Source organism: Anabrus simplex, chromosome 9, assembly GCF_040414725.1.
Source record: "Anabrus simplex isolate iqAnaSimp1 chromosome 9, ASM4041472v1, whole genome shotgun sequence".
Taxonomy (NCBI): Eukaryota; Metazoa; Arthropoda; class Insecta; order Orthoptera; family Tettigoniidae; genus Anabrus; species Anabrus simplex.
In genome coordinates this window covers 44,159,025-44,303,203 of record NC_090273.1, presented here as the reverse complement: position 1 = coordinate 44,303,203, position 144,179 = coordinate 44,159,025, and the positions used below count along the sequence as shown (strand labels likewise).

General features: G+C 41.0%; 1 protein-coding gene across 1 annotated transcript; it reads right to left on the bottom strand.

The window, feature by feature from the left end:
- Positions 1-79,419: 79,419 nt before the first annotated feature.
- LOC136880851 (sialin) lies at positions 79,420-143,314 on the bottom strand. The gene is made up of 9 exons (XM_067153393.2): positions 143,155-143,314; positions 134,081-134,262; positions 126,796-127,029; positions 116,428-116,515; positions 113,644-113,888; positions 109,841-109,996; positions 104,385-104,517; positions 98,595-98,836; positions 79,420-79,853 (listed from the first exon to the last, which is right to left on the bottom strand). Exons 1-9 carry the CDS (start codon positions 143,198-143,200, stop codon positions 79,698-79,700), a joined length of 1,482 nt encoding a protein of 493 aa, XP_067009494.2. The 5' UTR covers positions 143,201-143,314; the 3' UTR covers positions 79,420-79,697.
- Between the last annotated feature and the right edge of the window lie 865 nt (positions 143,315-144,179).

The following is a 144,179-nucleotide window of genomic DNA, read 5'->3' as shown; positions in this document are numbered from 1 at the left end:
GCGATTGAAACAGGATCTTAGTGAAAATAATGAAAAACTGAAATTAGAACTGAACGAGGGACAGGATAAATTTAAATCCGATCTTAAAAGTGCTTTGGAAGAAATACAGAATAGGACGGACGAAAACATTAATAAACTGCACATGGACGTGAAATTATTTAATGGGAAAATAGCATCCATTCAAAGTGAACTTGTAGCAGTAAAACAGAATTTCTCAGACTTTAAAGGTGAAATACAGGCGGGTATTACAAGTTCGTTAGCTGAGATGTCGAACGAAGTTAGTGAGAGACTCGCTAAAGTCCAGACAGATGTACTACAGGGGCTTGATAAATACAAAAATGAGGTGGAGAAAAACTTTCAGAATATCGAGGAGAAAATTGTGGATAATGCAGACGACCTTACAGCGACTAAGGCAGCATGGAGTAAGAAGTTTACCGGCCTTTACGAAACTTTGAAACAAGTGGAAAAGGGAGTCATAGCAGAGATAAAAGTTTCCCAAGTAACCACGTCAGAAAGGCTAGAATATTTCTATGAGACTATCGAAGAGACGCAGACAGGTCTCAAAGAAATAAAAACTGAAATGGACAAGGAAATTAGCGAAGTAAAAGCTGAGTCCGAAGCATCGAAGCGTGAACTTCAGGACGGAATTAAGGAGCTTGTTGAAGAGCTTAAGATAATTAAACTTCAGGGCGAGAGGCATAATATTATCACTTCTACATTATTGGAAAGGCAAGGTCAATTAGAGAAGCGGACGTCTGGTGAAGTCCCGTCTTCGACTCCAAAAGTGGTGGACATGGCTAATCCCTTAAATAACACCAACCCTTACATAAATCAGGACAGTAGTGGGATAAATTCGGCAAATGTTTCAGGTCAGACTCAAATTGTTAATATTATTAAACTTCATGAGGAACAACCGAAGAAGTTCAATAACGTTAAAGGCGTTACTCCTAAAAGCTTCATTCGTGAACTTCAGGAATACTTCAGAGATAATAAGATACCTCCTGAACGCCAACTAAGGGTAACTGAACGCTATTTAGAGAATTCAGTATTAACATGGTATGAAGCATTCAAATATTCATTTGAAGATTTTGAAGGGTTCAAGAAGGCATTTCTGGAGAGATATTGGAACAGTGACCTACAGCATAATTTAAAAACAGAACTTTACGCTAAGAGGTACGCTTCTTCTACGCCCACACGCTACGCCGATTATTTTTCAGCCCAGCTACGTAAACTAAAGGAGCTTGATATGCCACCCTCAGAAGTTGAAGTAGTCCGTGTAATAATAAGGCAACTTCCAGCGGACATTCAACGTATAATGATTGCTTCGAACGCGCAGACCGCAATTCAGGCCGAAGCCGTGCTCCGACAGCTCGACCTAACTTCGAGAGAGCAACCAAGGCGTAATCTAGGTCAAGATCAACAGGTGTTACAAACTACAGTCGTCCGAGCCGACAGTGGAGCTTCGTTCAACCAAGGGAAACCTAGCGGTCGAACTACAAAGGAAATGTCATCGAGAGACCGTTCTCCTAGGTCAGGACACAGAAGTGACGAGGAGAGAGATTATTACCGAAGGAATGTACGACGCAGACCCTATGAAAATATTCGAGGAAGGTGGAGAAGAAATAGCGAGACTAACTATACGGGAGGAAGAAAAAGAAACTGGAGACAAGAAGAGAGAGAGAAATACATCCAGGAATTACGCAAGGAAAATCAGGAGAAATCCAAGTGGCGTCACGCGATTCAGGACCAGGACGTGAACCCAGATATAGTAGGAGCGGAAAGCTTAGAATACCAAAGGGCTAAGCAAGAAAAAAATCGCCAGCGCTATGAAGAGGTAGATTATAGCCAAGGGGCTATTAAAAAAAAAACATCCATCCAACTAGAAAATGATAGTTCGAATCCTGACTCTTGTAATTCAGAGGTCCCGAAGGAATGGATTGTAGTTCAGATTGATTCATGGGTTACTAAATCTGATGATCTGTTAGAAGAGAATCTTGAGACTAGTAGAAATGATGCAAGAACATTACCAATAATATTAGCTAAAATTTGTGGCGTGAGAGTTAAATGCTTAGTTGACACCGGCTCCACTATTAGTGTAATATCAACATCATTTATGAATGACTTAAGAGAAAGGCATGAAATACCTATCATTCCCGTCTCACATGTTAAAATTAAAGGAATTATCCCTGACAAGATTGTGATTTGCAAGCAGCAGACATTTCTCGATGTGGAAATCGGAAACACCAAGTTCCCTAATATATTTTTGGCCATGACAAATATTAAATTTAATATCATTCTTGGAATGGATTTTCTTACATCATACCACGCAAACATTAGTTTGGACTCCAACCAAATAGTATTTCGTCTGGAGGAATTTTCAGAAATTACAGTCATGAATCCTGTTGATGTAACCGACCAAGAGGTGTTCCACATAAATTGCGCCTTACCATCGAAGGAGAATTTATCTTGCCTTCGTCAGCAGAAAATTGAGAAATCACGAAAAGCACTACACGGTTACTGAATTGGAGATGTTGTCAATAGTTTATGCTCTCAAATACTGGCAGAAGATAATATATGGTTATCAAATTATTATCAGGACTGATCACAAAGCTCTGACGTTCATGTTGAAAACTACCATGGCATCTGAACGAATATTCAGGTGGACGATGTTTGTCCAGCAATTTGACATCAAACTGGAGCACTGTACTGGAAAAAGCAATTTGTAGCTGACTGTTTAAGTCGTAACCCGAATGCCGATATTGAGGAAATCCATCAGATTGAATTAATTCCAGAGGACCACGAATTTTTAAGAAAATTACGTTACATTCGCCAAGCCCAAAAGAGAGACAAAGATTTAAGAAACATCATAGACTTTTTGGAGAAGAGAATCAAACCTGGAGAACCTAATTATAGAAAATATAAGAGGAAAGCTTCACGTTACCAATATTTGGATGGAATATTATTTAAATTCATTGATTCTGCAAAATCTGAACTTAGAGTTGTGGTGCCTCCAAAATTACAGGAATCCCTTATCTGGCATACGCACAGAATAACAGGTCATGGTGGTATTGACAAGACGGTTGCCACTATTCAAGAGAAATTCACTTGGGAGAAACTTCGAACCATTGTTCGTAATGTAGTCCGCACATGTGATACTTGTCAGCGAGTAAAACCCAGCTCTCATCTGCTTCAGCATAGTCCTATTCCCATATTACCTACAGGGCCTAAACAGTTATTTGCAATGGACCTATTTGGACCAGTCCCGATCTCTAGGAGGGGAAACCGACATGTAATAGTCACTATCGACGTGTTTTCTAAATATATTGCCTTGTATCCTATCCAAAAGGCGAATTCAAAATCTGTAATCCGTCGGATAATCCGCAATCTGATACCTCACATGGGCAAGCCAAAAGCCATATTGACTGATCACGGATCACAATTTACCTCCGCTGAATTTCGTCAAGCTATGGAACAATTAGGCATTAAGCATATATTGAACTCTGTCCGCCATCCATCGAGCAATCCAGCTGAAAGAGTAATGCAGGAACTGTCAAACTTCTGCCGTATTTTCTGCGGAAATACACATTGGTTATGGGTAGATGTATTACCAATTATGATGGAATGCTTAAATAACACTGTGCACGAGGCAACATCTCAGATTCCAGTTGTTCTTCATTTTGACAGACGACCTTACCGACCTTGGGATAGTATCATTCAATGCCCAGGAAATATAAAACCTACCCTGGAGGAGAATATTGAGAAGGCAGCTAAATCTCTAAAGGAACAAGCTGAGAGAAGGCAACGACGTGTCAGAAACAAGAAGTTTCGTCGTCCATTAAAATTACATGAGCTCGTGTTACTCAAAAAAACCAGCTTCCTCAGAAACCACAAGTAAATTTTATGCCAAGTTTGCACCGTTATTTATTGGGCCGTACAAAATTATTAAAGTCTATGGGAACAATGCTTATCGCATACAAAGTCTTGATCAATCATATGAAGGAGTTCATAATGGTTCAAATTTGAAAAGTTATAACTGTCCTAAACAATCTGCTGTAAATCAAATAAACGTCATCTTTGAAGAGGAAACGTCATGGAACGAAGATGAGGATCCGATCTACCTTCATGCTTCAACGCAGGTCGATATGACGGAAGAAGTATGCAAAGAATGTCAGGAGTTACAAAATTCCGCCATGAGCCAATTACGCTTGCTTTGTGCTGCGCTGGAACTGGACAATAGTAGGCTACGTGCTGGAACGTCATCTGGAATAATTATGGAATAGTGTGACACAAAACTGTATTTCAAAATTTTCAAGGGACATGTTAATTATATTTCCAGATAATAATGATTTAATCTGCCCATCAAATCATTTTTTCAGCCACGGGAAAATATGCACCCTTGAAAATTGGTTATTGGTTTGCATGGGAAGAATATTTTATTTCTAGTGTGGAACCATGCATAAATTTATCATCCCGGCAGGTGATTTCAACTCTGCACTGTTTGCTAGCCAGCGAGGGGAACAGGTTTTTCCCGTGCCGTGCATACGAGTCTGGGTTTTTTTTTTGTGCCTTGTTGAAGACAGCAGAAGGTGGCACGTGGACAGGAACTCGACCAGATTAAAAGCGATCAATACTTTGAGATTTTGACGTCATGATATTCAACCAATTGGACCGCAAGGTTAGCCTGATCGCAAAGTCTTAGCCAATAAAAATTAATTAACAGACACACCTACGTCTTGAAGGAATAAATACCCATGTACTTGAGGAAATTACTCTCTTTGCGCTCTTTTGCTTTCTTTGCTCATTTGGTCTTTGCTCAGTTGTCTACGGGAAGAATTGTTCGAGCACATGTGTTACTGGAAGCGACGTATTCGACGTGGAATCTTACCAGTATTCATTTAAGGAAAGACGAGAAAATTTCTGCTTCCGAGGAAATTTTGGGACAAAAAAATATCGGAAACGCCGCAGTTCAGATTTCTTTAGTTTTATAAACCTGAAGAGAATTTATAAAGTAGGTAAAACTGTGCCATCTTGAAGAATCGAGTGTGTGTGGAGTATTTTTTCTAAGACATATCTTTTAGTTTCAGCTTCAACCAGAAGACGCAAGATCCCCAGCAACCTTAAATAGTTTGGAAGAATGGAACTTCAGCGTTACGACGAAGTATGTATTTGTCGTGAGTCCTCGCCTGCTGCAGCCATGTATCTTTAAAATGTGAGGCATAATTCAGCCCGGGAGAGAATAACATCAGAGATGGAGTTTGGTTAAATATTCATTGATCATCAGCCGAGTCCAGAAGCCAAGTCTACTACAGCTAAGATTTTAAATTATACTTTTCTCTTTTCTCTGTTGTAATAATTATGTAGACGTAGTCCTTGCTTGAATATTTAAAGTCATTTCTAATAGTCTTTGTAGTTAGGTTTTTCACTCTTCTTTCACTGGTGTTGGTAGATTTGATGTGTGCGAGAGTGTATTTGGGACCTATAATTTGTTCTATGTGAGTGAGTGCTTCGTGACATATTCTCACTGTCCCATGTTAAGTCTAGGGAAGTGTTAAAAATATTTGACCCACGCGATAATAATTTTCAATTTATAAATTAATGATGGAATAATTTTTGATTTATCTGGGACAGAATATCGACGTGTTCTGTGAATTTAGGATTTTTTTCCTTGATGTTTTGTGGTTTACCATAGATCCGAAATAGAATAGATTCATCTATGATTTCCTTAAAACATAGCCTGCGATGACGCGACCGCGCGCGTATAATAATAATAATAATAATAATAATTGACATTATTACGGTCTAATAGAATATTTAAAGGTCATGAGTGTAATTATTGCTGTGCTTATAAGTGATTAATGTGTGCTATTTTGAAGTAGATGTGACCTGGAATATTGGTCGTGGCTTGAATGTCCACAGATTTTGCATTTACTGTTATTGGTATTTTTGAGACTTGTAAATGGATCTTAAGATAGGATTTTATTTGTGTGTCCATTACATGAGTCAATTAAGGAAGAGAGTGTGTTTTTAAACATAATTTCTTCTTGTACAGCACATGTTGGTCAATAATTTGTGATAATGAGAGATTAAAAATAACGTAGTCGTGACTCATAGACCGTATGCGCGAATGTTTATTTATCTGTGACTGTAGGCAGTTCTATGGAATTTTTAGTGACGATTTCTACTACAAAATTATTCTGGAACATCGTTGTGGAATTTATTTCATTGGAAAAGTGGTAATCCTGTCACAATCACACGTCAGACGTTTGTAATGGTAACCCTTGTCTGATATGGTCATCGAGAGAAGTTCTCATGTTTCAGATAAAATTTAAAAATAAAATTCAAAAGATAGGATTCGATAAATTTATTTAATAATATTAACGTGGACCAAAGCTTGAATGTGAGATGGATGAATGATTGATTTTATTTATAATTGTGATTTCCATGGTTATATTTCGTCATGTTGTGTGTACGCTGAGCGCGTAAAGTTTCGATTATTTTGTTGTTTTGTGGCGAGCATATTTGGCTCAATTTTGAATCTTTAAGTGATTTTATGACGAAATAAGATAGATTAGGATCTTTGCTTTGAGAAAAAAATACTTAAGCAAGGATCGCGTCAATGAAATAAGCTCACAGAATGTAAAATGTTTAACGCTATAATGCGAGAATTTTAAGCCTTTATTGTGAGTTGTGCACAACACTAGGACAATTGACGTAAGAATAAGAATCAAATGAGTTAGATATTTGATCTCAAAATAATTTTGTTATATAATTTGAAGCTTAAATAATTAATTGAAATAATATTTAATTAATAGAAGGGAGTTATTGGATTTCGTGTGACGTAGAAATTTGACTCACAATTTAAATGAACCGCTAAGTATTGTCAATTTAAATTATAATTCAAGAAAGGAGAAATAATTCACATTTTGAGATTTTGAGATAGGTTTTTCTCAAATAATAATTTGTTTAATTTCTTAGGACGATTTATTAAGGCTTAATTTCGTCTGTTTACAGAATTCAAATTAATGGAGAATTGCGGAAGAATTCCGGCAGGGAAGAATTATTTAATTTTATTTCAAGATTTTGAAAATATTTCTAGAACCTGGAAAGTGCTAATATTTTATTTAATAAATGTTAAAACCCACTTCTTTTTAGTGTTTTCCTTTGTCGTCAGTCCTTAGATTGTCCCTGACCCCTATAATTTAGCGTCGCCTGTAAGCGAACGTTCCGCCTCTGGGAACTTTTGCTTACCGGCTGAGCTGCCCGGCAAAACGGGGGCAATACTAAACACGTTTACCCTTGTTTTTTTTACACAGAGTGAACTATGCGATCAATGCAGTGACTAGTTCTTGATTCGATGCTTATGACACAAACTGCAAGTCTGCTTTCATCATTTTATGAACTCTCACGAGGACCACTTTATTCAGGTAACTCCTTATCGCCCCAGATTTGTCTTCATATTCTGAGCCTGATGTCTTTCGCATCACTAAGCGGTGAACTTTCTCGTCTAGACATGTTTGCTCCATGTGCATTTGCATGTGACCTGTACGTTGAGTGGCGATATGAACAACATTGTGCTTTACACATCTCTAAGCGAGACTTCATATCAGGATGTGCAAATTACTACATGAAACAAAAAATAAACAATAACATTTGTACACAACTTCAGATACCGGTACTGCACAAGTACTGGTTAACATATAGATGACTCTCTCTCTCTGTTTCCCTGTGGCTCGGGGCGGTAGAATAACACACATAGTATCCCCTGTCTGTCGTTAGATGTGACTAAAACTGGTCCCAGAGAATCTTAACTTTGTAGCGTGGGTTGGCGACGATAGGGCCTTTAGCTGAATCCTGGAATTGCTTCCACTTGTTTGTGGCAGGCTACTCACTTTCGTCGTCCCCATCCGACCTCCTTTGGACAGCTCTTGTTCTCTTCGACCCCGATGGTATTACTTTGTGAATCCTAGAGTGTTTCATTTTCACGCCCTTCGTGGCGTTCATCTCATTTGACCAATACCTTCATTTTTCTACATGTCTGAGCGCTTCCACGTTTTTCCTCTAAGAAAAGAAAATCCACAGCCTATTACCAGTTGCAACCGTGTAAGGAATGGAAGAATAAAGCCTCCATCTAGCGGTGAGGATAGGAATTGTGCCGGCTGCAGAAGCCTGTCGCACTCCTCTGGGGCAATGATTAATGACTGACAGACAAAATGAAACGATATTGAAGAATGTTGCTGGACTGAAACATGACAGGGAAAACCAGAGTACCCGGAGAAAAATCTGTCCTGCCTCCGCTTTCTCCAGCACAAAACTCACAATGAGTGACAGGGATTTGAACCACGAAACCCAGCGGTAAGAAGCCGGCGAGCTGCCACTTAAACCACGGAGGCACACATGCTTTCCCTCTTATCAGTGTTAATAAGGGATAGTGGCCCAATGGTACTTCCTATTCAAATTAGCAAGGGCCACAATTTGCGAACATTCCAATTCTCATCGATATTCAGCGTTATCCTCGCGACTAACAAGGGTATTGTGAACGATGTACCAAAATTTAACAGAAAATTTTCAGGGGTGGAGAGTCATCCAATATTGTTTATTTGGCCACCAAGCTCTTCTGACGTTTACCTTCACGAACACGTAAAGTTCGTCGTAAATTCGACTGCCGTTGATAATTGGCAGTCAAGTCAGGGGTATATTTGATCGTGCTTCACCCTTAGTGAGAAGAGGAGCGGAGGCCTTTATTCAGGAAGGTTGAGGCCATCTGAAACGTGAACAGTGTGCTCCAGCTGGCGATACAGGTGCATTCAGTGTTACAATGTCGATTACCTCCTAAATTATACATTTCCGCACACGTGTTATAATACACTTTTCTTTCTTATCTCTCTCCTCTTTAAGGTTTTTTAATAATTTGCTTTACATCGCACCGACACAGATAGCTCATATGGTGACGATGGGATAGGAAAGGGCCAGGAGTAGCAAGGAATCGACCATGGCCTCGTTTGAGGTACACCCCCGGAATTTGCGTGGTTTAAAAATGGGAAACCACGAAAAAACATCTTCAGAGCTGCCAACAGTGGGGTTCGAACTCACTATTTCCCGAATGCAAGTTTCTTCTCTATATACAGTATGAGGAATCAATTCCTGAAGATTTGACGTTGAGTTTTGATATACCCTGTAGTGCACAGAGAAAATCTCATTAAGCTTATGTTTATGTAACATTTTCATGTTATCAAAATTATGTGAATATTATAGGACACTTTGCATTCCAATTCCAAATTATCATATTTTATATTCGTTTCTTTACGTCCTACACGCCATATAGTTCTTGTATTCATTCTGCCGCGCCGTATCGAATTGTATTTGCAATAACAATGCAAAGTAATATGCGGAGATATCCCTCTGGTTAGCTAGGGCACACGCGCACGAAATCCTTGAACACTATCATATTTAACAATAAAAATATTTCTTAGATCACAAATTATATGCCCCCACTTTAGGAAAAACGCAAAGTTAAGCTGTTTTACTCAATTGTGACTAAAGTGTTCAAGGTTTAGAAATGGTGAAGGTGTCAGAATTTTGAAAATCATATCCGGTCCGAATGTTACTCACGAAAAACCCGTATAAAAGGGCAATTGTAAAAATCAACTTGTTCCACAATTATCATCCCATGTTCATTTTAAATATTGCACTAAATGCAGTGAGTTTCTCTTATCAGTTGGCCGGTAGGTGCGCCCAGCTTATCTGCCGCCCGTTGACTCATCACTGCCCGCTCCGCGGAATAGCAACAGGGACAGCACGTCGCTCACTTCATCCGGGCATGCCATGAGATAACAATTAAAATTGAGAATTAATAAAATTAGTAATTAAGAATTAAGAAGGAGATGTTGGAAATGTCCTCCTCCTGCAACTACACATTTCAGGCATCGTCTTAGGAAACTCCGATTTACACACATTAGTTCGTCTTCCGTAATTGAGGCTATTTCTCTTTGGAAATGTTCTTTCAGTTTGTCCAGCGTGTGAGGACATAGTTGAATTCAGTACCTATGTTGTTGTTGTTTGAGTCATCAGTCCATACACTGGCTTGATACAGCTCTCCACGCCACCCTATCCTCTGCTAACGTCTTCATTTCTACGTAACTGCTGCATCCTACATCTGCTCTAATCTGCTTGCATTCCTACCTTTCTTCACTTTCTTCAACTTTAGATGGCATTTCATGACCGACAAGTTGTGGTCAGAGTCCACGTCTGCTCCTGGGAAAGTTTTGCAAACCAGCACCTGGTTTCTGAATCTCTTCCTAGTCATAATGAAGTCTATTTGGTACCTTCCAGTGTCTCCAGGTCTCGTCCAAGTGTACAGCCGTAGTTTGTGGTGTTTGAACCAAGTTTTAGCAAGGACTAAATTATCAGTCCGCCTCTGTGGTGTAGTGGTTAGTGTGATTAGCTGCCACCCCCGGAGGCCCGGGTTCGATTCCCGGCTCTGCCACGAAATTTGAAAAGTGGTACGAGGGCTGGAGCGGGGTCCACTCAGCCTCGGGAGGTCAACTGAGTAGAGGTGGGTTCGATTCCCACCTCAGCCATCCTGGAAGTGGTTTTCCGTGGTTTCCCACTTCTCCTCCAGGCAAATGCCGGGATGGTACCTAACTTAAGGCCACGGCCGCTTCCTTCCCTCTTCCTTGTCTATCCCTTCCAATCTTCCCATCCCCCACCAAGGCCCCTGTTCAGTATAGCAGGTGAGGCCGCCTGGGCGAGATACTGATCATTCTCCCCAGTTGTATCCCCCGATCCAATGTCTGAAGCTCCAGGACACTGCCCTTGAGGCGGTAGAGGTGGGATCTCTCGCTAAGTCCGAGGGAAAAGCCAACCCTGGACAATAAACAGATTAAGAAAGAAAGAAAGAAAGAAAGAAAGAAAGAAAGACTAAATTATCATCGATGCAGAATTCAACCAGCTGAAACTTTCTGTTTCATTCCTTTGTCCCAATACGAATTCTCCTACTGTATTACCTTCTCTTCCTTGGCCTACCACTGCATTCCAGTCTCCCTTCACAATTAGATTCTCGTCACCTTTTACACATTGTATTAAATCCTCTATCTCTTCATATATTCTTTCGATTTATTCATCATCTGCTGAACTAGTAGGCATATAGATCTGCACTATTGTGGTGGGCATTGGTTTGATGTCTATCTTGACAACAATAATCCTTTCACTATGCTGGTCGTAGTAGCTTATTCGCTGCTCTATTTTCTTATTCATTATTAAGCCAACTGCCTCATTTCCCCTGTTTGGTTCTGTTCTGAAAATTCTGAAGTCACCTGACCAAAAATCGTGCTCTTTCTGCCAACGCACTTCACATCTGACTTTAGTCTATCCATCTCCCTTTTCAGATTCTCTAACCTACCACAACGATTCAAGTTTCTAACATTCCTCGCTTGGACTCGCAGAATATCAGTATCCACCTTCCTGATGATTGCCCGCTCTCGCGAAGTCCCCACCCGGAGATCCGAATGGGGGACTATTTTACCTCCGGAATATTTTACCCGGGAGGAAGCCATGATCAGTACAGCATTCATACAGAGAGAGATGCATGTTCTCGGAAGTTGTTTATGGCTGTAGTTTCTCGTTGCTTTCAGTCGTGTAGCAATATCAACACAGCTAGGCCATGTTGAGTATTATTACAAGGCCATATCAGTCAATCATCCGGACTGCCGCCCTTGCAACTTCCGAAAGGTTGCTACCGTCCTTTCGATGAACCGTTCGTTTGTCTGGTCTCTTGACAGATAAAGAAAAGAAAAGATAAGTCATTCCCGTACAGGCCATGAAGGCCCTTGGAGGGGTGGAAGGTAAAGTTTTCCACTATCCGTAACCTCGGCACTTAATGGCGTAGAGTGGTTAGCTCTACACTCTGCCACCTTTGCCCCCAGGAATTAATTTGGCACTCATTTTTGGTGCAGACTGAGGGAACCTCAGGGCCATATGCACCTCAGGAAGTAGACATCTTTTTCTTAAATTTTACGACTTCCTGACGGGTATTCGAACCCACGTCCTTCCGGGCGAAACGAGCACGCCTCTACCGCCTCGGCCAGTTATGCCTTTCTCTTGACAGATACCCATTCGATATGGTTGCACCTGCGGCCCGGCTATCTGCTTCATTGGGACGCGCAGGCCTCCCCACCGCGTCAAGGTCACATGGTCCGTAGGGGAGGTTCAGTACCTAAGTGCGCATGCGCGTCAGGTGCCACGCCGCTCTTTTTCATGTATTGTTTTTTCTTCATATTCGCTGTACCCTTAACCTGCCTCTGTAGAACAGTGGTCAAGTGTTGGCCTCCGGACTTCAAGACAGCGGGTTCAAACCCGGCAGGTTGTAGTTGGATTTTTGAAGGGCGGAAAAAAGTCCATTCGTCACTCCATGTCGTACGATGTGGGAATGTAAAAGATCTCTGGTGACACATTTGACTTTTACACGACAAAATTAATTTTTTCCTTCTTCTTCTTCTTCTTCTTAATACGTTTACCCTCCACGGTCGGTTTTTCCCTCGGACTCGGCGATGGAACCCACCTCTACCGCCTCACGGGCAGTGTCCTAGAGCTTCAGACTCTGCGTCGGAGGATACAACTGGGGAGGAGGACCAGTACCTCACCCAGGCTGCCTCACCTGCTATGCTGAGAGGGGCCTTGCGGAAGGATGGGCGTTGCTGAGAAAAAAGTACATCAATGTGACCAAAATTCAAATATGAAAAATCAAAATATATTATCTAAATCATCTCAATAATATATATACCTAACAACAAAGTATTTTAAAACGGTTAGCAATGTTTTTTACTCTAACTCAAATAATGTCCAATTTACAGAGAATTAAGAAAGTCTATGAATTTTCTTGTACAGTACGTCTCCCCTAGGGTTGAGTGGAAGTCATAGTTGTAATTTTAAGTGATTATTGATATTGGGACCGTAACAATTTTAAAATGGATATACTTTTGGACCGGTGGCGTATCTCGAAGTAGTATCATTAGTTTCCCGACACCGCTGTAACCATGGTAACCTATGTTCGTCTATGTACAGTAGGTCAGTAGCGTCATCTTCTCACTGTACGCTTTCTTCCTGTAACTAAGAGCTGGAGAAAATGTCGTTTAGAGTGAACCCCGTTCAATTCATCAGTCCAGAATAAAAATCCTTGAACTGGCCGGTAAACGAACTCAGACCCTTCGAAAATGCGCCCTCTTTCAAACTCACTCATTTAACGGTATGGTTCTCGCATACGTCTGCGAGGCATCCTGCATGTCTGCTCAAGTCACACTGATCCATTACCTTCTGGTTATAGTGACAACGAGAGCCGCAGGCACATTTTACCAGTCGGTGGCGGTGTGCCGAGATATCGATGTGGACCTTGAACCTACGGGCCGACATGGTTCAAATGCTAATCGTTTCTTCAGAACATACTAATGAACATGTCGTGTGAATTTGAACTTCCTATGTCTAGTCTTTCAAGGTGTTCTGGTTTTTATGAAAATGAGGGTATTAAGTACTGCAAATATAAGGAGCGTATAATATACGTAATGTAGAAATAATTCTGTGCCATTGTTAGAGCCAGACTATCTGATTGTCGAAACTTGAGCGGTAATCAGATACTAGACAAGTTAAATCTTCACCCATTATCTAGTCGCAGGAAAGTAGCCGACCTTAGATTCCTATATAACGCTGTTAACGGTTTATTTCGTTCTCCCGAACCTGCATCCTTCTTTTTCTTACATGTTCCAACTCGCAAAATCAAGACTAATCCGCCCCTTCATATTCCGTATAACCACCTCTCTCTCTTTCAAGGAAGTTTATTTATCCGCATACCAACTCTCCGTAACTCTTCATCTTCTGACAGGAACTCGGACGTTTTTTCTTCGTATGCCTCCTTTAATCGATTCTTCCTTAACTTAAACTAGTTCATATTCCTTTTTTTCTGTTCTCATTGTTGTCTTCTCTTTTGTTCATAATGTAATATTCATTTATTTATTTTTTACTGTATTATACCATTACTTATGTGTTATATCTGTATTTATCTTACTGTGCCTAGCTTAAGTTCTTCTCTTCGTTTTACGTTCAATCTTCAATTTTTCTCGTTGTTTCTTTTTCCTTTATGTTTTGTTCTTAATTGTTGTGTCTCTATTGTTATTTTGTTGGTTAGATTTTAATTTTTTCCTCTATTTTTATCATTAGATGTTTCTTCCTCATTGTTTTTCCACTTATTTTCTTTTTTATGTTTGCCTTGTGCTACTCCACTGTAAATATACTTTTCCTTTGCCGAACTCTGTAAGTCGGCTTCTCGCTGTTTTGTTTTCCCAAATAAATAATTTTTTCTATAAAATGTTCATATGTAGGAGAGCTGTAAATGAACTAGGCAACGTAGTCCAGACACTCGCAGGAGATCGAACATGCGCAAATAGAATATGGGAGTGGTGAGATGGCACTGTTGTCGATGTGTAGTGTGCATTGACGGGCATCCAGCTAGGAGTGTTGTTGCTGTGTGGCGTTGAAGTGAAGAGTGTCGATTTCACCGCTCTAAAGCATGTTTTCAAAAGGTGATCAGCGTTCGTGGATTTAAATCGAGCTGCCCTGTGCCAAAAAATGCATCTGAATTTTATCGAGAATTACCCAAAGCCTGAGACAAGAATACATTACCGTATAGGACGATTGCACCACGGGTCAAGGCGTTTCATGCGGGTCGAAATGAGACTACGGATTTGCACCGCCTTCCATTCGTTAAGATCAGATTGACATTGGGAGTTCTTGGAACACAGATAGGTCTTACGGCGACGATGGGAAAGGAAAGGGCTAGGGGTAGGAAGGAAGCAGCCGTGGCCTTAATTAAGGTACACCCCCAGCATTTGCCTGGTGTGAAATTGGGAATTCACGGAAAACCATCTTCAGGGCTGACGACAGTGGGGTTCGAACCAACTATCTCCCGAATACTGGATACTCTCACAAATTAAGGTGCCTTTAATAATGTTAATTTTCTAATCCATTCCAATATATTATTTCTAACAGGAAAGGGGTTCTGAAACAATCGTACAAAAATGCAAAAAAAACTGTATTTATCACTTTCGTAAGATCCCACATTTTTTTATTGTTTCACCTACTTCTATGACAATTATCACCCTAGTTTGTGCAGTAAATCCTCGCGCGAAAAGCAACGTAGTGAATACGAAATAGGATAGAATAAGTTGTACAAAATATTAGGAATAAAAGTATTAATTTTTCAAACAGCCCCTCTACGATTTTTCAGAACATTCTTGCCGCAAAAAATAATTTATTGAAATTGATTCGAAAATGAACATTATTGAAAACACCTTAATTTGTGAGAGATGTGAAATATTTGAAAGAATCGTCCATCCGCGGGATTAGATCTAGCGATCCCGCGCTTACAAAGCGGTTCCCTTGCCGCTGCACCATGAGCTCGTTGCCTTATTCGCAAACATAGCTTGCGCAAAAGCGCACTGGAATTTTTCATAATTTCTCGGAAACGGCTGAGAATTGAGCCTTACTACTTGCACCTGTTGTCCTCCTCGTCATGCCCTAAACATGTACCAAAGATGGATCGAATCGGTCACCCATGTACCACAGCCGCCCCTTATTTAATATAAAGGAGTTTCATCCCTCCTACTTGCGAGGAAAGGGGCGGAAACAGTGAGAAAAGGCACCTGCCACCAAAAAGGTAGGACTTCCTCGCATTTTTCTACGATGTTTGGTTGTCTGGTCGAGGGACTGTCATTCTTCCACCACCTATGCTCGTACGGAGTGCTGAACCACTGCTCACCAGTGGTCGTAATTCGTATCAAACTGGAAGATGCTTATAAGTGCAAGTTAATTTTATAGTTTGAAGGCTTCCGGGATAGTTTTGATTTTCAGTGGGATCCATGGACGGTAGAGTTTGGGCAATAGGATTGACAGACATTATAAGGGGTAATTTTATTTCATCTTATTTTTATTCTTCTTAAAAAAATCATTCGGGCCTTCCTCTTAACATTTGTCGTTATGAGAAGTGCTGCGCAAGTCGTGGATCCAGTCCTATAATGAGAGCAATTTTATGTTAACCTCAGAAAAAACAAACAAACAAACAAACAAACAAAAAACACTGAAATTATTGTTCATATGCGGTCCACCTCTCCCTAGCAACGACGTATTTATTTAATGTACAGAGTGTTCCAAAGCCCCATTACCCTCAACCTAACTGTGTACTATATGCTTTTTCTTTTTGCAGGTGATATTGGTTCGTGAAAATAATGGCCGATGAACCTAATTACATCCTGGAACAACGAAGTGTCATGAGTACCCATGAATGATCTCACACTGGGAAAACTTAGAGAGCCGAAAATGTCGCTACACAAGCGATCAGAGGAGCAGAACATCCTACTAACGACATTACAGCGCACATGCGAGAGGAATTACGCCTAAAACCGTTCAGACACTCGTTTGGGAATGTTCGTGGCTGTTGCGCTATGGGGTTTGGTTGGTTTTGGATCAAGACATAGAGAACGGAATTGACGCCTGTGCGCAGTTACTGGAGGTGTTTGACACAGTTACCAAACGTGGACGACCGGCGACCGTTCGACTGATGCTCCAAATTCCGCACATGTGTCTTCTCTTGTTGTTGGTCTTCCAGAGCACGATCTGTCTTTCATGGAACCAGTTCCAAACAGCTTCCTCTCCCAACACAATATTGTTGGTTTCGGTGGTGCAGCTGTATTAAATCTAATGTTGAAATAAATTTGGATTTCCCTCGAAGTTTTGCCAGTGTGAAGTCGTTCGTGAGTCCATGTATTCATGACGATTCATTGCTCCAGGGTGTAATTATATTCATCGACCATTATTTTTACGAACCAATATTACCTGCAGCAAGAAAATGCATATAGAACACAGTTAGACGAACGGTAATTTGACTTTAGGAAAATCTTCTACCAGGCGGCCCGCGAGCGCCGTACTTTCTACTTACGATTGTCCCGCATGCAATTGTGATTCGTTAGATGCCTAATCACTTGTTTTCGAAGGGGCACTACAAGGTGCTGTATTTCGGATGTTGTGAAACAAATTGCAGTCATTTTACTGCACACGTTCCATAAGAGGGTGCATTTGTAAATACGCCAAAGATGCAGAAAAGAAAATTTAATAACTTCCTTATTTGTACAAGTGTAGACATTCCACTCTATAAAGGAGTTGTTTGTATGAAACAAGAACTAATACTGTTCAGTGAAATACGTGTGTAAAAGGCAGACGTCTGTTTGGAGCCTGGGCTGCTTTACGACCAGATTTTTCATAGAATGAAGTATGTGTATCTGTCGTTGCTGAACACACTAGCCATTGCCGATAAGAGGACAGCAACTGTAGTGCTGCTATACCATACACCAGCCTAGTGCTGTGCGGCCGAAAACGATGTTTACTAATGCAATGTTCGAGTCCCATTAGAGCCAACCTGAAGTTGTAAAAGTACTGAAGAGACTTAAACATCAGTCAAAGTCCAATAATATTACGAGAAGTACCACTTGAAACTAAAATTACATGTGATAGAAAGGAAAGTTGTAAAAGTAGTACAATATGGTTGATAATAGCAGAATGAAGGAGTTTAAAAAATTAATTATAATCAATGAAAAATGGTGAATAAAATTGTAAACAGCCTATGAGATGTATTTAAAGCAATTGAGGAGTTCGATAGCTGATATGTAACTAGGATTAGTAAATACCCAATATATAAGGAGATTTTTTTGCTATGGGCTTTACGTCGCACCGACACAGATAGGTCTTATGGCGACGATGGGATAGGAAAGGCCTAGGAGTTGGAAGGAAGCTGCCGTGGCCTTAATTAAGGTACAGCCCCAGCATTTGCCTGGTGTGAAAATGGGAAACCACGGAAAACCATTTTCAGGGCTGCCGATAGTGGGATTCGAACCTACTATCTCCCGGATGCAAGCTCACAGCCGCGCGGCTCTACGCGCACGGCTAACTCGCCCGGTATATATATATTTATATATGGAGTGATCAAAAAGTTTCTTTCCACGGCGGTACAGTCCTGAATCGTGATGCCAATTAGGCAAAATCGCCGTGTGGTAAAACACCGTATCCTGCTGCACATCCTCATCCGACAGACAGCGTCGACCCTTCAAGGCCTTTTGGAGGGGACCGAAGGCGTGATAATCGCACGGGAGAGATCAGGACTATCCGCCTCATCCACCGCCCGCTTGTTGGTGTCCTTAATGGATGAGGCAGGTCACCCAGATCGACCGGTGTCTTGTGTCGAAACGTGACCCGCACGGAACTTGGTGCACCATTTTCCCAACGGTGATTTTCGACAGACATACTTCCCCATACAAAGGCTTCATTGTGCGATGGATGTCCTCCGGTGTTTGTCCTTCGGCAGCCAAGAACAGAATAACAGCACGTTGGTCCTGTTTGGACGCATTTGGTAATAACGTCGCCATAGTTCACGTGGCCACATTTAACGCACGCAACGCGGTACGACACGGCTGCCATGCTAATTGCTTTGCCTACAACTTCGTACGTATACATCCGCATCAGAGTCGCGCTACGTTGCATGTCCGCTGCAGCAACGCTTTCAAACAGAAACTTTCTGATCACGCCTTGTACTATAACGGACATATAACGAGGTTAACAAGGAGGTGAAGGTTAAAAAGAAACAGAGCTAGGGAATGGTTGTGGAAACAAATAAAAATATATTTTGTTCAGAATATTCGACTTAAACATAATAATGAAGCAAATTTGTTATCAATCGTGCATAAACAGTTTAATATTCGTATCGCACAGCTCATTGACCCAATTGTTAACACTGAACCGTCATGGTCATTACTGCTTATGACCTAAAAGTTGAATAGTTGAAGAAATTTATTTTAGTAATATGAGTTCAGCACAAACGTCAATCAAGGATAAAATATGGCAAGCATAACTGGCAGTCCTGTGAGTTTTAATGAAAAATGGAAGATAATGAATAGGTATTTTAAGGCAGAAACATTCCAGGAAGGTCATTCCACAAAGAGAGAGTATATGTTAGGATTTAGAGTAGACAGAAGGATTTACTTAGCAGTACGTAAAGTTGGTTGGATATAGGTATAATATCGAAGTAGAGTTAGGTTGCATTTGGTGTAGGGAGAGTTCAAAATAATAAAAAAATCGCAAGAAAAATTATAAGTATTTTCAGAAAAACTGGTCATCTTCTTGATGAGAACTAAGGACCTGAATTACCTACCTATACAGGAATATCCAATGTATCACTTAGGCTCCTTTTATACTTACACGCCACATAGCACATGCCTGAAGCCAGGCATGTCGCGTTAGCGCTTGGAAAGGACCCTTTTATAGTTTCGTATCAGTCGAGCAGGTACAATGGCAGAGTTCTCAACTAAAATATTCGCAGCTGCATACCTCTGCGAGGTAATAGCGAGAAAAAAGGAGAGGAAAAGGCACTTTAGCGTTCATCCTCTGAACATTCAAAGAGATATGAGACGAGCTTTCGAAACCCCCTACACGACGCACGAGAAGACGAAACAAAGTTTTTAATTATTTTCGGATGATCCCAAAATCATTTGATTAATTATTTGGAAAAATAGGATGTCAGTTCCATATTACAAGAAACCACCTCATGCCCATTCGTCTGATGGAACGGCTCTGTGTAACTCTGAGGTACGTATATTATTTTCGTCATACACAGTAGACTTAAATTCTTCAATCTACAGATATATTAAATACAAAGGACACTATATAAAATACCTTGTATGTATGTTGGGTATTCAGCCCGAAGGCTGGTTTGATCCTCTGCAGCTCCACCAACAGCTGTCATAAATAGCCTAGGTGTCACTGAAGAGGCGTACTAGGGAAATGAGGAGTGAGGTTTCACGTTGCTTTCCTCACCGAGCCAGCCGCTGCTATTACATATCAGTTTGCCAAGCCCACTGAAATGCATGCACCAACCGACCCTATGAGCGACATTTTCACACCGTTCATAACAGGGACTGGCTGCATAAGCAATGGTATTACTAGCATCACTCATACCTCAGTCACTTTCATATGGTCAAAGCCAAGGATGAGACTGAGACAGGTCAATGAAAGTAACAAATTTGATATAGCCCATACCAGAAGACATAGTGCACTGTAAACACCACATCTCGCCAGCAAAGGCATATACCATATAAACAAATAAACGTAAATTGTTTCTAACATTATGTTTGTAACTTTAGTTTTGTGTAATATTCATTGTCCTTTGTCAATTCCTGTATATTGCTGACTTGTCACTTCACATTCAAAACTACTCAGTACTCGCTGATTCCCAAGAATGTGTAGATACATCGAGACAAATAGATGATGACTGGCGTCGATGAGGATGATTATAGTGAATATGGAATTGACCTGGATCATACAAAGATGTAGAAGATTGGTTTGGGAGGACATAACTCAGTTGAGATTGACAAGAATCGGTTTAGTTTCGAGTGTGTGCATTGTATAAATCTTTCTTCATATAGAGGGATGATAACTCTGCAGATTTACTCCCACGCCTTATTCCAAATATTTCAGGTTTTGTAGTCTTCGTTACCTCGATCCCATAATACCGATCTATACTGTGCATCGCTAATGAGCACTTCCGTATCGAACCCAACATCAATTGTACTGGTTAGCACTCGACTAGACCACAAAATCTTCTGAACCGCCCAGCATGACGCGTCAACTATCAACATTTCCCATTAAGCTTTGGTCCCACTAAGGATTTTTTCAGCAGACCAAAGAGGTGACTTTCGCAGTCGAAGAAATATTGGCTGCAAGACGGGTGGTCCATAAGTTCCGAGCGAAATCAATGCCAACTGTCCATTTCTGCGTTCACAGCGTGCTGACGTGCGTTACCGTGGAACACAAGCACACTTCATGACAGTTTTCTCCGCGAAAGCACCTTCCTTGCACAAGAGTGAATCGAGCCACGTTGTATTCATGTCGGCGTGGCCATTAAGGCGACACTCCGGAGATAAACATCGATCGATAATATTTGTCATTTTGTTGAAATGACTGAAATTGAAAGGATTGAGTTTATTTTGTCTTGTTACGAAGTTATTCCGCCGAATCAAACAATTTATCACTGTAAAAATGCATTGTTTGCCAATTGTAATTTTGCATTTAAAGCCCATTTTTCTCCCATAATATACTGCCAAATATAACAAACTTTGTATGGTATATATGTATCACAGCTATAGCAAGAAACCTGCGTATGGAATTTTTTATTGCAGAATTTTTTCAAGTAGTAGGGGTGCTTAAGTAAGAATGTAAAAATTACACAAACTTTAGTACGATATATCTCCTTATATAAATTATGTACAGAAAAATCGATACATAGTGCTTGTAAAAGAAGTGTTATTACCTATTTCATATGTTTATTAAATTTCATGAAAAAATGGAATTAAAAATTTCAAAATATTTTGGAAAATCTATTAATTGCATATGAAATAAATTTTCATCATATTTCTACTCTTATGTAGGTGACATTCCCACAAAGTTTTGTGAAAATTCATGCACTAGGTAAAAACATATTTTTATCTCCGGAGTGTCGCCTTAAACGCGAATGAGGCTTCAACACTTTCCTCTCCTTGGCGGAAGCATGTCTCATACTCATTACGTACTCAGGTGTTACTAAACAGATAAAACAATGCAGTAGTGTTTATCTTTGCCTGTCAGTTTATAGTGTGTTTCATTTGAATTGCCCATGTATGTATGTATTGCACCCTTGCTTACTGATTGTCAACATCTGCTTCTGGCTCTTGTAAATATAGTCTCTTCTGATCTCAAGGCTCCCGTGTTCTTCATCATTTGTTGACATAAATCGGCGGGTGGCAAAGGGAAATCTAATTATTACTTAAAATAACATTCACGACGTGGGTTGAAATGTATTTATTACAAAAAATAATGCTGAATTCAATACATGTGAGGCATCAAATAAAAAAAATTGACATTAATGAAACAGGTGACAGAAATTTGACATAAATGTGGATACAATGAAGACTTAAGAAAAATACTTTTATTGCCATTGAGTTAATTTAAATTTCCATTGCTAGAATACAATAAAATGAAAAGAGAACAACCTGAAAATTACTATCAAATTACAAGTTACGCCGTTGGTGGATTCACTTTGTCCGTGAAGATTCAGTTTCCGCAACCGGATGCCGAATTTTTTTTAACTAAGGTTATCCACCGATTATGTTATAGAATACCACGTAGGATATCATCAGCCACCGAACGGACCCTTAATCGAGCCGAAACAACCTCCGTTTATATTTGAATCGATTATTTATACACAATAGAGGAATTTACTTGGTTAACTTGCTTCTTGGCGAGGCATGGTGCTCCAAAATACCATATTATCAATCCCTGATCTCTCTGTAAAAATGCATGATCGCACCATGTTGTGTCACAATCAGACGCCCAGGAATGAAGTTACTTTATTAATTAATAGTGGACCCGTGGTGCTCGTCTTGATATGTCTGTCGCAGTCATATTTATTTTGCGTACCCTTTTCAATAGTTTCATGAACATTTGATACGGGTACATAATAGCTTATTCATTCTCTATGCTTCGACCATTCGGGCGTATCTGGAGCTTGACATTTTTCAAACGATCTTGCCCGAGATAGTGCAACAAACAATTGGCCGTGACTGGTTTTGGTAAGTAGACGCCCACTTTTTCTAGCGTTTGTCCCTGCGCTTTATTAATGGTCATACAGAAGGCTAGTAGAATTGACACAATCGCATCTGTACGTACGTAGACTGTTTCCTCTTAGCAGCATGTAAGTTATTAGGAACGTTCTGTCATCTGTTGAGTATATTCAGAAGCTGGGGAAGGTCAGAGAATCAAAGAGTATCTAGCAGAGGATAGTATTCTTCCATCAACAGAACAAGTGCATACTCTCTGGCTTGACAGCTAGTAATCAAACTTCGCAGCAAGCAATGACATTACTAATCACATATATCAAAATATTAATGAAATTATTCGTCACTCAGCAACCTGATAAGTACGGAATGTATTGCGGGTTAGGATAAGCCTTCGTATGCAATTGCTGGATTGATAATTTAATGATTTGTTTTTATAATACCGAAAGTTGGCTTAAGGCCTCTACACACGACCCAATCTGCTGGACCCGATCTGCAGGCAGTTGGCGTGGTAAAAATCGGGTGCTGCTCTCCACACGGCACAATCTGCTGGGCCCGATCTGCAGTAGGCTGGCTCGCTCTGGCCTGGAAACGCGTGATCATGGTTCCTTCATTTTCTAAATTTCAAAAAATAGGAATTGCATTGACTTTGTTGTCATTAAAGTCGATACGAAAGAGAAAATATTGGGCTAAAAGGTGGTTATTACAGAGAAAGAAATTGTCATACAAATATTATGAAAGAACTAGAATCATTCGATTTTAGAAATTTTCTGTGAATGGATATCGACACTTTCAATGATCTGCTCTACCTGGTGGCGCCTTTAATAAAGAAACAAGACACTATAATGGGGGAAAGTGTGAGTGACTCTAAGAATTTTAGCTACTTGAGCGAGTTACAGAGATTAGAAATTTAGTGCAGCCGTGTCACCACAGCTTTTGCCCGGCTCCATGGCTAAATGGTTAGCGTGCTGGCCTTTCGTCACAGGGGTTCGATTCGCGGCAGGGACTGGAATTTTAACCATCACTGGTTAATTTCCCTGGCACGGGGGCTGGGTGTATGTGTTGTGTTCATCGTCATTCCATCCTCATCACGACGCGCAGGTCGCCCAAGGGAGTCAAATAAAAAGACCTGCACCTGGCGAGCCGAACCCTTCCTGGGATCTCCCGGCACTAAAAGCCATATGCCATTTCATTTGATTTTTCCACAGCTTTTGTCTAAAATAATTTCATAAACATTTTGCGCTATTTTCAATAGTCTGAAGTGATACGTAAAAGTAAGTGATTAAAATATATATTTCTTTAATGTAAGAGTATTTATTTCTGAAATTATGTATGAGTAGAAAATACGAGAAGAAACTAACCTAAAATTATAAACTAAATTAATCTAAACTATATTATTGTATATAGTGAACTACTAATCTAACTGAATCTGCTCACTGCCCTCTGACACACGTCACACGTGCTAGGTGGCGACGAGGCAACTGATAGCTTATCGGCCGACTTCCGGAGTGTAAGTTGGGAGATTGTGTGGTCGGCCCGACCAACCACCCAACATAAGTTTTGTCGACCCTGCAGATCGGGCCCAGCAGATTGGGTCGTGTGTAGCGGCCTTTAACCTAGAGACTTATCAGTGTCTCATAATTCACCGACAGGTAATTCCAGAGGGAATAAAACAGAATTGAGCAAATCGGTCCAGTAGAACGGACGGGTACATTTGCAAAAGCTATTTTAGTAAACAATTTTAATATTTAGATTATTTTAAATTATATAGAATACTGTTCCACTGAACTGCAAGATTCGAAAAAAAATGTAAAAAGCTCGAGTTTACATTTAAGTTAACACACAAGTAACTTTTAGGTTATGATCGTTTATGATAGACTACTTTAAAATGAATAAAAGCAATAAGCAAGGATATCGCAAAATTAATCATATCGCCTCACTGAATAAGAATTAAATTTATTTAATCCTACGGTTTATAAACAGTACGAACAAAGAAAAATAATCGGAAAAAAATAACGTCAACTGACGGTCTCATAATAAACATCACCAGGTTATACTAACGCCAATATATATTAAACAAATGGTCTTCATAGAAATATGAAAAAATAGAGTTCATTACAATAATAAGTACCATCACTGTGGTAGGAAACAAAGAAAAATGAAATGGCATATGGCTTTTAGTGCTGGGAGTGTTCGTGGACATGTTCGACTCGTCGGGTGCAGGTCTTTCGATTTAACACCCGTAGGCGACCTGCGTGTCGTGACGAGGATGAAATGATGATGAAGATAACACATACACCCAGCCCCCGTGCCAGCAAAATTAACCAACGATGGTTAAAATTTCCGAACCTGCCGGGAGTCGAATCCGGGACCCCAGCACGCTAACCATTTAGCCACGGAGCCATACAGGAAACAATGGCGAAACAATCTCACTCATATAAAAGATAGATGTGTTATTTGGTTCAGTAATCACCACCATCATCATCATGAACATCGAAGAAATGTACTACTCGAAGAACTATGATAAGCACTATCATTAAAAACGTTACATTGAATATTTAACTTCAGTCATCAACACCAATAAAATCAGCTAACGCACTATCGTTGCAGACTAACCTGAACCTGTCATGGCCATTCACAAAATGTCAATTTTCACTTGAGTAAACTAACCACTGGTCCTTGCAGACTGAGCCAACCATTTAACTGAATCGTGCCTATCACTAAAAGAACTAAACACTTATCATTGCGGGCTGAGCTGAATGTCTGACTTGACTAATAATCATCCATGAAAACAAACTAATTACTGATCATTGCAGACTGAGCTGACAATTTAACTTTACTAATGATTAACACTGAAAATAAACAGAGTATTGATCATTACAGACTAAACTAAACATCTAATTTTAATGAATAATTAACTAGTGATCTCTCCACTGAACGGATGTCGATTCTTTGCTGTTACAGGGTATGGAAATAATGGCATGACAAAATCTTTCTGCATCGTTACGTCCCTTTAACCCTAAGATATTAACATTATTTACAACATTCCGTGTAGTCCCCTAGCAAACTAATAAATACATGTGTGAGCCCAGTCGCACTCATTACGATTTAACAGACCACTGCCGTATAACTCAAATAACATAATGGTCCATAACACAGCATGAAACGATCCCATCTAATACGGTAACTAAACCACAAATCCAAAAAAACATGGTGCGTGACAGATGAGCGCTGTCAGAGTTAACTTAATTTTTCGATAAATCTTGCCAGAACACACTGCAATAATTTACTGCCACAACAAACCAACTGTGTCAACATTTCCCGTAACAATCCCTCCTATATGTCAAGGAACATTAATCCAGTGCACATCATTTACGAGGTTTACCTAAGATGATTATTACTTCTGGTATACTTAAATATTCCCAGACAGTCGTCTGATAACGGACTCGCAGTGTTCCAAATATATCATCCCTTCGGTCTAACGCGTTGCTGGACCTCGCTCCTGTCATTTTATACCTGCGGTAACTTAACATGTGAAGAACCACTCTGAAACAAGCTAGATTATATACAGGGTGTTAGATATTTTGTTAGTTGCTAAAGGACAGTACATCTCACAACACACTCTATATACTTTTTACCTTGTCCTATTAGTTTCTCTATAAACGAGCCAAATATTTCAGGACCTAATGTATTTTGAATTGCCGTAGTAGGAAATGCCGGATATGTCATACTGTCCTCGTGTCCTTGAGTCACGTGTTCAACTACAGTAGCTGAGTATAGGAGTTCTTGAACCTGTTTGCTGTGCTCTACCGCTAGTCGCAGGGGAAGAGGGGAGGCATCGCACGTGCGAGACGAGGAGTTGCTGTACTCGTAAACCGGTCAGCTTTCGTAATGATGATAATAATAATAATAATAATAATAATAATAATAATAATAATAATAATAATAATAATAATAGGTTTTACGTCCTACTAACTATTTTTATGGTTTTCGGACACACCGAAAAGCCAGAATTTTGTCCCACATGAGTTCTTTTGCATGCTACTCAATCTATCGATGTGAAGCTAACGAATTTCAGCACATTCAAATATCACCGAATTGAGCCGGATGGAACCTGCCAAGTTGCGTCCAGCTAATCAGCCCGGCATTAGAGCATCCGTTTCACCATATTTAGAACATTATACACCTGTTGGGATCCATAGTTATAAATGTTGATAAGTATTTTCTAGGTAGAGCATTACTCACAAGTAGTAATTTATTATTATTATCATTATTATTATTACATATTCTTCACTTCATTGATTCATTCCAAAACATATTATTGTTTTGGTTTTAAATGTACTAATTTTTAACCTCAAAACACTCTTAACTCTACGTATTCCAATCAGATAAGGAAACGTTCTGACGCAGATGTTATGCAAGCAATTCGGGTGGTTGTGCGTGAACAAGTGAATGCGACACTGGACGTAGGCTCCACGCTACGTGCCCCGCTGTCATTGCTGGCAAGTTGTTGCTACCTGTCCCGCAGTCGTGGGACAGTTGTAGAGCTAACAATATCACTGTACCTAATTCATTACATAATGGATAAATTTACATCTGTTGAATTAGCTGATATTCATCTCGTTTACGGAGCAGCTGGAGAAACTGCTCATGTGGCGAGGAAGCTGTATAGACAACGATTTCCAAATCACCGTATTGCCAATAGTCGAGCGTTCGTCGCTGTGTACCGAAGGCTCCGGGACTCAGACTCGCCCCATCCTCGGATCGAGAGTCGTGGACCGCATAGCGATCCCTAGGAGATTCGGTGGGAAGAAGGAATTTTTTAAACTTTTCGAAGAGAGACCGACTATAAGCACAAGGAACTTGGCAAGACAAGTAGGTACATCTAGCTAGACTGCTCATCGTACATTGCGGGAACTGCTATTGTAACCACAGCACTACCACAGAGTTCAGCATCTCATCCAGCAAGTAGCCGCATGGTTTGGGTCACGTAGCTATCAGATTGCATTCGGGAGAACGTCGATTCGAACCCCACTGTCGGCAGCCCTGAAGACGGTTTTCCGTGATTTCACATTTTCACACCAGGCAAATGCTGGGGCTGTAAGGCCACGGTTGCTTCTTACCTATTGCTAGTCCTTTCCTATCCCATCGTCTCAGTAAGACCTATCTGTGTCGGTGCGACGTAAAGCAAATTATAAAATACAAAAGAGAAAGTTGAGAATCTCCAAGAAACGGATTACGTACCAAGAGCTGGAATCTGAACCTGGTTCTTGCACAACAATGTGAACGTAATGCAGACGTCCCGCACAGTGTGTTGGTTATGGATGAGGCATACTTTACCTGGGATGGTATAACTAATTTTCACAATACCCATATATTGCAAAGAAGGTCACCAAGGTCATTTCCAGCGCAAGTTTTGTTTAAAATATCAGGGCTGTAACTTTGGGGGATTAGCTTCTTGGACCATTGGACCTGCCTACAGGACTGACTGACTCCCTTCCTGCAATCTTCTCTGGCAGAGCCTTTGGACGACGTTCCAGTACAGATACGTAAGCGGATGTGGCTGGTGCACGATTGGGAACCTCCTCACGTCAGTATGTACGTTCGTAGATCGCTAGAACCCCGTTTCCCCAATTGGTGGGTTGGTCGGTGTAGTACCGTCAGGACAGGGAGGGTTGATGTTTTTAAAAGGAACAAAATAATTACTTTGACTTCCAAGGAACATAACAAAAGCTATAATTGTCACTGCTTTGTGTATACAGTACATACCACTACTGTATGAACTGAGAAATAAACATAACACAGGACGGCTGAAGAGCTCCTTCTAGAAAAGCGAATGAATGATGTCCGAGGTAGACCTAATTGGATATGATCTTAAGGGCGTGAGGATGGGAACATAACAACGTCTTGTCAATGTAATTGTTATGACGCTGACATTTTGCATTTAGAGACCGTGCTGACAATGAGTTCGGTGTTTTATGTTGCAAATCTACTCGTGGCCAACCTTTAGTTGACTGGAGGCTGAATTATCACAACAATGAAGATACGAGGTAGGTGACGTTTGAAATCGTTGCGTCTCAGTGATCCGCATACACAATCTTTTCAATTATGTGCTCGAAATATTGACCATCAACGGCAAAGCACATTTGCAGTCGTGTCAAGAGGAATGATGTCTCAGATCGAAGAGATTCCTTTCGTTCCTGCCATGATACGTCGCTTGAGATCCTCTGGTGTTGTTGGAGCTTGCGCGTAGAATATGTCTTTCAGCATACCCTAGAGAAAATGGGGGCCGATGACCTTCGATGTTAGGTACTTAAAACAACAAGCATCAGCATCATCATCAGAGGAAAATGTTCAGCGGTGTCAAATCAGGTGACCGTGCTGGCCACCTAATGATGCCTCCTCGTCCGATCCCCCGACCGGAGAATATGTCGTTTAAGACTTGCCGGGCCACAAGCGAATAGTGAGCAGGACATCCGTCGTGCTGGGACCACATATCCTGCCGTTTGTTATGGGGCACATTTTCGGGAGAACCGGTAACACTTCTAGTAGAAATTCGACATATCTGCTCCCCGTTAAAATACCGTCAAGAAAATATGGCCGTACTACCTGGTCGCCGATTATCCCGCACCACACATTGACACTCCATTGCTGCTGATGATCCACCTGCCTGAGCCAGTGTGGGTTCTCAGAAGACCAATAGTGCATATTCCGTAGATTGATATGTCCATAGCTGCTGAAGGTCGCTTCACCAGTGAAGAGATATCTCTGCAGGAAGTTCCTGTCATCCCGCACTCACATAAAAACAGCACAGCAGAAATCCACACGTTGTCCATAATCTCGGTCATTAAGTTGTTGATAGAGATGGAACTCGTGTCGCTGTAAAATGCGAATGACACTTGTCTGGCTTATCCTGGAATAACGCTCAATTGCGTTTGAGCTGGTGTGTGTCAATACGCCCTTGGCCGACCGCACGCCGTCTGTTGCAGCACGCAAAACCCCAAATGCGGTCTTAATTTATATCTCAAAAATAACTGTCCGATTTTGAAAATACTTACATATTTCATCTTGTACTCAGGTGAACTTTTAGGCACCGTTCCATTTAAAAATATGGAGTTAGTATCAATATCTCGGTTACTAATCACCCCATCACATTATTTTACAAACCCCTGGGTATCAGTAAAGAATATGAAAACAGAATATCGATGTCTTTAAGGTTTTAGACCAGGGTCAGCCAACTGACTGGCGTGTGGTGTAAGAGGGCCCGTGTGACGTCGGAGAGCACATGTGACGTATGAGCGCAGAAGGTGGGGAGACGCTGTCGTAGAGTGATACGAAGAGACAGCCTCGCTTTGTAGTAAACACGTGCAGTGCCATACGTAGTGGTGATGGTAGTGGAACAGTACGTATGGATGAATCGGGCACATCACGGTGCGACAAGCTACCTACCCCTTCGATCTTTTTATCTTTGTGGGAAGATCTATATTTATTTGTTGAAAATGATAGGAATGCTACAGCTAAATGTTTAGTTTGTATATGTAGAAATTAAGTTCCTTTATAACTCTTATGCTACTTCATAACAAAGTTACGTTACCATAAAATATGTAGAGAGAAATATGTACTACACACACCGCATTGTACCTGCAGCCCTTGGGCCTTCCCCTATGAATGACGTTGTGTTTCCCCTCGCCCCTCTAGCCCACACTTCTATATTACAGTACTAAGTACTTCGTTTCGCTGCCCGAGCAGAGTGTGTGACGTGTTACCTGACATCACACGTACACGCAGTTGGCTGACCCAGTTTTAGACGTTATTTCCATCTAACATCTTAGGTGAAAAACCCTATATATGTATTCGAGAGATGGTAGGTTCGAACCCCACTGTCGGCAGCCCAGAAGATGGTTTTCCATGGTTTCCCATTTTCACACCAGGCAAATGCTGGGGCTGTACCTTAATCAAGGCCACGGCCGCTTCCTCCCCACTCCTAGCTCTTCCCTGTCTCATCGTCGCAATAAGACCTATCTGTGTCGGTGCGACGTTACAACTAGCAAAAAAACCTGTATATTGGTTCGACATGTCATTCTCGATTGCTACAAGAAATATCTGCACTAATACCCCAAAAATTATGTATATAATCATTCCAAACGAATTTATTTCTCATAATATCTAACCTTCTGAGATCACACAATTCCTCGAACAAAACCATTTTCGAATCCTGGACATTACAAATGCATTTCATAACATTCTAACACATTATTCCTCGGGGCACCACATCGCCCAGGAATTCATTCACTTCCGTACTTTACACCACATCGTCCAGGAATTCATTCACTTCCGTACTTTGCACCACATCGTCCAGGAATTCATTCACTTCCGTACTTTGCACCACATCGCCCAGGAATTCATTCACTTCCATACTTTGCACCACATCGTCCAGGAATTCATTCACGTCCATACTTTGCACCACATCGTCCAGGAATTCATTCACTTCCGTACTTTGCACCACATCGTCCAGGAATTCATTCACTTCCGTACTTTGCACCACATCGTCCAGGAATTCATTCACTTCTCTACTTTGCACCGCATCGTCCAGTAATTCATTCACTTCCCTACTTTGCACCACATCGTCCAGGAATTCATTCACTTCCGTACTTTGCACCACATCGCCCAGGAATTCATTCACTTCCATACTTTGCACCACATCGTCCAGGAATTCATTCACTTCCCTTTCCAGGAACATCAACACATCCTGACTTCTATTATTCCCTCAGGATATCACATATCTCGGAATTCAAATCCACTAATTTATTTAACACTGCCCCTACTGATTCGCCCCTTCCTCATCATGGCTACTGGACGCCAATTTGATCTCAGAGTACTTTTTATACAATTTTATATGGCCTATCTTAGTCTCATTTCATTTTATTTTAATTTTAATAAATTGGCTTATTTCAAGGATTCGTCATCGTACTGAAATTACGTGAATAGCTGGAACAAACTTCTAACAAATATCAAACTTCAGATGACAGGAATATATACGACATCACGCTGGTCTTGACTTAATTTGTTCATGACGATATCTCTGTCCGATATCTACAAAAATATTACCAACAATCAACTACATTTATACATTATAATTTGACACAAAAAACCTTGACACACTAATTCTTTAACGACAACACTGGCATGTAACTGATCTTTATATGATGATGAAGTTATGACTGAAACTTTGCGGAAGAGGGGCCTGGTGTGGGGGACGGGAAAATCGGAAGGGATAGTCAAGGAAGAGGGAAGGAACCGGCCGTGGCCTTAAGTTAGGTACCATTCCGGCATTTACCTTTGGGAGAAGTGGGAAAGCACGGAAAACCACTCCGAGGATGGCTAAGGTGGGAATCGAGCCCCCTCTATTCAGTTGACCTCCAGAGACTGAATGGACCCCATCCCAGTCCTCGTACCACATTTCAAATTTTGTGGCGGAGCCGAAAATTGAACCCGGGCCTCTGAGAGTGGCAGCTAATCACACTAACCACTACACCACAGAGGCGGACTGAAATATCTTTCTTTGTTATTTCTCCGCTACGCGGGAAAATCTTAGAATTATGGATGTGACTTCTGGGCATAGAAGACGAGTACAGATTCTTTGGTTGTTCCCCTCTTAGTGCCTCTTACGACATGCAGGGGAAACTCCACCCACAGGGGAGGTAATAGAATTCCTATAAATCGAAGGAAATATGTAGCTTCATGATGTACGTCCAACAATATGGCCGCTGATCCCGGACACAACATTTCCGTGCCATGTCACAAGATAGCTCCACCTATCAAAATCTACGTCCAACAAAATGGTCGCTGATTTAGCACACATATTCATATCCATATTACTTTACTTGAATCTGGATGGAAGTTGCGTCTCGATTCTCTTTATCTCCACCTGAGTTTATTTTTCATACTCCCTTTGTATTAGATCTGGATCTGGACGTGGATCTGAAGGCTGTTTCAGCGTCCACTCTGCCTACGACACTAGAGTAAAATTGAGGAGTCATTTGACTGTGAGATAGCGTCCCCGATCTAGACGGCCAAAATTAACAGCCAAAGAAATTTAGTCATACGGGCCACACGCCTTATGATATTACCTCTGCTATTGGCCTCAGACAGCCGGTTCCGGCGGTATTTATGAACATGTATTTGATACACTGTGGCACCCACTGTTATTATATAAAATGCACTTGGATGCTGATGTGCCGCCATACCTGACTCGGATGGTAGCCAGCTTTCTGAGCAGAAGGTCGTTCTTCGTGAATGTAGATGGAGACCGCTCCTCAATTCGTCGAATAGAAGCGGAAGTACTCCAGGGTAGTACTCTTTCACCGGTGCTGTACGGTCTCATGGTAAACGACCTTCCCAGATTACCTCACGTGCGTATAGTGCAATATGTAGATTATGTTGCTCTATACGCTATGGCTAGACAACACCGGAACTTTGGAAATCTATCTGAATATTTAAAGTTCTTTGTGAGCTGGAGCAATGTTAAACGTATGAAGGTTAATGCGACTAAAACGGTTGCCATGATATTCACTAGAAGAAGACTGGACGTCCCACCCCTCGACCTGAGTTTATTTTTCGTACTCCCTTTGTATTAGATCTGGATCTGGACCCCTGACTTTAGATGATACCCCGTACCGTGGTAATCCAGGACTAAACGTCTGGGTATGACCCTGGACAGGAAGTTGCTGCGGCGTATTTACATCGGCAGATCGAAAGTTCGTATGTGCGCTCTATACCCTTTACTGAGAGACAAGCAATTGCCTGTTCGACTCAAAGAAAGGTTGTACTTAGCTTGCACTAGGCCTGTCCTGATGTATGGCTGCGAAGCCTGAGGATATTTCCCTAAAACGTATGTGAGAGCGTTACAAGTGATTCATATCCATGACAAACTCCCCACCATTCACGAATTTACTAAAACTTTGCACATCCCTACAGGTACTGATGATAAATTAATAAGACACCTCTAGGTGTGCTAAATCGTATCCCTGCCGGTCCTCATGATTGCGGCATTACATTAATTATAAGCCTTCTTCAAATGTAAAAATTGCCCACCAGGTGAAAAATTAGAACACCGTGGTTACTATATAAATATATAAACAGTGGACAATAAGCAGGTTCAGGATATAGAAGGAGAATTGGTGGCATACAGGGATGCTGTAGTAAAAACAGCAAGGGGATGCTCAGGAACAACTGTGGGTAAAAATGGGAAAGAGCGAACATCTTGGTGGAATGAGGAAGTGAGAGCAGCTTGTAAACGTAAAAAGAAGGCTTATCAGAAATGGCTCCAAGCAAGGGCCGATGCAGATAGGGAAGTGTGCATAGATGAAAGAAACAAATAGTTGTTGAATCCAAAAATAAGTCCTGGGAAGATTTTGGCAATGACCTGGAAAGGCTACGTCAAACAGCAGGAAACCTTTCTGGACAGTAATAATCTTCGGAAGGAAATGAACAGTGTTTTTGTTAATTCAGATGAACTCATAACTGATCCCAGGGAATCACTGGACAGGTGGAGGGAATATTTTGAAGATCTTCTCAACGTAAAAGGAAATCTTTATGGTGGTGTCGCGAATAACGGAGCTCGTGGGGAGGAGGAAAATGATGTCGGTGAAATTACGCTTGAAGAAGTGGAAAGGATGGTAATAAACTTCATTGTCGTAAAGCAGCAGACATAAATGAAATTAGATCTGAAATGGTGAAGTATAGTGGGAAGGCAGGGACGAATTGGCTTCATAGAGTAGTAAAATTAGCATGGAATGTTGGTAAGATACCTCCAGATTGGACAAAAGCAGGAATTGCATCTATCTATAAGCAAGGGAACAGGAAGGATTGCAACAACTATCGAGGTATCTCATCGATTAGTATACCAGGCAAAGTATTCACTGGCATCTTCGAAGGGAGGGTGCGATCAGTGCTTGAAAGGAAGTTGGATGAAAACCATCGTGGTTTCAAACCACAGAGGGGCTCTCAGGATCAGAATTTTCAGTATGCGCCAAGTAATTGAAAAATGTTACGAGAGGAATAGACAGTTGTGATTATGTTTCGTAGAACTAGAAAAGAAGGATATGACAGGGTAATGAGGGAAAGGACATTCACCATACAGGGGGACTATGGGATCAAGGGTAGATTATTATAATCAGTTAAAGACATTTATGTTGACAATTGGGCTGCAGTGAGAATTGATGGTAGAATAACTTCTTTTTTCAGGATAATAACATGGTTTGGCAAGGCTGTAATCTTTCATCCTTATTGTTTGTAGTTTACATGGATTACGGAGCTCGGTAGCTGCAGTCACTGAAGTGCGGCCAGTATCCCGTATTCGGGAGATTGTGGGTTCGAGCCCCACTGTAGGCAGCCCTGAAGAAGGTTTTCCGTGGTTTCCCATTTTCACACCGGGCAAATGCAGGGGCTGTACCTTAATTAAGGCCACGGCCGCTTGATTCCCGCTCCTAGCCCGTTCCTGTACCATCGTCGCCGTAAGATCTGTCTGTGCCTGGGCGACGTAAAGCAAATTGTAAAACAAAACAAAAACAAATTACATGGATCATCTGCTGAAAGATTTATAGTGGCAGGGAGAGATTCAGTTAGATGGAAATGTGGTAAGTGTTGTGTGTCCTTCGCGGTCTCAGCTCTGCGCCTGATAGCTCCGCTACACGCCGCAGTCCGGATCTTTCCTGACTCTACTAGGTGAATGCAGTGCGCTTGCTTGTGACGTCAGCCAGCGCTATAAAAGGAGCAGCATTCCGCTACTTCCCAGGACTCCCCAGTGTCTAACGCCAGATTACACTGCAAGTCGAACACGGAGGCTATCCCTCTTAAACATGTGTATCGAACAGGTGGACTGAATTCTGGTTGTGAGGTTTCACCTCTAGACACTGCCTCACCTCCCACTTCCTGTAACCACGTCGAGCCCCGATGTCAGTATTCTACTCATCCCACAGTCCTCACTTATGCTCCGACCTCAACATTAGTATTCTACTAATTGTGAATATTTATATCAGCTCCTGACAAGCCCACGGCAATTACTAGCATTCTGTTGGTGCGAACTTTCATTGCAAGTTACACTAATAATTCTACAAGGCAGATAGTTTTCGACTATCTTGAACTCTCTCTTATTTGACAGACTATCTCCTCAAGATAGATTCGTGTGTATATAGAACTCTCATGTGTATAAATTTTATATTTCAACAGACCCTCAGTCTACTGTTAATAGCATCATTAATTGCGTACAAGTTCATCCAGCTTCAAGAAAAGTTTAGTTATATTTATGTACATATTGTGTAAAAACTTATTGAAGCAATAAATTTATGTTGTGTTTCTGTATACCGATTCCTTGTATACAACACTAAGCAGTCTGGCCTATGCTGACGACTTTGTCTTAATGGCGGATTGTGCCGAAAGCCCGCAGTCTAATATCTTGGAAATTGAAAATAGGTGCAATGAGTATGGTATGACAATTAGCCTTTCGAAGACTAAATGCCTTCTTCTTTCTTAATCTGCTTACCCTCCAGGGTTGGTTTTCCCCTCGAACTCAGCGAGAGATCCCACCTCTACCGCCTCAAGGGCAGTGTCCTGGAGCGTAAGACATTGGGTCTGGGGATACAACTGGGGAGGATGACCATTACCTCGTCCAGGCGGCCTCACCTGCTATCCTGAACAGGGACCTTGGTGGGGATGGGAAGATTTGAAGGGACAGACAAGGAAGAGGGAAGGAAGCGGCCGTAGCCTCAAGTTAAGGCTACGGCCGCCTCCTTCCCCCTTCTTTGGAGGAGAAGTGGGAAACCACGGAAAACCCTTTCCAGGATGGCTGAGGTGGAAATCGAACCCAGATCTACTCATTTGACCTCCGGAGACTGAGTGGACCCCGTTACAGACCTCGTACCACTTTTCAAATTGCATGGCAGAGCCGGGAATCGAACGCGGGCCTCCGCGGGAGGCAGGTAATCACACTAACCACTGCACCACAGAGGCGGACTATGTCTTATTTACGAGTGAAATACAATAAATCTCTCACGACCACGGCTTTTGTATGCTGTAAAAAAAATACGTTTTTGTCAGGGAAATCGTTGTCACGTATTCGCTATGATGGCATATGTACACAGCTTCGTACAACCTGGCTTCTGTTGCTCTCCACAGGTATATCTGTGAGACTTAAACTGGTACCAGTTACGGGTTACAGAAACAATTCAATGATAACCATCATACGTGAAGTTTTCAGTGAAAATCAGCGTCTTTCATTGAAATGAATGATCTTTTTTTTTTTTTCTGGTGTTTATCTCTATCGATAAGCACAAGATAAAGCAGTCCACCTGACGTCCATCATCGTTACCGCATGGTATATATATTGTTCCGACAGCGTGCTTAGCCGGTTTGAGTCCCGTTCGTTGAAGATATTTTTACCATCAGAATGTTGGCCGGCAAGGTAGGGGAGGTGATGTTATAGAATTTCTAATCACTAGAACGCGTGTCAAAAGCCTGGATTAAATTCCAAACCTCTCCACAGTGCTCATATGGAGTGAGAGCATATGACACTGTTGATGGTGATTCGTTTTGGACAGTTGTATGTTGCTTGCCCAAAAATACGCAGATCCATAGACGTCAAAGTACAACTCCGAGCTGCAGCTGCACTCAGTTTGGTTTGTAAGGAAGTACTACGTCCGCCTCTCTGGTGTACTAGTTAGTGTGATTCGCTGCCACCCCCCGGAGGCCCTGGTTCGATTCCCGGCTCTTCCACGAAATTTGAAAAGTGATCCGAGGGCTCGAACGGGGTTTACTCAGCCTTAGGAGGTCAAATGAGTAGAGGTGGGTTCGATTCCCACCTCAGCCATCCTGGAAGTAGTTTTCCGTGGTTTCCCACTTCTCCTCCAGACAAATTCCGGGATGGTACCTAACTTAAGGCCACGGCCGCTTCCTTCCCTCTTCCTTGTCTATCCCTTCCAATCATCCCATCCCCCCGGAAGGCCCCTGTTCAGCAGAGCAGGTGAAGTTGCCTGGGCGAGGTACTGGTCATCATCCCCAGTTGTACCTCCTGACCCAGAGTCTGAAGCTCCAGGACACTGCCCTTGAGGCGTTAGAGGTGGGATACCACGCTGATTCCGAGGGAAAAGCGAACCCTGGAGGGTAAACGATTAGGATGATGATGAAGAAGAAGAAGTACTACAATACATGTTTTGATTCCATTCGAGTGTCGTATGAAACATGGAAAGTGTAACTTTTATTCGTAAGATATATATATTAATAGTCCAGTTAGAATTTCTAATTACTTTATAGATCATAGGTTTCCAAATGGCGTCCTGCGAACTTTAAAAAATACAGGGTGAAGCACCAACTGTATACAGCACGACTAACAAGTGCTGACAGGGGTAGTCACCCTACATGTGGTTACAGTGTTGCCAGATTGCCACTCTTTAAAAACCTTTTTCTCCCGGATATACTCGCAGGACAATCTTTTCTGAGAGACTTTTTTTTTATTGCTGACATGTGAGGAGTCGCGCTGCGACGCCCGAGGGCGCGAATTTCGCTTCACCCTGTATAAGTATATTTTGGGAAATGTGAATAAAATGTATAAAACATATTTCATAGCTCGTTCAAAAATCTATTAATTTGTATATCCTGTATAGAGGCAAGTCAGAGGTAATTCATTATGTAATATTATTTCCTGTTTTTAAGTATTCACTTGATCTCACAGATTATTTTTGATTTAAAGAAATTCAAAATTCAAACTTCGGGGAAAATTGAGCCTTGAACTGACACGTGGAAACTATAGATTTTCCAGATTTCAGTTCACACTTTCAAGAGATCATTGAAGAATTCAATACACGATTCAAGGAAATTGAAATTCTGAAAAGCAGTATTTGAGTTCTCTTAGTGCTACTATCGAGGTGACATCTACAAGTTGATGTGTGCGATCTGCAAGCCGACACGTTCCTATAGACCAGACAAGAAAACGATCATAATATTTTTTGAACTGCTGTGTAGCGAAAAAACCGAAAATTAGGACAATTTGAACTAAAAATACCTCCATTCATGGGAGCACGTAGGCCTACATATGTGAAAGTATTTTATCTAAAATTCGTTAAACATGAATGCAGAAGTCAACTTTCAGATTCTTTCTTGCTGCATCTTTCGAGATTAGCAACAACAGCGCTGGATGTAGACAGTCGTCCATTGGTAGACGCAGCTGCTCGATCCCACTCCTCCCCCTAAATTGTCCTTCTTTGAGTTTTGTTTTGACTACATTATTAATTTCAGTGTTTGCAGCCTCCGTAGCTCAGCGGGCAGTGCTCCGGCCTCTCACCGCTAGATGGGGCTTCATTCATTCCATCCTGACCCAGTCGAATGACAGGAAACAGACTGTGGATTTTTATTTATATTAATTTCAGTGTGTCTTTAGGTGAATTTTCCTTTTTGTCATTTGTCAAATATTGATTCAAATGAACTGGTAATCTTGGTTGTTATTCTTCAAAATGCAATTTTCTTGGGTATAAGTGTTTATTTTTAATTTCATTATTTTATGCAGTTGTGAAATGAATCGTTTACTTTTTAAACCTCGTAAGTCAAGAATGTGTAAATTTGTGGCAAAACTAAATAGTTAAATACGTAGAGAAATTTTAAATGCTTTTATTGCTTCTAAAAGTTACATCTTGATTCGACATGCCATTGAGATGTGTAATTTGTTTTTATAAATATTACAATTGTTGCAAGACCGGTTTAAATGTTAATAACTTACTGGTTTTCAAAAAATGAAGAAATTTTTATCATAACATGACACATGTTTCTTAATATAATATTTTGAATTACAATATTCATTTAGAAAGTAATTTCCATGTCAGTTAGTAAAAACTTCGCTAGAAACTTAAGCGAATTGCGTTTTTAACGAATGTACATCATAGAAATGATTTTGAAATGAACAGCCATTTTTAACCAGTCTCTCTGTCAGTGATACCTCAGTCATACACAGTTTTCCAGTATCTTTGAATTTCTCCTTCATTCGGTACGTATCCTTCGATTTTTCCATAACTCCATTTTCTGTATATTAATTGGAAGATTATGTCTGCACGCTCTTTATTCTGGCAGCACAGTGACACTGGAAGTACTGTTAAGAAGCCTGCGGCTTTAGCTTATACTACGTACATGTTAGTAATACCTATACGAAAGTGGTCCTTAGAATATACGAAGTATACTCATGTTCCTAAAAGCAGAACACCTTGAAAGACGAGGGCTAGGAAGTTCGTATGTTCTGCAGGAGCGATTAGCATTTCAGTCACCTAGGTTCAGCATGTGTCCCGTTGCCTACTAGGAACTGGGTCCCCCATGGGCACGGATAACTTGTTCCTTGCGTGATGGCATCGACGCGTATAAGGAGAGAATGGCGTCCTGTGGTATAGCCATCCATGCTGCATTCACCTGGTTCCACAGTTCATCTTTGGATGTTGGCACTGGGTCACAATGCCGCACCCGTCGTTTCACCATATCCCACACATTTCCGATTGGCGACAAGTCCGGTGATCGGGCGGGCCAGGGTAACAGTCTGACATCCTGTGACAATAAGAAGGCACGTGTTCGTGCAGCAACATGTGGTCGCTCATTATCCTGCTGACAAATATGGCGTCTGGGATGTCGTGCAGGAAGGGTATGGCTACGGGTCCCAGCATGTCATTCACGTAGGTCGAATTGGTCGTAGTGCCCTGGACACGCACCAGCTGTGATTTGTGGTTATACCCAGGTAGCACCGCACACCTTAAGGCCTTGAGTTGGCGCTGCATGTCCTGTGCGAATGCAGTCAATATGATACCTCTCCCCCTGTCTGCGGTGAACCAAAATACGGCCATCGTATTCAAACAAACAGAACCTGGATTCGTCCGAAAACACTATCTGCTGCCATTCCTGCCCCCAGTAACGTCGTTCCATACACCATTGCAGTCTAGAATGTTTACGCGCATTAGTCAGAGGTAGGCGGAGAAGTAGACGACGCGCCAGTAACCCAGACCGTAATAAACGGCAACGGACTATCACTCCTGATAGTGTACGATGTGTTACACTGTTCCATTGTTGCGCCAGAGCCGAGGAAGACGCAGATCTCTCCTGCAATACAATTCGGATGTGGTGTGGATCTTCTCGGGGGGTGGTCTGGGTGGTGCGACCAGACCCACCTCATCGTGTTCTACGACCTTCTGTGACCCATTCTGTACACACCCGTTGTACTGCCTTCACACTTCGTCCCACTCGAGCAGCAATTTCCCGAATGGATGAACACGTTCTCGCATGCCAATTTTTTTTTTACGTGTGGCTATTTCTAGCCGAGTGCAGCCCTTGTAAGGCAGACCCTCCGATGAGGGTGGGCGGCATCTGCCATTTGTAGGTAACTGCGTGTTATTGAGGTGGAGGATAGTGTCATGTGTGGTGTGTGAGTTGCAGGGATGTTGGGGACAGCACTAACACCCAGCCCCCGGACCTTTGGAATTAACCAATTAAGGTTAAAATCCCCAACCCAGCCGGGAATCGAACGCGTGACCCTCTGAACCGAAGGCCAGTACGCTGACCATTCGGCCAACCAGTCGGACTCTCATGCCAATAATGCGCCCTCTTTCAAACTCGCTCAATATGATTCTCGCATACATCTGCGAGGCATCCTGCACGTCTATTCAAATCACACTGATCCATTACCTTCGGTTTATAGCGTCAACGAGAGCCGCCAGCACATGTTACCAGACGGTGGTGGTGCGTCGATGTATCGATGTGGACCTTGAATCTGAGGCAGACGTGGCTCGAATGATAATCCTTTCTTCACAACATACTAATGCACATATCCTGTGAATATGAACTTCCTAGTCCGACTCGTTGGCTGAATGGTCAGCGTACTGGCCTTCGGTTCAGAGGGTCCCGGGTTCGATTCCCGGCCGGGTCGGGGATTTTAACCTTCATTGGTTAATTCCAATGGCCCGGGGGCTGGGTGTTTGTGCTGTCCCCAACATCCCTGCAACTCACACACCACACATAACACTATCCTCCACCACAATAACACGCAGTTACCTACATATGGCAGATGCCGCCCACCCTCATCGGAGGGTCTGCCTTACAAGGGCTGCACTCGGCTAGAAATAGCCACACGAAATTATTATTATTATGAACTTCCTATGTCTAGCCTTTCAAGGTGTTCTGGATTTTACGAACTTTGAGTGTAGTTATACTGTGCCACCTGAAACTTTACTTTCATATACCGAGGCACTCCTTTGCCATTAGATTCAATGGACAGGACAGACTTAATGAACAGTGGAGATCTCCAGCAATTGTAGTCAACAATAGTTCCGTTCATAAACCCCGCAAATCAACGATTTACAGAGTTTCGAAACCATACCCAAAGTTCTCAGTGTCCTTACGTCCACTCTATTCATCAGACTTACGAAATTTCTGCATAGAATGATGCACTTATGTTGTAGCTTTCATTTACTCGCATAACACGAAATTTAATGGGTTTTAAAAATAAACAATCCAAATAATGCTTTAAGCAATTCAATTGATCAAACCTTAGTTTGACTTGAACTATGCATATTATTTCATACGGGCACCTCTGTTCTATTTGAAGAATTTTACGGAAATTGCCCTATTATTGAAATGCGACCCGCGATTGTGCCTAGGTTTCCAATGTGGCCCCGAGCCGCATCAAATTGGAAACTCCTGTTATAAATAAGAATTTCTACTGTCGAAGACAGACTTATGTATTAGTTTACTATCATTTTATTTTTGCAAAAGAAAAAGTGGTTGCATATTTTTAGAATGTTATTGAAGAAGAAGCACAAGGGACTAACGAGATAAACATCAACAGGAGAGCAATCTAATGTGGTGACTCTGCTGCTGGATGTTACACTCGACAACACTTTGCATAGGAACACGCAGTGTACTTACCATGAGTTCTATCGGACAACTGTGTAGCGGAAACTGGGAACAGTCCTAGAAATTAAAACAAACATCGCCAGATTTCGTTTACCAACAATGTTACACAAGATTCTGATTGTTTCTTCAAGGGCTTAAGTCATGGAATTGATGACGGTGATGCTTGTTGTGTAAGGTAGAGGAAGAGATAGAACACTTTGAAAAATGAAAGTATCCTTAAATGAAGGAAGGGGCGATGAATTCTGTTGGGTATGAAGAGAACAAGAGCTGGTGGAGGAGGTAGCTTGATACGTCTACATGTTTTGTTCACTTTTTACGACGGGGAGATCAGACATTACAAGGCAACGGTGAGAAATGCTGTATTATATGCTGCTGAGACAATAGCACTAGGAAGAAATGGTGCGGAACAACTAGAGAAAGAAGAGAGAAAAATGTTGAGGAAAATACTAGGCCCTAAGAGAGGAGGTGAGAGATGGATGAGGAGACCCAGGGAAGAACTATACCGGAACATGAGGACAATCTCAGAAGAAATCAGACTGAAAAGAGCACGGTTTGCGGGACATGTAATCAGGATGAATATGGATAGAATGACGAAGAGTATGGGAAACAACAGCGAGGACACGAGGAAAGACAGGAACCAAGTGGGTAGTTGAACTCCGGAAAGATTGGTCAAAATTGGGGATCAAGGTGGAAGAAAAGGAAAATTGGAAAAGCAAGTACATACCGACTAATATGCCAGAGATCAATGATAGGGATGGATACAGGAAAAGGATTGAGAGTCACCAGTGGAGTAGACAAGAAAAGAGGATACTGAATATCTCGGAAGAAGAGCGGGAGAGAAGAAGAGAAAGGATGAACAGGTTCCGGGAGGAGAAGAAGACAATGCAATCCATGAAGGAGCTGTCCGTGGTCCTACAGAGGCCGTAACGCAAGAAGAAGAAGAAGAAGAAGAAGAAGAAGAAGAAGTATTTTAACCACCCTCGTCCCCAGGGAGACTCTTCAGAATCTACAATAATGTTTGTGTTTAGAATGGAATACTCCCATCCCCCAGATCACTTGAAACTGGGGAATAATCATTTTATGTAATCCAAAAAGTGTTTTGATACATACATTCTTCTCTCTATTACAACATTAAATATTTACAATTAAACTAATAGCTGCCTCTGTGGATCAGCGGTAGAGTGTCGGCCTCAGGATCCCAAGATAGCGGGTTCAAACCCGGCAGAGGTAGTCGGATTTTTGAAGGGCGGAAAAAAGTCCATTCGACACTCCATGTCGTACGATGTCGGCATCTAAAAGATCTCTGGTGACACATTTGGTGTTTACCCGACAAAATTAATTAAATCTCAGCCATAGACGCCCAAGAGAGTTTCGGTTTACTCGGTCTGCCATCTAGTGGGGGCCTAGAGTAAAACGGAACGTCGAAATTGACGAGCAGACAGCCAGATGGCGTCAAATTGAAATGTCTGCACACGGTAGCTGAGGCCATACGATTATTATTATTAAAATTAAACTAATTAACTATTTCAATCTCCGTGCTCAGGTGGCAGCACGCTGGCCTCTCACCGCTGGGTTCCGTGGTTCCATGTTTTCATCTATCCTATTCGACCTCCCTTGGTCAACACTTGTTCTTTTTCTACCCCGACACTATTAGGTTCCAAGGTCTAGGGAGTCTTTCATTTTCAATCCTTTCATGGCCTTCGGCTTTCTTTGGCCGATATTTTAATTTTTCAAAGTCTCGGAGTCCTTCCATGTTTACCTCTTATTAGAGTTAATAGTTGACGTAATGCGCCAAAAGAAGATGGCCGCCAAATAAGTCATCTAAGATCTTAAGCAAAAGCAAACCAAGACATCTCCGTACAGGCCATGAAGGTCCTTGGAGGGGTGGAACGTAAAGGCTTCCACCATTCGTAACCTCGGCACGTAATGGGGTAGAGTGGTTAGCTCTACGACCGGCCGCCTTTGCCCCAAGGAATTAACATGCTACTCATTTTTAGCGTAAGCTGAGTGAACCTCCCGAAGTGGAAATTTCGTTTCTTAAATTTTACGACTTCCTGACGGAGATTCGAACCCACGTCCTACCGGGTGAACCAAGCACGCCTTTACCGTCTCGGCCAGGCAGCCCGTAAGATTTCCAGCCACGATATACTGTATGCCTATTGTTAGATATTTCAGAATGTTTCAGAAACTAAATGTAAATATGTGTTATTGATGATGGAATTTAATTCCGGAAACCAGTTCAAATATAAAAAGGTAATAATAATAATAATAATAATAATAATAATAATAATAATAATAATAATAATAATAATAATAATTATTATTATTATTATTATTATTACTTTCTAAATGAATATTGTAATCCAAAATACTATATTAAGAAACATGTGTCATGTTATGATAAAAATTTCTTCGTTTTTTGAAATATATTATTATTATTATTATTATTATTATTATTATTATTATTATTATTATTTCATGTTCAATCCTTGTTAATTTTTCAAAGTCTCGGAGTCCTTCCCTGTTTACCTCTTATTGCTGTTATTATTATTATTATTATTATTATTATTATTATTATTATTATTATTATTATTTCGTGAGGCTATTTCTAGCCGGGTTCAGCCCTTGTAAGGCAGACTCTCCGATGAGGGTGGCGGCATCTGCCATGTGTAGGTAACTGCGTGTTATTGTGGTGCAGGATAGTGTTATGTGTGGTCTGTGAGACGCAGCCATTGGAATTAACCTATGAAAGTTAAAATCCCCGACCCGGCTGGGAATCGAACCCGGGACCTCTGGACCGAAGGCCAGTACGCTGACCATTCAACCAACAAGTCAGACAACATAACAAAGTGATGTATGCAGGTATACACTTTTCAAAAATTATTTTATCCAATTACGAAACCTCAAAATATGAAGTGATGTGAAACAACATTCAAAGTCCAATTTCTGTGCAGAATGGTCGACTAAAGTGTAATCATCCACTTGCTAAGTCATTATCCCGTCAACGGCGAGTACAACAACCCCTTTGTTACAGTACATATCTTCTTCTTTTTCTTCTTAACTTTTCTAGCTTCCACGGTTGGTTTTTCTCTCGGACTCAGCGAGAGATCCCACCTATACCGCCTCAAGAGCAGTGTCCTGGAGCTTCAGACTCTGAATCGGGGATACAACTGGGGAGGATGACCATACCTCGCCCAGGCAGCCTCATCTGCTATACTAAACAGGGGTCTTGTCGGGGGATGGGAAGATTGGAAGGGATAGACAAGGAAGAGCGAAGGAAGCGGCCATGGCCTAAGTTAGGTACCATCCCGGCATTTGCCTGGAGGAGAAGTGAGAAACCACGGAAAACCACTTCTAGAATGGCTGAGGAGCGAATCGAACACCCCTCTACTCACTTGATCTCACGAGGCTGAGTGTACCCTGTTCCAGCCGTCGTACCGCTTTTCATATTTTCGTGGTAGAGCCGGGAATCGAACCCGGGCCTAATCAAGCTAACCACTACACCACAGAGCCAAACTACAGTATATATGCTCCTTGATATTGACAGTGAAACAGAAAGTGAAGACCACAAGTGACTTCTGTTTAAAATTAATTATGGATATTAACAGAGACATCTTCAAGGAATTGGAGAACGTCTCAGAAATGCTATAGCTTGGTTCAGTAAGTTCCAGTTCAGATAGCAGTGCTCCTGAGATTAAGAGAAGTACAGCTATGGCCAAAATTGTAATGACGAATTTGTCCCATTTATGGAAGGATTGCTCTATCTCGTTACCACTGAAAATGAGAGTAGTTTCCAGTGTGGTATTTTCAGTTTTTCACTATGGAACTGAGACATAGCCTTTTTGTGCTACAGATCGCAAGGAAATCTATTCTTTTGAAATACGGTGGTGGCTATGAATGTTACGCATAATTTGGACAGCATTTCGCACCAATGATTACATTATTAAACAGCTCCACCCCAAAATAAGACTATAATGAATATGTATGCGAAGAGTTTTTTACAATTATTTGGTCACACTATGCGACGTGTTAATGACGGCATAGAAAAAAGTATCGTTCTTGGAAATGCTCCCGGGATGAGAGACTGTGGACGAGTTCCCCCTCGATGGCCAAATATTATCATCAAGGATATGATCTACTTGAACATTTTTGGTGCCACACGTCTGGCCGAGGACCGCAAGAGAGCAATAGCTTCCTGGGAGATCACGATCCTGAGAACTGAGGTAACGATAAGAGAGAGATTTTTAAATTTCGTATTTAATTTTAATTCACATTATTCACAATTACAATAGTTCAATCTACGTTTCAGCAAATCCTACATAAGCAATCTTGTATAAAATACTTACATTAAATACATTGCATCAAAAAAATCACATTTAATAGCCTAGCATCTAATAGCTATCGTAGGTGAAAATGTATTATATGATTCATAACTGGTGATAAAGCTAGCTGTTCAGGCATACTTTTAGCTTTGGCCTTCTTCTTATGTTTAATATTTCTGGGGGTAGAGTATTGAATTAGGAAGTGATGCTATATAGGGCCGCTGTTCATCACCGATAATGTTCAACATCCTTCTGGTGGAAATAATCAATGTAATTTTCAGTGGAAAAGGTGGAGTTTGTGTCAGGGGTCGGAGAGTAGAGTGTACAAGATTTGCAGATAATTATGTTGTGATGGCAGAAAGCGGACGAGAATTGATACACGTGTTAGACGAAATCAATACGAAAGTAGAAGAATGTGGAATGAGAATTAAGAAGAAGAATACCAAAAGTATGATAATTTAGGAAAATGTAGAAAATTTCGTTTTTATATAGGGGAGTGAAGAATTAGAGCAAGTCAATAACGTTAAATATTTGCGAGGTATGATTACGGAAGATATATACTGAACAGCAGAAATTAAGAAAAGAATTGCCATGAAAAAGGAAGGTTTCAAGGAAAAATTGGAATTACTTTATTGGCCACTAAATAAACATTTGAGAAAAAGACTTACCAAGTGTTATATCCTGAGCTCTGCACTAAATGGTGCAGAGACTTGGAGGTAAGAAAGAAAGATAAAAGATGATTGGAGGCACTAGAGATGTTGATATGGAGGAGAATAGAACAAGTGAAATAGAAAGGCCGGATAACGAATGAAAAATTGGAGAAGAACAAACGATGTTGCAAATCATTAGAAGGAGAAAAATGAACTGGATTGAGCATTATTTGAGGAGGAAATGTTTACTGAAAGAAGGTATAGAAGGAACGGTGCATGGCAAAAGAAGAAGAGGAAAGTAAATATTTCACTTACTGGACAACATCAAAGGAAATAAATATTCGGACATGAAAAACTTGACTGTCGACATGATGGGTGATTTATTCCATGACAATGCCTGCCATAAGGCGGATACCTGAATGTTGAGTATTAAAATACATGGTCCTAGATATACCGCATGTCTCTGTCCAAGAAGTGTGTTTCGACTTCATAATTGTAGTCTAGTGCCATGACGTGTATGTTGCTAGTCCTGGAATCTGTGGTCGTTTTATACGATGAGTGTTGGCAAAACTTCTGCGTATAACTCTTTCATTTTAAAAATCTGAGATAAATTGAAAACATTATCAGAGGAAAAAGTATTCCCCTTGCTTAGTATTTAGTATCTGGTTATGGGTAATGGATAGAGGTATTATATACTTGTCCAACGCCCCACCCCATCCTATAATTCCTTACTGCAATATGAATTTGACATGTGCATAATAAACATTTAACATTATCTTGAGAGTCTTAATTCGCCTAAGCCGATAGAAGACATATAGTCGAGTTTGTAGTCGTCTCTCTAAATGGGAGGTATGATAGTTCCCTTTCAATGGCTATCGATCAGTATAACTATGCATTTAACGTGGGTTGTTTTCCTTACCACATTGTAACTACAATCATTGTCTGACCATTTGTTTACATGGTTTTTGATTTTAAAGAGTCTGGGGGTTGCATTGTTTTATTGTGTGAAAAGGCAATTTAATAGGTCTTATTTTCATTCAAAGTAACAAAGTTACCGTTCAAAAATTTGTTTACTGTTATCAGTTATGTAATCCACTTGTTAAACTTCTGATCCCAAGACTCTTCCTTAAAATTGTTACTGTGTCATCAGTATATGAGAACGTGTTTCCATCTATCTGTAAATCACAAAGCTCGTTTATGTATATCAGGAATAACACTGGCACAAGTACTGTTCCCTATGGTACTCCGGATTCAAGAATTCTTTATTAACTTATTTTATCCTGTATTTTAACTCTCTGCGCTGTATTGTGTAGAAAACGGGCTATTGGATTGTGTAAAATCCCTCGAATGCCGACCGTATCTAATTTTTGTAACAATACCTTATGATTGTGTCAAAATCTTTCTTTGTGTCTAGAAATATTGCCATTGTCCGCTTTTTATTGTCTAGTGATTTATACAAATGATCTGGTAGGGCATGAATGGCGTCTTCAGTTCCTTTTCCTGTTCTAAATCTATATTGTTTTGGAGATAATATTTCATGTTGCTGTAAAAAGTATGATCCTAACTTTAATGCATATCTTTAATAGTTTTGAAAAGTGTGAAGTTACTGATACTAGTCTAAAATTTTCCGTGTTGTCTTTAGATCTAGATTTGTGTATGGGGGAAATTGTTTCGATTTTGAAGCTATCTTTGAATGTTCCCCTCGCAGTGACGGGTTAAATATATGTGCTAGAGGTGTAAGCGTGGATTGATTTTTGAATATAAAGAAAATAACCGTCTTTTTCTATCAAATATTGCATTGAGCTCTAGACCAAATGCGCATGGAGCATAGTTATCTTTCACTCATTTACGTAACTCAGCAGGTGATTCGATAATGACGGTACCAAAGGAATCGCATTGAGAACAAAGTTAATGACTCGTCATGACTCTATCGGGGAATATGAACAGTAAAATAAGTTTTGTTTAATTCATAACTCAGTAATTAAAGTGTAATTAATAATAGATCCAGTAGCAATAAATTACGAAAGGTCGTAAAAATTTATAGTTATTTCAAAGCGATCATAATATGGGCAATATTGAGCATATCGAATGCAAAAGTAATCAACTTAATTTCATGGTGTTTTATTACAAATCACTTTAATGACCAGCAGTGTAATTCTGCAGTCGTATACAATCAATATACACTTTGATGTACGAAGGAAATGACCACGACTACAAGCGACATCTACATAAATAAAATAATATATTTGTCTGTACACTCCTTAAACTTTGTCTTAATCTCGGAATAGCTGTACTAAAGTCAAAAGTTAAATTTTGACGTGAATATGGGGGTTATCCGAAGATTTGAGCAACGTGTCGTGGCAAAATGTGTGACGAAAAAGACGTCAAATTAGTCGTTACCGTAGGATTTGGTCTCCTAAGATGCTATGGCGGTGGATTTTTGTCTGTCTGTCTGTCTGTCTGTCTGTTTGATTGATTGTTTGTTTGTTTGTTTGTTTGTTTGTTTGTTTGTTTGTTTGTTTGTTACGACCTTGCCATGAAGCGACTGAACGGAATTTCCATAAACTCAGTATTTAAGTTCTGGGATAGCCGAGTTGTGTTCTACGCTATATATTATTTGATTAGTGTACAGTGGCGTAGACTATTAAGGGGACCCGGAATGCCCTATCTCTGCAATGATAAATTATCAATACTTGATGTACTTTTTCTCAAAAACTATCTATGACAGACTTATGAAATTTTTGTGTGTTCAGGATACGTATCTTTACTAGCTACTGAAGTGCATACAATTAAAATTATGCCTCATATTTAATAAATGTAATTCTTTTTTAAAGTGCCAAAAATAATATACACTTTACACAACGTAATTTTCATTCAGTTGACCAGAAGTTTGAAATTAAGAACTTAGAGACCTTTGGTAAATGCAGAACACTTGAATAAACAAACTGTGAAAGTTTCAAGCTCGTACATGTAGTAAAATCTGAGAAAATATACAGTAAGTAATAAAAAGTAAACTTACTGGAAAACTGCCTCCAAAGTCAGAGTGTCAAAATAAGCTGCCCAATAACTTCGGTCATCCTCCTCCTCTTCAAAATGGTCTATAAGTTTTCTTTTTAGAGCACTATGTCGTTTTCTGGCTTCCTTGGTTAAATTCTGGAAATTTCGGTCAGCATTTCGGAGTCTTTCTTTGTCGCATCTTAGCATGGCCTCAATAGTTAGACACCAGACACCCAAACCCAACTTTTCCAAAACCTTACATCTTGTTACATTTCCTTCCTTGCATCAATTACACTTCGAGGTGTAGGGTACAAATACACACAAACACAGTCTTGGGAATCCGACTCCAGGTGACATTGATTACACTATCGTTTGGATTTCCTGTCCGTCTGTGCAGATATTCCTTCGGCAGACCAGGGTGTGCTAAGTCCCTAAAAACATGTTTTATTATTTCCATCACAGCAAGAGGTAGGCTGTGTAGATGGTTATAATTTACCTCACACTGAAACTTATAAATTATTTTTAATATTTAAAAAAAGTACTTCCATTTATCATAAAAAGTGATTTATATATCATTTTAAAGCGGATGTTTCAAAGTTAATGTTAGATTAAAAATAAGAAAATTGATTTTGTGGCCCTAAATCTGCATTCCGGGTCCCCTTAAGGGGCCACAACATGAAACGTCAAATGTGTTCATTAATATCTCTTTTGTAATCTCTCTTCAGGCAGCTATCAACTGGACGTCCTCCATTTTTGTCGGTTCGCGCCATCTTCATTCATTCGTTGATAACTACTTCCCTTCTTCTCATCTGTTAGCATTACAAATCTTTTTACCGAACAAGTGGCGGCGCGGCTTGGGTCACGGGCATAGTGGGTTCGAACCCCACTGTCGGTAGCCCTGAAGATGATTTTACGTGGTTTCCCATTTTCTCACCAGGCAAATGCTGGAGCTGTACCTTAATTAATGCCATGATCGCATCCTTCCAACTCCTACGCCTTTCTTATCCCATCGTCTCCATAAAGCCTATCTGAGTCGGTGCGAAGTAACGCAGATCGTATATATATATTCATTCATATCATTTTTGCCCTTATGGACTGTTTGAACTCGAATATCTCATGATGACACACTTTCCACTTCTTTCTCTTCTTCCTCTTCTCTTCCCTAAATCTCTTCATTCTTTGGCTGTGCTCCTGTTTCCTTTGTTCTGTCCACAATGTTCCTGTCTTCTTCTTCTTCTCATTTACCATAAATGTGTCTCCTATAATTTGCCTGTTGATCCCCACCTGCCTTAAGTCTTCCTCTATTTCATGATACCAATTTGTTTTCTTGCTTGAACTGTTTACTACATCAAAGATTTTCTTTGTAAGTCGGTTGTTGTTCATTCTCTGTATGTGCCCATAAAAAGTTAGTCTGCGTTACCTGATCCTGTCTGTAAGTATGTCAGTCTGCTGGTACAGCTCTTCGGTAGGTCGTTTCATCCATATGCTATCTCTGTGTGATGGTCCAAATATTTTTCTGAGAATTTTACGTTCTATTTTTTTTTTATGCCTGATGCTCCAATTGTGGTCGTTTCTGACGCATACAATGCTTCTGGTAATACAACTGTTTTGTAGTGTCTATATATAGTGTTTATATATATAAATATTTTCCATCTACTGTATCTTCCATGACATATGTAGCAGGCTGTTTCTTCATAGCATAGAGCGCTGACAGTATTACCTGAAGTCCTGTCCCAATAACATCTCAAAATTAACATAAATAATGCTAATATCATGGTTTTAGTAGGACTCGGAAGTCCATGCACTATCAAATCTCAAAATATGCATGCATTCATGCATTGTCATATGGCAAAACATGCACAATAAACTGGAAAATATGCACTATCAAAATTCAGTTCGTTTTAAAACACTGTACAACTACTACCGTAATTTCTCCAAATTATCTTGATTTGAGCTCATCCGTTTATCTGCCAACGCATTTTTAAACACAGAAAATGTTCTTTCTGTGTCAGAAGAAGTGGCAGGTGCATACTTAAATGAAGATATTTGGGACAGAGTGAGCTCAAATTGTACATCTTTCACATTTTCACCGCAATGAGTCTTATATAAGTTTGACGAATTCAAAGTCAGGATTTGAATGGATCACTTTATTCGACCTATCTCTTGCTGCCGCAGTTACTTCTCCGTGCGATGATTGCAGACACTTTTGAATGTCCTCAATAACTGGTAACGATTGCCTGCTCCGATAACAAAGACCTGTGACGACTGAGAGGTCCGGGTAGAGAATTCCAGGATAACAACGGAAGAGGGGTCAGTGCAAGACCAAGTTTTGTAAACTGCTATGTAATTAACGTAGCGTCGTCTAACATAGACGAACAAATGAGTCGTCAACGAGTAATGCAGACTTTAATGTTCAATGTATATCAATATATAACTGGAACACCTTATTCCTAAGAATTACAGAGATCGACGTGGGGACTTCCGCTTACGTCGGTGTTTACTCAAACAAGAGATTTTAATTTCGTGTGGCTATTTCTAGCCGAGTGCAGCCCTTGCAAGGCAGACCCTCCGATGAGGGTGGGCGGCATCTGCCACGTGTAGGTAACTGCGTGTTATTGTGGTGGAGGATAGTGTTATGTGTGGTGTGTGAGTTGCAGGGATGTTGGGGACAGCACAAACACCCAGCCCCCGGGCCATTGGAATTAACCAATGAAGGTTAAAATCCCCGACCCGGCCGGGAATCGAACCCGGGACCCTCTGAACCGAAGGCCAGTACGCTGACCATTCAGCCAACGAGTCGGACAAACAAGAGATAAGAAAGTGCTAGGTTAATTGGACTATAGGACCTCTACCGTATGTACCAACTGTGGTTGTAACATACGATGCCAGGAATACATTATGTCCGTCTCTCAGTAATAGACAACCTGTATAATGTGGAAAAATCGTCCCAAATTCTGTAAACCAACCTTCATAAAAGGCACTATCATGCAAGCTATCATTATATACGTCCCAATGTCAGAAGAAAAGTCATATTATGAATATTAAACGTCCTAATATTCACTATTAAATCCAAAATCTTCAAAATATGCATTATGCATGAATTTTCTCTTTAAAAACACCAAAACGTGTAAACATGCAGGGAAAAGGAACGATAATTTGGAATCGTTAAGCCATAAAACGAATTTTTGCAAACTTTGAGAAGTGTAACTAGCTTATTTAAAACATGCATTTGCATGGAAATCCGGGCTCTAGTTATAAGTAAAACAATTATAAAACCTCAGCCAAAAACATTCACACTGGTTTTTGGGCTTAGAAGTTGAGAGCGAGTTTAGATTCTTTGGTGGTTCCCCTCTTAGTAGTCTCTTACGACATGCAGGCAGTACATATATCATAATGCATCCTTTGACTCCACCCACAGTAGAAATAAAGATTTATGTAAGTCGAAAGAAAAATGAGTGTGTCCACAAAAGAATTACAAGACTCATGAATTATGATAAAATTAGACTTTCCAGACCTCAGGAGGAATGGTCAATAAAACACAAAGACAAAGTCACCTCCGTACAGGCCATGAAAGCCCTTGAAGGAGTGGAAAGTAAAGGCTTCCACCATTGTTAACCGCGGCACGTGATGGGGTAGAGTTGTTAATTCTACGCCCGGTCGCCTTTGCCCCCAGGAATTAACATGGTACTCATTTTTTGTGTAGGCTGAGTGAACCTCAGGGCCATATGCATCTCCGGAAGTGGAAATCTCGTTTCTTAAATTTTACGACTTCCTGATGGGGATTCGACTCACGTCCTTCCGGGCGAACCGACCACCCCTTTACCGCCTCGGCCAGGCAGCCCCTAGGAATGGTCAATAATCAGGGATATGATAGGAACGATTATTTAAAGCAAAAAATTCACATGGACATATGGACTGGAAATCCATCAAGCAGATGGAAACAGATGATTTTTCTTTTACTTGAAGCCTTTAGCTAGTCAAACAGACAGTAAATTCAACAAAAATCAACAAGTAGACCAAATTTTATCGACTGACATCAAGGTGATACAAGCAAGGAAGGATGCACCATTCATTCTTGAATATAAGACATCCTATTATAGATGGCTGAAAAATAACATAGCAGTTACTTTGTCACAGTTACATGACTGTCACTGTTACAGATATAACGAGGACAAAAATGAACAAATTACCGAGTAACGACAACAGAATAACGTACTAGTGAAAGGAATAACTGGCAAGTGGGAACTGTCATTAGTAGCAGCTTACAGACGCAGAATGTGATCTGCACAGTTCAGATAGTACGCATGTCTTCCAAGTGAGAGCGCTTTTGTACGAGATTGCTTAAAGTCAAATACACTATAGTGTATAATATCATCCGGTAACTAAAGTGTAAACTGTTATGACTAGAGCCCGGATTTTGACGTATTAGTATGTTACAGTGCAAACTTACTGAAGCGAGTAGCAAGTATAGTCTACCTTCACAACGATAGTGCTATGTGGTTTGCATAAAGATTAGGGGTACGACCAATCAGAACCCCTATAAGTTATGTTACTCTTGCTACATTATGGAAAAGCGGGTAGCCAACACTTCCTGCTAACCAAATTAGTTTGTAATCTAACCTGTTGCTGCAAACAAATCCGGGCTTTAGTTATGACATATCCAACTGCTCAGGGATAATCGTTGACTCAGACATCGCGCAGGGCTACCTACATTATAATATTATTATAAGTTTCTACCGTGTAATTTTTCTTGTAACATAAATAAATTAGTATGCTAACTTTCCATATTGATATTATACATAACGTGACTTTACTTCATTTTACTTAATCGATTATCTTGTACCGGTTTGTGTCGAGGTTTGGCACACAGATCATCATTTATACTTGATCGAGGAATTGTCAAACTCCCTCCTCTAGATTTCAGAAAAGACGCTATGGGGTCTACTCATTTCATCCGCTTTATAGCAAATAGGAATGCGTGTTTTGGTGCACCGACTTACAACAGTGTATCCCCCTGTGGGTGGGGGCAGTAGAATAACACAGACGGTGTCCCCTGCCTATTGTAAGAGGCGACTAAAAAGGGCTCTGAACTATGGAACATAGGTTGGCGACCACGGGGCCTTTAGCTGAGTCCCGGCATTGGTTCCACTTACTTGAGCCAGGCTCGTCACTTTCATCTATCCTATCCGACCTATCTTGGTCAACTCTTGTTCTTTTTCGACCCCGAATCTGTTACGTTAGCGAGGGCTAGGGAGTCTTTCATTTTCACGCCCTTCGTGGCCCTTATCTTCCTTTGGCCGATATCTTCATTTTTCGAAGTGTCGAACCCCTTCCATTTTTTCTCTCTGATTAGTGTTATTTAGAGGATGGTTGCCCAGTTGTATTTCCTCTTAAAACAATAATCACCACCACCATCTCTTTCAACAGTGTAGTGATGCGCGCGCATGTGCGAGTGAATGTATGGGACTTTGCAACACAGCTGTAAGGAGACAAGCTTGAAGCCGTGACCAGGCTGTGATCAATAAAAAGAGAGTAATGTTGTACGTTATTCTTAACTGTTACTTTTCACAGTTACTTTATTGTAGCAGTGACCGATGTAGCAGTTACACAAAAATAAGCGTTTGTCAAACCTCTACATCCGTCGCCTACGTTATAATACAAGGCTTTGAAATAGAACCCGTAACACGCAATCGAAGTGGTTACGTTGAAGTTCAATGCCGAGCCGCTAGGATCGCTTTCTTGGCCCGTGCTAGCAGGTTCGCGCTATGAAACGTGATTATTAAGTGAGCTGATTGTGAATGTGTGTATTCGTTTGATGTTAAGCACTCGCTGTTCCAGTCATGGTTTATTAACGAGATATTAAAGGCAGTGGAATTTCGTTTCACAAGATTCCAATGAATGTTCAGTGTTCGAAGCATTATACAGAGGAAGCATTTCGCATGAGATACGACTTCCCCTTGCTCCTTCCACATTCCTAAATGACTCCACCATGGGCATGCCACTCTTATCCAACTCGATGATTGCTCCCGGCAGCTTGCTGAAGTTTGAAGATGCTCAAGTTTATGCTCCCAACATTGCAGTGCATAGGTCTGAAGAAAATTGTTGTAGGTCGCTGTTCACAGTGGACTCTAGAAGGCTGCGTTGATATAGCTTTCTGTACACGTGTCAGATGCATCGCAGTATTCCTACGTTGATCTATGTGGGATTTTTTTCACATTTGATCTGAAAAATAATAAAATTGCCTTAAATTACAATATTAATATATGTTAAATTTCTACAGTGGGGCTAGTTGTCAATAATGTTTAGTATATATCATCCATTTGTTTCACAAAGAGCCAGATTTTATTTTTCCAGCTGCCATATAAGTATCCGAAAAATAAAGTAACTTGTGAAAACTATACCCAAATTTCACCCTATTTAACTTTTCTAACTCAATCTGATCCATAAATATAGGAGATACGAAAAAATTTCATAGGGCCAACCATGTAGAACACTAAAAGAAGCGTCTGATGGTGGATCCGTTTGTGAATATGACGTACCGCTTAAAAGCAGTTAACCTCGAAATGAACGTCTGCGCTTATAAACGTGCCTATTCTTACCTATATAAATAAAGTTATATGGGTCCACTCTCTGTAATTTCATTTGTTTTGACAATTTTTCAGTTATTTATCCGTTCTAGGTCAACTCAAGACCGCATCAGCTGTTTCTACTTTTCGTGTCTGTATGTGTGTTTGTTCCACCATCACGACAAAACGGCTAGATAGATATCGACTGATCTTCATACGTATAGTATAATCATCCAGGGAAAGGTTTAAATATGCATATGATTTTAAAATCACTGAAGAGACTGGGAACTTATAGGAAAACAAGAACATTTTACCATTGTCTCTTATACTATTGATTTACTGTAAAACACGTGGGCTATATGTGAAATGTTCCTTCATTTCAAACAATTTTTGTTATTTACATACTTTCGCTTACTCTTCGAATGACGGAGAAAATTACTATTTTCTGCAGCTTTCACGCTCTGCATTGAGTGACCGAAAGACCGACAACGAACCTACCGGTTACCATGGCAAGTTCTTGCCAACAGTGAAGTAAAAAATATCATTTATGCTCGACGATACCGAAATATAAATATTATATGCAAGAAAACTGAATCTTAATGAGGCTCATTGTAGTTCAAGTTTCATTATGACACAGGTTCTCCACCAGTCAGAGTTCATATTTTCGTTATGATACAACTGTTTGACCAATTAGGTAAGGATAGCATCGCACCTGCGTTCAACGCGCTAGCTTCACACTTGTTTCCAAAATCAATCATGTCGGACACACATATTAACATCAATGCACCTTCTACTTCCAATATTCCACAACCACACGGCACATTCCGCAAATTCACTTCATCAACTTTACAATAAACAATTTATATTTGAAATAAAGCTAGGTTATGATAACCTCCTATCAAAGCTTTGAAAACATATGACATTAATATAATAGAGTTTGAGGGATGTTCCACCATTCAACACAATGTAAAATATTTGAAATTTATTAAGCGAAAGCGTGTACGTCAACATGGAAATGAAAATCATAACCTATGGCATATGACATTTTCAATGTCTCTGATCCACTCACGGAAAATCAGTAACCTAAGGCATGCGGTCTGCGCTCTGTTCAGTATACTCAATTGTTCAACGACGTCTCACTAGTTTTTTAAAACGTCCTCGTGTCTTAATTATTGCCATTATATGCTTGTTGCATAATGTACTATTTCGTCATAATTCCTGTAAAATCGTGTTTCCTTGGGCAGAAAGCGAGACAGACGTCAAGCTGCCATTCAGCAGGATATTTGCTGAATACCGTTGGAGGTTACAATCGTCCTCGAATAGCACTAAGGGGGGCTGTTAATATTTGAACAGTTCAATGGAGTGTACCCCATCATTTCACACCTTAAGGTGTTTTCTGGCATTTGCTATAATTTTTACTGTATTTCTCCTCTCCCTCTGTTTTCGGCTTTAATTTCTTGCCTCATCCTTGCCTCTTTAGTCTTAAGTAATAACACCATAAGTCATCTTCTCATCTGTTTGCCTAAGATTTCCTGGACCTAAATTTCCCCTCTGTTACCACCTTACATCCGTAACTCATTTCTTTACAATTTAGTGACGGACATTTCATTTTCCGATACATCCACTTAGTATTTACATATTTGTCCTATCCGTCTGTCCTCATTTTCTATAATTTTCACCTTTCTTAACTGTATTACCTTTTTCCTTAATTACTCCGTATATAGTGTATGCGAGTGCTAATTCCGAAACCTGGATACTCTTTCCTTTGAGGAAAAGTTCCAAGTTGTTCAAATGTAGGCTATAACTTCTTGGCCTCGGAAAATATCGAAATGTAGAGGTAATTTTAATGACGTTTGCAGACCTTCGTTTCAGGGCAATCACTGGCTAAACGGTGAGTCATATCACAGAACAGATTACACAGTCGCCGCTCAATTTTAGAGATCTTCAAATTTGGGCCTATGACTTTTTGTCGTATCTCGTTTATTTATACCGGTACGTTAGGTAGCGCTGCATTTCTCGTTTATAATCAAATCTCTCCAACTCGATTGTGAATGGCAGTAGGAAATGTGGCCTGCCATTGTCATCAAAAGTTCCCCAATGCCCACCTTACATTGGAAACAACATCTGGCGTCCTTCCCGTTTTGTTTCTCGGATAGCCCTAAGAGACGTGCATTTTAGTATACCTTACTCGCTGCGCGTACATGGTAGAAGACCGTAGCGAAACATGGGTACATTTGCTAGTAGGTCTATAAATGCTACAATGAAATGCGATCGTAGTTCACAATCACAAAAAATATAAAAGAGAAAACGGACTTACCTCCTTACAGCAAGCTTGGCAGAGGATTACCCTTCCATACGTAGTGAAATTGGGAACTCCAGTGATCCACAGCTTCAGCTAGTAGGACTTTGGCGATTTTTCTTTGGACATTACCGCAGACACACTTCTTCTTCTTCACCGTAAATCACAACACATTCTGAAGATAAAGCGTACGCGTACAACAGTTCGCATCGAGAGGGAGGTATCACGGATATGATTGGTTCTCGCTTATGTCTTAGGAGGCTGGAGGGGTTGAAGGCCTCGATGTCAAATTGTTCCTTGTTTCTCCAGATGGAAATTTCCAAAGAACTACTTCTGGTGACTTCCGAGAATTCGAATTTTTGTTCCTGGGCTAATCAGCTATTGAGAAATGGGAAGATAATTCTGTCGAGCACACCAGCTACAATATAATGCGCTAGAAGAAAATCGGCTTCTTTAAAATACAGTCAAAAGGCATCAAATAGGCAATTATACTCCAAATAGGCACAAACCCGTGAAATATGCATTTATAAGCACAATAGAACCAACGAAATCTAGCTAAGAAGACCCTAAAACGAATGTATATCTTAAAAGCCTACGTTTATGAACACAGGAATAAAATAGGCAAATTCCCATCTCTACTAATAAGTCTCTTCCATCATTCTCTGTCAACGTTTTCAGGTCTTTTAGTCCCAGATCCATCTATCGTGTTGGTATCAACGCTTCCTCTTCCCCTCAGCTTGCATGCGTGTAATCTTTTCTTGACGTACTGTCCCTCCTAATAAGAAGGCCAAACCACCAGTGGTGTATACTTAGGGCTACTAAAGCTGTCGGCGAAGCGCAAACTTCAAATAAGAACGATGGAAATCTAAAGTACAGTATAATGTCAGCATTTGATACATTGTACCTATTACAGAACTTAGAGGCAATGAGAAAAAACGTCACACGTGTTTCTGAGCGCAAGTCATCGGAGACTGCTCCTGCAGCCCAGACTCGGCGTCCCCCTCCCCTCGACTCACCTCGCGCGGCTTACTGCTGTATGTGTGATAGGTGCGGGGACCAGAGTGACAGGTGTGCTGGCTTCGCTCCGTCAAAGCGCTACTGCTAGGGAACAACCATACGTTTCTCACCGGATATGCTTCCTCACCTCATACTTCTGACTTAATTATATAGGCTACATAACAGAGTGCTGATATTTCACTCCCATTTACTTCTACATCCTTGTAGGAAGACACTGCAGGACTGCTGTTAGAAGAGTAATAGAGTTTTCTTTTTTACAGGTAGAACTGTTAAGATGAAATGCAATCTTTCAGGTTTAGTGTTCTTTTGTTGTTTGGAATCGAACCCGTAATCATGGGCCAGACACGACCACCGACCTTCCGAGGAAGCTAATAAACCAGTCAACGATGGTTAGGACCACTGATAATGCTGTAAAATTTAAAAATTGTATTAATAATAATAATAATAATAATAATAATAATGGTGCATGAGGATGAAGTGAATGGTGAAGACGTAATAAACACCCAGTCTCTAAGCCAGCGGAATTAAGTTACGAGATGTTGATTCTGAGAATTGAACCGGGGCCACCGAACCAAAGGCAAACATTCTATCCATTTAGCCATAAAGCCGGACTTTAATTTTGTAAGGACTTTAATTTGCTAAATCTTAGGCTACTGAACAGGTCTTAAGTATTGGCAGTAGCAGAGGCCAGATCAGCAGGCTATTGGCTGCAGCTCAAAACGTTTAAGGCTTGACTTTCACTAAATCAACCATCGAAAAGGGGTAACCTAAGGCTAGTGGTAGCCCAAGTCTTGAACCCAGCAACGCCACTGCAAACCAGGTTAATCTTAGCCCCATATTTGGTACTTTCCAGAGTGCACTGTATGTGGTAATTTTGGACGCGATCCTTGCTGGTGACACCGCAAATCCATCGAAGAAGCCTCACCTTTCCTACCTTGAATCTGCTGATTTTGTTCTTTCTTATATACACCGTTTCAACCGAGCGAGTTGGCCGTGCGGTTAGGGGCGCGCAGCTGTGAGCTTGCATCCGGGAGATAGTGGGTTCGAATCCCACTGTCGGCAGCCCTGAAGATGGTTTTCCGTGGTTTCCCATTTTCACACCAGGCAAATGCTCGGGCTGTACCTTAATTAAGGCATGGCCGCTTCCTTCCAACTCCCAGGCCTTTCCTACCCTACCGTCGCGGTAAGACCTAACTATGTCGGTGCGACGTAAAGCCACTAGCAAAAAAACACAGTTTCAAGGGCGTAGCTGGTCTTACGGCAGTCCAGTAAATGCTTGCTTTATCGGCACCTTCCGATCGCAGAGCACTCCTGACACCAAATATTTTAATATGTATTAAAGTATTTGGTTACACTGCAGCATGGGACCCACACCAGGACTACCAGACACGAAAAGTGGAAGAGGTCCAAAGAATATAAGCACCATTTGTTCTGGGTGATTTCTGGCAAAGAAATGGTGTTACGAAAACGTTGCAGGGAAGAGTTAAAGAGACGAGCTGCTTAACTAAGTAGGATGTTTCAAGCTGTCAGTGAGGAAAGAGCATGAAATGGGCTGTATTTAAGTCAGTAACAAATACAGAAGTGAGAATCAAGGTCAACGGAGAACTAATACGCACACTGAGATATGCAGAAGACACAGTACCTCTTGCCAATAGAATTGAAAGCCTACAGCTGTACTTAGACAAGCTTAATACAGTTGGAGAAGAAATGGGTCTCACAATTAACACTAAGAAAACTAAACTAATGGTTTTCAGTCGAGGATGAGTTAAATTATTCTGAAACAGAAAGGTCAACACATCCAACAGGTTGACAAAATTAAATAGCTTGGTTGTTGGATATCAGATGATTTAATCCCAGATCTCGAAATTAAGACCCGTATAGAAATGGATGGTCAACATTCAAGAAAATGAAGGCTTTACTCTGCGATGAAGCTTTTAACTTAAAACTGGTGATCTGTGCTGTTGCGTCCTCCCAATTGAAGCCTCAGATTATGTCAGTCTCCTCATCTGTATGAGCGAAAACCTGAGAACCATGTTCATAGAGATGAAAGTCTCCACCGCCCAAAGCTGGCCAACTGAATGACCTTATTCGATCTTAGTATGAACACTTTTTATTGATAGGATACATCAATATAAACAGTTTAGATTCCTCCGAAACAACTCATCTACTGAAATATGACGATCCTTTTACTGTTTCTTATTCACTACATTAAATTTAACACATACACACTCCATATTAATGAAAAATCCTGACAGAGTATTATACCACGGCCCGGACTGCCAGCCCACGATATAATCTATATGACTTACGCACTAATAGTGTCCTAAACAGAAACCCAAATACGTAACTTACAGAGACTATAGCCGTATTGACAACGAAAAATTATTGGAAGAAGTTTTGTCAAGGGTATGGCATGAGGTAACTCATTAAACTAATGTTGTTGTATAGTCACCACACTTCGTGACTTGGTACTGTGTGTTTTTGACATTTTCGTTTCTTGACAGCATTTATCTGGAAAAAAAAGGCTTTCTCCGTGGTTAAATTATGGCATTAGGACAATGATGGCTTAACGGGACGCAGCTTGTAGGATATATAAACATTACCCAACAAAAGGAAATTTTATCTACTATAAATGACTACGTAATAAAACGACTCGGACAATAAAAAATGCCCGACTACGCTGTGCCCATGACCTTGTAAAACCCAACATAAGACCTGCTGCTTTATGGAAGTAAATTCGTCATTTCGGACTAAATAAAAAGAGATTTCTCTAGAAAAACTGAAATATCACTTTATATCCTCGCATGTACCATTAAACGAAGAAATAAAACATAATTTTGAGTGCAAACTACAATACACCACCCGCGGGTAGAGAATATTTTGGCTATATACCATATCTGCAAGCTCAAGCTGCCACCTTGCGAATTTAACCTAAAACTATTGCTATTGGCTTTACGTCGCACCGACACAGATAGGTCTTATGGCGACGATGGGACGGGAAGGGCCTAGGAGTGGGAAGTAAGCGGCCGTGGCCTTGATTAAGTTACAGCCCCAGCATTTGCCTGGTGTGAAAATGGGAAACCACGGAAAACCTTCTTCAGGGCTGCCGACAGTGGGGCTCGAACCCACTATCTCCCGAATACTGGATACTGGCCGCACTTAAGGGACTGCAGCTATCGAGCTCGGTAAACCTAAAACTACAGGGATAGAGACAAAGATTATCGGTATAATAATTCTAAAGAATGCCTTTGCTGGCGAGATGTAGTGTTTACAGTGCACTATGTCTTCTGGTATGGGCTATATCAAATTTGTTACTTTCATTGACCTGCCACAGTCTCATCCTTGGCTTTGACAATATGAAAGTGACTGAGGTATGAGTGATGCTAGTAATACCATTCCTTATGCAGCCAGTCCCTGTTATGAATGGTGTGAAAATATCGCTCATAGGGTCAGTTGGTGCATACATTTCAGTGGGCTTGGCAGACTGATATGTAAGAGCAACTGCTGGCTCGGTGAGGAAAGCAACGGGAAACTACCTCACTCCTCGTTTCCCTAGTACGCCTCTTCAGTGACGCCTAGGCTATTTATGACAGCTGTCGGCGAAGCTGCAGAGGATCAAACCAGCCTTCGGGCTGATTACCCAACATACATACAATTCTAAAGAAAATCGTTGACGGTGTCATTCCAGTACTAACATTCATGTATTGCTATCCATATATCACAATTCTCTTCCAAATTACTGTGTGTATTCCCCCTATCTGGAAAATGGCCCTGGTTCACCCCTTACCGAAGACTAAATCGTCTAGATGAAATAGTGGCAGCAGATCTATTAACATACTATCAATAATATATATTTCCAAAGCAGCTACTACTTCTTCTCACGCTTTTTTTGATATACACTGACTGACAGTGACAATGCAACACCAAGGAGGAGTGGTTCGAAAGGGATGAAAGTTGGGGAAAAAACAGAGACGGCACGGACGAATAATTGATGTTTATTTCAAACCGATATGCAGGTTACACAATGCGCATGGCATCGACTCACTAGGATGTAGGACCACCGCGAGCGGCGATGCACGCAGAAACACGTCGAGGTACAGAGTCAATAAGAGTGCGGATAGTGTCCTGAGGGATGGTTCTCCATTCTATGTCAACCATTTGCCACAGTTGGTCGTCCGTACGAGGCTGGGGCGGAGTTTGCAAACGGCGTCCAATGAGATCCCACACGTGTTCGATTGGTGAGAGATCCGGAGAGTACGCTGGCCACGGAAGCATCTGTACACCTCGTAGAGCCTGTTGGGAGATGCGAGCAGTGTGTGGGCGGGCATTATCCTGCTGAAACAGAGCATTGGGTAGCCCCTGAAAGTACGAGAGTGCCACCGGCCGCAGCACATGCTGCACGTAGCGGTGGGCATTTAACGTGCCTTGAATACGCACTAGAGGTGACGTGGAATCATACGCAATAGCGCCCCAAACCATGATGCCGCGTTGTCTAGCGGTAGGGCGCTCCACAGTTACTGCCGGATTTGACCTTTCTCCACGCCGACGCCACACTCGTCTGCGGTGACTATCACTGACAGAACAGAAGCGTGACTCATCGGAGAACACGACGTTCCGCCATTCCCTCATCCAAGTCGCTCTAGCCCGGCACCATGCCAGGCGTGCACGTCTATGCTGTGGAGTCAATGGTAGTCTTCTGAGCGAGTGAGCGGACGCCGGGAGTGCAGGCCTCCTTCAACCAATCGACGGGAAATTGTTCTGGTCGATATTGGAACAGCCAGGGTGTCTTGCACATGCTGAAGAATGGCGGTTGACGTGGCGTGCGGGGCTGCCACCGCTTGGCGGCGGATGCGCCGATCCTCGCGTGCTGACGTCACTCGGGCTGCGCCTGGACCCCTCGCACGTGCCACATGTCCCTGCGCCAACCATCTTCGCCACAGGCGCTGCTCCGTGGACACATCCCTATGGGTATCGGCTGCGATTTGACGAAGCGACCAACCTGCCCTTCTCAGCCCGATCACCATACCCCTCGTAAAGTCGTCTGTCTGCTGGAAATGCCTCCGTTGACGGCTGCCTGGCATTCTTAGCTATACACGTGTCCTGTGGCACACGACAACACGTTCTACAATGACTGTCGGCTGAGAAATCACGGTACGAAGTGGGCCATTCGCCAACGTCGTGTCCCATTTATCGTTCGCTACGTGCGCAGCACAGCGGCGCATTTCACATCATGAGCATACCTCAGTGACGTCAGTCTACCCTGCAATTGGCATAAAGTTCTGACCACTCCTTCTTGGTGTTGCATTTGCTCTGTCAGTCAGTGTATGAAAAGTGATTTGTGTCTCTTGTAGAAAAGGAACTGAGAGAGTATACACAAGATATATGGAACAACCAATGGATCACCAGCACAAGCGATCGGCTAACAAGGGACTTGTTCTTTCCAAATATTCAATACAGACTACAAAGTAGATTATTGCAACATGAACATATTATAACTCAGTTTTTGACAGGACATGGAAAGTTTGGATCGTACTTCGAGAGCTTTAGAATCAATATTCAGAAGCCCTACAGCTGTACCTGTGAAATGCCACAAACTGTTTCTCATCATTTATTTCAGTGTCCAATTTTCGACAGGAGTAGACATGAATATTAATAATACTTTTAAACACGTATAATAATGAATACCAAGCACCTCTCACTACGGTATTTCAGAGAAGATGCTGTTATAAAGTGTTTGTTAAATTTCTCCCCCGCATTTTTAAGTCATCGTCATTATGCATTGTCATGTATTAACACATTGTTGTCCGGGCGCGCACTACTCCATTCTTTCCTGTGGACCGGCAACAGAAGCACACCTAATTTGAGAAGTAAGATGAAATATAAATACATGTAACTTTAATATGACATGGAATAAATTATTGAAACCTAGTGAGAGCACTTACTAGTGATTCTAGTACTTGATTTTAGTGTGGTTGCAGCTGCCCTTGTGCAAGGAAACTTGACAAGCCGAGCAGATGTACCTTGTGTCCTTGCGTTTCTTGTGTGCAGCGCATACTCTGCAGTGCTTCTGAGGGCACTTTTTCCTTCCATCACATTTATATTTTTACATTTCTGGGATTTTGGGGAGGTTTTATACCTCCCGGAATTTTGTTCATAATAGGGATTTGATTGTTCCAAAAGCTGAAGCAAGTCATCGGGATACTCGCGGAATTACTGACCGTATAAGTGAGGCCTGTAAAATATATAAATGGTTCTATGACTCTGTCCATCCATCAACCTCACAGTCACTGGCATTTTCACTCGTATTATTGTCGCCGGCAACAGACTCGTCTGAACTGAATGTCGCATTTTCACTTCCGCGCATAAATACTTACCCTTTCACAATCACTGGGGACATCAGCATGCGATTCTAGAAATATTTCATCATCGTTCAAGCTGTCTTTGCTACGGCGCGCCATGCTGACACCTGAAAAAACACTCGGTCACGCGGTACTGAGTGTTATGAAACCACGCTTGCTGTGACGAAAGCATTGCCAAGGAAAAAATATATCTATGTAAATTCCGATCAACGAACACTTAAGTTTGTAAACAACACGAAATAATTAGATTAATAAACAGCGGAGAGGAAAAAAATCACACAAGAATGAAGCAATGTGAGAAAACGTTAATTTACGTAGCCAGTCGCCCGCGCACCAATACGAAACTACGTTAATTAACGTAGCCCGTCATTAATGTGTTAACTTAGTCTCAATATCTATAGCCCTAATATACTACTTGTAAAATAGTGTTTGTAACTGGATATTCAATAATCTTCTATATAAATAAAATCGTAACGACCGTGTGTCTGTACATTGACTATTTTGGCGAAATTTTCGTACAGTTATCCGTTTCAGGTGTAATAATGACCATCTACATAATTTTTAGCTTTGGTGTCTGTTTGTCTGTCTTCCTATAACTTGAAAACTACTGGATATATTTCCACCAAACTTCATATTTAGAATCCACCTGTCCTTTGGTAGGTTCTAGGGCAAATATTGTTTCTAAATCCCTCAAATGACCGCGGTTTTATAGGAAACAGAAACCGTGAATTTGCACTCCCTCAAAATTTACACAACTAAACTTAATGGAAATTAATTTCTAGACCTTTTTTTTTCATGTGCATCATTTCGATACCAAGGTTAATAAGGGAGATATCATTAACGGACCGTTTTTCGGTACAGATCCCACCGGACTTACGCAAGAGCGGGTGCATGTAAAGTGTATTTCTTACAACTTGAAAACTACTGAAGATATTTGAACCAAACTTTATATTTAGCATCCATTTCTAAAAGGTGTTGTACGTGAAGCAGATTCCTTATCTATCTATATAAATCGTAATGACCGTGTGTTTGTGCATGAACTATTTTGGCGAAATTTTCCTACAGCTTTCCGTTTAAGAGGTAATAATGACTATCGGCATTTTTTTTTTTTGCTATAGTTTTGCTCAAAGACCTAAATTTTACCCCCCCTCGCCCAAAATCAGGATTGCCTCACAATCTGCCACACGAGCTGGAAAATTTAAATTAAGCAAAATTATACGTTTTAGCCGGTAACCTAAGGAAAACTTCCAAGATCTTTAAATTTTTCACTTTTTATGCCGAAGAATATCGAAATATGGAGGCAATTTAATGACGGTGCAGACCCTCGTTTGGAGGTATTTCGCAGCTAAACAGTAAGTCCTATCACAAAACGAATGGTATAATCCTCGTTCCCTTTGGAGTGAACTACAACTTTGGTCCTGTGACATGTTGCCGTTCGTAAATTTTGTGCTTTTTACACGTATGTTACTTAGTTTCACACACTTATAGGAAATATAGAGTCATCGAATTTGGCACGCACATTGACACGACAAATGGCTATATGCGAACCAAATTCTATGATTCTAGCTTCCAGATAATTATGAGAAAACTAATGTAAAAATGTTTAAAATGTACCCAAATTTCACCCCCATTCAAATATCGTAACTCAATCTAACCCATAAATATGGGAGATATGAGAAAATGTTTTAAGACCAAACACGTAGAGCGATAAAAGGAACGTCTGAGGGTGCAAACCGCTTGTTGATATGACCTACCGTTTAGGAGCAGTAAATCTTGAAACGAAGGTCTGCACTTACAAACGTGTCCATGCTTTTCTGTCATCTATATAAATATAATCCTGTGTAGCGGCCGTGGGTCTATACATTGACGGTTTTGGCGGATTTTCCGTACAGTTATCCGTTTCAGGTGTAATAATGACCATCTGCATATTTCTTAGCTTTGGTGTCTCTTTGTCTGTTTGATTGAATGAGTTCTTATAAATTGAAAACTACTGAACATATTTCTACCAAACTTGGTATTTAAAATCCACCTGTCCTTGAGTAGGTTTTATGGCCAATATTATTTCTCAATACCTAAATTTACTGGGCGTTATCCGAAACAGAAACCATGATTTTCCACTCCCTCAAAATATGCACATCCGAAATTGATGGGAATCTACAATCCTTAATGGAAATCCATTTGCAAAATTTTTTCTCATGTGCATTTTTCGACAGGTGGATTAATAAGTGAGATATCATGAATGGTCGGTTTTTCTGGTTAAGTCCAGCGGACATAGCCCAAAAGGTGTTGTACGTGGAGCAGATTCCTTATCTTTCTATATAAATAAAATCGTAACGACTGTGTGTGTCTGTACATTGATTATTTTGGTGAAATATTCGTACAGCTACCCATTTGAGGAGCAATAATGACCATCTGCTTATTTTTTGGTGTATTTCCTGAAAGTCCGAATTTTTACCGCCTTCACCCAAAATCCAGATTGCGGCATAATCTGGCAAACGAGCAAGAAAATTGGAATTTGTCAAAATTGTACGTTTTAGCCTGTAACGAAAATCTTACACAATCCTTAAATTTTTCACTTTTATCCCCGAAGAATATCGACATATGGAGGCAATTTTAATGATGGTACAGACCTTCGTTTCGAGGTGTTTCGTGGGATAAACGGGAAGTCCTTTCACCTAACGGATGGCACAATCTGCGTTTAATTTCGAGTGATCTTCAATCTTGTTCTTATCACTTTTTGTCGTATCTGTATCCCTTATACGTTCGATTCGTCTTTATTTCTCGATTTTAAGTAAATTTGGACTTTTTACATGCACAATTCATACTTTCAGTCACTTACAGGAAAGATAGATTCATCAAACTCTACACGAACATTGGCCCACCCATACCCATAAGTGAGCCAAATGCTATGTCACATAATTATCCGAAAAGTAATGCAATGTAGGATAATCTTACAAAAATGTCACCCTATTCAACGTTTCTAACTCTGACCCATGAATAGATGAGATGCGAGAAAATATCATAGGACCAGCCATTTAGGCCGCTATATACTGCGTCTTATGGTACACTCCTTTGTCGATATGACGTACCGTTTAGCAACAGTTAATCTGTAAATGAAAATCTGCAGTATTTTAAACATGCATATACACTGACTGACAGAGCAAATGCAACACCAAGAAGGAGTGGTCAGAACTTTATGCCAATTGCAGGGTAGACTGACGTCACTGAGGTATGCTCATGATGTGAAATGCGCCGCTGTGCTGCGCACGTAGCGAACGATAAATGGGACACGGCGTTGGCGAATGGCCCACTTCGTACCGTGATTTCTCAGCCGACAGTCATTGTAGAACGTGTTGTCGTGTGCCACAGGACACGTGTATAGCTAAGAATGCCAGGCCGCCGTCAACGGAGGCATTTCCAGCAGACAGACGACTTTACGAGGGGTATGGTGATCGGGCTGAGAAGGGCAGGTTGGTCGCTTCGTCAAATCGCAGCCGATACCCATAGGGATGTGTCCACGGTGCAGCGCCTGTGGCGAAGATGGTTGGCGCAGGGACATGTGGCACGTGCGAGGGGTCCAGGCGCAGCCCGAGTGACGTCAGCACGCGAGGATCGGCGCATCCGCCGCCAAGCGGTGGCAGCCCCGCACGCCACGTCAACCGCCATTCTTCAGCATGTGCAAGACACCCTGGCTGTTCCAATATCGACCAGAACAATTTCCCGTCGATTGGTTGAAGGAGGCCTGCACTCCCGGCGTCCGCTCAGAAGACTACCATTGACTCCACAGCATAGACGTGCACGCCTGGCATGGTGCCGGGCTAGAGCGACTTGGATGAGCGAATGGCGGAACGTCGTGTTCTCCGATGAGTCACGCTTCTGTTCTGTCAGTGATAGTCACCGCAGACGAGTGTGGCGTCGGCGTGGAGAAAGGTCAAATCCGGCAGTAACTGTGGAGCGCCCTACCGCTAGACAACGCGGCATCATGGTTTGGGGCGCTATTGCGTATGATTCCACGTCACCTCTAGTGCGTATTCAAGGCACGTTAAATGCCCACCGCTACGTGCAGCATGTGCTGCGGCCGGTGGCACTCCCGTACCTTCAGGGGCTGCCCAATGCTCTGTTTCAGCAGGATAATGCCCGCCCACACACTGCTCGCATCTCCCAACAGGCTCTACGAGGTGTACAGATGCTTCCGTGGCCAGCGTACTCTCCGGATCTCTCACCAATCGAACACGTGTGGGATCTCATTGGACGCCGTTTGCAAACTCTGCCCCAGCCTCGTACGGACGACCAACTGTGGCAAATGGTTGACAGAGAATGGAGAACCATCCCTCAGGACACCATCCGCACTCTTATTGACTCTGTACCTCGACGTGTTTCTGCGTGCATCGCCGCTCGCGGTGGTCCTACATCCTACTGAGTCGATGCCGTGCGCATTGTGTAACCTGCATATCGGTTTGAAATAAACATCAATTATTCGTCCGTGCCGTCTCTGTTTTTTCCCCAACTTTCATCCCTTTCGAACCACTCCTTCTTGGTGTTGCATTTGCTCTGTCAGTCAGTGTACTTTCGTATGGCGATCTATATATATTCATTGATGTCGACTTGTAGCGATCGAGAAAGGGTGTGTCTGCTATTGTAATCAGTACTCCTCACACCGACTTTGACTGGCAGTGGGAACGGGGTCCTTCTCCAACTCCTGTGTAACTGGCATTAGTAAGGAGGGCCTACCATTACAACGAATAATTCACTTCTCGATTTGACTTGCAGAAGGCAAAGGAGCACGCAATTTCGTTCAAAACTCCCCTACCCGATTATGTTTGGCTGTAGACCAGGTTGACCATCATTATAAACAAATGTACCTATCTAAAATGTGACTAGTATTAGGCTTAGTGGCCTGCTATTTTAATGGAAACTCGCCAACTCTGTGTGACTAGCAGTAAGCCGGCTCGCAGCAGGAAAAAGGGCCTGTCATATAATGATAAGTGTACAACTCAATTTTGACTGGTAGTAGGGAAGTTGTCTGCCATTATAATTAAAAATCCTCAACTGAAATCTGTCTGGAAGTAGGAGAGGGGGCCTGCCATGTAACGAAAACTCCCCAAATCCATTGTGACCGAGCAGTAGGCAATGGGGCCTGCAATTAGAATGTAATGTGAATGACGGTAGGCAAGTGAGCCTGCCGTTATCATCATAACTCCGCAACCCACAATTTACATTAGAAACAACGTACGGGGGCCTTCCCATGCTATTTCTCGGATAAAGCTAAGAGACATGCAATTTTAAAACAATCTTGTTTACTGCACGTACAGTATTTACTTCGATATCCGTATATAATGTAGAATATCGTAGCGAAGCACGGGTACATTTGCCAGTAATAAATATGTTATATACTAGTGTGTAAGCCTGTCTTCGATAGTGAAAATAAATATGTGAAACGTAATTGAAAATTGGAAGTGAATATGCACTTACGAACGAAAGTTACACTTCCCTTGTTACGTACATGTCAATTGTACAGAATAAATGCAGGAATTATGAAATTTCCTCATGGACCCTATTGAGTGTAGATGGAAGTTATACTTTGACATTTATTGATCGGGGAACACTTAAGTAGGTCTATAGTGATCCATGGGTAAACAATGGAGTGGAGATATTCATCCCAAATCTATGTAAAGTTTTGTAAAGTTTGTGCCTTGTTGCCTGTGATAGAGGAGGCTAAGTTTAGAGGAAATTGCCTCTGCTTAAGAAATAAATGGTATGTCAAAATTTCCAAATCTATTCTTGGCATAAAACACGTTCTTCCAGAAACTGAGCCCATCATAATTACTGCATGAACAATATTTTTTTCTGGCTTTATCACAGTCAAACTCGTCCCACCATTTCTGTGTGGATTTCTAATTTCTTCCCTTAAGTTCTTACCTTTATTTTTGTTGCAACTCCTTCCAACATTTAAAAAAATACTGTAATTAGGTCTATAATATTGCAACCCAAACAATATGGCGCTCATGCGTGTCCGTTGGCTTCAGTTCTGGCTGCAGATTGGTGAGATGATTGAGACGGCGGTGGGTGAGATGCTCTATTGTAGCCCGCTGGCTGGCATCTTCGAGCGTACAAAGACCCTGCTTAGCAGTGGCAGACCAATAGTCTGTCTGTCTAAGAAAGTTTTCATTCCCCACACTGAAGGGTGAAGAAATAGAGAGGAGTAGGGGGAGGTTCATGGCTAAGTGTGCTGTGCGATTTAATCAGTCAAAAGAGTAAAGATGTTAGCAAACAAAGAAAGATCTGTTGCTGGCTTAAATTATTCTGAAAATGTAAAGAATGGGCTGCCAGCATTTCTTGGAGTAATTAAGAGAGTACTCAGTCAGGGGTATAGGATGCTAATAGACTGGTATAATAAACTTACAAAGGAGATGATGCTTCATGGCTTAGTCGGTAAATAACACTGGTATGAAACTTAAAGTAGTGGCTGCCGTTGTCCTGGATGAGACCAATTGCGTGGTCCCACCGTGTTAGCAAATAGGAATTGCTAACCTGCTAAAGGAGAAGTGAATTCTCCGTTTCCAAAATGTGTACTCCCCTTGGATTTACGTCACCAAAAATGGAGGGGCGTGCCAATCCAACTGATGAGCCTAAATGGCACGTCTGAACGAAACTCTGCAAATACATACGGCCTAATCACCCAAAAGCGAGTTCTACTCCCGTGATTTTATAATTGGTTGGTTGGTTGGTTGGTTGGTTGGTTGGTTGGTTGGTTGGTTGGTTGGTTGGTTGGTTGGTTGGTTGGTTGGTTGGTTGGTTGGTTGGTTGGTTGGTTGGTTGGTTGGTTGGTTGGTTGGTTGGTTGGTTGGTTGGTTGGTTGGTTGGTTGGTTGGTTGGTTGGTTGGTTGGTTGGTTGGTTGGTTGGTTGGTTGGTTGGTTGGTTGGTTGGTTGGTTGGTTGGTTGGTTGGTTGGTTGGTTGGTTGGTTGGTTGGTTGGTTGGTTGGTTGGTTGGTTGGTTGGTTGGTTGGTTGGTTGGTTGGTTGGTTGGTTGGTTGGTTGGTTGGTTGGTTGGTTGGTTGGTTGGTTGGTTGGTTGGTTGGTTGGTTGGTTGGTTGGTTGGTTGGTTGGTTGGTTGGTTGGTTGGTTGGTTGGTTGGTTGGTTGGTTGGTTGGTTGGTTGGTTGGTTGGTTGGTTGGTTGGTTGGTTGGTTGGTTGGTTGGTTGGTTGGTTGGTTGGTTGGTTGGTTGGTTGGTTGGTTGGTTGGTTGGTTGGTTGGTTGGTTGGTTGGTTGGTTGGTTGGTTGGTTGGTTGGTTGGTTGGTTGGTTGGTTGGTTGGTTGGTTGGTTGGTTGGTTGGTTGGTTGGTTGGTTGGTTGGTTGGTTGGTTGGTTGGTTGGTTGGTTGGTTGGTTGGTTGGTTGGTTGGTTGGTTGGTTGGTTGGTTGGTTGGTTGGTTGGTTGGTTGGTTGGTTGGTTGGTTGGTTGGTTGGTTGGTTGGTTGGTTGGTTGGTTGGTTGGTTGGTTGGTTGGTTGGTTGGTTGGTTGGTTGGTTGGTTGGTTGGTTGGTTGGTTGGTTGGTTGGTTGGTTGGTTGGTTGGTTGGTTGGTTGGTTGGTTGGTTGGTTGGTTGGTTGGTTGGTTGGTTGGTTGGTTGGTTGGTTGGTTGGTTGGTTGGTTGGTTGGTTGGTTGGTTGGTTGGTTGGTTGGTTGGTTGGTTGGTTGGTTGGTTGGTTGGTTGGTTGGTTGGTTGGTTGGTTGGTTGGTTGGTTGGTTGGTTGGTTGGTTGGTTGGTTGGTTGGTTGGTTGGTTGGTTGGTTGGTTGGTTGGTTGGTTGGTTGGTTGGTTGGTTGGTTGGTTGGTTGGTTGGTTGGTTGGTTGGTTGGTTGGTTGGTTGGTTGGTTGGTTGGTTGGTTGGTTGGTTGGTTGGTTGGTTGGTTGGTTGGTTGGTTGGTTGGTTGGTTGGTTGGTTGGTTGGTTGGTTGGTTGGTTGGTTGGTTGGTTGGTTGGTTGGTTGGTTGGTTGGTTGGTTGGTTGGTTGGTTGGTTGGTTGGTTGGTTGGTTGGTTGGTTGGTTGGTTGGTTGGTTGGTTGGTTGGTTGGTTGGTTGGTTGGTTGGTTGGTTGGTTGGTTGGTTGGTTGGTTGGTTGGTTGGTTGGTTGGTTGGTTGGTTGGTTGGTTGGTCGGTCGGTCGGTCGGTCGGTCGGTCGGTCGGTCGGTCGGTCGGTCGGTCGGTCGGTCGGTCGGTCGGTCGGTCGGTCGGTCGGTCGGTCGGTCGGTCGGTCGGTCGGTCGGTCGGTCGGTCGGTCGGTCGGTCGGTCGGTCGGTCGGTTGGTTGGTTGGTTGGTTGGTTGGTTGGTTGGTTGGTTGGTTGGTTGGTTGGTTGGTTGGTTGGTTGGTTGGTTGGTTGGTTGGTTGGTTGGTTGGTTGGTTGGTTGGTTGGTTGGTTGGTTGGTTGGTTGGTTGGTTGGTTGGTTGGTTGGTTGGTTGGTTGGTTGGTTGGTTGGTTGGTTGGTTGGTTGGTTGGTTGGTTGGTTGGTTGGTTGGTTGGTTGGTTGGTTGGTTGGTTGGTTGGTTGGTTGGTTGGTTGGTTGGTTGGTTGGTTGGTTGGTTGGTTGGTTGGTTGGTTGGTTGGTTGGTTGGTTGGTTGGTTGGTTGGTTGGTTGGTTGGTTGGTTGGTTGGTTGGTTGGTTGGTTGGTTGGTTGGTTGGTTGGTTGGTTGGTTGGTTGGTTGGTTGGTTGGTTGGTTGGTTGGTTGGTTGGTTGGTTGGTTGGTTGGTTGGTTGGTTGGTTGGTTGGTTGGTTGGTTGGTTGGTTGGTTGGTTGGTTGGTTGGTTGGTTGGTTGGTTGGTTGGTTGGTTGGTTGGTTGGTTGGTTGGTTGGTTGGTTGGTTGGTTGGTTGGTTGGTTGGTTGGTTGGTTGGTTGGTTGGTTGGTTGGTTGGTTGGTTGGTTGGTTGGTTGGTTGGTTGGTTGGTTGGTTGGTTGGTTGGTTGGTTGGTTGGTTGGTTGGTTGGTTGGTTGGTTGGTTGGTTGGTTGGTTGGTTGGTTGGTTGGTTGGTTGGTTGGTTGGTTGGTTGGTTGGTTGGTTGGTTGGTTGGTTGGTTGGTTGGTTGGTTGGTTGGTTGGTTGGTTGGTTGGTTGGTTGGTTGGTTGGTTGGTTGGTTGGTTGGTTGGTTGGTTGGTTGGTTGGTTGGTTGGTTGGTTGGTTGGTTGGTTGGTTGGTTGGTTGGTTGGTTGGTTGGTTGGTTGGTTGGTTGGTTGGTTGGTTGGTTGGTTGGTTGGTTGGTTGGTTGGTTGGTTGGTTGGTTGGTTGGTTGGTTGGTTGGTTGGTTGGTTGGTTGGTTGGTTGGTTGGTTGGTTGGTTGGTTGGTTGGTTGGTTGGTTGGTTGGTTGGTTGGTTGGTTGGTTGGTTGGTTGGTTGGTTGGTTGGTTGGTTGGTTGGTTGGTTGGTTGGTTGGTTGGTTGGTTGGTTGGTTGGTTGGTTGGTTGGTTGGTTGGTTGGTTGGTTGGTTGGTTGGTTGGTTGGTTGGTTGGTTGGTTGGTTGGTTGGTTGGTTGGTTGGTTGGTTGGTTGGTTGGTTGGTTGGTTGGTTGGTTGGTTGGTTGGTTGGTTGGTTGGTTGGTTGGTTGGTTGGTTGGTTGGTTGGTTGGTTGGTTGGTTGGTTGACAGGTAATTCCTGTGACCATACTCCATAGCTGGCTGTATCGACGTTAATAAATAAATAAATAAATAAATAAATAAATAAATAAATAAATAAATAAATAAATAAATAAATAAATAAATAAATAAATAAATAATATGCATTTATTTCGTTTTGCAAGATAAATGCCATTAGGTTTTCTCTTCCATTTGGCAGAAAATACAATATTTACATTAACTGAATTGAAAGAGACTAGAAATGAGGTATCTTACAGCTAGCAAACAATACACTATTATGATATGAAAATAATAATAAAAAATAAGAAGTGAATGATGATGATTATGATGAGGATGATGTACACGATTATAACATCACTATATCATCCACAAAATGTTAAATTAGTTTGCTAATTTCTATCTAAAAAGAATTTATATATTTAATAACAACTGTTCGTTTATATAGAGTGTATAGCTTGAAGAAAGGCTTATCTACAATATTAACATAACATACGAACAAGGATCCAGGAATTTATCTATTACCTGGTAGAAATTAGTAACACAGTTGTCTGAAACTGACTGATGAGACTGCCAGGTAGTGAATTGCACTGTCGTGCTGAAGTAACAAGCGAGAGTATGTACATTGTGGTGCGATGAGGCGGTTTCGGTAAGAGTGTACCCGTTTTTGACCTCGTTCCGAAATTGTAATTAAATGAGATGTGATGAAATTGATAGTGCAAGTAGGGAGGTGAACGCGAGGTGAACATGAAGAAGGCATAAAGCATGACGATTATGGCCCTGTTTGAGATTTAATCAACCAAGTTCATTGTAAACAAGTTTAGTAACGTAGGTCACATATAGGATAGTCGGAAACAAAGTGAACCGAGTATATGAGCGTTACGGCGTTGGTCTTACTGATGAGTAATTTATAAAAATACGTCGATATCTCGAGTCGTTGTCATGTTATCAACTGTTGAAGTTAGCCAATCAGATCGCTTCGCAGGCGAATTCAAATGGACTGTACGAGGCGATGTTGGTAAATCTGCATGTGGCTGGGTCGGGCTTGAGAGTCATGCCGAGAAATGAGCAACAAACTCTGACATGCCATGGTTTTCAGCCAGTGTCATCGTAGCGTGCTCGCTATGGGCCGAGCCTATCAGCAGGGAGGGCCTTGTTCAAGTCCCTCCCCTGGAAAAGTTCATTTCTTCTATTGGCGCTCTCAAGCCGGTCATAAGCCATGTGCACATTTAGCAACACCGCCTCTCAAGGTTATCTAAATTCGCCCGCGAAGCGATCTGATTGCCTAACTTCAGCAGCTGCTAAAATGAGAACGATGCAAGATATCTAATTACAACCTGTGACAATAACGTTTGGTGAATGAAGTCAGTGTGGTCGATCTGGCAACACTGACGATACACAACGCTCCACCTGTGTAGCAGCAGGTTTTGACCACCTGCTCCCAACGTTGTTCAGTTGAGCATCATGTGTGTACCATATAAGACCTGTTTCACATAGTGCGTGTATAGTGCGTTGGTTCCGAACTGCGAACAGGTACATGAACGACCAAAAGATCAATGTAAAGTTTCGGTTTAAACCTGGCAAGACACCGAAAGAAACGCATGCGATGCTGGTACGTGTTTATGACGATCAAGCACTGTCCTTGAAGTGTGTGTACGAGTGGTTCTCCCGTTTTCGAGGAGGCCGGAAAAGTGTTTCTGACAACCCCCGTAGCGGAATACCGGCGACCGCCGTCAGTGACAGAAACATTGAGAAGGTGAGGACATTAATCACGAACGATCGGCGATTAACTGTGCGCATGATAGCTGATGAACTGCAGATTAAGCGTGAATCCGTGCCACAAATCGTAACCCAGAAGTTAGGGAAGAGGAAAACGTGTTCTCGTCTTGTGCCACATCACTTCCTTTAATACTCGAGAAAATATGTTGCGGAATCTTTTAAGTGAGTTAAGTCTCGTATAACACTTTTCTGGATACGCTGATAATCAGCTGCTTCCATGAAAACATGTTCGTCTAAGACAACCCCGAGATCATTGACAGATTCATTTAAATCAATTGGTGAATTTTTTAGGTAGAATTTTGGTAAAGGGAAGTTGCTTGTGATTTTTGAACAAAATAGTGAGTGCAAAAATATTATAGTTTGAGATTTGATGTTATTTTATCTAAGTCAAATGCGTGTCAGTCCAGTTACAAATTTCTTGTAGATCTCTGTTGAAATTTTTAACCTCATCCGTCTGTCTTTGCGGTTCACAGTGCAAGTATAATACGTACTACTACTAAAACTTTTTAATTCCGTCCCTGAAGGGGACGGCGGGCCTCCTAGATGTTAACGCCGTCCCTTAGTCCAGGGAGATTTGCTACGGTGAAGGAGATGTGCGGAGAAGGTGAGGGGGTTGGAGGCCGTGGACTATACTAGGAACTGTCCCGGCATTCGCCTTAGTGCAGGAGAATGGAAAACAACGGAAAACCATTCTCAGGACAACCGACGGTGGGGACCAGCCCCTCCTCGTCTCCCGAATACAGAGGCGTAGAGCCACGGTTGACCGTGGCCACCCCTCCTCTGTTCGGTGGGCAGGATGGAGTTCACAGCTGTCGAACCACGGACCGGCCGTGGCCGAGACCCACTCTGCATCCACCGACCTGTATTACGTATTTCTTTTTTTTTTTTGTTAGGGGCTTTACGTCGCACCGACACAGATAGGTCTTATGGCGACGATTGGATAGGAAAGGTCTAGGAGTTGGAAGGAAGCGGCCATGGCCTTAATTAAGGTACAGCCCCAGCATTTGTCTGGTGTGAAAATGGGAAACCACGGAAAACCATTTTCAGGGCTGCCGATAGTGGGATTCGAACCTACTATCTCCCGGATGCAAGCTCACAGCCGCGCGCCTCTACGCGCACGGCCAACTCACCCGGTATTACGTATTTCAACAGCGTACATGAGGTGTCTGTAGTTGTTAACCTATGACATAATATCGTTGACATAGGTGGAAAATAATAATATTAATAATAATAATTTAAAAAATCGATTTTCGTCCAGATTGCTCACGATGTTCAACACACGAATGTTTGATCGCATAGTTCAGTGGAAGTTCCTTACTGGTGCTGAAAGCCAATAATATGGGTATTTAATACAAAACCAGAAATAAATATAACTACAGCTTTGCTTACATAAATAAACACTATATTCAATTGGTCCCTACAAGCGATGATAGGAAACGATGGACTGGAGATAAATAGTGTGAAAGTTTGGTTTAAGGAGCTCCTTGAATGATGTTTTCTGTCTTGACCATCTTCGGCTTGTTCCAACTCTGCTCTTTGTCGGTTGCAAAGAGCAGGTAGAAGATGTATGGTGTAAGATTCATCCCAATGGTTATGTAAAATACCGTGTGCCATCCACTGATTGTCTCCTGCGACAATGGAAAGAATCATTACTATTAATCTGCTAGTAATACACATCAAGGTTGTTATAGCACAACATTGTTCAAAAGGTAGTCTGATGGTAACAAATCACATGACACCTTACACGTTCGTATTATACCAAAAGATCTTACTACAATATAATTTCTCCTCCAGGGACGTGTAAGGCAAGCAGGTGTAGGTACCAACATAGTTGGGGAAGTGTGTGATTTGGTTAATGCAACATGGGAGAAGTTCAAGGGAATGGAGATTGTAATCAGTGGAATGCAGTGTAGTAGAGATACTGACTGTAAGGTGATGGGGTTTTAAACGGGACTGTGGTGTTGCTGTGTGGGTAACACTGAGTAAGATTTGTAGATTTTGATGGGTGGATAGGATTGCAAGTAATCAGCTTCATTTTCCGTATCAAAATCTTATCACTAAGTTTTACAATATTAAAAATTCTTCCACCGTTTTGATACTTTTTATTTGCCTTTTGGCAATTTTTTATTGGTCAACAGTACATGTTTCGTTCCAACTTAGGAACATCCTCAGCTGTTATTTTAGCTTAGGTGAATTACTACGATTTTAAACACGTTAATTTGCAGGTACATTTATTCACGTAAAAACTACTAAAACACCAATTAAATTAAATGATATTAAAAACAATGTGGGGGTTAGTGTGTTAATGATATGAGAACGGATGATTACATAGTTGGTTGGCTTAAAAACTATGTCTATTCATTTGAATAGTTGTTGGAAAAACAACCGCAAACAGACATTTTAATGTAACAAAATGAATTTTTTTCCAACAACTATTCAAATGAATAGACATAGTTTTTAAGCCAACCAACTATGTAATCATCAGTTCTCATATCATTAACACACTAACCCCCACATTGTTTTTAATATCATTTAATTAATTGGTGTTTTAGTAGTTTTTAAGTGAATCACTGTACCTGCAAATTAACGTGTTTGAAATCTTAGTAATTCACCTAAGCTAAAATAACAGCTGAGGATGTTCCTAAGTTGGAACTAAACATGTACTGTTGACCAATAAAATTTTGCCAAAAGGCAAATAAAAAAGCATCAGAACGGTGGAAGAATTTTAATATTGCAAAACTTAGGGTGGATAGGAGGTGTCTGCGCTAAGATGACCTTCGCTTGAATCGCAGGAGGTTTGTTTAGAAGAGTTATAGGGAGGTACTGTTGCTAGTCTGACCACTACTCTTATACTTTCATATCTTCCACACAATATAAATAACATTTGTTTGAGCGCCAGTTGCTTTTTTAAGAAAAACAACAAAATTCGGTAGAGCATACCTCTTATATCAATTATCTCAAGGCGTGAGGTGATAAACTCACATATCTGGCAATATACAGGGATATGGATCAGGACAATATTAAATTACTGTTGCATTTCCACAATTGAGGATTGTACATGGAACTGGAATCACTTATTATAATTAAAAATAAAACTGAGTTTATGACTAAATTTACGTCACAATGAACAATCATTGACGTCTTTTAATTTAACAAAAGAAATATATCGTGAGATTTGCGGTATTAAATAAAAGGAAAAATTTAATCTAAACAAAAAAAACTATTGGCATGAACTTGAAGTGAGATGTGATATCGCCACTGATTACACTCTTCTTCATGTTATGAATGCATAACATGTCTGATGCTTTAATTACCTGTTGTCTGCATACACCGCTGTTGAACTTGAAATTCTTGGGAAAACCTGTGAGCTGAAGTCGGGAGCCGTCTGTTGTAATCTTCTTATATAACAAGGAGTTGGCCTACATACCATGTACGCGTGTAGGGAGCTCCAATGTAATTACGTCCACTCAATATATTATAAGAGATTTGAAAATATTATGGAGACATCTTGTGAAGTCCATCCTCACAAGAAGATGATGTTTCTTTATCAGCATAGTACCCGTCTCTGCTCGGATACAAGCACCACTTGTAGACCTCCTCGATTATTACCGGACCTCTTGAAAACACAACTCTTAGCTCTTACCATCACACTAAGACCACTTCTTCCATTTGATACCTCTGACTGTAACATATGATCTGCCACGATATGAACTGCTTATGAACTGAGTAAGAACAGAATGATATCATCTGAGTAGATATGATCTGAAAACCTCTCACTACCGTTGCCTTGACTTATATAACCTCGCGATGACGACTCATGTCCCCACTCACTGTTCATCCCTTCCACTTCAACATACAGTAGCTGGCGAATACTGACACTTGGTCGCAATCACGTGTCCACGCACTGATGTCATCAGTCATGTGTCGTCTAAGCGTACCCAAGCGGTCCGAGAATGACTATGCCGAATGCGTCACCGGGAAATCTCCTTGCACAGTAAAACATAGCCTCGATTGCAAAATACTATGCCAGCTCATCTAGCCAAAGTTACAAGCCACAGCATGACAATATGAAACCAACAAATCTCACTTACTACAATACAGAATAATTACAAACATTTTCACTTAACCTATGATGAAATACAATAATATACGTGATACCTAATTATTACAGTCTAATTGATGAGAAACAGAATATATAAAATCTAATGAATCGGGTTAATAATAATAATAATAATAATAATAATAATAATAATAATAAATACAGAATGGAGTCTGTAACCCTGTTGTACGGTTACAGAACGCCTCCCTCATGAAATAATCGATGAAATGAATCGATTGATTCATGAAATATATACACAATCACCTGAAATCGAGTACACCATATATACATGTATAAAAATGCCCATTACAAATTGGTTACATGTTATCATCCATCTGGATGTTCGTTGTTACACATATAAAACATTGATCAATTATCATTTTCACTTTGATTATACAGTATTATTTACATACAGATTACATTTCTTTCTCACTTCTGTCGTTTCAAACGTTCATTGAGTGTTCAAAAGTAATTCTCGAAGACATTTCATTATATACACTGTCTCCAAGCACTGGAGTTTATTGCACTGCCGTGCTTCACTTATTATCACAACACACGCTAATTTCACTGAAGTCCTGTTCGCAATGCCAGCTTCATAAAACATGGTGAATTAACATAGTAATGAGAATTAATCAACAAACTCACATGATATATTTCTTAAGATTTCTTATATTGTATGTGCCTACGATATTTCCTTCCTTGTCTTCTAATGAATAAGCACATTTTCCAATCCGTTTCACTACGGTGAAGTATCCCTGATATAACAAGAAAAACTTAGAAAATTGACCCGCTTCTGCTGATGACGGGAGTGGCACTCTGAGTAAAACCTTGTCACCAAGCTCAAATTCATCCAATATAGTCTTTTTCTGCTGGCGAATACGTTTATCTCCTGCTTTCTTTAAATTCTCCCTAGCCAGCTGGATATAAAAATCCTTAGTTCTCTCCTCTCCCAAGTCCAAGCCTAACATACTCGCAATTTCATCAGTAGGCTTCCTGCCGTGATGAATTTCATAGGGCGTAAATCCAGTGGACTCGTGCAACGTGATATTACACCAACGTTCGACATTACCCAACTGTGAAAACCACGAGTTGTGTTTGTCATGCACATATGCCCTAAATATACGTCCTATTTCACGCATCGTTCTTTCAACCATATTGCTTTGCGGGCAACGTACCGATGAAAATATAGTTTTGATCCCCAGTTCATTTAGTTTGGTATTCCAGATCTTCGAAATAAACTGGCTGCCATGATCAGATAATATTCTGAGGGGACATCCGAACTCAGGAATATATCTGTCCACGACCTGTTTGAGACAACCCCTCCCTGTAGCTTTCCTCAATGGGTACATCTTGACATATTTGCTGAAGGCATCAATCAAGACAAAAACAAATTGGTAACCATATCTGGATTTAACTAACGGTCCAAACAGATCAACACTAATAAGCTTCCCGGGTCTGTCAACAATAACAGCCTGCCTGGGCCCCTCTAGAAGTCTAGTCGGGTGCTTAGAGCGTTGGCAGAGATCACACGTAGCGAGTATTTTCCTCACGTGCCTTCCCAAATTCCTCCACACAAAGTTACCCTGAATAGCATATAAGACCTTATTTGCTCCAAAATGACCCAGCTCCTTATGATAAAACCAAATCATATCCTCTTGCAGGGCTTTGGGTACACATACATTGAACTTCCCAGAATAACATTTCCGAGTGAGAAAACCATTACATAACTTATACGTAAATTTACCGTTCACAAGAACAGTACCTGGTTCCTTATCTCTAAGCGAGGTCAACAGTCCCGCCAACTCTTCTTCTCTTTCCTGCTCGGACAACAGATAACGAAGTCTATCTCTTTCTGCCGTATTATCAGTCATCGAGCCAACACAAATCAAAATACCTTCTTTCACCTCTAAAGAGACAGTATTTTCCTCCTTAGGGAGATACCTGCTGAGAAAGTCAGCCATAACATTATCTTTCCCTTTAATATGACGTATCTTAAAATCATATTCACTTATGGCTAAAATCCAACGAGTCATACGATTACTAGTTAGTTTATAAGTATTTAAGAATACCAAGGCCTGATGGTCAGTCCATATCTCGAATTTATTACCTAAAACATACATTCTAAACTTACTTAATGAATACATGATTGCAAGAAATTCAATCTCAGTGATCGTATATCTCTTTTCTGCCATACTGAGCCCACGACTTGCCAAGGAAACTATGCCTAAATTGCCGTTATCATCTCTCTGACATAAACATCCAGCAACTCCCTTCTCTGAACCATCAGTCATGAGAATAAATTCACGATCTGACATAGGATATCTCAACATAACTGCTTCATTAAATCCATCCTTCAACTTCTGGAAAGCCTCATCATGTTCTTTCCTCCACTTCCACTTCGCACCTCCTTTCAATAGCTCACGAAACGGCTCTAACAGCGCAGAATATTTACCCACAAAACGTCGAAAGTAATTACACATTCCCAGAAAAGATTTCAATTGCTTAACATTACGTGGAGTAGGAGTGTTGTTTATCTTGTCTAATCTCGTCTGTTCCGGTTTAACCCCCTGTTCAGATACAGTGTGTCCCAAAAATGTGATCTGTTGTGAACACAATGTCGATTTACTCAGTTTTAATGTAAATCCCCCTTCCCTGATTTTATGTAGAACAATCTGTAAGTGTTTCAGGTGTTCCTCAAACGTGTGGGATGCTATAACAATGTCATCGATGTACATGGTCACAAAACTATCCGTATCTCTCCCTAATACTTTATTCATGGCTCTAACTAATGCTGCAGAAGAAGTACGGGTCCCGAAGGGCACCCTGGCGAACTGATACAAGCAATTCTTGTATGCAAAGGCCGTAAGTGGACGGTCACTTTCTCTAAGTGGAATCTGCCAGAAAGATGACGACAAATCAAAAGTAGAAAACCATTTTCTACCTTCAAAACGTTGAATAAGTTCCTCTACCGTCTCCGCCCTTTGCTGATCGGCTTCTATCCTCATATTCATTAATCTGCCATCAATGCACAGTCTTACCGTGTTATCCTTCTTAGGTATAATAACAAGTGGATTTAAATTAGGACTACATGATGGTTCAATTATATTATAATCTAGCATAATGTCAATCTGCTCTTCAACAGCGCTAGCGTATTTTAACGGAATGGGATATTTCGGTCCTACAAAAGTTGAGTTATCAATAACATTAAATTTGTGTTCGTAAAGATGTGTTCTACCAGGCCGATCGCTAAAAACATCACTATGTGATATCAATAATTCACACAATCCGTCCTTCTGACTTTCCGCTAAATTACATTTCTCCACTGTCTCATACAATTCATCTCTAGAATCTCTCTGTATGGACACATGGCAGACATCAATATTTTTCCTAATATTAGGAATTTCACAAGATCCTTCCGTACTAGAACACACTTTATTCGCACTAATTTCTGACAAAACATCATATGGTAAACTGACTTCCCTGCTACTCTTTCCCCAGATAAGATTGACATTACACAGATCAAAATTTAATTTAGCCTTGTGACACGTTAACCAGTCAGTACCTAAAATAACGGCATAAACTAAATTAGGCACAACTAAGCATGGTTGGAAAATACATTCTCCACTTATGCTAATGGGGACAGCTATTTGTTTATTCACTCTTTGAGACTTGTTTCCAACAGCTGTTACGATGAACGTATTCCTCACTGGAATTTCCGCTACCTCATACTTCTCTCTTAAAACTTCCTCATACAGCTTGGAATTTACACATGACTTCTCACTACCAGAGTCCAACAAAATCTTAACTTTTCTGCCCCATATCAGCAGTTCAATCGTCGGGGTAACAGTAACACTATTTAAATTATCCTCATTACATAATATAAGATCACTTAACAAATCTTGCCTTATATCTAAATTTAAATTACACTTATAAAATTTATTGTCTACGATTAAGTCGCCACATAAAATATTTGAATTATTGCTACTTAGGTCACAATCATGTTCACTTACAACTATAGGCTGGTCGACATTAACATGCTTATCTACCTTATACGTGAACTCACCATTTACGGACTGTCTCAGTGACCTGTTTATACAGTCCGTTGCGCGTTTAAAGTAGTTGGTTCGGTTACGACTTGTTGGTTACACACCTCAGTCGGCCTCCCCTGTTGCCTATTTCCTCTAGTGTCATTATTATTATTATTATTATTATGGCCTGTATTCTCCCGCCTCCCAGCTTCTGGTTGATTACCATAATCACGCCTCCCAGTCCTGAAATTTTCCGAACTATTTTGATAATTTCTCTCCCTGTGGAAATTATTATTAGGTCTATCCTGATATTCTCTTCTGTAGTTCCGATTATTCATAGTCCTGTCCTGATTATTAGATTGGTTACCCCTTCCTTCTACATTCCTATTTAGTGTCCTACTATTATTCAAGCTACTACCTAAAGCATCAAAACTTTCCAACAAAATCTCCATTTCCTTAATAGTCTCCACTCTTTGCATACAAACAGCTTCTCTTATTCTATCGGGATAGTGCTTAGCCATAAGTCTAACTATATCAGCCTCAGGTCCAATACATTCTAAATTTCTCCATACCAAAACATGAGCCAAAAAGTATTCAGTCATTCTAACACCCTCGTTAGAATTATACCTGCCAAACATTACTCTCTCTCTCTCTCTCTACTCTGAACACCTTCACTCCAAAATTTAGCCATGAATTTCTCCTTAAATTCAGTTAGACTAGACATCGAGCTTTTATATACTTGAAACCAAGACTTAGTCTCTCCTACGAAAGCATTAGATAAGATCTCCAATACAGTTTCCCAGCTAATAATATTGTCTCTTAATTGAACAGCAAATTTCTTCTCTACTACTCTCATAAATTCCATCGGGTTAAATTCTTTCCCAGAAAACTTAGGTAAGTCATGATCTCTAGTGATTAAACCATTATTTACAATTATTTCACGTACATTTCTACTATCACGCACTTCTTTCTGGAGTACTCTCTGGCAACTCAGAAATTTTTCTTCCAATGTTTCCTCAGCCTTTTCTTCAATTTTTCTTAACTTCTCCTGTAATTTTTCTTCCGATTCTCTCACCTTCTGTGATAATGATTTTTGTTCACTCTCTAGATCACCTACTTCTCCAAGTTTTCTTTCCACCTGTTCTACCCTACTAATACATTTCCTAGTTTCTTGCCCCACTGTATTGGTTATCTTTTCAAACCTTTCTTCTACTAACTCATTGATTTCTCCTTTATTGGACTCGATCTTGGCGCCTAATTCATCAATCTGTTTGATGCATGTCTCACTAATTTGTTCTATTTCCGCATGGAGATTGCTCCGACCCAATTCCATCTCAGCTCTGATATCACTACACTCCTTATTTACTTTACTTTCTAAATTATTAATTTGCTTACTTATTTCTAACACCTTATGATCTATCTTATTACTAACATCATCAATCTTCTTATTAATACTATTTATGGCATTACTCTGAGCTTCAATTTTTTTACTAATAATATTATTCTGAGATTCAATTTTCTCACTCATAATATTATTCTGAAATTCAATTTTCTCACTCATAATATTATTCTGAGATTCAATTTTCTCACTAATAACCGTTTCAATTTTCTCACTCATAATATTATTCTGAGATTCAATTTTCTCACTAATGACCGTTTCAATTTTCTCACTCATAATATTATTCTGAGATTCAATTTTCTCACTAATGACCGTTTCAATTTTCTCACTCATAATATTATTCTGAGATTCAATTTTCTCACTAATGATATTATTCTGCTCAGTCATTTTGGACATCAGCAAATTAAATAAACCCAGGTCAATCACCCCTTTACTTTGATCTTTCGTGACAGCGTTTTCCTCACTTTCTACTATTTTCTGACTTTCAGCAGGTCCCAACTTAGTCACCAACTTCCTATTTATGTTACCACCTTGGATTTCCTAGGACACAATAACCTCAGCCTCATCACCTGACTGCATATTGCTATCCTTGTCCATCTTCGGTTTCCTACTAATTTTTCGCGATCTCAAAGCTATTTCCCCTTGCACTTCCTTTGACATTACCCCTTAAATACAAACTTCAACAAAATGACCTTCCTAACATTACTCGGTGAATTTAACATGTGCGTACTCATTAAAAGAACTGATCCATGTATATTGCCATTCAGAAACACTTTTTCTGAACCTTTCGAGTCCCACGTTGCTGGCGACACGTTGTGGCTACTCTGACCACTACTCTTATACTTTCATATCTTCCACACAATATAAATAACATTTGTTTGAGCGCCAGTTGCTTTTTTAAGAAAAACAACAAAATTCGGTAGAGCATACCTCTTATATCAATTATCTCAAGGCGTGAGGTGATAAACTCACATATCTGGCAATATACAGGGATATGGATCAGGACAATATTAAATTACTGTTGCATTTCCACAATTGAGGATTGTACATGGAACTGGAATCACTTATTATAATTAAAAATAAAACTGAGTTTATGACTAAATTTACGTCACAATGAACAATCATTGACGTCTTTTAATTTAACAAAAGAAATATATCGTGAGATTTGCGGTATTAAATAAAAGGAAAAATTTAATCTAAACAAAAAAAACTATTGGCATGAACTTGAAGTGAGATGTGATATCGCCGCTGATTACACTCTTCTTCATGTTATGAATGCATAACATGTCTGATGCTTTAATTACCTGTTGTCTGCATACACCGCTGTTGAACTTGAAATTCTTGGGAAAACCTGTGAGCTGAAGTCGGGAGCCGTCTGTTGTAATCTTCTTATATAACAAGGAGTTGGCCTACATACCATGTACGCGTGTAGGGAGCTCCAATGTAATTACGTCCACTCAATATATTATAAGAGATTTGAAAATATTATGGAGACATCTTGTGAAGTCCATCCTCACAAGAAGATGATGTTTCTTTATCAGCATAGTACCCGTCTCTGCTCGGATACAAGCACCACTTGTAGACCTCCTCGATTATTACCGGACCTCTTGAAAACACAACTCTTAGCTCTTACCATCACACTAAGACCACTTCTTCCATTTGATACCTCTGACTGTAACATATGATCTGCCACGATATGAACTGCTTATGAACTGAGTAAGAACAGAATGATATCATCTGAGTAGATATGATCTGAAAACCTCTCACTACCGTTGCCTTGACTTATATAACCTCGCGATGACGACTCATGTCCCCACTCACTGTTCATCCCTTCCACTTCAACATACAGTAGCTGGCGAATACTGACACTTGGTCGCAATCACGTGTCCACGCACTGATGTCATCAGTCATGTGTCGTCTAAGCGTACCCAAGCGGTCCGAGAATGACTATGCCGAATGCGTCACCGGGAAATCTCCTTGCACAGTAAAACATAGCCTCGATTGCAAAATACTATGCCAGCTCATCTAGCCAAAGTTACAAGCCACAGCATGACAATATGAAACCAACAAATCTCACTTACTACAATACAGAATAATTACAAACATTTTCACTTAACCTATGATGAAATACAATAATATACGTGATACCTAATTATTACAGTCTAATTGATGAGAAACAGAATATATAAAATCTAATGAATCGGGTTAATAATAATAATAATAATAATAATAATAAATACAGAATGGAGTCTGTAACCCTGTTGTACGGTTACAGTACATTCAGGGGAACGGCATGGACTAGGGGGCGGTGATGAGAGTACAAGGAGGTGGGAGTCAAATAAGAATAACATAAAATTGTTAAACTGTGGGAGTACTGTAAAGAAAGGAATAGAACTACGTAATTTAATAGATATAACTTGTTTTCAATGTGCTTTAGATCGCACCGACTCAGACAGGTCTTATGGTGACAAGGGGATAGGAAAGGGCTGCGAGGGGTAAGAAAGAGTTCGTGGCCTTTAAGGTACAGCCCCAACATCAGCCTGGTGTGTAAAAAGGAGACTACGGAAAACCATCTTCAGGGCTGCCTACAGTGTGGTTCGAATCCACTATCTCCCAGATATAAGATATATACTTCTTACTTACCAGATATTGTAATATTAAAACTATCAATGTGGAAATTTTCTCACGGAACTGGACTGTTTATCGTCAACAGGTTAGGGACGGTAGGAAGGAGAGAATTCATATTGGTGAAAGAATGTAAACTACGGGCAAGTTAAGGATGAGAAATATGAAATTCTAGATGTTAGGCTGATCTTATTGTATGTTAATTATACACAGCTAGATGCTTTTCGGGGTGTACAGACCTGGAAATGGTGGAGCTAGCGCTGATGCAGATTTGTTCGATAACATACCCGCTATGTAGGAAACGACACAGAAAGGAACGTGGTTGTTGCAGGTGATCTTAATTTTAACAAATGTCAATGACAGGAAGCATGATCAACAAATGGCAAACAAGTTAATCTGGGAAGGAGAGCTAAATAAGAAATAGATCGAACAAATTAGAGGGAAGGCTATTCTGGACATGGTGCTGGTAAAACCAGATGAAATATATAGAGAGAAACTGAAGTGATAGATGGTATAAGTGATCACCAGTCTAGCCTAAGCAAGCATCGTGTGCGGACGTGCTGGGTCGAGTGTGCCGGTAGAACGGGAGTGGAGTGTGAGCGGTGAGTGCACGAGGGAAGCGGAGAGTGACGAGGAAGATGATTGGTGTAGAACAATATCGGGTCGTTATCGCAAGATAGCACGGTAGAAGGAAACAGCCAAAAGAAAGGGAGGTAAAGTGGAAATGGGAATGAAGGGTGAGATTATGTTGGTGGCAGCGGTGATTACGGTGCTGCTAATTATAGAGGCGTTGAAGTAATCCCCGGCCCGGATTCAAGTGGCAACATGAGCTGAGAGGACGTGGAAGTCTATAAGAAAGGTGGTAAAGGAGGTTGTGGAAGAAGTTTTCCCGTTTGAACAGATCAAAGATAGGATACAGGAACAAGTGAAGGAGTTCAAAATTATGAAGTAATGGTTATAGACAAAATCGGACGAAACAATGACCAAAGTGGGAAACAACGAGAGAGAAATTGTGTTACTCCGAGAGCAAATAAAAAATATGGAAGAGGAAGTGTTGAAGCTGGAGATAGAAGTAGAAGCCAGCAGTCAGAAACGCAGGAGGAAATGCTTATTTATATATGGTGTACCGGAAGAAAAGGGAGAGGACAACGTGGGCACAATTTACAAAGTGGTTGAGGTCATCCAGAATAAAATGAAATTTTCAGAGAGGTGGATATAGATGATGCGGAAAGGATAGGTAAAGGGAGTGGACACAGGTCTATAAAAGTGAATATGTTATACACATTGATGGTGGAAATATTTATAGGAAACGCGGGAATGTACAGAGTGAAAAAATGTGGATTAAGAGAGACATGGGCAGAGAAGGGAATAAGAATTTTAAAATCTTAAAGAAATATTTAGTGCGAGCCAGACATCAAGGGTTAAGAGCGCATATTAGGGGACAGCAATTAGTGGTAACCAGTGGTAGTAACTTCTGGCAAAAATGAGTACTATTGGACTAGAGAAAAGAGTGACTGAATGGGTGGCTATATTTCTAGAAAATAGAACTCAGAAAATTAGAGTAGGCGAAGATTGATCTGACCCTGTAGTAATTAAGAGGGGAATTCCTCAAGGCAGTATTATTGGACCTTTATGTTTTCTTAATATATATATCAATGATATGTGTAAAGAAGTGGAATCAGAGATAAGGCTGTTTGCAGATGATGTTATTCTGTACAGAGTAATAAATAAGTTGCAAGATTGTGAGCGGCTGCAGGGTGACCTCGATAGTGTTGTGAGATGGAGGGTGGGCAATGGTATGATGATAAACGGGGTTAAAAGTCAGGTTGTGAGTTTCACAAATAGGAAAAGTCCTCTCTGTTATAATTACCTAGGTCTTAACATAAGAAAATACCTTAATTGGGGTAATCACATAAATATGATTGTTAATAAAGGGTACAGGTCTCTGTACATGGTTATGAGGGTATTTAGGGGTTGCAGTAAGGATGGAAAGGAGAGGGCATATAAGTCTCTGGCAAGACCCCAACTAGAGTATGGTTCCAGTGTATGGGACCCTCACCAGGATTACTTGAATCAAGAACTGGAAAAAATCCCAAGGAAAGCAGCTCGATTTGTTCTGTGTGATTTCCGACAAAAGAGTAGCGTTACAAAAATGTTGCAAAGTTTGGGCTGGGAATAACTGGGAGAAAGGAGACGAGCTGCTCGATTAAGTGGTATGTTCCGAGCTGTCAGTGGAGAGATGGCGTGGGAGGACATCAGTAGACGAATACGTTTGAGTGGTGTCTTTAAAAGTAGAAAAGATCACAATATGAAGATAAAGTTGGAATTCAAGAGGACAAATAGGGGTATATATTCGTTTATAGGAAGGGGAGTTAAGGATTGGAATAACTTACCAAGGGAAATGTTCAAAAAATTTCCAATTTCTTTGCGATCATTTAAGGAAATGCTAGGAAAACAACAGATAGTGAGTCTGCCATCTGGGCGACTGCCCTAAATGCAGATCAGTATTGATTGATTGATTGATTGATTGATTGATTGATTGATTGATTGATTGATTGATTGATTGATTGATTGATTGATTGATTGATTGATTGATTGATTGATTGATTGATTGATTGATTGATTGATTGATTGATTGATTGATTGATTGATTGATTGATTGATTGATTGATTGATTGATTGATTGATTGATTGATTGATTGATTGATTGATTGATTGATTGATTGATTGATTGATTGATTGATTGATTGATTGATTGATTGATTGATTGATTGATTGATTGATTGATTGATTGATTGATTGATTGATTGATTGATTGATTGATTGATTGATTGATTGATTGATTGATTGATTGATTGATTGATTGATTGATTGATTGATTGATTGATTGATTGATTGAGATGGGTAAGATTTTGGTCAGTGACGAAATTACAGGTAACAGAAGAGAGTCCGAAACAGGAAGAAGTGATGGGGACGAGAGCGAAAGAAAGGCAGGCAATAGAAAGCGGTGCCGGAGAAGACGGGCATGGTGCAAAGGAAAGAGCAGTGGGAAACAGTGAGTTGAGTGAGTTTAGTGAAGGGGTGGTGGAAGCAGTTAGGGAAGCAAGAAGAGAGATGGAAATGTTGCAAGAGGTGTTGGGGGTGGGAAAACCTCAAGAAATGGCAAGTGGTCCAAGGCATAGTGAAAATGAATGTCCGAGGGAGGGAACAATAGCAACAGAGACTGTGAACAAAGGGAAAAGCCTAAGTTTAGAGGAGTTTTGGGGAAAAAATAGCTAATAGTGCTGACGGCATGTTAACGAGAAGTAAGAAAAAGCTACATAATATTAGAGGTTTGTAAAGAGTGATTATGAAAGGCGGTATGTTAAACTTGGTTGGTTTAAGAGTGTTTAAAGTGTGATTGTAAATAATGGAAGGTGGTTGAGTAAAAGGAAGCTGTTCTGGAGGATTGTGAAGAGTGGAAATATAAATAGTTAATGATAAGAAGTTAAATTCGGTAGACTTGTGGAGTGTGGCTAAGTTAAAATAAGTAAAGGAATTATAATGAGAATGGAAGGTATAGTGTGATTGCAAGTTAATATGAGATTGGGTTGGAGGTTTGTGAGGATATTGAAGTAGGAGATTGGATTGGAAGTTTGGATAGAGTGATTGAAAAAATGAGAGGTAGTAACGTTGGTGAAGAGTGAACAAGTGGCAAAAATTGAAATAATGGAAATTGTTGAGGTTTAATTGGAGGTTTGGTATAGGGTGATTGTAAAGGTTCGTTAAGAGTGATTAAGTGACAGAGTTTGGTGAAATAATGATAGTCTGGTAGATGTAAGTTGAAGTGTATGAGATTGAAAAAGAAGTAGTGGAGTATAATTTAATGTAGAGTTTGGCTTGGAAATATTTGAATGGTATGACATGGTTGTATGAAAGTTTTAAATTTTATGAGAATGGAGTGGCGGTTGCTAAGAGTGATTAAGTTATAGAAATTGGTGAAAAAATGAAGGAGATTGGAGTGGTGGATGCTAAGAGTGATTATCATTAAGAGACTGATTTTGTGATAAAGTTATAGAGACAGTGGGATTATAGTGGAGTATATTTGAACTGTAAGTTAACGTATATTTGGATTGTAAGTGAATAGGAGATTAAAGGGAGGTAGTGGAGTATGACTGGTAAAATTTAATGTGGAGTTCGGCTTGAAAATATTTGAATAGGAAGACATGGTTATATGGAAGTTTAAGTTTAAATGAGATGGGAGTGGTGGTTGCTAAGAGTGATTGTGATTAAGGGATTGATTTGGAGGTGTGTAAAGAATGATGATAATTAATGAAAGGCGATAAGGTTTAAGTTGGAAGGTTAGCGGAGTATGGCTGGTAAGTATATGAACGGTAAGATGTGGTGGTACAATTTAAAAGGGGAGTATGGTGGAATTGTAAGTTGACATAGCTTGAAAATAGTGGATGATAAGATGCGGAAGTTAGATAATGAGGAGCGGTGACATGAAAGTAGAACGAGTATAAAGATGAAAGGTGAGAAGTATTTGGTACACAACTCAGCAGGTGACGCAATGTTATGACTCAATCAGCAAGCTTCAGTAGGTCGAGAGAGTGCATGGTATGAAGTATGGAATGTGTAAAGGCTTGCGAGTCCAGTCAGGTGAGGAAGGAAGGTCATTAACCTTCCTGTGCCGTATTGCCATGGCTATCGGATCTCCGAAAAGAGTTCGCCGTGGGCCATTTACGATTATTTTATGCTATTTTTGTTTTTTGTTTGTTTGTTTGTTTGTTTGTTTCTTTCTTTCTGTGTTCAGTAAGTGATACTGATTGTGTATTTGGGTAGAGTATGATTTTAAGGAGCTTGTTTAAGTCTGTATATTATATTTCTCTCCATTAACAGATCAATTAGGTCATGTACTGTATGATCTGGAGGAAATAAAGTATAAAGTATAAGTGATCACGAAGCTGTTTTCATCTTAGTCAAAAATAAGTGCAATATAAAGAAAGGTTGTAAAAGTAGGATTATTAGGCAGTACCATATGGTTGATAAGGCAGGCATGAGAGAGTTTTTAACAAGTAATATTATTATCGGATGGAAGGTGGTAAATAAAAATGTAAGCTGACTATAAATGGGTTCAAAGCAGTTTTTGAGAAATGTGAATTTAGGTGTGTATCTTTAAAGGTGGTAAGGAATGGTAAAATCCCATTATATTATAACAGAACTTGAGTCAGTGTTTAGGATTTTTTTGCGGCTGATGTTATACCGTATAGAGATATAAATAAGTTACAGGATTGTTAGCAACTGCAGAAAGACCACGACAGTGTTGTGAGATGGACAGCATGGAATGGTAAGTTATAACGGTGAACTGGGTGAAAAGGCAGTTTGTAAGTTTTACCTAGGGGAAAAGACCTTTCAGTTTTAAATAATGTGCCGATGGGATAAAGGTACCTCATGGAGATAACTGACATTACGTGGATGTTAATACAGTGATAGAAAAGATCCAATGGGGTAATCATATAAAGGGAATTTTAAATAAAGGTTACAGATCTCTTCATACGTTTCTGAAGGTATTTAGAATTATAGTAAAGATGTAAAGGACTGGCAATATAAGTCACTGATAAGACCACAATTACATTATGGTTCCAGTGTATGGGGCCCACAACAGAATTACTTAATTCGAGAACTGGAAGAAATCAGATAAAAGTAACACGATTTGTCCTCAGTGATTTCAAACAAAAGAGTAATTTTACGAAAATGTTACAAACGTTTGGCTGGGAAGTCTTGGGAGACTTTGAACAGTAAACCAGCGTTTTTAATTAAATGCTATACTCTACCTTTTAATAGGGAATTAAGGCCACAAGCGTTAAAAATCGGCTATAATCGATGCTTTCATATGATGTAACAAACGCTATGAAATAACGTTGTATACCAACTCCAGAAACTAAAATAAATTTTGGGAAATGTGTGTTCTTTTCTAACCTCAAATACCTTTGCCTAGTATTAGAAGCATTTTAGGTTTCAGAATTCTAAGCGAGTCATTGTGGGCAAGTTAAATCCTAAATGGACGTTTACAGAAAGCATAACATACTATATTTATTCTTTGGTGACGTAAAAAATAAAATATGAAGACATGTCTTCCGAGGGGCGACTTTGAAATGCGCCTTCGATGTTCTTTGACATGGACAGATCAGTCGATCAGTGGTCAGTTATTCCACCTACCTTGAGTTATTCCATTAGCTTTATTACTCATTCAAATTGCTTTGAAAGGTTTTGAAAAGGCCTGTTTTAAATAATTTTCTTAATTTGTAAGTAGGCAGGCACCCATTTCCATTATTAGTGAGACTTTGCCATAATCGTACACGATGTTTTAAGGTTGTTGAAGGAAACTCGTAAATAAACCTAAAATATTGTAAGTAACTTTTAAAAGTATTTTTGTATACAGTAAATGGTATGACTTGCGCAGAATAAGCGAATATTTCTAGAATATGTTCAAAGTGACCCCGACCCGGGTGGATAATATAAATTTATAATTTACTTTTTCATATTCAGTAACACATCTTGCAACTTCCCAAAATGTTTATTGTTAATATCTTGAGAAGTTTTGGTTTAATTTAGAAAAATAGTTTTAAGGTGTTCAATGTCACCCCATTTTACGGGTGGTATGTTCCAAAACGTACCGCACAGGATCAACCCAGTTGAAGAAGACTCATTGCAGGGGCAAACCAGTTATTAGACTAAATTACTAAAAGAAGAAAGATGATTTTCCAAAGTATCAGTGGAGTGATGACTTGGAATGGCATTAGTACTAAAAACGCTTGAATTGTGTTTTAAAAAATAATAAAATTCGTATTATGATGATTTTGAATTCAAGAGGACAAATTGGAGCAAATATTTGTTTATAAGAAGAGGTAATAGGGATTGGAATAATTAACAAACTGTGATGTTTTATAAATTTCTTACTTCTTTGAAATCATGAAGAAAAGGTTAGGGTAAACAATTGACAAGGAATCTGCAACCTGGGGGATTGCCCTAAATGCAGATGAATGTTTGATTGAATATGAACCATTCAAGGCGGCAGCTGAAGAAGGCAAGTGTGATCTAGTATGTTAGAGTTAGCTGGGCAAGGGACGTAACGAATGCAATATGGATCCGCCATCCAAAATAAAAATTCGCCCCCCCCCCTCAAATAAAAGGTAAAAACCTATGAATACCTAATATAATTTTAATTACAGCAGGTGGAAGTAATACAATATATTGTCAAGGTAGATAAACGAAGGTATTATTCGTTATTGTCAAATTATTAAAAAATAATGTTTATAAGGTTTTATTTGCCTGCCTCCATGATTTAACGGCTGAGCTACGAATCATGCACTACTTATATCTTCGTACTTAACTTTAACAGGTTTATTTTTTCAGTAAGTATACTCTGTAACATTTACCGAAGTCTCCGTTATAATCATTTATCCGATTACAACACAAAAATGTATGAAAGAAATTAAATCCAATTTTAGTATAAAACCGTACAACTATAATAATAATAATAATAATAATAATAATAATAATAATAATAATAATAATAATAATAATAATAATAATAATAATAATAATAATGATGATGATGGCGTGTGGCCTTCGGAGGGGCCTGGTGCAGGTCTTTCGTGTTGACGCCTTATAGGCGACCTGCATGTCTGTGAGGATGGGGCCCTACCTAGGATGATTTCTAATGCTTAAGATAACACACACTGACCCAGGCCCTGAGCCATCGGAATGAACCAATTAAGCTTAAAATCCCTGACATTTTTCGGAGTGTCGGATCCCTTTTATTTTTCTCCCTGATTAGTGTTATATAGAGGATGCTTGCCTTGTTAGACTTCCTCTTAAAACAGTAATCACCACCACTGGGTGGGAATAACGGAGTAGGAGGATGATTGCCATGGAGATAAGCCTGCTGGCCGGTTCGTGTTGCTTCGCGTTGCCAAACCTCTTACTTGTGAGTTACGTATAACACAACACAGCGGTCTGAACGTACTAACAAGTGAGCCGGAAGCTTCGGGAAGGAGAAAGGAATGGAAGAATGTGTCAAAACCATGCAATGTTCCTCCCTACAGCCCTATCTGTCAGAACGCTTCTTTCAATATTACGGGTATAGTTGAACATTATTTACGGGAGCTAGAATTAAACAGCAGCAACTAGCTCCATTTCACTAACACAATTGCTAAAGTATCGTTCACTTTACCTGTCCTTTGAGAATAGCCCCAGTGACGAGCGGCGTTATGATCCCAGCGAAATTGAGCGTCGTGTAAAGAATGCCGGTAGTTGCTCCGGCGTAGTTCGGAGCTATGTCCAGGTGCTGGGTGACGGCGCCGCCGTAGAAGGCACACAGCATCACTGTAGTCACTATGAGGCACGCGATGATGGGAACAGTGTCACAGCCCAAGAGTACAATCAGCAGCATAGAGATGGCAGGACCAACACAAGCTACGGTGCACAGAAAGAGGAGAAATCAGGTCACTAAAAATATATAAATAAATAAATAAACAAGTTAATTAAATTAAATTAATGAATTTATGTATTCATGAATTAATTAATTGTTGGTAGGCTGTCCCGATTATAACGGCCGCAGGGCTTTGAGGGTTACGTAGACTTGCTTATTATAAATAAAAGACAAATATTATGTGGATAATAAATTGTATTCAATAGCACGCCGTACACTTGGAATGTGGGTAATAACACCGTGTAGTTTGGGCCTGTGATATGAGAAACCAAAGACATCATTTTAGTCTTCGGGAGTAATATTACGAGTATAAGTAAGATCAATAGTGTCAACTCTTCCTTTTGCACGTTTTTTTGCCGAATCCTAATCAAATCATCCTTTTCCATTATAAAATGTTGTTATTCTATACAAATGACTACGATGTATTCACAATGACAGCTAAATTTAATATGAGCCCGCGAGTCAACAGAGTATGCTTGTGACGTCACATATTTAGCACAAATGTTGCCTTACTTTGAAGCGCTATTACATGAAAACTATGATTCAGACTGCCAATTTTTGCAACAGGTAGCCTCCTCTTTGACATTCAACATAATCGTAAGTTAAATACACTCGGAAATATATACGTTCTACCCAAACACCATAAGCGTCTTAATTTGTTTCTTTCCATGTACCCGTTGTTGGGGAACGTGAGTCTACGTTAAAAGTGCAAATGACAACCTGCAGGGAGCCCGGAGAAATTATTAAGGTCACCAACTGAAATAAAATGTCGTATTGGCTTTTAGTGTCGGGATATCCCAGGACGGGTTCGGCTCGCCAGGTGCAGGTCTTCCTATGTGACTCCCGTAGGCGACCTGCGCGTCGTGATGAGGATGAAATGATGATGAAGACAACACATACACCCAGCCCCCGTGCCATTGGAATTAACCAATCAAGGTTAAAATACCCGACCCGACGGGGAATCGAACCCGGGGCCCTATCAACCGAAGGCCAGTATGCTGACCGTTCAGTCAACGAGTCGGACAGGTCGCCAACTGTTGTAACAAATGTACTAGAGGTTCCCAAAGTGCGGTCCGCGGACCGCCCGAACACTCTTCCAGGGAGTCCGCAGACGACTTTAAGAAAAAAAAGAATACTCTCATTTTGTCACATTGATATTTTCTCTATTTTAAATCTAAAAAACTCTTGGTCTAAATAATGTAGGTGTTTGAATGAATAAATATGATAAATACGATAAATTTATTTAACAAAGCCGATTATTATTATTATTATTATTATTATTATTATTATTATTATTATTATTATTATTATTATTATTATTATTATTATTATTATTATTATTATTATTATTATTATTATCAGCGTATGGCAAGGAAATTATATACATAATATGCAATACATACTGAGAAGTTTAAAACTAAAAGGGTGTGGGGTAATAAGCTTACTACCGAGTTCGATAGCTGCAGTCGCTTAAGTGCGGCCAGTATCCAGTATTCGGGAGATAGTGGGTTCGAACCCCACTGTCGGCAGCCCTGAAAATGGTTTTCAGTGGTTTCCCATTTTCTCACCAGGCAAATGCTGGGGCTGTACCTTAATTAAGGCCACGGCCGCTTCCTTCCCACTCCTAGCCCTTCCCTGTCCCATCGTCGCCATAAGACCCATCTGTGTCGGTGCGACGTAAAGCAACTAGCAAAAAAAAAACTTACTTTTGACAACATACCATTTAGGTTCTCGGAAGAGCAGATTGTTGTTCTGTTTCCCCATTAAATTTGAGGTTATGTAATTCTACTCTTGAAATAAAACGATAAATTAATTTGACAGAACAAAATATATTCTTAAATTGTATAGAAGAAAAGCAAGACCTGCTGCGATAAATCAGATGAGATTATAAAATTATGGCATTACAACTAAAAGAAACTCAGCATTAAATTTGAATTCTTCTTGACCGGACATTTAACAATTATACACGAAATTTATCCCTCACTGGTTCACTTGACTGTACCTTCAACACTTCGAGTGTAATTACGACGTATTCCTTTGAGTTGGTGTTTGCTGTAGATGTATCAAGCCTAATTTGGCGATGCATCCTTTTTGTTTAACTGACGACTAAGTATCCATGTGACTGCAGCTTCCACATTCAGATGACTGACTACTATCATCTCAGTACAACACTTCTTGGCAAGTCTCGCCGTTCATATGACTTCTTGGCAAGTCTTTCCCTCCAACTGAACTGACCGACTGAGGTCTCACCTTCCAACGGCCCGGACCAACGGACAACATTATTTCCTTGTTCTAAGTTGGGTGCGTCAGGCAGGAATTCCTCCTTCTAAACATAGCTTACGAACAAATAAACCTCGGCTTCAAGCTTTGTGTTGACATTTCGAAATGTACTGTTATTTTTAGATGGTCCCTGCAAGTTACCAACACTCAATAAAATAAAATATTCTCCGTACTCTCAAATAAATGAATGACTAATTAAATGAGCACTTCAATAAGGGCTCAGTGTCAGCTTCCTCTTTATTTCAAGGTAATTATCTATTGTTGATTAGCGACTGTTTTTATCTACGATGAGTCACAGACGAGACGAGTGTGTTTGGGGATCATTAATTATTTATTTTAAAATTTTAATTTATTTGTGAGTTGCCTTGTTGTTGATTTGTTGTTTGACTAAAATACCCTTCAATTTTCACCGTCTCTCGAATGCAAACACGAATTTATAAGACATTGGTACATATCTAGAATAAAAACAGCCAGACATATGGATATGCATAGGTAGTTAATTCAATGTTATGAAAATCATAGAACTAGTTAAATTGCACTAAATGATAATAATAAAAAGAAGGTTGTATCCTGTGTTCAATAGGCTGGAAATATTTAAGGTTTGTTATCTATATCCACAATGAAATGCAAGGCGATCTTTAACCAATTTAATTTTAAGTAATAGCATGAATATTATGATATACTGTATTTAAAAACATCTTCCTAAATTTTTACTATATCTTCCCATATTTTCCAGTCATATCTTCTGAAATAATATTTTTGAGTCTCACCACACTGGTTTGTATCTCCTTGGGACGTGAGTTGTATCATGATAATAATCAATATTCTTGCTTGGCTTCCAGTCCATGCTGGGATTGCGGAAAATGAACTTGCTCAAGCTGCCAAAGAAACAGTACTTTTATCACCTCCTCCTATGAACATACGTGCTACGGATATTTGTTCTCAGCTGTGTCGAACATCTTGGCATCCTGGGAATCGGAGTGGCTAGCCAATCCGAAATCCCAACAAGCTGAGAGCAATTAAGAAGGCAACTGCCGTGTGGCGGTCCTCTTTCTGGCCTTCCTGGAGAGAGGCCGTAGTTTTGTGTATTCTGAGAATAGGTCATGGAAGGTGATGGTGGCGATAACCGTTTTCAGAGGAAGTACAACTAGGCAACCATACCGTATTTAACAATAATCGGAGAGAGAAAAATTGAAGAGATCCGATACTTCGAAAAATAATATCGGCGAAAGAAAGGCAAGGTCCACGAAGGGCGTGCAAATGAAACACTCCCTAGCCCTCGCAACCTAATAGCATCGGGGTCGGAATAAAGCAAGTGTTGACCAGGGGAGGTCGGATACGATAGATGAAAGTGAGGAGCCTGGCACAAGTAAGTGGAAGCAATTCCAGGATTCGGCTAAGGGCCTCGTGGCCGCCAGCCCATGCTCCCAAGTTACAACAGTCAGGTGATACCGTGGGTGTTATTCTACTGCCCCCACACACAGGGGGATGGTGGGAAAGCCCCACCGTAATACTCTTTACTGAGACCGCCCCTGCTGATTTTGATTGTCACCATTGGCGATTTACGGGGCACCGTTGTGCGAAGCGAAGTGAAAGTGAGGCCCGCCAATCAGGATCATCGCACGTCCCAGGTGATACCAGCGAGCTGGACTACCTGCTGCGTGAGGCGTAAAGACTTGTAAATAGTCAACAATAAGGCTGATGACACACGGAGCGGTTTTCGCCGAGTCGGCAGCCGCGTCGGCCGCCGCCTGTGATTGATACACAGAGCGGTTTTTGCCGACTGTGACAAAACCACTGCCTCCTCAATCTGCACCTAAAATGACTGCTTATAAGCAGTCATCGGGTGCATATCGAGCTGGCAGTGGACAAAACACATTAGCGAGCGCGACATTAGGTGAGCAAGTTAGCTAACGTTATATAAAAATAAATTATTGGTCTTATTCCAACAGTATCCTTACTCTATATGTCCTTTTACGTGTATATTATTGAATTTCAAAGATACTTCATGATATCTAATACAGGAATACCTACCAATGATGCAATCGCCGCGTAAATTCAGCCACGGCCGACTGGATCTATCGCTAGAGCGCGCCCAAACTCTTCAAAGCGCTCGCTGCACCGCCAGCTAAACGGCAGGCCGAGTCGGCAAATCTGCCGCCTGTCGGCGAGCACCGCTCTGTCTGTTTCATCCCATCTGATACAATAGAAACATGCGCCGACTCGGCGCCGACTCGGCGCCGACTCGGCGAAAACCGCTCCATGTGTCATCAGCCTAAGGGAACTACTGTCATTCATTCTCAAATATAATTCGTGGTGTTTTAAGAGGAAATACAACTGGGCAACCATCTTCTATCAAATACAATTTTGTGTGTGTGTGTGTGTGTGTGTGTGTGTGTGTGTGTGTGTGTCCATTGTCTAGCTCATCCTACATTAAATTAAATCGATAAAACAGAGTTTTTTATTCATCTGTGTTTGTTGTCTGCGCTAGGGTAGCTGCCTCAGCCTGTCGCGCGCGGCCGCCCTGATTTAAGAGTGTATACAATCTTATATGAAATCTTACCTTATAAAACATTGAGGAAGTGTCGCCCTTCCTAGGTTATACACGTATTGTTTCTGGTAACGCGAGAGTGTTCTGTCCCTGTAATGTTTCTTATTTTATTTCTAATATTTTATTTCAGTTCTTCCAATGTATGAGGATTTGTTCGATACACCTTTTCTTTCAATTTACCCCATAAGTGAAATTAACACACTTTTAGATCTGGAAAATAAGGGAGAAATAGACCGTTACTGATCACTCTGTCTGCAGACACTTGCGAGATTGTAAGAAGGGAATTTTCTGCTATATGAGAAGGGGCTGAAACTTGTTGAGACCACCTACGCGATTTTTCTTCTTCCGATAACTGATGGGAGAACGGCATCAAGATGTCATCTTGGTATCTCTCTGCATTTACAGTCGTCTCGAAAATAATTGGGCCCAATTATTCGTGTTGCACTATCAGCACACCAAACACCAATCTCCTGTCATAATTAGGGACTTCATAAACACCATTAGGATTATCTGCACACAGTAGCGAGAGTTATGACTGTTCATACGACCATTAAGATGAAACCAAGCCTCATCTTATATATACACACGCTTCAATAAATGATGTTGTAGCGGTAGGTCATTTCGGAATTGACGCCTAAAATAATAGTGTCTTATATAAGAAGTAAGGATGTAAGGAGTGATCACATATAGTTCCTACTTACCAATGCCGGTGAAGACTCGGTAAGCATTCATCTGGGAAAGGTACCCTCTGTTTCGTAGCCACGAGGACAGCGTTCCGTACAGCCCGGCGGATATCCACCCAAAGAGGTATGGGAGCGAGGAAATCAAACCGCTCTAGAATAAATAATAATAATAATAATAATAATAATAGTGAAGAAACCAGGTATGCCATAGAGAAGTTGTATGAGATAACATCAAAGACAGGCCTCCAAATATCGTATGAGAAGACTCATATCATGGCTAATGGACACCAGAATATCCAAAGATCCCCACTACAGACAAATTATGGAATACTCACACAGGTCCCTTCCTTCAAATATCCAGGAGAAATCATTGTACCATCCGGATTGGACAGGAAAGCTAATTTAGAAAGAGCCACCAAACTCCTGAAAGCATACCGAATAACATGGAACCACTATAATAAAAGAGTGATGTCACGAAATGCAAAACTTCGGCATTACAAGACTGTTGTTCTTCCGGGAGCCTTGTATGCCTCAGAAACCACATCTCTAGGAGGCCACTCTAAAATTGATGAAATTGAAAAACAAGAACGAAAAATTCTGAGGAAAATATATGGCCCCGTTCATGTAAATGGTATATGGATCAAAAGGAAAACTGTAGATATGTACAAAGCAATCGACAAGTTCACCGATACCGTACGCAGGAGACGATTGAAATTCTATGGCCACATCTGTAGAATGGACGATACTAGATATGCAAAAAGATTGCTTGGTATAATTAATTCAAGCAGGACTTAAAAGAAATGAACATCACAGAAGATGTCAACAGGGATCGCAAGGCTTTTGGGAATCTGGTTGCAAAGCACACGTTCACGGAAAAGGCTAAAAGAACCACAGGGAAACAATGGACGGAAGAACGCAGGAAACAGCATAGCGAGTTCATGAAGAGATTTTGGGAGGAGAAGAAGAAAGGAAAACCATCATCAAGCTAACAAGTTCGAACGCCCTCTGTAAACGGGTATAACGAAGAAAGAAAAATAATAATAATAATAATAATAATAAATGACCAAAATCCCACATAACTCAGTAATGAAACCGGAAATATTGTACTCTTCAGAGTGGCTTTTAAATAAAAATGGGGGTTCAGCAAGAACTCAAGTAGAAGGAAAGGAAGATTGTGAGGAAAATCCTGGGACCACAGAGGATTACTGGTGGGAGAAATGAGGAACTCTCCTTCTGATTCTTCTCCCTCTATTCATTGGGTCTCTTTAATAGTTCCTTTTAGCGTCGACCTCAAAGATCTTTTGCTACCATGTGTTTTCCTTCAACCCCACCTTTTTATACCTGCCCCCTTAAGAAAGTTGCAGGTCCTCTTTATTGGTTCTTCTCGGATGTTTCTTCTCTCTTCACCAGGTAATCTCAGTGTGGAGATTCTGATTCTTCCCAGCGCCTCACATTCAAAGAGTATGTGTTCAGCTGATTCTTCAGCATCTTAATGAGGAGCTCTACAAGTGTTAGGCTTAATTAAAACGTTTTCGTTTGAGGGCGTTGTTGCAGCGGATATACAACGTAGCGCGACTCCGATGCGGGTATATAACCACGGACATGTAGGCAAAGGGATTAGTATGGCAGTCGTGTCGTGTCGAGGACCGTGGGTTAAATGCGTCCAAACAGGACCAACGTGCTGTTGTTCTGTTCTTCGCTGCCGAAGGACAAACACCGGTGGACATCCATCGGAGAATGAAGACTGGGAATGAGGCACCATGTCTGTCGAAAAACCACTGTTGTGGGAATGGTGCACAAAGTTCCGTGCGGACTGCGTTTCGACACAAGGCGCCGGTCAACCTGGGAGACTGCACTGGGAAACTGCAGTGCACGCACGCCTGGACTGAACAGAGGGAACAGAGAAAACAAACAGCACTGGCACCGTCTCAAGGTCAAGCATACCTGCCAGGGGATTCAAACTTGGAGAGTTGATGAATCACACACCACAAACTAGAATAGTGTATGTCACTTTGTACAGATTCTTGGACACATTAAAAGTAGGGAGTCCTTTCTAAAACACCCCGATATTACCGACAACAACAGCTCAAGTGGAAGACACTCGAGCACCCGCCCTGTAGTCTTGATCTCCCCTATGCGATTATGACGCCTTTTGTCACCTAAAAAAGGCCTTGAAGGATTGACGCTTCTTGTCGGACGAGGATGTGCAGCAGGACTCGGTGTTTTACAACGCAGTGCGTCGGTGGGATGAGTATCTCAATGCTCACGGCGATTTTGCCTCATTGGCATCCCGATTCAGACACCACACGGCCGTCGAATGTAAACTTTTTGATCGCCTCTTACACACTGAAAATATCACCGACAAACTGGGGAAACGAAGGCTCAAATTCTACGGAAACCTAATAAGAATGGGTGACAAACAACTGACCAAAAAAGATCTGCAGATACATTATGGGATTAAAGCCACCTCTAAGTGGGTAGAAGAGGTCAAGAGGGTTGCAAAAGAAGTTGGAGTTATACTAAAGATGACCCACAAGAGAAGAAAAGTCGACAGTCTTAAATCATTGGAAGATAATCCACTAAAAACGAGACCCTAACGAATCATTTCCGAAAAGGAGATAAAGATGAGAAGCGGAAAAATGAAAAGGTTCTGGGAAGAGAAGAGAAAAAAAGAACAAGAAGCCTTAAGTTATATGAGGTACACAGGTGGCCAAATTAGGAAATAAACTAATAATAATGAGAATAATTTTTTATTTACCTGCACATACAAATGTTAACTTGATGATGAAGAATGCCAAAGCTATATAATTAGTAGGGAATTAATTTTTATATGCTAAAATATTCTTCTTCTACCGCTTTTTCCACAGCTGTCGGGTCGCGGGAGCGAACTGTGTCGCACATGTGGATTTGACCGGATGCCCTTCCTGACGCTAACCTCGCGTGTTTCTGTGGTGGTTGGTAGTGAAACGTGTTGTCTGAATGTGAAGAAGAGAGTGTTGGGACGACAAATACAAAAGCTCAGCCCTCGAGTCAGAATAATTAATCACAGGTGATTAAAATCCTCGACCCGGCCAGGAATCGAACCCGGGACCCTCTGTACCGAAGACCTCATTGTCTAGTTTTCAGCCAAGGAGTCGGAATTTTATGTGCTAAAAATAATTGAAGGTATTTATTTTATTATATAGTAAAGAAACTGAAGAAAGTATTGTAAAAAAATAACTCACCACTCAGGTTGTGACTGTGGTGTGTTAAAGCATCTCACTATTTCAGTGAACAACGAAGATTTTTTACATAGTGATGTAATTTATCTCGGAACAATACATAGTTCCAGAGAAGAACCATTCACCGTCACAGGAAAATAGCATTACACATTTCATCATGCGAATGTCACTGACACACAATTCTCGATCTTACCAGCTTCTTCCTACCCATAAATAACTGTGGCAATCCCCATGTTGGTGGTGGCAGTAGAATGCATCCACGACATTCCTTGCCCATCGTAAAAGGTGACTAAAAGGCCCCCAGGGGACCTGAGAGCGTGTGTCAGCTAACACGATATCCCTAGCTCCGTTTAGTATTGCTTCATACATATTAGCAAATCAGTTACCACTGTCAGACTCGTTGGCTGACCGGTCAGCATACTGGCCTTCGGTTCAGAGGGTCCCGGGTTCGATTCCCGGCCGGGTCGGGGATTTTAACCTTAATTGGTTAATTCCAGTGGCACGGGGGCTGGGTGTATGTGTTGTCTTCATCATCATTTCATCCTCATCACGACGCGCAGGTCGCCTACGGGAGTCAAATAGAAAGACCTGCACCTGGCGAGCCGAACCCGTCCTGGGATATCCCGGCACTAAAAGCCATACGACATTTCACATTTCAGTTACCACTGATCTGCATTGAGGGCAGTCGTCCTGGAGGAAGATCCCCTATCTGTTATTTTCCTATTGATTCCTTAAATAATTGCAAAGAATTTGGAAATTTATTGAACATCCAGTCCTTAACTCATCTTTCTATAAACGAATATTTGCCCGAATTTGTCATCTTGAATTCCAAATTTATCTTCATATTATGATCTTTCCTACGTTTAAAACACCCTCAAACTTGTTCGTCTACTAATGCCATTCCACGCCATCTCTCCATTGACAGCTAGGAACTTACCACTTAGTCGAGCAGCTAATTTCCTTTCTCCCAAGTCTTCCTGGTCCAAACTTTGTAACATTTTCGTAAGGCAACTATTTTGTCGGAAAACACCCAGAGTAAATCGAGCTGCTTTTCTTTGGATTTTTCCAGTTTTAGAATTAAGTAATCCTGGTGTGAACGCCATACACTGGAAAGATACTCTATATGAGGTCTTACCACAGATTTATATGCCCTCTCCTTTACATCCTTACTACAATCCCTTACGAGTTGGCCGTGCTGTAAAGGTCAAGCAGGCGTGAGCTTGCATTCAGAAGATGGTGAGTTCGAACCGCACTCTCGGCAGTCCTGAAGATGGTTTACCGTGGTTTCACATTTTTCACCAGGAAAATGCTAGGGCTGTGCCTTATTTCAAGCCATGGCCGCTTTATCACACCCCATCGTCGCCATAAGACCTGCATTGCAAATCAAATTGTAAAAAAAACCTTCCACTCCCGTTTGCCAGTCTCCTCATTTCCATCTTTCCTACTCAACGTCCCTTGGTCAACTCTAGTTCTCTTCCTATTCTGACAATATTCCAAAATTCTCCGCAGATGGTGTGTGAGGGTGTATGACGCTGTTGATGGTGATTCGTCCATCGGATGGGGAGCAGACCCCTTGGTGCTCTTTGACAGGAGTAGGCTATGTGCCGGTATCCTCCCTCTTCCTACATTCACATACGTAGTAGAGTCATTAAGTCCGGGGACTGGCCGTCTAGTGTCGTTGTAGTGCACTACAGCGGAGAGTTTGCCCAACGAAATAATGCCATGACAGTTCTTCGCTAGTCCTAGCAAGAGCCAGTTACGTGCTTACAGTATAAGCAGAACTACTGTCTCTATTGTGAAGGGTAGTTGAATGTCAGTGGCGGAAATTGAGAATGCCGTAGTTTGAGTAACTGGAAAACGTCAATTTCTGTCGAAAAATAAGGCAAATCCACTAGCGAAATGTTTGAGATGATTAAGTCGAAATCGCCCGGATCAGCACGACGGGAAAAAGACGTGAAGAGGCAGGTAAAAAGACTATGTGATCTTTGAAATAATGTTATCGCCAGCCTACGAACATACTGACAGTAGCACACCATTGTACGCTGTACTGCCTACTTTACAGGCGTCAGTCCACGCCATTCATCATATTAATTCGTCTGATGAGGACGATGTCAGGAAGGGCATACGGTCGAAAAAAAAATCACTATCATCTCACTTGATACCCGACCCCGTAAATAAACGGGACAAGGATTAATCACAAAAAATATATTGTTATTTCGATTTCCTACATGAAAATTGTCCCTTGAAACGTACCTTCTGGACGCTGAAGTGGAGAACGGAGGTGATATATGTTGGAAGTTGTGTCAGCAAGGTGTAGTTGAGCCAGGTACATCCAAGGTGGACACCCACCAACACCCAGAACCTATGCGATGTCAGGATGCTGAGCCATGGGGTGTACCTCGATGCCACCTACAGGACACATTAACATTGATTATTATCATCATTATTATTATTCACAATTGCAAAATTTTAACCCTGATGATTTATAGAAGAATGGAAAGAAAAATTGAAAAAGATCAGTTTGGATTCAGAACAAATAATCATGATTTTACGTCTGATCTTAGAGAATCTGATTAATAAGATCAAACCCACGTACATTGCATTAGTGGATCTATAAAAGGCATTTGATAATGTTGATTGAACCAAGCTATTGAGATTCTGAAGGTGATCGGAGATCAGACACCGAGAAAGAAGAATTGTCTACAATCTGTAAAATATCAGTCTGCAGTGGTAAGAATAACGGCCGTAGCCGTGTTGAAACACCGGATCCCGTGAGATCTCCGAAGTTAAGCAACATTGGGCGTGGTCAGGAGTTGGATGGGTTGCCGCGCGCTGTTGGTGGGGGTAAGGGAATGGAGGAGCGGAAAGGAACTGGCCACCCTACCGCACGTAAACTCCGGCTCAGGAACACCTCTGCGGAGGTTCGGACCTACCTTCGGGCAGAATAACCCTTACCTACCTAGTGGTAAGAATCGAAGGCTATGAAAAAGAAGTAGCGATCCAGAAAGGAGTGAGGCAGGGCTGTAGTCTGTCCCCTCTCATTTTCAGTGCTCATATAGAACAGGAAATAAAAGAGAATTTCCCGGTGTTATTGTTATTCTATCTGAGCTGAAGAAGAACTGGAGAAATTGCTGAATGGTATGGAAAGAGTCTTCGGGAAGGAGTAAAAAATAAAGATAAACAAATCCAAAACAAAAATAATGGAGTGCAGCTGAACGAAGTCACGCAATGCAGGAAATATTAGATTAGGAAATTAAGTCGGTTATGGCAGAAGTAATGACATAAAATGCAGACCGGCGCAAGCAACGACAGGGGGGAGCATTTCTAAAGAAAAGGAATTTGCTCAGTTCCAACATCGATATAGGAATTAGAGATTTTCGTCTGGAGCGTGACGTTGTATGGAAGTGAAACATGGACGACAACTACCTCAGAAGGGAAGAGAATAGAAGTTTTTGAAATGTGGTATTACAGAAGAATATTGAAATTGAGATGGGCAGATCGAATCGCGAATGAAGAGATACTGAATCGAATTGGTGAGAGGTATATTTGGCTAAATTTTACGAGTAGAGATAGAGTGATGGGACATATCTAAGACACTCAGGACTTGTTAATTTGGTTTGTGAGCGAAATGTAGATAGTAACAATAGTAGGAGTAGACCAAGGTATGAATATGACGAACAGTTTTTTGTGTTTGTCTTACAAAATATTTTACGTCGCCAGGAGTGGGCTAAGAGTGGGAAGGAAGCGGCCGTGGCCTTAACTAAGGTACAGCCTGGTGTGAAAGTGGGAAACCACGGAAAACTATCTTCGGGGCTGCCGACAGTGGGGTTCGAACCCACTATCCCCGGATGCAAGCTCACAGCTGTGCGCCCCTAACCGCACAGCAAACTCGCCAGGAGACGAACAGATTAGAGCAAATCTAAGATGTAATAGTTACGCAGAATATTTGCACTTGATAAGGTAGCATGGAGATCTCCATCAAACCAGTCTACGGACTGATGACTCAAACAACAACAAAAACAACAATGAGTGGTTTATTTTTCCTCCACCAGAAACCTGTAGCGAGTACACAGCAGAGCTCTATGCTATACTTGAAGCTCTGCAGTACGCGCTGTCCAATGAACGTCGGCAGTTTCTTCTGTGTGCTGACTCCTTGAACTTGTTACAATCTATTGATGCATGTTTCTCACAGCTCCCTCTGGTTCAGCGAATCCAGGACCTTCTGACCGGGTGTTGTTGCGCTAGCACCAGAATCACACTTTCTGTGCCTCCGAAGCTACATGTGTGAGGCGGGCACAATGCCCCCGTTGCATTACCAGGTTCCAGCCAGTGATCTTCGTTCTCATACGAGACATTTGGTAATGTCCCATTGGGAGCTGGAGGGCCACGCCACTCCTCTTTCAAATAAACTGAGAACGATTACAGGAATTAAGACGGTATAAAAGACTTCCTTTCGGGTTTCTCGGAGACAAGTAGTGGGTATTATGTAGTCCGTGGTTTAGGACGCACTCCAATTTACTGAAGGGAGAATCCCGATGTTTGCTTGCAGCGGTCATCTGAGCGTAGAACACACCCTTATGGAGTGCGCGGAGCTGTTCGATCTGCGCCGCAGTCTAAAACTTCCGAGTACAATCTCCCTCAGACTACGAGATGACAAGCAGTCAGCAGACCTCGTCATCCGTTTAATGAAGGATTAAGGCCTGCTTTACCGTGTTTAAAAATGAATTTTCTATTTGTTTGTAATAATTCATTTTAATGTTAAGTAGGTGTTTATGTATTGACTCTGTTCTGGCTTGTCTGTGTAATTGTAAAGTGTTTAAACTTTTAATTTATGAAATATATTATTTCACTTCAAAGGCAAAGCCTTATTTCATTTTATTACCTTCTAATCTATTTTAAAGCAATTTTATAAGAATATAAGGCATTGCGAATGAGTTCCACTCATTATTCTAAATTCACATTAATTTTTCACGATCATATTTTTAATTCAAGTCAGTGGATAAATTACAAAACTTTAATTATCATGATATTTCGCTTCGTCTTGTACCATAAAGGGGCCGATGACCTAGATGTTAGCAACAAGCATCACCATCATCGTCATCATCACTAGCCAGCTGGGAGCTGCCAGTCTTAGGGCATAGTGACAGCCTCTTTTATCTATTGGTCTCTCCGTCTGGATTTCCCCTGAGACTTCTCGAAGAGGTAACGAGAATATTCATTTCTTTTCTGGCCGCACCATAAAGATTCTAGTACTCCATCATCAGGATATAAAACAGGAGGCTAGCAACGAACAGTCAGTATTTGCAGATGGGTGGCAGTAGTGCTGTGGTGGGTGACACAGCAGAGTCATTGTCAGAGTATCGTCATATCGGAGTACTGTGTGTGTACTGCCTTGGAGTACTGTATCTGTATTGTCGTGGAGTCAGTGTGTGGAACAGTTCGTGTGATTAGAGCAAGTGCAGTGTTGAGCTGTTGCTGTTGTGTGACCACTGTTCAGTGGTCAGTGTTAAGTAACTCACTGTGTGGAGCAGTTGTACTGTTTGCGAGTTAATTTAATCGACTGTACTGACTGTTTGAGTTACCGTATTCATCTGAAATAGAACCAAGGAGCAGTCGTCGTGCTTCGTAATTGTTAACAGATTGTGTGTTCAAGGCTGTCTACATACAGCTGCTCTGCGAAATGGCTGAGCATGCGAAGCGAAGTGAAATGAAAATGAAAGATGAACTGCCAATCAAGAGAAAACCGGACTGTCTACTGTGAGGAGGACAGAAACTTTGTAAATAGTAACTAATTAATGGATTGTAGTTTTTCAATCTTGGGTCATCCTGAATTAAATTAGATCCGTAAACATAAAATGTTTTATCCGTTGCAATATTTTTCTTCGAATTAAACAATATAATATTCAAATTAAACACGAATTTTTAACTTTCTGTTGCAAAAGAATATCAAGGGACCACAAAAAATGTTCGAATTATTCAGAAATTAATTTTTTTAATTGAATTAATCGATTTCTACCGTAGTTCCATTTGCTACTCATTAAATATAAATCTCCTACCTGTTCCTCTTCTTGTTTAACATCTTCTGTCCCTGAAGAGTCTATCGTACGACCACCCACAATGTGATCTCGTTCCCAATTGGAGATCCGAGGATGAACTTCTGGAGAATTGTAGACGAAGTAACACCATGGTAATATGAAGAGAATGCTGAGTCCTCCGAAGACGTAGAAGACTGACGACCAGCCCAGGGCATCCACCAACACTCCTGAGAGACTCATGGAAATGAGGGTGCCTCCGAAGCTAGCTGGACACACAGAGTACAATATTCACAAGTGCATTTCATATAGGAATTCTGAAGTCCTGTTCGGCTACGACTCTTACATATATATACACAGGTTCATTATTTTTTAAACTAACCTCCTATATTAACAGGCGGCCAAAAATCACAAAGTAATACCGATCACATGTAATGGAGGTTTTACAAGAGAATAAACATATAAATTACATACTTTTCTTATCAGTAACGACATTATGTGCTGAATATGTGGTGCCTCAGGAGTCTTATGGAACCTGGGAGGGCTGTCGTAACCATTTCGTGAATGCCCGTTTTCTTTTTTTTCTTTTTTTGCTATTTGCTTTACGTTGCACTGACACAGATAGGTCTTATGGCGACGATGGGATGGGAAAGGCCTAGGAATGGGAAGGAAGCGGCCGTAGCCTTAATTAAAGTACAGCCTGGTGTGAAAAAGGGAAAACACGGAAAACCATCTTCAGGGCTGCCGACAGTGGGGTTCGAACCCACTATCTCCCGGATGCGAGCTCACAGCTGCGCGGTCCTAACCGCACGGCCAACTCGCCCGGTGAATGCCCTCTATGTGTAGCTGGAAACGCTTCTACGAGTCAGCGAAGTGTCGTGGTATGGTGCCTGTTACTTCAATATCTTGAAGATGTCTTCACTTGTAATATGGGATTGTGGTTTCGTGGATCTCTTGTTTCAGTAGGTTTACCTCTTCTGGTTGGCCATTGTGGTGTTCGAACCGTACAGTTGGGTCTAGGATGAAGCCTTTTGAGGTGTGTTTTCTGAAGGTCATCATGCCGATACGACGAGAACTGCCGTTCATGGCCAATCCGTGAAGTTCTTCGTGGATATTAAAGGCATTCTTCCTCAGTTCTTTGGCTATGAATGATCTAATTTGATGGTGTCGAGGGTTCCGAAAATATTCCCCATGTTTGCAGCATCCTAGAATTTGAGCAAGTGTCTATTTCTCTCCGCAGCAGCGCCGACAGCGATCTGCGGGTTACAGAACGCAACTGCAGAAAAGTTTGTCGTCATTTTTATTGCCACTCGCCACTCAATATTAGACAGGCCGATGTGATTTCTGACCCAAGAATTTTCTGGTGTATAATCTTTGCATAGTTCTACTCTGAGCCCTCCTTGACACCAAGAAGAGAATTCACGACCTCTTAATTCTTACCACTTTTTATTATTATGGTACAGACCGTTCCGGACATTTACAGTTTTTTATTAAGAAGAAAGGCCCGCCCGAATGGGTATTAGATTATAAACTAGGTTTTACAATACTCACTCAACGATCTTGTTCTCGGTCGGCAAACGGTTATATGATATCTATCATACTTTTCACTGCACTGAATACACACACAACACATACACTCACACAACGGACCTGCCCTGGCCACAGCAATGACCCTTTTCAAGACCACCATACCTTCAATAGCAACTTACGGCTTACAGGTAGTTTGGGAACACTTGTCGATTAAGGACCTGGCAAAAATTGAGAGTGTAAAGAGTCGATGAACTTAGCTAAAATTTATGTTCGGTGTTGGATACTGAAATTCGAGCAGTGTTAATTAGTTCGTTAGATAGCAGTTGTTAATTGCCTGCTCGTTGCAAACCGAGGTTCTTTAAGAAGGGAATGCTTTATCTGATTATGTGATCAAAGTCGCACAGTTATAGTCAGTATTGAGACACGGTTGTTTCAAACAATAAGCGTGGTATTAGCGTGGGGCTTGTTGCAAACTGATTACACAAGAAGGCGTTACTGTGTTAGCGGAAATCGAGTGTAGGAATAATTGTATGTGTAGTGCGTGTGATTTCATAAGTTAGTTATTAATTATCAACTGAAATGTCCGACTCGTTGGCTGAATGGTCAGCATATTTGTCCTTCTGTTCAGAGGGTCCCGGGTTCGATTCCCGGCTGGGTCAGGGATTTTAACCTTCATTGGTTAATTCCAGTGGCCAACGGGCTGGGTGTTTGTGCTGTCCCCAACACTCCTGCAACTCATACACCACACATAACACTATCCTCCACCAAAATGACACGCAGTTACCTACACATGGCAGATGCCGCACCCCTCATCGGAGGGTCTGCCTTACAAGGGCTGCACTAGGCTAGAAATCGGAGGCCTCTGCCTAAAGGAGGGGAAAGGGCTAGGATTGTGAAGAAATTGTCTGTGGCCTTAGTTATGGTAAACTACATTCCCAGCATTTTCCTGGAGTGAAATTGGTAAACAACGGACGACCACTCTAAGGGCTATCGACGTTGTGATTCAAACCTGCCATCTTCGTAATACAAGCTCATAGCTATGGGACGCGTACCATACGTCCAAACTTGTTCGATACCCTGTGTTATTAGAAAGACAGTAATTACTCCCAATATGCAGGACTTACTGTACCTTCGTACCTGTCTATGGTCAGATCGGCGATGATGATGATGATGATGATGATGACGACGATGATGATAATGATTATTATTATTAATATTATTATATATATTTTCCACCGTGGAAGGTTCAATGTTTGATTCATATTCTCATGTACTTACCTGATAAGACAAATCCAGCTATCCTAGGTCGTTCTTCAAGCGTGAACCACTTGGCTATAATCACATTTGCGGATGGTAGGAGCACGCCCTGGAAGAAGAAACCGTAAACGGTTGCAGTGGTAGTGTTGATTATTTTTAATTGGAATTACAGCGTGATAATATCAATTCTCTGAAGAGGTTAGAAGTAAGTACTTATCATCTCGAACATTATGAATGTGTGGCCTAAGAAAAATGTTCTTGATACAATTTTAATATGTTATTTCAGTTTATATCCGACGGATTGCGTAACACTACCGCCACGTGGTGAGTGTCTGTTAGAACTACAGGTCTGTTGTGAGCAGTGTAAATGTACGGGTATCGTTCGTCAGGGTCGTGAACTGGCACCGAAAATCAACCATTATTGGAAGGCTATGCAACGCGAAGCAAAGTCATCTCCGTATAGGCCGTGAAGACCCTTGGAGGGATGGACGGTAAAGGTTTCCACTATCCGTAACCACGGGACTAAGTGAGCTAGAGGGGTTAGTTCTACGTCCGGCTGCATTTGCCCCCATGAATTATTCATTTTTGGAGTAGGCTGAGTGAACTTCAGTGTTTATATGTACAATGTCTATAAGTGATTATGCAAATATGTAACCCATCAGTGTAAGCTATATTCTCTGTTATGGCTATTTGGCTGCATTAAATATATTAAATTTAATTCTGAAATGTTTCGACTTTCTGGCTGGGAATCGAGCTCTCGTCCTTCCCGAGCACGCCTTTACCGCCTCGGCCAGGCAAAGGAAGAGTAGGCCTATGCAGTGGCTCTTTTCAATGCTCGCTTTTCGTTCACACGCATTGTGAAATAGGGTCAGGAGAGTGGGTCAACACTCGCGACGACTACTGAGAAAGCTAATGCGGTCCGTTGCGCACAGCAGCAGACCTTGGCGATATATTCGCCTACAAAGAAAAGCACCAGAAAGACGGCTCCAAAGAAAGTACCAGCCGTAGTGCTTAGGAGGATACGCCGATTGGCATGCCAAGAAATTACACCATTCGAACGTTAAGTTGATGATACGCAAGGTTGAAAGAAAATGTGAACGTGAATACCAGATACTTCCAGACAATGGCAGTGCGTTCTGTATGTTCAGTGGTTCAGTTAACCACCTAGAAATAGATGTCTTAGTAAAATGGTTTATCAAGATACAGTACCGGTAGTTCTGTACCAGATGTGTGCATAAGCCTTTTCCGGTTTCACTAAGAGACGGCGCCAGCAAACAGCACGCAGCGTATGAATTTGACACATACCTAAGTTTGTTCGTTTGACATTAACCTACCAACACACAGAAGTTGAGTCCGCCAAACACTAGCGTCTGTGTTGTATCGTTCAGTGATCATGTCGACGTTTCTGCCTGAAAAAGAACATTTGCGGCATGCATTGCTTTTCTTATTTAATCAAAAGGAAAACGCTGTGGAAAGTCATTGTTTGCTGGTAGAAACATATGGTGAACACGCTCCATTAGAACATGTAAGACATTGTCTCGACAATTTAAACGCGGTGATTTCAATGCTCTGGTAGACAACGAAACTGCGAAAGTGTATTATGAACTCTTGAAGCCCGGCGAAAACGTTAATGCACAACGCTGTCCCCAACCAATGATTAATTTAAATCACGCATTGATCGAAAGACGACCAAAATGGGCCAGAAGACATGGCAAAGTGATTTTGTTACACAACAATGCGCCGTCTCAGACAGCAAAACCAGTGATAGACACCTTGAAACCGCTTGGATGGGACATGTTTCCGCACCCGCCGTACAACCCCGACCTGGCGTCATCGATCACCTCAATAGGGCACGCGCTTGCAGAGCACCCGAAATATTGAGCAGGCTATTCTAATTATTATTAGCGATGATGTAAACGGACATTTCCACGATGATATAAACACTGGTCGTATTCTTAAACGTGCCTCTCTGCTGCTGAAATCTACCTAAAAGTGGAGATAGACTGATAAAAAGCTGATAGTAAGGGGAATGACGAGTCTGCCTTACGGCATTTGAGCCGGTAAAATTACTGCTGAGCCAACTTCGAACAATATTTAATATTGCGCTAAGGATCTCATGATTCCTGTACAGCGCACAGAACAGAGTGAGAGGGGTTGATTATGAAGGTAGCAACATCAGCCGAAACATGTGGCAACACAGCGCTGCGAGCTGTCAGAACACGCACGTTGTTTTAATAGGGTATAACAATGGATTACCACAACACCAAATGATTACACTTAGTTATTTATTAGCCAACTCATTTATTCTTCGAGAGCCTGATGTAGACCATGAAACGAAATGGCTTATGGCTTTTAGTGCCGGAAGATCCCAGGACGGGTTCGGCTCGCCAGGCGCAGGTCTTTTGATTTGATTCCCGTAGGCGACCTGCGCGTCATGATGAGCCCGCGTGCCAGGGAAATTAACCAATGATGGTTAAAATTCTCGACCTTGGCGGGAATCGAACCCAGGACCCCTGTGACCAAAGGCTAGCACGCTAGCCATTTATCCATGGAGCCGGACATGTAGACCATAATACTACTGTATTAATTCAGTGAAACATAATTTAAAAAGAAATTAGTAATTTAAATAGATAAATGTATTTATTGGCGTAGTTAAGGCCGTTAGGCCTTCTCTTACACTAAACCAATTATTGTACATAGAATCAAATTTAGCATTGCCGTAATTAATACTAAATATAGCACAGTTAAACACGACCCAATAATAATAATAATAATAATAATAATAATAATAATAATAATAATAATAATAATAATAATAATAATAATAATAATAATAATAATAATAATAATAATAATTGTTACCATGGTTTGGTGGATTGGCAGGGGTGAAAGAAGGTGCCGAGGGGGAATGGGTCTAACTACAAAGCTGAGATATGAATTAAAATTTCATTAAAGGTTATGTTTTCGAAAATAGCGAAACTTAACAATTTTTACATAAAATTTCAAAGTTTAACCAATAACAACATGCCAACAACTAACCGACAATCAGGTACCAGACCAGGAAAGGCCACGATTTAGAGATAATTTAACAATCTGGGCTTCAAGCCCCAAGTTTTACAATTCCTGAGCTCTCGGCTTACAAACACATATTTACCAAAGGGAAGAAATCCCCTCCATACATGGAGCACTTACTCCCAACTTTGAATATCAAGCCTCTCTGAGACACTTTTACCACAAATAAAAGAGCTGACCCGCTCTCAATTTTCTGAGCCTATCAAAGGCCGCAACAGACTTTAACATTAACTGCCCTCAAGGCACACTTACAAAGAAACAGGGGTATCTTGTACCTAACCTACTGGGCCTTAGCAGAAAAGAACAGGTTAAGTAAATGGCCCAAAATACCACGATGAATGGAGGCGTGTACTTCTACTCCTACATGAAACCTTTTTAAAACCTACGAGGCACTAGGCCGATGAAACAGGGGCTATTCCCAAACTATGGAGGTGACTCGTATAAGAACATTTTAAGATATTACAGAAAGGAAGAAAACCAGTTACCAAAACGTAGTCACCTCAAGAGAAAATGAAAGGGAGCTTGAGAGGGTAAAGCACTCTCTATCCCCGATTTACAGTTACAGATATATGCAGATTTTACATAGACTGAAAGAAATGTATATGTTTTTTTAGAGATGGGTTACACGGTAAAGGTATCGGACCTTCCCCGCGGGTTAAAATGCTGAGCTAGCAAGAAATAAAGATGTTAATCGGCCATTACCTTACTGAAGAACTGCTGCCTGAAGAAAGAGGCGCTTCCCGCCTCCTGCTACACGTCCATACACTAAGTTAGATGTTGGTGAAGTGGCCGAGAGACAAGAAAATCAGCAGTTTTTATACCCTCGGGGAAAATTCGAGACCTTTCATAAAACAGACACACCCACAGGCGTTTATTGGCTACAGTACACAGCAACACACAAAATCGAAGAAGAAGAAGAAGAAGAAGAAGAAAGGCATGATTGGTTAAAAATTAATTACAGAAAGAAAAGATTAACATTGCCAACCCACAAATGAAAGAACGAAATTTAGTAATAAGAAAACTGATGAGTACAAATTATCTTCAAGAAAGTTCCCTCACTTCACACCAGGGTGCATGATCATAGTTTTTTAGTAGAGACATCTATGAGACAATGTTCAAATTTCTGGATAAATAGTAAACAAAAACACGTCGAAATTAACACAGTGACATATTCTGAGAAACTGATGAGTTGATTCAGTTTTTAAAGTTCAGAGTTTCTCTTGTAGAGGATTACTTTAAGGTGGAAAATTCAAATGTGCGGCGTAGAGGTGTACCAGCCGGTACAATAATAATAATAATAATAATAATAATAATAATAATAATAATAATAATAATAATAATAATAATAATGTCAACCTCTGTGGTGGAGTGGTTAGTGTGATTAGCTGCCACCCCGGAGGCCCGGATTCGATTCGCGGCTCTGCAACGAAATTTGAAAAGTGGTACGAGGGCTGGAACGGGGTCCACTCAGCCTAGGGAGGTCAACTGATTAGAGTTGGGTTCGATTCCCACCTCAGCCATCCTGGAAGTGGTTTCTCGTGGTTTCCCACTTCTCCTCCAGGTAAATGCCCGGATGGTACTTAACTTAAGGCCACGGCGGCTTCCTTCCCTCTTCCTTGTCTATCCATTCCAATCTTCCCATCCCCCCGCAAGGCCCCTGTTCAGCATAGCAGGTGAGGCCGCCTGGGCGAGGTACTGTTCATTCTCCCCAGTTGTATCCGCCGACCCAATGTCTCACGCTCCAGGACACTGCCCTTGAGGCGGTAGAGGTGGGATCCCTCGCTGAGTCCGAAGGAAAAATCAACCCTGGAGGGTAAGTAGATTAAGAAATAATAATAATAATAATAATAATAATAATAATAATAATAGCTAGTGATTATAATGCACTAGCACGATCAAACGATTTAGACTATATTTCATACCAATGATCACCCTAAGCCCTAAATAAGCCTAAGATAACCTAACAAAAATACATTATTGCATTAATGAAAATCAATTTTTAATTTTAATTTTTATTATTAATTTCAATTTTTATTTTGATTTTAATTTTAATTATTTAAAGCTGAAAATCATATTCCATAACGGTAAGAGATCAACTACGAAGGGCGTACTATATTGTTTTACACTTTATTATTTTCTATCCAAATGAAGTACATTACACATCATTGTTACGTCGTCCACCTTCTTGTAACTGTATGCACTTCTGCCATCGATGTGTCAGTCTGTCCAGGCCTTCCTGAAACGATTCTTTCGGAGTGCTGCGTACCCATGCCTTGACAGCTGTGTCCAGTTTTGCAAAATCCGCAAAACGGCGACGACGCAGAGGTTTCTTCATGTTCCCGAACAGGTGATAATCACTTGGTGCCAAATCGGGGGAGTATGGTCGGTGCGGCAGAACCGTGAATCCCATTTGATCAATGGCAGCGGTGGTCATCACCAGCCACAAGCCTAACTATGAAGTCAGGGCACCTTCCCCAACACTAAGTGGCCGTGCACGACCCGCTGCAGGGTGTTTCGGCTAATTCCCGTGGCTGCCGCCATTTCCGTAAATGTGATGCATTTGTTTCCTTGGCTAGCCTGTTAAACCAGGGCAATGTTGGCTGGCGTTGACACTGTTACATTCCTTCAAGAACTGGTTCCCTTGTCCACCGATGTGCACCCTGTTTTCAAACCTTCCATCCAGTTGTGAACTGTTTTCCATGACGCCGCATGTTTTCCACAGACTGCCACCAAGCGCCGAAGAATTTCTGCAGTGGTCACGCCTTCTTTCCATAGGAACCAAGTCGTATAACGCTGTCCCTGCCGAGTCATTTCTACGTTGTCTAATCCTACGCTGACAGTGTTGTTATATCCGGCTCCATGGCGAAATGGATAGCGTGCTGGCCTTTGGTCACAGGAGTTTCGGGTTCGATTCTCGGCGGATTCGGAAATTTTAACCACAATTGGTTAATTTCGCTCTCCATCAACATTTCATCCTCATCACGACGCGCAAGTCACCTACGGGAGTCAAATCGAAGGTCTTGCATCTGGTGAGCCGAACTTGTCTTCGGACACTCCCGGCACTAAAAGCCATACGCCATTTCATTTATTTATTTTTCAGTGTTGTTTTGAAATGGCTATGACGATTGTATTCGTTGGCCCTGTGCGTGTGCTGTTACCAAACGGTGGAACAATATACTAGTTACACGTCACCACCTTCAAAATGAAATGTGAACCTTACTCAGACGTACAAAAAATAAAGTGTAAAACAATATATCAATCCTCTCGTACATTCATACAAAACTATAATCAACAGTATACTACCACTCATGAAAAAGTCTCTGGAATAGCTATACAAAGGAGCATGAGGCGAATAGACATCTTAGCCTTTAAAGCCGAGTTAACAAATGACTATATACTGCATCCAACCGTGAGGTTTAAACTGAGTTCAGACCAGCCACAGGAGGTTGACAATGAGAAGAAAGCTCTCTACGAACCTACTGTACCCTACCATAAAAACAAATACAACCTTGATTGTATTGAGGTGATTGGATTAATGGGGGTGTTCGTGGAAAGTTATCGAGCCTTTTTTGTAAAGATCTGAAAAACGCTAGGCATCCCAAATAATACCATAAATATATTGCAATCTCGGCAGTTAAGGGATTTATCATGATTTTACGAAATCACATATATGCTACATAACAAAGTGTTATTTTCCTTAATCTCTTCTACTAATTTACTATATTTTATCAGCAATTTTATAACGTCCTAGTTCGTGAACCATGCGCAACTGCTAGGTGCCCTAGTAAGTGGTCCTGAGAGTCGGGATACCAGTTGCTATGGAATGAAAGCGGGCATCTCGGACATATTCCGAGCTATGACCCGTTAGAGGAGAGATCCTCACTTGGACTACGTGTAAGTAGGGTAGCATCCTGCTTCATAAATTTACCCAGCTCAGAACATTTTAAGCAACCTCGGACCTATGGGAATAACGGAGTCCCACTCTCATTTGACAGGCGAAGGACTCCTTGGAAACAACTTGGCGAACGAAATGGAATTCGATGCGGAGCTATCAATATTGATTGGGCTTATGGAAGAAAGAAAGTAGAACTGGCCAGGTCAGCAAAGAGGATACTAGGAATAAGTGATATTCGAGTAAGGGGAGATAACGAGGAAGATATAGGAGAATATAAAGTGTACTTGACGGGTGTTAGAAAGAGAAGGGCAGAGTCTGGGGTAGGACTGTTTATCAGGAATACTATTGCACGCAACATAGTTTCTGTTAGGCACGTAAATGAGCGAATGATGTGGGTAGATTTGTCAGTGGGAGGAATTAGGACAAGAATTGTGTCCGTGTATTCACCATGTGAGGGTGCAGATGAGGATGAAGTTGACAAGTTTTATGAAGCATTGAGTGACATCGTGGTCAGGGTCAACAGCAAGGATAGGATAGTGCTAATGGGTGATTTCAAAGCGAGAGTTGGAAATAGAAGTGAAGGATTCGAAAGGGTGATTGGCAAATGTGGGGAAGATATGGAAGCTAATGGGAATGGGAAGCGCTTGCTGGATTTCTGTGCTAGTATGGGTTTAGCAGTTACGGATACATTCTTCAAGCATAAGGCTATTCACCGCTACACATGGGAGGCCAGGGATACCAGATCCATAATAGACCTTACCTTAACCTACTTCGAATTCAGGAATTCTGTTAGGAATGTACAGGTTTTTCGGGGATTTTTCGATGATACAGACCTCTATCTTATCTGTAGTGAACTAAATATCTCTAGTCCTAGGGTAGAGAAAGTGGTCTGCAAACGAATACGGGTAGAAAATCTACAGGACGAGGAAATCAGACAGAAGTTCATGGATATGATTAGTGAGAAGTTTCGAACTGTGGACATAAATCAGGTTCGGGGTATAGAAAGAGAATGGGTGGCATACAAGTGATGCTGTAGTAGAAACAGCAAGGGAACGCTTAGGCACGACTGTGTGTAAAGACGGGAAAAAGCGAACATCTTGGTGGAATGATAAAGTGAGAGCAGCTTGTAATCGTAAAAAGAAGATTTATCAGAAATTGCTCCAAACAAGGGCCGATGCAGACAAGGAATTGTGCGTAGATGAAAGAAACAGAGCGAAACAAATTGTTGTTGAATCCAAAAAGAAGTCGTGCGAAGAGTTTGGTAATAACCTGGAAAGGCTAGGTCAAGCAGCGGGGAAACCTTTCTGGACAGTAATAAAGAATATTAGGAAGGGAGGGAAAAGGGTATGAACAGTGTTTTGAGTAATTCAGGTGAACTAATAATAAATCCCAGTGAATCATTGGGCAGGTCGAGGGAATAGTTTGAAAATCTTCTCAACGCAAAAGAACATTTTCCTGGTGATGTCGCGAACAACCAAGCTCATGGGTTGCAAAAATGATATTGCTGAAATTACGCTTGAGGAAGTGGAAATGATGGCAAATAATCTCCATTGTCATAAAGCAGCGGGAATTGATGAAATTAGACCTGAAATGGTTAAGTATAGTGGGAAGGCAGGGATGAAATGGCTTCAATGAGTAAAAAGATTAGCGTGGAGTGTTGGTAAGGTACCTTCAGATTGGACAAAAGCAGTAATTGCACCTATCTATAAGCAAGGGAACAGGAATGATTGCAACAACTATCGAGGTATCTCATTGATTAGTATACCAGGCAAAGTATTCAATGGAAATCTTGGAAGGGAAGTTGAGATCAGTGGTTGAGAGGAAGTTGAATGAAAACCAGTGCTGTTAGAGGCCACAGAGTGGCTGTCAGGTTCAGATTTTCAGTATACGCCAGGTAATTGAAAAATGTTACGAGTGGAATAGACAACTGTGTTTATGTTTCGTAGATCTAGAGAAAGCATATGACAGTGTACCGAGGGATATGACGTTCGCCATACACGGGGACAATGGCATTAAGTGTAGATTGTTAAAACAAATAAAAGGTATTTATGTTGACAATTGGGCTGCAGTGAGAATTGATGGTAGAATTAGTTCTTGGTTCAGGGTACTTACAAGGGTTAGACAAGGCTGTAATACTTCACCTTCGCTGTTTGTACATGAATCATCTGCTGAAAGGTATAAAGTGGCAGGAAGGGATTCAGTTAGGTGGAAGTTTAGTCAACAGTCTGTCCTATGCTGACGACTTGGTCTTAATGGCAGATTGTGCCGAAAGCATGCAGTCTAATATTTTGGAACTTGAAAATAAGTGCAATGAGTATGGTATGAAAATTAGAATCTCGAAGACTAAATTGGTGTCAGTAGGTAAGAAATTCAACAGAATTGAATGTCAGATTGGTGATACAAAGCTAGAATAGGTCGATAATTTCAAGTATTTAGGTTGTGTGTTCTCCCAGCATGGTAATATAGTAAGTGAGATTGAATCAAGGTGTAGTAAAGCTAATGCAGTGAGCTCGCAGTTGCGATCAACAGTGTTCTGTAAGAAGGAAGTCAGCTCCTGGACGAAACTATCTTTACATCGGTATGTTTTCAGACCAACTTTGCTTTACGGGAGCGAAAGCTGGGTGGACTCAGGATATCGTATTCATAAATTAGAAGTAACAGACATGAAAGTGGCGAGAATGTTTGCTGGTACAAACAGGTGAGAACAATGGCAGGAGGGTACTCGGAATGAGGAGATAAAGGCTAAGTTAGGAATGAACTCGATGGATGAAGCTGTACGCATAAACCGGCTTCGGTGGCGGGGTCATGTGAGGCGAATGGAGGAGGATAGGTTACCTAGGAAAATAATGGACTCTGTTATGGAGGGTAAGAGAAGTAGAGGTATACCAAGACGACGATGGTTAGACTCAGTTTCTAACGATTTAATGATAAGAGGTATAGAACTAAATGAGGCCACAACACTAGTTGCAAATAGAGGATTGTGGCGACGTTTAATAAATTCACAGAGGCGTGCAGATTGAACGCTGAAAAACACGAAAATTCACGGGAAATATGAAAAATTACCTGAGTAGGCAAAAAACGTTTAAAGAGCCAAAATATGACTTTATATGACCCCTGAAAATTCCATAATTTTAGTCATCGTAGATAAAATCATGCTTAACTTGTATTTTCCATGGAAATACTATAAGGAAACAAAACGTGACGTGTCATATACATCCGGGTCCAAGTAATCACGTAGGCTGAGTGGACCTCGAACCAGACCTCAGATACAGGTAAAAATGCCTGGCCTGGCCGAGATTCGAACCCGGGGTCTCCAGGTTTCGTCTATAATGATAATGTCTGTATGTATAACCTTACATTGGTTATTTCACGATTGGAAGTCAATACTTCCAATACTTGTTAATATGGAATCGTGTACTTACGGATGCGACTCCTTGAAGAGCTCGGAGAGCCATGAATACGTAGCGGTCCAGTTTGGCAGCCTCTGGGGAAAGTACAGAGAACACTCCTGTTGCAAAGAGACCAGGACCGAACACCCACCGCCCTCCAAAGTGATCTGCGATCCAGCCTCCAAGCAGCTGAGTAGCCACGTAGCCGTAGAAGTAAGAGGACAAGATTTCTCCTTGGATTTGTGTGTCCCAATCGAATGGGCCTTCCTGAAACATTCGTCAGACGAATTTTCAGTGAAAAAAATTCAGGAACATCTTACTAGTTGATTTTCCGTCCCCGCGGTGTAGAAGTAGCATGCCTGCCACTTACCCAGAGAGATCAATCTCATAATGCACGTACGGAACAGAGTTCGAATCTCATAATATTTTGAATAATAAGTTTTCTGTTCTGAACACTAATAGTCAACATGTTTTGTCTTGTCGGATGAAGACATGCAGCATTATCATGTCAATTCTATGTGTTTGCTAACTGCATTCTGTAACTAGATTAAGCCTGTTTTGTCTTGTCGAATGGTGACATAGAGCATTTGCTTATCAATTTTATATTTGTTCGTGCTGATTGCAATCGAAAAAAGTATATCCTTCTCCTTACCGCCTCCTCCTCCTACTGCTCCCTCCACAATCGTAAAGGGTAAAAACTTATGGGAGGAGAACAAGAGAACAACGCTATACCAGGTTAATAACGTAAGTATATCTGCACTAATTGTTTTTGTGACGTCAAATTATCTTTGCGCAGCAAGGCATCTTTCCGTAGGAGGAGAGATTGAGCTATCTTCAGTAACTGTGAGAAGGAGGAGTTGCCCTTTAGCCAGGAGGAGGAGCACTTTTGTCCTTCTGACAGGAGGAGGAGCACTTTTGCCAGAAGTTGGAAGCCCTTTCGCCCTTTTGCCAAATGCTTGCTTAATCCTCTCACCAAAATAGTGACGGGAAGGGCAGCATGCTATAAATCTCTGTCGGGAAGGGTCATATCGAAAAGGGCAGCAAGCATGAAAACTATGTAGGGCAAGGGTCGTGTCAAGAAGGGCAGCATGCCAGGTCTGCACATAAGAGCAGGAGGAGAAGGAAGCTGTAACATTTTCAAATTCCATGGACAACGTGGTTAAAATGACGGCAGTAAGTCAGGGTCTAAGAGTGTTGAGAAGGTTAGCTTGCACTAAAACTATATTCTCTAAGGAAAACTTACTATAAGATGGTGGTATTTCGAGAAGGGCAGCTTTCATAAAACTATGTCCTCAAAGATGTTGGTATGTTGAGAAGGGCAGCTTGCTTTAAAACTATGTTCTCTATGATGGTAGTATGTCAAGAAGGTCAGCTTGCTTTAAAACTATGTCCTCTAATATGGTAGTATGTCGAGAAGGGTAGCGTCGAGAAGGGGAGATTGCCTGTAGTTAGGCACCCTGGCTACGTCCTCAAATTCCGCAGCATAGCTAAGTCCCGTCAGGATCATTTAAATTCCGCGCCCTTGCATGGTTAAATTCGCAGCAATGACCTTTATCCCCGTCAAGATGGCAGCACTGAGGTTAGCCACGTTCTCTTGTTTAAATTCCGCGCCCACGTGGTTAAAGATGGCAGCTGTCAAGTTGACAGATGTCAAAAAAAGCACGTGGATTTTTAATTGCACGCCACCACATGCATAAGATGGCAACAGTGAGGTTTATTCCCGTCAAGATGGCAGCACTGAGGTTAGCCACGTTCTCTTGTTTAAATTCCGCGCCCACGTGGTTAAAGATGGCAGCTGTCAAGTTGACAGATGTCAAATAAAGCACGTGGATTTTTAATTGCACGCCACCACATGCATAAGGTGGCAACAGTGAGGTTTAGCCCCGTCAAGATGGCAGTACTGAGGTTAGCCACGTTCTCTTGTTTAAAATTCCACGCCCACGTTGTTAAAGATGGTAGCTGTCGTTTTGACAGGTGTCAAAAAGCACGTGGTTTTTACATTGCCCGCTACCACGTGCATAAGGTGGCAACAGTGAGGTTTTCTCCGTCAATATGACAGCACGGATGTTAGCCACGTTCACATGTTTAAAATTCCGCGCCCATGTGGTTAAATATGGCAGCTGTCAAGTTGTCAGATGTCAAAAAGCACGTGGATTTTAAATTCCGCGCTATCACGTGCATAAGGAAGCAGCAATGAGGTTTAGCCTCGTCAAGATGGGAGCACTGAAGTTAGCGACGTTCTATTGTTTAAAATTCCACACCCACATGTTAAAGATGGCAGCTGTCAAGTTGGCAGATGTCAAAAAGCACATGGATTTTAAATTCCGCGCCCCTGCATACAGAAGGTGGCAACAGTGAGGTTTAGCCCCGTCGAGATTGCAGCAGTGAGGTTAGCGATGCTCTGTTGTCCATAAAAGTGAGGTTACAGTCCGTCAAGATGACAGCTATCACCTTGACAGTTGTCAAAACGCACGTGGCTTTGTTTACAAACAAAAGCACGTGGTCGTGACGTCACGGGCACGTGGTCATGAGGTCATGGATTCAATGACCCCGGGGTCAATGACCCCGGGTGCTGACACAGCAGAAAAATGCTGACGAGGTGGTATTGAATTCCCATTGCTCCTCTACTGCCGCTTACAAGATGTGGATGGCACAATGTTTCTTACCACAGTTCGAAATTACAACATAGCAATCCATGTAGTCAAATTATGGAGCAGGATATTTACTGTAAATCAACATAAATTACCGACTTCTAGAGTAAATACTTCCCGAGATATCTCATCTTAACTGAAGAACTGCTCAGGAAATCTGGATAAATGGCTTGTGCACTAACATACATTTTTAAAATTTATAATTAATGGTAGTGATTAAAAATGAATGAAAAATACATCAAATTACAGGGGAAACTCCAAACAATAATTACTGTATCCATAAAACGTAAAAATTGACTTTATTTTCCCAACGGCATCCTTTTTCTCCCCTAGACCCTGCATACGACCTTTTTCTTGGTGAGGCAGTCAGGTGGATTTGGATAGATCAGGCGATAAATCAGGTTGTGTGTAGTTGTGTCGTCCGACGTAACTCTTGTCGGGTAGTCGGATAAAGTCATCCGACCGCCTGACCACCTTATTTCGTCTGGAGCGTTCTCAGGGAAGTCGGCTCATCAGTTGACCAGAGCAAACATACATACAGCACAGCAGTGACTGCTGAGCTGGAAGTTATTGCCGAGATGTTGGGGCTATATAAAGAATTTACTTGTTTGTGGAATACGTCGAGTAAGCAGTATAGTAACAAGAATGCCAATAATCAGGCTCTTGAGATCCTGCTGGAGAAATTAAAAGTTATAGAAAGCGACGGACCGACTGCGACAATGAAGAAGACAATAGAAAATGTGAGGGCAGTGACTGCATCTCTCATGACGGTATTTTCTTCTTCTTCTCCTTCTCCTTTTAACACACACCTGTGGGGTCACTGCTGCGAACCGTGTCGCGTATGTACGTTTGGCCCTGTTTTATGGCCAAATGCCCTTCCTGACGCCAACCGTATTATGGAGGGATGTAATCACTATTGCGAATTTCTGTGATGGTAGCATGTTGTCCGAATGTGAAGGGGGAGAGTGATGGAACAAACACAAACCCCCAGTCCCCGGGTCTGAAGAATTAATCAGACGGGATTAAAATCCCCTACCCGGCCGGGAATCGAACCCGGGACGCTCTGAACCGAAGACCTCAATACTGACCATTTAGCCAAATGAGTCGGAGTACTGAAACGTTCGTAGTCCATTCTCAAATAATTACGGAATTCATCAGAATCCAATTCTTTTAGTAACATCACATGACTACATTTTTTCATTCCACTAGCCATTTCTTTGCCCACATTTCAATGATGAAAACAGTTTTAGGCCAACAAAGTGTGGGGCCCCATACTACGAAAAACGTTAAGGTAAGTAATTTTCTCAATTTTGCCTAAATTTGAAGGGCTAAAGGGCCCCGAAAGGTTTTAAAATGTGAGCCTTGGATAGCTTTGAAAATGAAATCCTACAGCCAGGTAAAATAAAACATTACTAACTAACCTGTTTTCCAGTCAGTGACCGGGTCAGGGATGGAATGAATGAAGCCCCCATCTTGTGGCGGGGATAGGATTTGTGCCGGTTGCCGAAGCCTGTGGCACTCCTCTGGGGCAATGATTAATGACTTACAGATGAGATGAAATGATAGTGGAGAGTGTGGCTGGGATGAAAGATGACAGGGAAAACCGCAGTGCCCGGAGAAAAGCCTGTCCTGTCTCCGGTTTGTCCAGCACAAATTTCACATGGAGTGACCGCAATTTGAACCATGGAACCCAGAGGTGAGAGGCCGACGCGCTGCCGCCTAAGCCCCGAAGGCTCTCTTGGATAGCTGTATGAAAGTAAAAAAAATATGTATATTTCGATAATCACTTCTGGCCTAAATGCAGTTCCGTAAAAAGGAAGCCCAAAATAGCTTGTTTCTTTATTCGTTTCCTTTTTTCATTTAAATCCTGGCCAAATCAAATTATTTACATTTATTTACGCTCAGGAGTTTTTTTATTTTTTGAAAAATGTCCACACCGAATGAAGTTATAAGGGCTTAAGTGAAATTCTGCATTGACTTACATTAGCGCTCGTAGTGGTGCTGAAGTTAAACAATGCGTTGACTCACATTAGCGCTCGTAGCGATAGAGAAAGGCAAACTGCTGGTCTAATCGACTGGATAACGATGGTTAAGAAAAGGATTGCTATTTTTAAGAATAAACTAGCTGATGTACCCGTGCTTCGCTACGGAATTCTACATTGTACACAGAATTCTAGGTTAGATAGTGTACACGTTGTGAGCAAGATTGTATTATATTGCATAGCTCTTAACGTTACCCTAGAAACGCGACGGGGAAGTCACCAAACGTCTTTTCTCATTTGAAGACTGGGTTAGGGAATTTTCATTGTAATGGTAGGCCCGCTTGCCTACCATCAGTCACAGTCAGGTTGGGAAGTTTTCATTATAATGGCAGACACTCCCTCTCCACCTTTTTTTACATCCTCAGAAAGACTGTCATAGTGGTTTTCCCAAGTGAAATGAACATAGGTCGGTAGAAATGGCATGAATTAAAGCAATATGAAATACTCGATCAAATGAAAAACCATGCATTTTCTCACTTTTAACGAACAGTACTACGCTGCCGACTAAACAGTTCAAAGTTCCAGAGCTGGACAGACCAAGCCGTAGACAGCGGCGAAAAAATCTAACTTGGAAGCAAATTTTTCCTCCCAGCCAAAAGAGAAAACCCCTCTTCACTGCTAATTTGGAATAAAATGAATGTAGAATTTAATGAAAGTGGAGAGGAAGACGCTTTTCAACGCTTTTCAGGGTTGAATTTTGAATTATTTAGTGAATTGTAGTACTATAATTTCGAATAGGCCTAAATTGTAATTCTAGACCAGGTCATACTACTATTACTAAGTGAACCTCTGCCGAATGTGCACACTCCTCATTCAAAACACCGCGTCAGAACAGGGATCGAATAGCTGGAATACTGTGATGAACCAGTGTGTTACGTACCAGCAGTATCAGACAATGTATGAACCAGAGGAATGGCATGCTAAAGAATAAAGTTTCATAACTCCCCAGCTATTTCCCGCCAATATTCAGTCAGGCTGTTATACTCCGTACGCAACAATAATCCCATCAATCGGAGTTGAGTGGCAGTATAACAAACAAAGAATATCACAACAAACAATGGTCAATGTAATGTTATTGTTGATCAGTGTTATGCGCTTTCGATATTGTAGACCTTCACATTTAGTTTTCTTCCGACTCTGATATACTACGGTACTCTTATCATAGTCGGTACGGTAAAACTGAATAAAACATAAATGATCGGAAGTTGTATTCTCCATAACTTTTGTTATGTAGTACTTTTCTATAAGACCAATAACAGAGGTAGGGTATTTAAAAATTAAATTTGAGGTGCTACCCCTAAACTATAATTTAATCCAGGATCAGTAAATTTGTTTATAGCTTAGGTTATAGTTTCTTTTTCCTCGACTCTATATACCGATTTTGATTAAATTCTGTTCACCCATTTTCTCGTGGCTCGGCGTTGATGTAAACTTAGCAACAAAAATCGAAATTCATGAATATCTCGGTTATCGTAGCCGGTACGGTAAAAATGTATAGGACATAAATGATCGGAAATTTAATTCTATGTAACTTTAGTTATGTAATATTAATCGACAGGACCATTAATAATATAAATATTTGAGAATTGAATTTTAGGCTTTCCCCTAAACTACCATTTCACTCAGCGTGAATAAAATAATTTATAGCCTAGATTGTAGTGGCTCCTCCCCCAACTTTACATACTGATTTTCGTGAAGTTCTCTTCAGCCGTTTTCTCGTGATGCGTGTACATACAGACAGACAGACAGACAGAAATTACGGAAAAGTAAAAAAATGCATTTCCTTGTTACTATGAACATGACTGATACAGAAATACCATTTTTTTTCAAATTCTGAGCAATGTACAGACAAAACTCTTATTGTATATATATATATATATATTAAAGATTAATGTATGTGTTTGTTGGGTATTCAGCCCGAAGGCTGGTTGGAACCTCCACAGTTCCACCAACAGCCGTCATAGATAGCCCAGGCGACACTGAAGAGGCATACTAGGGAAATGAGGAGTGAGGTAGTTTCCCGTTGCTTTCCTCGCCGAGCCAGAAGTTGCTATTATATATCAGTTGCCATGCCCACTGAAATGCATGCACCAACCGACCCTATGAGTGATATTTTCACACCATTCATAACAGGGACTGGCTTCATAAGGAATGGTATTACTAGCATCGCTCATACCTCAGTCACTTTCATATTGTCAAAGGCAAGGATGAGACAGAGACAGGTCAATGAAAGTAACAACTTTATTCTATCCCATACCAGTAGACATAGTGCACTGTAAACACTACATCTCGCCAGCAAAGGCATAAATAAAGAGTATATTCTCATATTGTATTATATTTTATTTACCTAAAATTCGAAGCTCATATCCCTAAGATGTTTTGAACTTTGAGTTGCTCGTCTGAAGGACTAGAACTGGATTTTTCTCACATTGGTTAACGATGCTACAAGCGCGATCGCAATCTTTTGGCGTTTCGATAAAACGGGCCGATAAATCAGGTCGTCTGTAGGGCCTTACGGTGTACAGTAGGCCACACGATTAACTTTTCATTCCTGAAAAAAAGTTTCTAATTTAAATCTCTTGTAACATAAACAACTACTTTGACCATTCTATTTCAAAATTGTACCTCCATTGTGTCTTCAGTATCATTGCTTTGTCCTGGACAGATGTTGTCTGTAGCGTTTGTAGCACTGGAGCTGCTTTGACGCTTCACCATAGCCACGATAGCTACGGAGAGCATCACTTTGATGAGGTAGTTGATGATAATGCCACAGAGTAACGTGAAGGCTACAGCATACCGCAGGTATCCTGCTGACACACACAAGTAGCATGAGTTCTCCTTCTCAAAATTCAAAAATCTGAGAGTGCATACAATGAAATATTAATATAAAAATTAAATATTCCCTTGAATTAATAAAATTAAAACCTCCTCTCTCTCCCAGACAGAGTGAGATATGGTGAAGTGGGAATGATACTGGGAGAAAGGGGGATGACTTGGGTTGCTTATCTCTGAAATACAACCTGTGACAAAGTCCCGTACTATCAACATAGATGAACAATGCACGACAGTGACCTTACTGTCCTTCGAAATATTCCCCTCCTATAACCATGCACTGCTGAGATCGACGATACATGTCCTGGAAACTTTGCAGGAAGGCTTCCTTTGGGATGGAGTTCAAAGGCCTCGTCACGTTTCGTTGGATGTCAGGAATATCGTCAAATCTCTTTCCATTCAAAGCGAGTTTGAGTCGTTGGAATAGGAAGAAGTCTGGAGGATTGAGATCTGGTGAGTATGGGGGATTTGAAGTTGCACCACCCCCTTCTTTTTCCAAGAACTGTTTGACGATATTGGCTGTGTGTGGGCGAGTGTTGTCATGGACAAAAAAAACATGAACCTTGTTGTGCGTACTGGGGTCGTACCCTGCGTAGACGTTTCATGAAACGGGTCAAAATTTCAATGTACCGTGCAGTACTTAACGTCGTTCCCTCAGGTAGAAATTCCTTGTGGATAACGCCTTGACTATCGAAAAAGGTGATGAGCATCGTTTTGATGCGTGACTTTTCGGGTCTGACCTTTTCCGACTAGGGGATCCCGGAGAACGCCATTCCATGCTTTTCCGTTTCGTTTCAGGGTCGTGACTGAGACACCAGGTTTCATCCTCAGTGACAATACAGTTCAATAAATTTGGTGTCGCATCCGCCGTTTCGACAAAATCCTGTGAAGCCTCTAAACGTGCCTGCTTCTGATCGTCTGTCAACTTCTCAATGTTTTCGTCACTAACGGTGGTCGCCGGTCTTCCACTACGGGCGTTGTCAAAAACAACTTTTCCGGCCTCCTCGAAAACGGGCGAACCACTCGTACACACACTTAAGGACAGTGCTTGATCTTCATAAACACGTACCAGCATCGCATGCGTTTCTTTCGGTGTCTTGCCAAGCTTAAGTCGCTCATGTTCCTGTTCGCAGTTCAGAACCAAAGCACTAAACACGCACTGTATCAAACAGGTCTTACATGGCACACACACGATGCTCAACTGAACAACGTTGGGAGCAGGTGGTCAAAACCTGCTGCTACACAGATGCAGCGTTGTGTGTCACCAATATTGCCGGATCAACCGTTCTGACTTCATACACCAAACTTTATTGTCACAGGTTGTATACACCCTCAAGTCAGAAAGATATATCCCAGGCCAAACAAATTTACTAGGAAAAGAACATCTATGAATAATAATGACAATAATAATAATAATAATAATAATAATAATAATAATAATAATAATAATAATAATAATAATAATAATAATGTTTTTACGTCTCAATAACTACTTTTGGCGGGTTTCGGAGACGCTGAGGTCCTACAGGAGTTTTTTTACGTGCCAGTAAATCTACCGAGACCTTCAATACCACCGCACAGAGCCAGGATCGAACCTATCAGAAGGCCACCGTTTCAATCGTCTGAGCCACTCTCTGTCCGACCGTCTCATGAGGCACTATCTTTGAAGTTTCATCATTAAAATCACTGATCTATTCTATTTAGTGCGATCCATTCGTGACAAGGAAGACTTAAAGCCCTCAAGTTTCCCGCCAGGACAATACTCCTGTACAAATACATTCATTTTACTTCTCTTCCTCACATCTGGAGGAATACAAAGCAGGATTAACGAGTAACTCATTTTGTTTACAAATCTGTTTGTACTGAGTAACAATACAAACTTACACTTACGTGTGAAGGCAAATCAGTAAAAAATAATCTAACTAGCATTTGGCCCATCTCTCGCCTTCTACCCAACGAAAAGCCACGGTTTGACAGAAGTGATGACAAAAGTAGCATTACGTTACTTCCCTGCTGGCATGTAAACCGAGACGTTGCCATGGCAACCGGTAGATTCTCTGTAGGTCTGCGAGGGTGTCCGCCACTGGCTGTAGAGCATGGAACTCGTTAAAAACAGTAATTTTCTCCGTCATTTGAAGAATAAACAAAAGTATGTACATAACAAAAATGATTTAGAATGAGCGGACGTTTCACATATAGCGTACACATTTTACATAAATCAGAAGTTTAAGATATTTTTTTTTTTAAAGCACATCTCTTCTGGTCTTCCTGTAAACCCTCAGTCTATTCAGTGATTTTCAAATCATATTCATACCCTAATCTGCTCCTGGATGAGTGGACTCTAAACATGAAGTTTAGTCGAGATCTATTCAACCATGTACCCGTGTTTTTGGAACAAACAAACAAACAGACACGAAAGCTACAATCTACTGATAGGATGAATATATCAAAGTATGACCAAATAAACGTAATTACAGACAGCGAACCCAGTACAACTTTATTTATAAGATATCTATAAGACTATAGGCTGATATTCATAGTCGGCGACTTATTTCTCTATTAAGAACGACTTAACAAAGTTGTACTTATTCGTGAAATCGACTCAAACGTTTCTCGTATTCATAGTCGTTGGTCAAGTTCTACTTTGTTAAGCTAGACTTGATAAAGCGTTACTTATATGCAGATGCTCTGTACAATTAAGTCGAACTTTATAGTATGAGAAATAGCAAAGCCATCATCACAACAGATGAAACCGGGCGAGTTGGCCGTGCGCGTAGAGGCACACGGCTGTGAGCTTGCATCCGGGAGATAGTAGGTTCGAATCCCACTATCGGCAGCCCTGAAGATGGTTTTCCGTGGTTTCCCATTTTCACACCAGGCAAATGCTGGGGCTGTACCTTAATTAAGGCCACGGCCGCTTCCTTCCAACTCCTAGGCCTTTCCTATCCCATCGTCGCCATAATACCTATCTGTGTCGGTGCGACGTAAAGCCCCTATCAAAAAAAAAAACAACAGATGAATATGCGAGTCATCCTTCAGACACGGCCAACTAGATCTACGCTGCGCGCCTTACTCCGAGTTTATTTGTTTATTTATTTGTCCCTTTACCTGTTCCTTTTATAGCCTCCTCTGCGGCTGAAATTGTAGTAACTTTTTCTTAAATGGATACGAAAAGCAGACGCAAGCATTTTACTTTCGTTGAGAAGGAGGTTTTTAAGGATATTTTATTGAAACATTTTCAAATCATAGAGAATAAGAAGACAGACGCAATATCTTCTAAGCAAAAGGAAGATGCTTGGTTAAGTCTTGCTGAAGAATTCAATTCCAAAATACATCCTGCAGAAAATATAAGTACTGTTCTTATAGTCGTAAAATCGCAGGCAATAGTGAAGGAACAGCCTCGTTGGTTTCTTTTCGCCAGAACTTGTTCCACCTTTGGGAGTATGACCTCCAAAACGGTGCTTTTATGAAAGTCTTTTGAATTCCACTTCACTGTAGAATACAAAAGGGTCCATAACATTTCGCAAGTATCGGTTTGGAGCACTCATTTCTCCTACCACTTCCTCAAAATCGACATCCATTTTATAGGTTAAGATGCGAATAAGTCAAGGGTAGTAGGACTTACTTGTGCCTGAATCTGGATTAAAGTCGAGATTTAAGTTCGACTTGATCATAAGTATTACTTATTGCGACTATGAATACCGGCCTATGTCTTATAAAAGAAATCTGTCGTACTAAACTATATCAAAGAAGTTGATTTTTCAGGAGGCGCTTTTAAAAGTTTGGTTAGCTCGGTGAGATTCATATTGTATTTCAATGATCTCTAAATTGAAGTAGCATACATTTGTGCGCGTAATAAAAAGAAGTAACATGTTTAAACCCCATGGCACTACAGCTCTCGAAGGGCCTTGGCCTACCAAGCGACCGCTGCTCAGCCCGAAGGTCTGCAGATTACGAGGTGTCGTGTGGTCAGCACGATGAATCGTCTCGGCCGTTATTCTTGGCTTTCTAGACCGGGGCCGCTAACTCACCGTCAGATAGCTCCTCAATTCTAATCACGTAGGCTGAGTGGACCTCGAACCAGCCCTCAGGTCCAGGTAAAAATCCCTGACCTGGCCGGGAATCGAAGCCGTGGCCTCCGGGTAAGAGGCAGACACGCTACTCCTACACCACGGGGCCGGCTAACATGTTTTATTCTAATTTATTCAGCAAGTTCAGGAAACAAATCTCTCGGTTGCCTCAATATCTATACTGAACATACCGGAAGCTTTATTTTGGAAACAGCGCACTCTACGGGCACCGGAACCATACCGGGCTTACTGTAGTGGAAAAAGTATACACACCCGAGTTAATACGCTAATAAAACGTTTATTCTTTGTCGCACATAGAAATAAGCTACACCAAAAGTTATCTTATTTTATTCTACGTTTAATTATGTGGAGTAGAAATTTGTATCGTATCCAGTTAAAATTTTAACTCAGGTTGAACAAAAAAGTACCGGTATTTTTTCCATTTCTAACGGAGCGCTTAATTTGAAAATTCACAACTTGAAAAGTATTAATCTGATTGGTACCAAACTTGAATACGTCTTGAAGTAACTTATTCTTAATCTATATACTAAGGTTTTGATTGGTACCAAACTTTAATACGTCTTGAAGTAACTTATTGTTAATCTATATACTAAGGTTTTGATTGGTACCAAACTTTAATACGTCTTGAAGTAACTTATTGTTAATCTATATACTAAGGTTTTGATTGGTACCAAACTTTAATACGTCTTGAAGTAACTTATTGTTAATCTATATACTAAGGTTTTGATTGGTACCAAACTTTAATACGTCTTGAAGTAACTTATTGTTAATCTATATACTAAGGTTTTGATTGGTACCAAACTTTAATACGTCTTGAAGTAACTTATTGTTAATCTATATACTAAGGATTTATTTCATTTGGTATTTAAGAAAAAGGTTGTTGTAAATTTTGTGTAACAACATTTTCTCATTACTGGGTGAGCATAGCCGTAAAAATTAGGATTGTTATGAAGCTCATGAGAACGTTAGGCTAAAATTAAAATTGATTTTTGCCTGCATGCAATTGTTGATTTTATATTGATTTATATTTAACTGAGAGGTTTTGAGAAAAGAAAGCAGTGTGTCTGCCAAGCAGGGTTGCCCAGTTGGCCTACATGCCGCGCCAACTGAACTCTCACTGCTCTGTATCAGCTTTGAGTCGTGTAGAGCTACTTCGCAATGAATGTGTTGTGCTGTGGGGTGAGAAAGTGGAATAAGGGAGTAAATAACATGCTAGATCAGGGCCTCTCAAACGCCCAAAATCTCACGCGTGCAGATCGAGGCGCAAAAGCTCCGTGCACCGTGCATCGATGCCGCTCGGCATGGCTCGGATCAACGCTTCGTCTCTGGGCTACTCGGCTAAGCTCGGCTGTACTCGGCTGTACTCGGCTCAACTCAGCCCGGAATTGGAGCGCTACGGCGCAAGTGGGGGAGAGGGAGACAGGCGGAGCGAGCGAGACAGGCGTGAGGAAAGAGAGTGTAAGCGCTATTGCTCCAAATCGAGGAGTGGGGGGTCTGCACTCTGGTCAACCAAGCCAAGTCGTCTTTTGCACCGTGCACAGTGCATGCACCACGCGCATGCACCCTGAGAGGCCCTGTGCTAGATGATGAAGAGTGATATTTTCCCCCATCACCCGGAACGTTAAATACAAAACGATTCAGAAGTTGAACGCATCCCACTATTACTACTGGTACCTTAAAAAGAGGATACACTTGAGTAAGCCCTATCACCGCCCCGAGTGAAGATAAATTTCAATGACCTGGTCAGTAATCAAACCCGGGACCCTTGTATCGATAACCAACACGTTCACCGTTCAAAGAGTAAAGAATTTTTTGGCTCACACCGTATGGGCTTAAAATTTTCCTGCCCGGGAATAACCAAAGATTACAGATAAACACGCAACCCTTACATTCCTTTCAGAATCGAGCAGTGAAGATTCTCACAGTATCTTTCCTTTCTTGCCTGCGATTCTCGTTGTTCACTAGAAATCAGACATTTTGTAGAAACAAAGACTCCTTCTCTTTTTTTTTTTTTTTTTTGGGTTGCTATTTTGCTTTACGTCGCACTGACACAGATAGGTCTTATGGCGACGATGGGATAGGAAAGGGCTAGGAGTTGGAAGGAAGCGGCCGTGGCCTTAATTAACGTACAGCCCCGGCATTTGCCTGGTGTGAAAATGGGAAACCACGGAAAACCATCTTCAAGGCTTCCGACAGTGGGACTCGAACCCACTATCTCCCGATTACTGGATACTGGCCGCACTTAAGCGACTGCAGCTATCGAGCTCGGTGACTTCTTCTCTACTTCTAAGGAAAGTAAGTTTCCAAATAATTCTGCGAAGTGCACTGATGACTTAATCACTAACGAAATGAAGAGATCCTTCTCGTAAGCCGGAACTTACAGCAAAATACGAGATACACTACTCAATTCTATCGTTGATATAATATATCGAGCGCTAGTCCAATCAAGGTTTTAAACAACTGACAAAACAACAGACATCGACTTATTGTACAGCAGGGAACGCCCAATTGATGCTCAACCCGGCAACGTCACTATGATTTCCAGGGCCAAGTGTATTGTTCTTACGGGACGGTAGGCTGCTTTCTTCTCACACAACGACCCAATTCAATATAAATCAATATAAAATCAACAATTGCATGCAGGCAAAAATCAGTTTTAGTTTTACCCTGACATTCTCGTGATCTTCATAACAAGCCGAATTTTTTACGGCTGTGAACACCCAGTAATGAGAAAATGTTTTTTCACAAAATTTACAACCTTTTTCACAAATACCAGATCAAATAAAAACTTGGTATACAGATTAACAGTAAGTTACATTAAGACGTATTAAAGCTTGGTACCGATCAGATCAATACTTTTAAAGTTACAAATTTTCAAAGTGAGCGCTACTTTGGAAATGGAATAAAATACAGGCTCTTTTTTTTTAACCTGCGTTAAAATTTTAACTCGGTAAGACAAACATTTATATTGTACATAATTAAACGTAGAATAAAATAAGTTAAATTTAGCTGTAACTTGTTTCTATGAGGGACAAAGGATAAACTTTTTATTGACATATTAACTAGGGTGTCCATACTTTTTTGCACAGCATTATATAGTCATCGTACTTCGTCACAAAATTTACCGTCTTCACATTAAAACCGCACATTCTATTTTTTCGACATACCGGGTTCTGCCTTACTACCACAGAAATTGTCGCAGGACTTAATAATACATTAAACCGCACATGTAGACCTAGCATTCTAGAGAAATGAATAATAAATTTACTATCCTTCTTCTAGAATCATAAATATTTCACTAAACCACCTAAAAATCTTTACTAGTTTATTAATAATACCTCCCCGCGCTGCTGGTGGTGGTTATTGTTTTAACAGGAAGTACAGTGTCCAAGAAATTGAAAAGTGCATTCACAAAATACCTGATGGAAAGACACAAATGGTAAAGCAGCGAGATATAATCACTTCCCTACTTCCTCGTCTTCTCCATTTTTAAATCATCTTCCACACGTCTACTTTATCCTTCCCCTGTAATTTTCTCAACTTGGGTGCAAACTCACAGGACAAGAGTTATATTGCACATATAATTCTATTTTGTTTAGTAATGCTCTTTTTGTTTTTACAACTTTAGTGTTTAAGTTATCTTAAAAACTGTACTCCTTTTCTGTATTATTGTGCTCTTTTCCCTTGACTTTTGTAATGTTAATGTACAAGTAGTTACTATAGTCCTACACAGTTAAAATTTAGAATTTTACATTAATAAAAGATGTTTCGAACCTTCCCCTCAAGCTATCTGCCGGAGCTATCACATGTTAAGAAAATTCTGCCATTACTTTTTAATAATATATAATTAGTTAGATATCAACATAATTTTAATACCGGTTAAGTGTAAGACAGGGATGGCTGTCCATAACTTTGCCAGGATAAATAAATTATCTGTCTGTCTATCTACAACCCACAGTAATGGGATGTTATAGTTAAACATGAAAATAACTGAGAGTGGCAAATTAAATCAATATAATAAGTTAAATGGAAAAATGAAAACCTACAACCTGTTTTCCTGTCAGTGACCGGGTCAGGGATGGGATGAATGAAGCCCCATCTAGCGGCGAGGATAGGAATTGTGCCGGCTACCCAAGCCTGTCGCACCCCTCTGGGGCAGTGATTAATGACTGACAGATGAAATGAAATTATATTGGAAAGTGTTGTTGGAATGAAAGATGGCAGGGAAAAAACTTGTCTCGCCTCCACTTTGTCCAGCACAAATTCCACATGGAGTGACCGGGATTTGAACCACGGAACCAAGCGGTGAGAGGCCGACGCGCTGCCGCCTGAGCTACGGAGGCACTATAATAAGTTTAAAATGTAATAATTTTATAGGCATCATTTGAGACGTAAAGAAATGTTTGGTGTTTAATTATTTGTGACTGACCGGGCGAGTTGGTCGTGCGCGTAGAGGCGCGCGGCTGTGAGCTTGCATCCGGGAGATAGTAGGTTCGAATCCCACTGTCGGCAGCCCTGAAAATGGTTTTCCGTGGTTTCCCATTTTCACACCAGGCAAATGCTGGGGCTGTACCTTAATTAAGGTCACGGCCGCTTCCTTCCAACTCCTAGGCCTTTCCTATCCCATCGTCGCCATAAGACCTATCTGTGTCGGTGCGACGTAAAGCCCCTAGCAAAAAAAAAAGTATTTGTGACTGGTATCATAAATTTCTAAACATTTATCATAAAATAAGACAGGAAAGTTCCTAGTGAAATTCAATGTGAATAATAGTTTACCCTTTTTGGGAGTTACGAGAGATGTCGATTCCGTCCTGCCCTCCATGGCACGGTGCAACCATTCTTCACTTCACGGGAGCAGAGAACTGAGCATCAAGATACACAAACAAGTGGTTTTGATTTTCACTGATAACCACATGAGATTAGACACAAGATATGACAAACGTGGTCGACGCAGAATATGCTAATTCACTAATAATGATTATGTCAACAGTCCTCAGAGTTTGGCAGTCTGCAGTAGGCACACCAGATGCGAACAGTACAACTCAGATAAGGAGGTGGTCAATGTCGAGTTATCGCACCGGCTGACTCAGGGATATACCGACTTGTTTCCTGCCTGATTACTAAACGAGGATATTATAGGCATTAAAAATTCCACTTATACTGTACTGTCTAAATAGGCATTAAAATATTAGGTAGGGATTGGAAACACACTGTCAAAATTTGTATAAAACTGTATTAACTTCTTCTAGGTCTTATTATGAAATTTTATTGCAGCCGAATGGCCAATTGGTACATTTACAGTTAATACATTAATACAGGGAAATTCTTTATACAGTAGTTTGTGATATTAAGATATTATAATTAGGTCTCTTTACTGTACTCAGTCACTGTTTTGGTTCTTTTCCTGCATACGCTGGTGGTGGTGGTGGTGATTATTGTTTTAAGAGGAAGTACAACTAGGCAACCATCCTCTATATAACACTAATCAGAGGGGAAAAGGGAAGGGATCCGACACTTCGAAAAATGAAGATATCGGTCAAAGAAAGACAAGGGCCACGAAGGGCGTGAAAATGAAAGACTCCCTAGCCCTCGCAAACCTAATAGCGTCGGGGTCGGAAAAGAACAAGAGCTGACCAAGGGAGGTCGGATAGGATAGATGAAAGTGAGGAGCCTGGCACAAGTAAGTGGAAGCAATGCCAGGACTCGGCTGAGGGCCCCGTGGTCGCCAACCCACGCTCCAAAGTTCAGATCCCCTGAGGCCCCTTTTAGTCGCCTCTTACGACATGCAGGGAATACCGTGG

Excerpts from the sequence above, each read along its gene's own strand:
- LOC136880851 (XM_067153393.2), bottom strand. The coding sequence starts at position 143,200 with ATGGAGGGCAGGACGGAATCGACATCTCTCGTAACTCCCAAAAAGG. Across the intron at positions 116,516-126,795 it reads CTCTTCAAGGAGTCGCATCC|GGCGTGCTCCTACCATCCGC; the intron begins GTAAGTACACGA and ends TTCTTCTTCCAG. Across the intron at positions 79,854-98,594 it reads GGGCTATTCTCAAAGGACAG|GAGACAATCAGTGGATGGCA; the intron begins GTAAAGTGAACG and ends CCATTGTCGCAG.